This window comes from Xiphophorus hellerii, chromosome 1 (assembly GCF_003331165.1).
Source record: "Xiphophorus hellerii strain 12219 chromosome 1, Xiphophorus_hellerii-4.1, whole genome shotgun sequence".
In the NCBI taxonomy this organism is placed as follows: Eukaryota; Metazoa; Chordata; class Actinopteri; order Cyprinodontiformes; family Poeciliidae; genus Xiphophorus; species Xiphophorus hellerii.
The window spans coordinates 30,209,100-30,332,259 of record NC_045672.1 but is presented as its reverse complement, the minus strand read 5'-3'; the positions used below and the strand labels follow the sequence as shown (position 1 = coordinate 30,332,259).

General features: G+C 38.4%; 5 protein-coding genes and 1 long non-coding RNA gene across 8 annotated transcripts; 3 read left to right on the top strand and 3 right to left on the bottom strand.

Annotated features, from left to right (window-relative positions):
• Window positions 1–19,206: 19,206 nt before the first annotated feature.
• Window positions 19,207–23,776, bottom strand: LOC116718200 (uncharacterized). The gene is made up of 3 exons (XR_004338897.1): window positions 23,657–23,776; window positions 23,436–23,562; window positions 19,207–21,668 (listed from the first exon to the last, which is right to left on the bottom strand). It is a non-coding gene; the product is annotated as an uncharacterized LOC116718200 (long non-coding RNA).
• A 94-nt stretch (window positions 23,777–23,870) lies between these two features.
• Window positions 23,871–84,253, top strand: xkr7b (XK, Kell blood group complex subunit-related family, member 7b). Its single transcript, XM_032559907.1, has 4 exons — window positions 23,871–24,505; window positions 71,942–72,141; window positions 77,384–77,603; window positions 77,760–84,253. The coding sequence occupies exons 1-4, from the start codon at window positions 23,898–23,900 to the stop codon at window positions 78,559–78,561; spliced, it is 1,830 nt and encodes a 609-aa protein (XP_032415798.1). The 5' UTR covers window positions 23,871–23,897; the 3' UTR covers window positions 78,562–84,253.
• A 6,533-nt stretch (window positions 84,254–90,786) lies between these two features.
• On the top strand, window positions 90,787–99,944 carry ccm2l (CCM2 like scaffold protein). Of its 2 annotated transcripts, none has more exons than XM_032559861.1 (11): window positions 90,787–91,023; window positions 92,088–92,255; window positions 92,337–92,420; window positions 93,254–93,437; window positions 93,936–94,519; window positions 94,635–94,764; window positions 95,914–95,977; window positions 96,330–96,486; window positions 97,118–97,256; window positions 98,359–98,506; window positions 99,418–99,944. In XM_032559861.1, exons 1-11 carry the CDS (start codon window positions 90,994–90,996, stop codon window positions 99,551–99,553), a joined length of 1,824 nt encoding a protein of 607 aa, XP_032415752.1. In that variant the 5' UTR covers window positions 90,787–90,993; the 3' UTR covers window positions 99,554–99,944. The 2 variants fall into 2 exon arrangements, with proteins under 2 accessions (XP_032415752.1, XP_032415759.1); XM_032559868.1 differs by having other exon boundaries at window positions 90,788–91,023; window positions 99,421–99,944.
• Window positions 99,945–101,307: 1,363 nt separating this feature from the next.
• LOC116718175 (tubulin alpha-1B chain-like) lies at window positions 101,308–114,597 on the top strand. 2 transcript variants are annotated; one of them, XM_032559879.1, is made up of 5 exons: window positions 101,308–101,444; window positions 102,230–102,452; window positions 102,531–102,679; window positions 102,834–103,760; window positions 114,377–114,597. In XM_032559879.1, the coding sequence occupies exons 1-5, from the start codon at window positions 101,442–101,444 to the stop codon at window positions 114,428–114,430; spliced, it is 1,356 nt and encodes a 451-aa protein (XP_032415770.1). In that variant the 5' UTR covers window positions 101,308–101,441; the 3' UTR covers window positions 114,431–114,597. The 2 variants fall into 2 exon arrangements, with proteins under 2 accessions (XP_032415770.1, XP_032415775.1); XM_032559884.1 differs by lacking the exons at window positions 101,308–101,444; window positions 102,230–102,452; window positions 102,531–102,679; window positions 102,834–103,760 and adding exons at window positions 111,618–111,798; window positions 112,895–113,117; window positions 113,215–113,363 and having other exon boundaries at window positions 113,450–114,597.
• Window positions 105,192–108,161, bottom strand: LOC116718187 (tubulin alpha-1A chain). The gene is made up of 4 exons (XM_032559892.1): window positions 108,027–108,161; window positions 106,764–106,986; window positions 106,519–106,667; window positions 105,192–106,339 (listed from the first exon to the last, which is right to left on the bottom strand). The coding sequence occupies exons 1-4, from the start codon at window positions 108,027–108,029 to the stop codon at window positions 105,359–105,361; spliced, it is 1,356 nt and encodes a 451-aa protein (XP_032415783.1). The 5' UTR covers window positions 108,030–108,161; the 3' UTR covers window positions 105,192–105,358.
• A 270-nt stretch (window positions 114,598–114,867) lies between the features above and the next one.
• pmelb (premelanosome protein b) lies at window positions 114,868–122,884 on the bottom strand. Its single transcript, XM_032562096.1, has 12 exons — window positions 122,785–122,884; window positions 120,628–120,723; window positions 120,396–120,542; window positions 119,648–119,776; window positions 119,196–119,357; window positions 118,253–118,585; window positions 117,636–117,848; window positions 117,117–117,254; window positions 116,905–117,007; window positions 116,605–116,810; window positions 116,438–116,528; window positions 114,868–115,293 (listed from the first exon to the last, which is right to left on the bottom strand). The coding sequence occupies exons 1-12, from the start codon at window positions 122,840–122,842 to the stop codon at window positions 115,137–115,139; spliced, it is 1,833 nt and encodes a 610-aa protein (XP_032417987.1). The 5' UTR covers window positions 122,843–122,884; the 3' UTR covers window positions 114,868–115,136.
• Between the last annotated feature and the right edge of the window lie 276 nt (window positions 122,885–123,160).

The following is a 123,160-nucleotide window of genomic DNA, read 5'->3' as shown; positions in this document are numbered from 1 at the left end:
AGATTTATGCTAAGAACATCACATTAAAAGGTAGAAAAGTTTTGAAATTATTTATCTTGATTACATTGTTTTACCTCAACATTATCTGGTATTTCAACAGGAGTGTTTAGACTTTTTATATTCACTGAGCTCTGTGTTTTGGGCAATAAATGAATTGTGTGTCCTTATGCCTCAGCCTTCCTTTGCAGTCATTATTCTGCATAAAGCTTGTTTCCTAATCCAGGCAGGATAGTAACAGAGTTCACTCCATCCTTTACTGTGCTGCCAATAAGCACCTATACATCCATTTGACTTATTCCTGTTGGAAAATCTGTTTTGTTAACAGAGCCATCTGATTCATGCAGTTTCCTACAATACGTCAACACTCCATATATGGTAGTGCATATGTTGGACTGAACTTGAAATTAGATTTTCTAGCACTTAAACATCAAGAAAGCTAATTTTAGCTTTTAGAGTAAAATAATCCAGAAGTGACAAAAATGTCACCGATTGAAATAAAGTGTGAAACTGTGACTCTGAAACAGCTGTAGTCTTTAAGTAAATGAAGTAACTCTAATCTATTTTACAATACTTTTTTTTTTGTTTATTTATTTACGACATAACAGTTTCTATTTTAATAGTTCCTATCAGAATGCAATTCCAGTGATTAAGCAGCAGATGGCGCCAGATTAACATTTGCCTGCTGCATCTTGCACCGTGGTCTTTGCAGCAGCAGTGTTGTCTGTAAACACAGCAGGATTATCAGCTTTTTAACAGATGTTTCTGTTAAAGATTAACAACTTCACAACTTCAGCCTCTCTCCTCAGTTCATTCACAATACACACCTCTCTGGTCTTGGACCCACTGGACCAACTACTGTTCCAAAAGAAAAATGATGCATCAAACCCAGGAGAATCCAACTATTCATGTGTCGACATGCTACACCAGGATTCATGGAAACTTTAGGCATCACAGAATTCACAGTTTAACAGAATAAAGCTCACAAGTGCAAATTTATAAAGTAAAGATATGGCAAAAGAAATGTGAATTAAAAGTAGCACATTATGTAGCTGTTTAAACTTAAATAATATGCCATATTAGCTGGCTTTTTTGTAGAATTTGTGCAAATAGTCCTGACTTTTTAGTGCCACTGAGCAGCTCGCTACGCGTGACATTACTGCATCCACTGCTGTGCGTACAGGATGATTTTAGGTTGTTTGCATTTCTCACATACAAGCCGCAAATATTCAGAAATATGAACGACTTGAACATTAAAGTTTGCAGTGTTAACGTAGCTTTAGATGCATCCTTCTTCAACGCACCAGGATCAGATTAATCTTCACGTTTGTTGGTGCAGGGATGCATCTGAAAGTTGCAGGATTGTAGCTTTCGAGGACTGGACCTTTCTCAGGTTAAAAAAATCTTTAATTTTAATCTAAGATGTGTAACAAAAATCACTGTTTCCACCATGACTTTAACAGAGGTGGGTAGAGTAGCTACAGTATATATTTAAGCAAAAGTAACTGAGTCAATGTAACTAGTTACTACCTACATCACATGTTTGTTTTCATGCGAAACAAACAAAGCAAACATTGACAGGAGTGAGAAAACATACGCTCTCCACAAAATATAAATATGTACAAAACATCCAAGCAATAGGATACAGCATTTTTAATGTCAAAATTATAACTTTGCTGAGGTTCAATCAACCTAAATGTGAGCTTAAAAAAATAACTTTAGTTTTACATCATGCAAAAAAAAAAATTCCTTTGTGTGAACAAATTGTTTCTTTTCTTCTGCATTTAGTTTAAAGCGGTTGTATTGATGCACTCTCACTGGGTTCCTTTGTGCTTATGTATCGGTACATGTCACGTTTGTGGTCTGTTGACTGAATTACACAGTTTTCTGGACACTATTCTGAATAATATGCTTCTGATACTCTGTGGTACATGTGCCTTCAGTGTAAGTGTGTGTGCAGATAATCCAGTTTTATCAGCAGAATGCTCTTCCTGCCAGGTCTGACCCAGCTTGCTGCAGTCACAGCTGATTTCTCACACCACTGCTGCCTGAAACTGGCTCTCAGAAAAGTATTCATCTCTCTCCTACAGGCGTCTGCAATCCCATGACAATTTTGCTACCTCAACAGTAAGTTATTGGTTTTCAATAATAATAATAACATTCTGAAGCATCTGAGTCTGTATTCTAAACGTCTCCGGCAGAAACAATAATGCAACCCCAAAGAAACACATCAAATAACTCTTGTGTATTCCATCACGAAAGAATAAAAATGAAGTTGAATATTGAGGCTGAAGTGGAAAACAAAGAAACACAAAGAAAGACAAAGCACATCTAAATATCCACAAGAAGAAGTTGCACCTTTTGCTTTTTCTAATGGATGAATTTTCCAAACTTTATGATCTGCAGCTGGCAAACTCTGTAGCCAGGAGACAGAGCGTTGCTCCTTTCCATTGATTTTTTGACTCTAGCTTATCCTCCCTCTGTATCATCCATTTCATTAGGCTTTGCTTTCAGTTTATTGGGTTTAAGGCATCAGGCTCTCAGGGAATATGTGCTGAGCTTATTGCTTTGGCCAGCTGATTGAGATGAGTCTTATTGCTGGACACTGGAAGACCAAATTACCTCTAGAGAACTGATACTTTTGCTTTTTTATAAATGCATTACAGTACAGAGCACTATCATATACATATCCTATAAACACAGTTCTTCATAGAACCCGGTTGCGGTCATCACAATATTAAAAATAAGTTTTAAAAAATTAATTTTGACTGCAACCCAAAAATCAAATTGCTAATCCTAGATTAGCTGCCTAACAGTTGATTTATTTACAGAAATTACTGCATAAAGGCTGCAGGATCAGTTTACAGTCTAGTAGTGAGTTTGTTGCTTTATATTTTGTACTAAAATGCTTGTCGCTCACAACTGTGAACCTGTTAATGCATCAAGGTTCATTTAATAGTCGTGGTGCAAATGTGCAATGAAATGATCATTTTTAAAAGTTTTTAAATGTTTCACGTTATAGCCAGCAAAGATAAAATACATTTAAATTAACTGCAATCCATGGACTAATTTGTCAAAAGCATTCAATATTTTATTCAAAAGTCAAACCTCAAATCTGAACACAAAACACGGATACAGATCCACGTGACTTGACGTGGCCACAAAAAAGGGGTATATTTTTTATAACATATCCATCAATTAAGTTTATTTGTATGGCAGATTTCAGCAGCAGGACAGTTCAAAGTGCGTCACATCATGAAACACGATAATAAGAAGTCATGAAAACAACATAGAAAGCTTCCTGTTGTTTAAATACCAACAGCAACAAATTTTTGAGGGATTTTAAAGATCCGTCTTGCTTTATATAATCTGACATGACGCCTCCTGTCATCCATTCTAGCGCCTTTGTCAGCAACTGACCAATCGGTGGTCCAGAAGTACACGCCAATTTAGATTTTCCAACTGTAGCGAATCTAGATTTCTATGTCTATCTGTCGGCGCTACCTTATGAAAACTGCTACCGTCGTATTTAGCTACATACCGAAGATCATCGCAGTTAGCGCCAAACCAGGGGACTTTCTTGTTTACAGTTGACAATATGGCAACGACATTACAGACGGCAAACTAAAGCCATTTATAAATAAGATGCCTGACATATAAACTTAAAACATAGAGTAACAGAGCAGCTTTAGGAAAGCTATAAATTAGATTAAGCTTACCGTAATCTACGAGGAAACTTCTTCTTCTTCTTCTTCTTGTTTTTTTTTTATGGCGGTTGGCAAACAACTTTTAGGTGCATTACCGCCACCTTCTAGACTGGAGTATGGATCAGATGTAAAGTCACTATAATCTTCCCATAATACCTGTTCTCCTTAGAAAATTAAAAATACTATTAAAAACTACGTCCCCCGATGATCTTTGAAGCAAACTTCTAATATCTAATTTATTTTTATTCCTATTTAAATTTCTAATTAATTCCTCCCTTTCTCGAACATACTTACTACATTCTAAAAAACAATGTTGTATTGTTTCTAATTTCCCACAATAACTACAGAAACCTGTATCATGTTTATTAATTATTTTAAGAGTACTGTTTAAACCTGTATGTCCAAACCTTAATCTAGATATAATATCTTCTTCTTTTTTATTCCTGCTACATTTCCTAAATTCTCCAACTTTTCTTTGGATGCTATAATAAAATCTGGCATTTCTTCCTTTATCCCACTGTTCCTGCCATTTATCCTTAATATACATTTTACTAATATTTTTAACCTCATTTTTACTTATTTTAATATTTAAATCAACAATACACTTTTTTGCTGCATTCTTAGCAAAACTATCTGCCAGCTCATTCCCTATTACTCCAATGTGAGCAGGAACCCAAACTAATTTAACCAGAGATCCATAACTTTTAATCCTAAACATTAAATGATTAATATCAGCTATAATATCTTGCCTTGATTCTGAATTTTGTTCTACAATACTTACTAATGCACTACTTGAATCTGAACAGATTACAACCGCTCTCTCTCTTGTTTCCTCAACCCATTCTAGAGCCATTAAAATAGCCATTAGTTCACCTGTGTATACTGTCAATTTGTCTGTTATTCTTTTATTTCTCATAATATCTAAGTCCGGAATTATAAAAGCTATTCCTATATTATTATTTGACATTTTAGAGGCATCTGTATATATTTGTATATATTCCGCATATTCATTTCCAATATAATTTTCCACCTCTTTCTTTTCTAATTGTTTACCTTTTTCCAGTAAACTCAAATCAACTTCCGCTATCTCAATTATCCATGGTGGGATAACAGGAAGAACAAACACAGGACTAATTAAACTATGATTTATTCCTATATCTCTTATTTCATTTTTTATAAACCATCCAAAACTATTAATTTGCTGTTTTTCTTTTTCTTGACAAGATTGTAACATAATATATGGAGGATAACTTTCTTTATGTCCTTTAATATTTGCCCAGTAAGTTATTGCTAATTGTTTCCTTCTGAGCTCCAACGGCATCTCACCCATCTCAACTTGTAGAGCTGAAATTGGGGTACTTTTCATCGCTCCACAACAAAGCCTTAATGCTTGATATTGTATTCTATCTATGGTTTTAAGTAAACTATTTGAAGCTGAATTATATAAAATACATCCATAATCAAAAACTGACCTGATTAGACCAATGTAAATTGTTTTTAAAGCTTTCCTATCAGCTCCCCATTCTTTTCCTCTTAAACACCTCATTATATTTAAGATTTTTTTACTTTTTTCAACTATTTTATTAACATGAGTCTTCCATGTAAGTTTTTTATCAAACCAGAATCCTAAATATTTTATTTGATCTATCCTTTCAATAACATTCTCATATAATTTCAGATTTGTAATAATATTTAACTTTCTATTTGTAAAAACAACAACTTTAGATTTAGATATTGAGATTCTAAATCCCCATTCTAAAGCCCAATCTTCTACACTATGTAATGCCTCTTGTAGTTTCCTATTTACAAATTCAATATTTCTTCCCCTCTTCCAGATAAGGCCATCATCTGCAAATAATGAAACACCAAAAGATTTATCTATATTATTAAAAATATCATTAATCATTATAATAAATAGCATAGGACTTATTATACTACCTTGGGGAGTACCATTTTCGACTTGATGCCTTGAACTTAAAACGCCACCTACCTTTACTTTTATATTTCTTTCCGTTAAAAAATTTTTAATCCATCTATATATTCTGCCCCTTATCCCCATTTGTTTTATTTTAATTAACAATCCTTCTTTCCATAACATATCATAAGCTTTTTCTATATCTAAAAAAATTGCTATTAGACTCTCCTTATTAATCTGAGCCCGTCTAATTTCATATTCCAGACATAATGCAGAATCTATTGTACTTCTACCTTTCCTAAAACCAAATTGATAAGATTTAATCTTCTCTTTCAACTCTAAATAATAAATTAATCTATTATTTACCATTTTTTCCATAATCTTACCAATACATGATGTTAAAGCTATTGGCCTGTAACTCTCAGCTGAGTGAGGATCTTTACCAGGTTTACAAATAGGTATAACAATTGCTTCTTTCCACTTGTCAGGTAATATTCCTTCCTTCCATACCTTATTATATAATTCTAATAATATTTTTTTACTCAATTCACTAAGATTACTTAGCATACTGTAACTAATTTGATCATTCCCAGGAGTTGATTTACTGGAATTCTTCAATGCTTTATTCAACTCTATTAAAGAAAAATTTATATTAATAAGGTCCTCATTATCTTCATCATTATACAGTAATTCATTTTGATTCTGCAATGTAATTTCACGTCCTTTTTTTTCTTTACTATTTAGATTTTCCGTGCTATGTATCTTTGTAAATACTCTTGCTAATAATTCTGCTTTACTTTTACTATCTACTATAATTTTATCATCCTCTTTTAATACTGGAAAGAAATATTCTCTTGATTTACCGGACATTTTTTTAATAGTATTCCAAACCTTATCTAATGCAGTATTTCTCCCTAAGGACTCACAATATTTCCTCCAATAATCCCTTTTAGCATTTCTTATAACTTTCCTGACTTCTGCCTGTCTCCTTTTGTAATTTATTAAATTTTGGAAACAAATAATTTTTTTAAGAATTTTAAAAGCCTTATTCCGCATTTTAATTGCTCCTGAACATTCTGACGTCCACCAAGGAACTATTTTCTTTTTTTTTGTACCATTACTTCTAGGAATGGCTATTTTTGCTGCGTTAATAATGCTTTTACTAATTTCTAAATTCAATTCATTTATTGGTTTACTTGTATCTATATTTACCATATTAATCTCATTTATTATTCTAAATTTTTCCCAATTTGCATCCCCAAATCTCCATTTTCCCTCACTTTTTATCTGGTTTTCCTCTATATCAATTTCTACCTCAACAAAAATTGGGTAATGATCACTTCCTATTGTACTTTTTTTGCATATTCTCCAGCTGCAATTTTCCGCAAAAGATTGCGACACCAAAGTCAGATCAATAACTGATTCTTTCCCTCTGATCAAATCCACCCGAGTGCCTACACCATTATTTAACACTACCAATTCTTTTTCTTCAATCACTTCTTCTAAAACTCCTCCATTATAATCATCTTGCTCTCCCCATAAAGTACTGTGTGCATTAAAATCCCCACACCAAATTATCTTCCCTCTCCAATGTCTTAGGATTGTTTCAAGTTTTAATTTTTCCAATTTTTTACAAGGATTATAATAATTTATTATTTTGATATTTCCATTATTTGTCCAAATTTCTACAGCAATAATTTCCAGGTCTGTTATTATTTGAAGCTGAATGAATTTAATATTTTCTTTTATAAATATGGCACATCCTCCTCCATTCCCATTTATTCTATCTTTACGTAAAACTGAGTAACCATGAATATTAAATTGCAGTGATGATTTAAGCCATGTTTCTTGAATACATATTATGTCTGGTTTTGTATTTAAATTGTTTATGAAACCTTTAAATTCCTGTCCATTAGCTATTAAACTTCGAGCGTTCCATTGTAGAATTTGAATTATGCAACAATTAGAGAAGCCTCATTTTCAGATGATCCTTCCCCATGCCTAAGTTCATCATGAATTTTTTCCCATGACAGATCTTTGACATTAAAAAACTTTGTAGCTGCCTTTACTATAATTTTTATTTTTTCAGTCTTAGTTCTTGCTTGTTCTGAGCAATTAATGATATACGCAAGAAAAGGAATTAATTTTTCTAACGTGACATTACCCTGATTTTTATTAATCCCTTCTTCCTTTCCATAATTTTTTTTTGGATCATTTCCAATATTTTTCACCTCTTTCACTGCTTCAGCATATGTAATTCTCCTATCAATTTTAACTTTTTGAATTTCGGCTGCTTCTTTTCTAACCATACATCCTGCATATGCTGCAGTATGATTTCCTCCACAATTACAACATTTAACTGGGTTACTTCCACACTCACCATACGAATGTTCACCTCCACATCTACCACATCTCTGTTTCCCTTTACAAACATTTGCAGTATGACCATATCTTTGACACTTATAGCATCTGAGAGGCGGTGGAATATAGGCTCTTACATTAAAACTCATGTAACCAACCATCACCTTATCAGGCAGAACTTTATCTTTGAAATCTAATAGAATAGATGTACTGTCCATTTTCTCCCCATTCCTAAAAGCTTGCAATCGTTTGATGCCTATAATCTCTCCTCCTTTCATTACTTTCTTAAGCTCTTCCAAATTTTCTCCAACAGGGATCCCTGATATTACCCCTTTCACCCCTCTTTCTTCCCCCACTACCTTTCTTTCTAATACTTCTTTTTTGCATACCATTTGTAGTTTTACTGCCTTATTCTTTTGTTCAGCATTCTTACAAATAATAAGCAGGCTCCCATCTCTTAAAACTTTAGCTAGTTCTACATCTCCGATGACTTTCTTTAATCCATTTGATAGATTGATAGGACTTACCCCAATCATATCTTGTCCAGCCTTAAACTTTAAAATAACTTTAAAGTCTTCCATCATTATTTTCTTTTTTATTTCCACTCTTTCTTCCTCATCTTCAAGAGACCTTTTACCGGCATTTATTCCCTTTTTACCTTTATCCTTTCCCCCTCCCCCTCTTCTATTTTCTACCATAGACCATCCTGTATCCATATTTTCATCTTCTGAACACCCTCCACTACAACTAGCCATCTAGATCCACTCACAGCCCAGATTATGCCAAAAAACCACCTCCCTGTCCGATTTCGTCGGCTTCTAATGCTTCTACGAGGAAACTTCCACAGCTGAAATCCATAAGAAATCTGCTGAGTAGGCAACCTGTGACGTAACGTCGGTGTGCGCATGTGCAAGGCAGGACGGATTGTTGGGTATCGCAGAAAGTCGGAACACCTGGTGTGGTCACTGCTAATCCCAGCGCACATAGATTTCAAGAAAAATGGGAAATCATGGTTACCGCTGCCACTGGTGGTAAGTTTGTTTTTCTTTTGCTAATTTTTTGACACTTATTGATAGTCAAATCAGAGATCATTAAGTGAAGGTAGTTATGCTTGATTTTATTTGTGTAGATCCCAATTGTAGCTTTATGGCCTGTTGTCTTATGAGAAAAAATGACTCAAGAAGTGTATCAGGTGATGCACTGAGTTCCACTAACTCAGCCGTTATAAAACTGCTTGTTTGTCAGAAGTTTGCTCTACTTCCGCATGGGGGCGGAGTCAGGGTCATGTCAATTAAAACTTAGTCATCCTCTGAAAATGTTAATAAAAAGGAAAGGGTAAACAAAGTCAAAGAAAACACAAAGCTCTGTTGTTTTGGGATCTGCGCTGGGAAAGGTAAATATGTTCTTCTGCTGAATTTTTCTGCTGCACTGAGTTCTTTGGTGTTTCCAACTTGAATAGACATTTTTTCCCAGAACAGAGGAAAGTATGTCAATTTTTAAAACATGCCCTCTGGTCAAACTTGGACTGAATCGGTTAGCAAAGATTTCTAATTTTGTTTGTGGAAAACCCCCAAAAATATTGATGCTATAATAAAAATAATTTTCTTAAACTCAGTACTGTATGTATGTATTGCTACACCCATAATTCCTGTGAATATTTGATGCTGTAAAACAGATAGGTTTGAGTTGTAAAACCTCAAACAAACAGAATATGGTCCACCATGACAGGAATGCATTTATATGTCTTTTTAATAACTCCTCGATTCCTGCAGCCATTCACCATTTGCTTCATATGGATAATACTTAATTGTCTTTTATCCTCCCTCGTGTGTTTGCCTCTCATTTCCTTCTCACTCACCCAGATAGCAGCGTTCACTTTTATGGCCACCTTTCATTTCTCTCCGCCAATCTTTCTCTGCGGTCTCCAGAAGCTTCCATCAGTGATTACACATAACCCTTTAGTAATTAAGCTAAGAACACTGATGGGCCTTCGGGTCGTAAATAAACCACTATAAGTGATATTAAAGTATGGGGGAGAGCATTGGCAGGGGAAAACATGTTGTCAGGAGTTTTAGATAAACACTGACTGTGCAGCGCTTCTCCCCCCTCGCCCAGGTTTAAACAGTGGTAGCTGACAGGGATTTATTTAGTTATCACAAACATGATCACTTGTCAAAATTACAATTGCAAAACCTGAAAGCAGGGATGTGTGATTGGATTAAAGATTGTGATCTGTTGACAATGTGAAGAAGATGGAAAATAAATTAGATGCAAACTGTAGCTGTAACATACTGTATGTGTAAAGTGTTTCTCTTTTCTGATAAAATGCCACGTTTAAATAAATCTGTACTTTTGGAGAAACCCTGCTGTTAAGCTAAGAGCACCATTGTAAGTCAAAATGTTTCGATTCCACCTTTATTGTGGGACAAATGTTGAAAGTTAAAATAGATCAGATTTAATCAGTGTGGTTTTATCAGTAGTTTATGAGTAGTGAGTATCTTACTTACAATAAATAACACTCCCAATGTCTTCTCAGAGCATAGTAGTTTTTAAATTCTGTCTGAGAAATGTCATGTTTAATAAGAATGCTCTTTTAAAAATCTGACATGTAGGGTGCAGAAACTTGTTTTTAACAGGAAGAGTGCACCAGCCAACTGCAGTATTTATCAAAGAAACAAGGAGCTCTGTGGAGCATTTTTTTGTACTTTTGTATGAAACATGTCTGGTTGTTAGTTTTTACCTCTAAGCTCCTGGATTTAGTTGAAAGGAGGAAAAGCCCGTGTTCAAGGCTGGAATCCTCTGTGATTTTGTGAGAGAGAAAAGTAGCTTTGTGATCGGTTTTCACGTAAACAATGTTACCAAGGTAACTTGTACAAAAATAAACTGGTGAGGAAAACAGCAAAAAACACAATTTTATAGGTTTTATTATTATAATTAGTTTAAGCTGCCTTATTATATTCTCAGTTTAAGTTGCTCTGGTGGATAAATGTTAAGTTTTAAATTATGTGGCATTGCTTTGAGAAGCAGGTATGTTTACAGATGAAGTAGGCATTTTCAAAGGAAGGACCAAACCTGATTGGATGAAAATAAATCATTTTTTTATGCTTCTCTGGCATCAGAATTTTGTTTATGTATTTATTTTCCACAGATTTGCTGTTATCAGGAGGTTATCAGAAGACTTATTAAGCTTTTAGCAGCAGGCAGATTGTGTTAGCTAGCCTGACATTAGCTCCTCCTGGAAGAACACATGGCTCTGGCAGGGAGATGCCTTAATCTGGCATCTCCCTGCCAGATTAAGGAAAGAAAAACTTGTTCTTAATAACTGAATAAATACAGGCTAAATGAAGCAAAAGATAAAATTAGCACAGGCAATTGAGCTATCAAATGTGCCTCTGTTGGTAAGAATAACCAACACAGAACCCTGCATTGTTGTGTTTGAGAAAAAATATTTAAAGTGCAATGATATCCAGTTATAGGATCCTAATTTTGTCAATACTGAAACCTTTTACAATGTCATAGTTTAGGTCAAAAGGCCCTTGAACTGGATTTGTACTAATGTGGTGACCTCTCTGCATTCAAGCTGTCACTTTGTAATAAACGTTACTAATAATCTAGTTTTATTCCATGCTAAATAATAATTTTGTTTGCTAAATTGTTTCTTGTTGACTGACTGAACTAAGCTATGGATTTGAAAGCAACCATGGAACAGAAAATAATCCAAAAGGGTAAAAATATGTGCGCCCCAAAATAGCAACGGAGGTGAGGTGGCAACATTCCCCTTCGCCCATCCAGTCATCGTTCTTCTCTCCCTCATTCTTCCTGTAGCAAGATTATTAAAATCATAATGAGACAGTTGCCGTTTTTGGAGACCAAGATGAGAAGAAGAAAAAATCCTCCTCATTGCTGAAGCTAAATAATTAAAAGGATGAAAGAAAATGACTCTTTTTGGGGAAGGATTATTATTATTAGCCAAAAATATCTAGACCGTCTTCTGCATGACGATGTCTTCACTAAAGTTATTCACATGAGTGCCATGCACATGATAATTACACTTGAAATATGAACAAAAATGCTGCTGAAACATATTTCAGATCCCTATAAGAGCAGAAAATGGAGAAATGGAGCCTGCACCTGCATCCTGACTTTATTCAGCCTTTAGCTGTTTCCAACAAAGCAGATTTCCTTGTTAAGTGTCACATAAATTTCCGTCGTGTTCTGCAGATTCTCCAGACTGACGTTGAATAATAAGGATGTTGTTTACCTTGCAGCTGTAATACTAACAGAACTAATTTCTGACTCACGACAGAAACATTGACATGTTTAGCATAGTTACTTCTAAACCAAAATGACACTTTGGGTATTTAATACCAACAAGCAAAAATTCTGTTCATAAACAATCAATCATTTCTGATTTGACTTTTTATAGGTATATGTTTGAGTAAAATGAACATTGTTCTTTTATACTATGAACTACTGACAACATGTCTCCAAATTCCAAGCAAAAATGTATTATTTATTTGCAGAAAATGAGAAATTGTCAAAATAATGAAAAAGATGCAGTGCTTTCAGACCTAAAATAATGCAAAGAAAACCAAGTTCATATTCATTTAGAAACAATAATACCAAAGTTTTAATCTGGGAAGAGTTTGGAAATCAATATTTAGTGGAATAACCAAGAGGTTTTCCATGCGGTTCAGTGCAGTGGACTCTTAATTTTTGCCAGAGCTTATAAACTGTTTACTTATTTTTACTTTTCGATATTTCCAATAATGTTAGAGTTTATGCTTGCTTATTGTCATATAAGGCAAAAATATATATTTTTTTCCATTTCCAGTGCACTGTCAAAATGAATGTCTCTTAACTGAATAATATCTCCTGTGATCTGCTGGAGGAGGGGAGATGCAGAGAAGTGACTGAATTACTAGAGAATAATTCCCTAAAACCGACCCGAGGTTCTCTGGTCCAAAAGCTTTGCAGTTGCTGCACGATGCTTTCCGTTCAGTCTGAATTTGGGCTTTATGTCACTTTCTTCTGGCAAGTAATCAGTTATGAAATTGTTTTTCACTTTTGTGTGGGAAAATGGATCTGTGGCGTGTGGAGAATTTTGAGGGTGTCATGCTCAGCATGTGAGAATTAGCTACTCTGGAGTCTGTGACACATTCTTCCTTAAACACCTAAAGGCTGAGTGCATTAAATTACAGGCCAGCTGCAGCAGTTATTGATGGCTACTGCTGCTCTGTGCACTGTGCTGCTGCAGAGGACCAACAACCAGACTTTAACTGCTGCTTGATTGATTCAATGTGATTTTGAAAGCTCTTTTGTGTTTAAATCTGACAGATTTGCATTATTACCTGTCTCATCATTCTCTATCGTACATCTTGGTTCACTTTAGGAAGTCAGTGGAAAACTGTTGATAGAGAGGAACAGCCTCCATTATTTATAGCGGCGTACAAGGAGTCTGCCCAGTTTAGTATGAGATCAGTGTTGTGAGCCAACAGCAGCTCTCAATCATGCCGGCCCCTAGTGGAGCGTCAATCAGCCTTTAGACGGTGTGTGATGGATTTTCCCAGAGCCTGTTCAGACAGACCAGTCAGGCCGAGATTTACCGAATCCTTTTACAGAGGTTTAAATGAAGAAGGAACATCCAAACCTCACCCTTTTTCCATTCTGGCTCATTATAGCATCAGCTGCAGAATGTTCATACTGTGAAAAGCGGCTAGACATAAATTTTAAAGGTTGTCTTTAGTAAACAGACATCCTCTTTAGCTGCGTTTCCATTAAAAATCTTTGTCGATATTCTTCTAATGTCGAAAAACACAATTTCACAATTGCAATATTTCCATCAAGTAATGAATGAAATTAATATCACACATGAACGCAATAAGACATAAAAAAAATCATGGCAGCGATGGATGTAAACAGAGATATATTTATAATTTAGCCATGGTGCTAACACTCATCATCTGTCAGCCAATCAGAGGAGATGATGGCGTCTTATTCAGACATTGGAGGTCAAACCTTTATACTTGGGAGCAGTTTGTGAAAATTGTAGTCAGTGATTTTACAGAAGACATTTACTATATTAGTTGAGAATTATTAAAATATTCGATTTATCACGATTAATCTGATTATTCATTCCAGTCCTAGACAATTACTAAATTTTTGTATCATTTTTCCCTCATAGCTGTTGTTCAATCAGTGACTTTGACTCACCTGCTTCCCAATTAAACTCCACATTTTGTTTCCTTCAGTCCTCACCAGATGCTCTATTGTATTCACACAGTTTAACCTCTGGGTCTTAGTTTCTGCACATTTAATATTTGTATTTATTAAACATTTTTAACTCTCATCTGCTTCACTGTTTCTGGATCCTACAACAAGTCAGGATAAGGAATCCTTTGCTAAACAGAATCTTGTTTTCAGCTGGTTTTTATCCTGCTGAAAACTAGTTCACAAAGGTTAAATACAGAAAAGGGTTCCAACTTAGTACCACAAGTTGTACCTAATAAAGTGGCCAACAGAGAGACTACATTTGGCATTAAAAAATATGCGCCTGCGACTTTTGTCACTTTTTGAATCCACTCCCACACACAGCGTGTTTTGGTAAATCGGGTGTTATGTCGTGCACTATTATTGGAATCGTTGGTGTGTTGGGGAATAAATGTTAAGATGTTTCTGGAGCCTCCATGTTTCATCAGCTTCTCATTCCAATACAACATAAGCTGTCTTTGGGAGGTACAGTACCTTCTGTTATCTTCTCCCCACTGAATTTAACCGATCTCTTCAGCATCTCTCCTCACCGTCTCCAGCATTCACATTTTCCTCTGGGGAAATTCAGCTATTAGAAAGTTTCTTTTTACTTCCTCACATGTATGGAACCAAAGTTTTTCCTTGTTCTTACAAATGGAAGGCAGTAAATAAAGCTTCTGGAAAAGAAAGCCAGACCACTCCCTGTAAGATTCGACAGTCCGTCAGAAGCTGGCTGCAGATCTAAAGCGTCTTGCTGGACTAAAATCTTTTAGCACCAGCCACTATGATGCTTTCAAAATACCGCAAATCTCCTTTTTTTCCCACTTTGAGACTTTGTTTGATCTCAGTTACCTCATCTAGGTGTCCAAATGCATTGAGTTATGATCGACTGATTCGTTTTTTGTTTTTTTTAAGGAGTTGAATTGCTTGAGCTAATAATAAAGTAGCCAGTGATCCACACAGGACACACACCTAACAGTAATTTAAAGTGACCCACAGATGTACAGTGAGAACATTCAAACTTCATGCAGATTCAGGATTTAAATCCAGAATTACTTTGCTAACAGCTTCACTCTGCAGTCGTTTGTCAGAAAATATTTCAAAAACACCCCAGAAATTCAAAATTCTTTCACATTTCTCTGAAAAGGATGTCGGCCAACTTGGTAAATTGCCATAGCTGGGCTCTTTAGTCCTCTCTGCCCCGCAGCAAGTGAAGAAACCCTAATGGTTGAGTAATAACTTTTCTTTATATAAACATTATAACAGGATTAGAATGATCCCACGTCCCCCATCCTCGTTTTTCAGCCGCACTCGTCTCTGGAAGTCTTTCTGTCTCTCCTTCTGTGTCTTTCTACCTCACTTTATCTCTGCTGTTTGCCTGTTATGTCAGGCTGTCTGTGTGAATCCGTCACTGAGCCTGAGCTCTTGAGGGCCAGCAGGGTGGACGGTCGTTACAGTGCGTGTGTGTGGGGGTGGGTGTGTGTGTGTGTGCATGCTCGCAGCAGACAGCGAAAGCATGATGTGTACAGCAGGTGAAAGACTTTGAATGTTTCCCTTTGTGTCCCTTGCTCTGCGCTCACTGTCCTTCTATTTGCAGGGAGTCTTTTTTTTTGTCGTGTGTGTGTGTGGGTGTGTGTTTGTGTGTGTGTGTTTGCACACATCGTTGCAGCATGTGACTAAACAACGGAAAGTGAACATGGCAGCTGCCACGCTACACAAACTCCCACTCCTCTGACAGACCCCCTCCCCAGTAACACACTGGCGCTCCCAGTGCTTGAGCCACTTCTTTTCCAGACTTTAGCGTGTTTTCATACTTGGTAGTCTGGTAGATTCAGTTCAATTTGGGAACAAATATGCCAACATTTGTTACATTTTCAGCTGCTGTGGTTCACTTTCACACTCCACTGTGTCAAACCATAAACCCTCTAAAAACCCTGTCCCCCTCCTCGCCTGTGGTGGCGCTGCACCAAGAACCACTGAAGGAAATGGGACCAAAACCTCTAAAGAAGACATGAGTGCTTCCTTCATCTCTCCATGGGGAGTGGCGTCAGATTTTAACAGTTGAAGGATTTCTCGTTTGTCTTTGGTAAAAATGCAGGAGCCATTTCACAAGCATTTGTTTTGGTTGTATTTACCCAGAATGCCCGGGGGTATAGTCCACTTCCTGCTTTTGGAGCAGTCTCCAGTCCACTTCGCGTTCAAATATGCATTCAAACCGAACCAGAGTTTACTTCAAACTGAGACTGAGGTTTTTAGGCGAACCAGACTTCCGTTGTGCACCAAACAACCTTAACAGACATAATTTACTTCATTTACTGTTTTGAATGAAACCCTTTAAGTTTCTGTATATTGTGGACTTCTTCCGCATGGAAATTTGGTGTTATTTTTAGTTTTTCCCACATATTTTCCTTTTTCATTTTATTCTTGTGGTAAAAACAAAACCCAATGCATGATAAAATAAAAACACAAATTTCAGATTAGCAATGGTTATCAAATCTGCAATGCCTCTCTCCCACCCATTAAAGGACATTTTCATGGTTTTCTGTGAAATGATGAATGGTCTGAGCTTATTAGCTGAGCTGATGTGAACCAGAAACCTCAACATGCATCATTTTGTTCAGCTCTATGATAATCAGATGGGAAAATTGAACCAGAGCTGATTGAATATGCAAAAATTACTGTAGGACAGTTTATTGGTTTAAAATCAACTATTGGAAACCAAAATCATCTTATGTTCTACTTGATACATAAACATCCAATAAAATGCAAAGCTTTTGGTTGTAGTGTGACAAAATGTGAAAAAGTTCAGTAGCTATAAGAACTTTTTCAATGCACATCCATATTTAATCTTTGCACTCCTGCGCTGTTAGTCTTGCAGGCTCTTCACACTCTGCTGTTTGCTGCGTCTTCCTGTGTTGTTTCTTCCGCCTACATCCCTCTGCTGCGAAAAGCCATTTTTAAAACTGCTAAGACAGAAAAATGAAGGCCTCTAAAAAAGCCAAGTCAAGCAACGTCTCGTCTTTAAGTCACGTTTAATGATTTGACAGAAGTCAGCCCTCAGTGTCAGCAGGCGCAATTAATTCTGATCCTTTATCACTGTAAAACAGCAGCTGACGTTTTGCCAGTTGTTATTTTCACAATGAAATGTAAGTTAGTGTTTTCTGTATGAGCTTAAAAGTTGAGCAAAATCAGAAGTTGCGATGAAAGAAACTATTTTCATAAAGTGGAACTGAATGTAGACCATTCAGATCTGTACATTCCCACTGCAAATTTTAATTTCATAAAGAATAGCCCAAAGAGAGGCAAAGTATTTATGGTCTAGTTTCTAGTTCAAATATCTTGGTACAATTGAAATAAAACAAAACTAACTTTAAAATAACTTTCAGCAAGTCCAGGATTCCTTAATGTTAATGAAAAAGTACTTGTTCCTTTGGCAGATAATTTCACTTACAACAAAACATTTTTTCTATGTTATAAGTGAAATAATCTGCCAATGTAAATAGTACTTTTTCATTAATAAGGAATTATTGACTGAAAACAAGCTCCTATATCTTGCTGAAAAGTTATTTTAAAAAGTTAGTTTTGTCTTATTTCAAATGTACTAAGATATTTGTTCTAGAAAATAGAGATTTTGTGCTTTTGCAGTGTAAAGAGGAGGACCTGAAGCCAGAGGCAACCTCAATACTGTAACATCCTAAAAATAGATATAGAAGTTTAATATAATTATTTATTTGATAACAGACTCATGAACTGTTCTGTTCATGTTGTCTGAGTAAAAAAAAAAAACTTGTTCTCCCTTTTTTAACGGTAAAAAATGAAGAAAATAAAGAGAGTAATGCATAAAGCCGCAGACAAAAGAGCACCTGTTGTAAATTAGCATGTGGCCTCTAAAATACAAAAGAACTTCAGATTAACTCCAGGGTCTTCAAACTGTGTCCCAAGGGCCATTAGTGGCCCTTGGAAATACTGTTTATGGCCCCCGACGACAACTCAAGATTTATACAAAGATGGTCCTCCAGCTGACAAATTAAAATCTTCATAAGAAGAAAAGCTCTGCATACAACCCAAAGTATTATTATTCACACTGTAATTTAATTTAATCAGATCATAAATATTCAAGGACTTTTACTCAAATTCAGACCTGGGCATTCATTGGCTAAATACGGCAAGCAGTTTTGAAAAAGATTGACTCATATCCAGGTCTTGTTGCTCAAACACAAGATTTGTTGTTTTTTTCATGGATGACAATAGTAAAAAATCAACCTGGAAAATTTAGGAAACATTTTTGGATAAACATAATTTAGAAATCCCATTCCCTTACCAATCATACAACTTTGTCCATTTTATTAAAATATGGCATGTCTAGGGAAACCAAAAACATATCAAATTTACTTATTTACTTACCAATTTTTGTGACTTTCCATTTCAACAAAACAGTTTAGGTCCAAATTGTAAAAAGTTTGGACACTTCTGGACCATCTCTCTGAGAAACAGCAAAGGTTTTATTGTTTTCAGGTAAATTCATGGCAATAAGGATTTGAACATTTCCCACTTGTGTTCAGGCCTGCGTTTCTAACTGGATGTCTGTTTAACCGGTGCAGGTTTCTGGTCCGACATTAGCTGCTCACGTCTGCTGCAGCTCGCCGTTCGTCGTTTTTCTCCTCGGTTTCTCTTTTGTTCGGCGGCAGACGGCCGCCCACCATGAGCCTGCTTCTGTCAGAGTTTACAGATCTGATCATAGCATGTTCGGCACCCTGAGGAGACAAATGTTCATAATTTTCGCAGCATATATATAAAAATTGATTTCTGCACAAACGTTATTTTAGCTCCAGCCATAAATTTTCTGTGGAAAAACTTGTTCTTTCTGATTCTAGACAAATGATAAAATCTGTTGGAGGAAAAAATTGCTTGGCCAGGATTCTTCCTTCAGAACTGAAATGAGTTTGTCATGAAAATAAAGACAGAATAGTGGCTAAATAAAGGATAAATTGTGTTATTTGTTTAAGTCTTGCTTGTTTTAAAACATGTCTACATGATCAGCTTCAGCGATTAAAAAAGGCAAACCTGCTTACGTTGTTTGTCATACTCCTCTTTTTTCTCCTTTTAAAAATAACACACAGTTTGAAATGTGAGATCATTACGTTGTAATAAACCAGCAGATGATTTCCTCAGAAGCTTTAAAACCTCCCTGAAGCTCAGATTATGTGTGTATATTCATCAAAGTCCATCCCGGCAGAACGCCGCTGATCTGAGACCTGTAATTAGCTCCTCATGCTCCCCAACTCATAATGACCCTCATTCATCAGGAGATGCTCTTCTCTGGACTGATGCACAGACGGAGGGGAAGTTTCAGGTGAATCAGGGAGAAAACGGCGACTCCCGGAGGAAACATCAACCCTGATTCAGGAAAAAAAAACACAGCAACTTTTCAGTGAAAATGTTTTATCACAACCAGAAAAAAGTGAAAATCTCCTCCTCTGTTTTCCCTCAAGTGGAGCATGATGCTCTGATTGTGGGTGATTGTGTGTGGGGGGAAAGAATACATAAGTATATTAATTATCTGATTAAAGAGACACATTCGTCTAAAGGAAAATTTTATGTGCTTAAAAAATGTAATTTCTTGGAAGTTAGCTAAAAATAATAAAATAATGATATAAGTTAAATTATACAGCATGAGGTAAAGTTCTCTTATTTTAAAAAATGTCATTTTATGTAGAAGTGGCGTATGGATCTTGACATGTCTGGTTGATGCTAGAAGATGAAAATTTGTTGTTTTGCATCTTCTGATGTGGCAAGATTTAGTATGCTAACAAAGTGAGGATTTATTATTCGCATTAGTGTTTTATTTATGCGAAGAATAAGTAAAACACCTTAAACCTTCTTTCAGTAACTACAGAATAAGCTGAGGTTATTTATGTTTTAAAAGAAAAGGAAAAAAATATCCTGTCAGTTTTGCTGCACTAAAATGAGAAAATCCTGGAAGTATGTTGACTGAATCTTGACTCTAAACATCATGATTCAGCACCGCGATCAATCACCATGACAGTGATTAGGATGTGTGTAAACTGTTTCTCTCTGATGTGAAGCAGAGAGGAAGCCATGATGGTTGTCTCAGAGAGAGGAGTGGCATCCTGACTGGAAGGTTGTCGGTTTAATTCCAGCTTCTCCGTGTCAAAGTGTTGGTGGGAAAGACACTGAACCCCATGTTGTTCACAATCTACATATCAGGCAGGCTTATTCAGTAAATGAGCTTTGATTGGTTAGGAAGATTTTTTTAATTATATCTTTATTTAACCAGACAAAAAAACAAGCCAAGAACAAATGTCTTATTACAACTATAGCCTGGAAAAAGCCAAAATGACACAATTTGGACAATGTAAACATGAAAATAATAAAAGAATTGCAGCATTTAGAAGAAAGAAATACACAGAAAAAATATGAAGATGTCCAATTTGTGGATTTCTCTGTAGATTCATTCCAGTAAAGTGAAAGGACAACCACCTGGATGCAGAAGAAGTTTTAGAAAATGTTAATAGAATCAAGTTTGCAGTTTGACCGTTAAAAATAGAGGTAAGATAAAAACCAAAAGAGTTTTTAGTATTAATGATATACTAAATAATATGCAGTTTATGGAGCAAATCTTTGGATGCTGATCTGTAAATGACATCATCATAATAATCCAACATGGGAAGAGCGGGCAGTGGCACCAAAGTTTTCATTGCAGATGAAATGAAAGAGGAGCGCTGCCTTTGATTTGATCTCAGTCTTCAAATTATCAAAAAAAAAAAAAAAATCTGAAAGGAAAACATTTTGTCTACCTGACATTAAAGATGCAGATTCATGGCGATACATGCAGAATTTGATGGTGCATCTCCTTTTTTTACCAAAGCAAATGACTTTGTTCTTAGAAATGCTTTCTTAGCAAGCAGACTTGAAATGGCCGGATGGATTCTCATAAAACTAATCAGATGTTGAAGTGAATCTATAACAGAACAGTGGAGTTTAGGACTGTGTCATCAGCATAAAGGTGAATATACAAATCTACAACACAATTTGCTATGTCATAAGTGGAGAAAAGAGTGGGACCAAGTATTGACCCCTGTGGGACTAAAACCTATAAATATTCTAAATAAAAACGTCTTTCATTTTCATCTGGCTTGCTTACAATCAAAGATCATTCGAATGATGTTAATTATTGATCTAAAAGAGAAACTTCTTCAGATTTGTTAAGTTTAAAAGTGAAAGCTATGAAACATTGTATGTACAGATCTGAAACCTCAGCTCCTAGATCTAAATGTTATCGCTGGTCGCAGACTTTCCAGTCAGTCCTTCCAGTCCAGATGTGAATAGATGGAGATGAACAAACTGGATGTCATTTCTAGGTCCACTTCCTTCCGGTTGGATCCCCAGCTGGAAGAAGCTCTGCACCGTCCGGCTTGCTGAGGGCAGTGAAGCACAGAGCGGTAAGTCACCAAAGGTTTTTACTGCCTGTTCTGCCCAGAGTTTATGAGATCTTATCAATTAGCATGCTCACTGCTGTAAACAGGCCGGCCGGTCAGCTTCATGCATCACTGCCTTGTTAAAATCAGACGAATGCACTTTAAAGAGCCAGATGATAAGAAAAGGAAGCAGCAGAGTTACTGTCTGGTCTGGCACCAGTTCAGTTTGGTCCCTGGATGTGAAAAGACATTTAATTGGCCAAAGCAGCTACACATTTGTGCATCTGCAACTTGAGAACACTTCTTCAGATTTCATCTGCATGCAGCTACTTTGAAGCTGCACAACCTTTTAAAGCATTGCTATAAAAACTGGCCCTTTAAAATCTTCTTCAGTCATAAAAATTAGACAGAATAACTCACTGAGACATGTACAATTATGTTTATTCATCAAAGAAATATCTCATTCAGTTTTGGCTGTAAGGTTGGAATCAATGCATAATGAACTCTCAAAATAAATTAATCTTGAGCTAAACGTCCCTGCAAAAGGTTTCATTAAATTTATAATTTTCTCAGTCACAAACTTTATAGAGCAAACCTAAAGTAGCACATCATCAAGAGGAAACAAAACGTTGTGTTTTCAATATTTTTTTTTGTAGATATATTTCTCAGCGAGTCCAACTTAGATGAAGAATATATTTATTAAACATAAATTTTGAGGTCTGGACTTTGACTAGGCCATTCTATGTCACAAATTTTATCTACACCATTATATTGTAACTGTTGCTTGTTTGAGGTAAAACTCCAGCATTTCCTTCCAGTTTCCTGTCACCTCAGACCAGCTGGACAAAATCATCCCTCAGCATGATGCTGCCACCACCATGTGTTTCAGAGGGACGGAGTTTTACAGCCCATGTTCTTTCCCACCACATCCTTTTATATTAAACGAACAAGTTCAGTTATGGACTCATCTGAATAAAACGCCTTTAACAGCAAATTGAACTGAGCTGCAGGGAAAAGACGGTATTTGGTGAGACTGTAGGGTTTGCAAACAGAATGGTTGCCATGGGAGATATTATGTGTTTTCCAGCCACATAAAATCATCTTATAGCACAATCAAGCAACTGTTGCCTTCAGTAGTTACAGAAAGGCTTTGTATATCAAACATGACTTAAAAGAAGTCTGATGTCTCTTTAAAAAAGTACTGCTCTTTCAGGAAGTCATCCCAACCCTTTAACAACTTTTTCACTAGCGTTGCAGAAGATAATGATGTGCAGTTCCACCAAGTGTTTGCTAATTGCTGCTAGCTAGTCTGAAGGAGCTGAATTTGGGGAAGGGCTGCTCTGTGAGGCAGATGTTTGGAGACTGCAGCTCTGAGGAGGAGCTTTGGGGAAAAGGCGGTGCTCAGCGAGACAGAATGGTAGCCATGGAGATTAAAAGATGCATGAAAGAATCAAAATAACACACATAGCATGTTTTTGATGAGGAAATTACACTATAGCATAATGTAAGGCTTAAAAAACTTGATTTTACATAATACTTCCACTTTAAAGTGCCTTCCTCTTAAACAGATATTCCGTTTTCTATCTTTGCGAGTGAAACCATAAAGAACAGTTTGTTATGTGAGAGGAACACAAGGCTGTGCTCTCTGAGGCTGCTTGTGTTTGTGCATACAGGGAGAGAAGGAGCCTGACAGACAGAACAAACAGTGTTAGCCTTTAACCTCCCAGCAGACAGCGGGTTCACCGGTGAGCTCATGTGATTTCTTACCTCTGTCTGCCTGGGAAGCAGAACACCGCATGCGGTCTCTGCCTCTGGATGGAAAACCCAACAACTTCTCAGTGTCTCTGTCTTCCCCTGACAGGAGGCGGGTCACGCCTTGTCGGAATGACAGGAGCTGGGTGTAATATGTAGAAGTTTAACAGCGGTGTCGTCATGTGCGCTGCAGCAGCACGCTGCAGAGAGAGCAGCCAAAACCTGGCAAACATTACCTGATGGATGAACTAAAACCTTGGTTCTGTCTGCGCGCTGGATGTCCTGAAAACATCTCGCTGGTGACACGGTGTTAACAGCGCTCTTAGTTATGGTGCCTCACAATTAATAGGCTGATGATGAGGCTAGTTATGATGTAATCTTTCTCACTCCCTCTTCCTTGCACACAGCTACAGCCCCCTCCCTTTCTTTCCTGTTTCCCCACCTCTTTCCCTGTCTTTCTCTCCTATCCTAACCAACATGGCCGCTAAGTCGGATGGAGCAGCGGTGTCTGTGGAAGATGACAACACGCCCAGGAGCCTGTCGGAGCCGGGGAACCCCGTGGCCCGGTCCCGCTGCACCGCCGCCGGTGGGAAGCCCTACACCCTGCTGGACTGCTGCTGGGTGCTCTGCGCCCTGCTCGTCTTTTTCTCCGACGGAGCGACCGACCTGTGGCTGGCCGCAGACTACTACCTGAGAGGCGACTACTGGTGGTTCGGCTTGACTCTGGTCTTTGTCGTGGTGCCCTCCGCTGTCGTGCAGGTGCTGAGTTTCAGGTGGTTCGTGTATGACTACTCGGATCTTAGCGGCGGGGAAGGTTCGGGCAGCGGCGGGAGCTGTTCGGCGGCGGCGGCAGGCGCGGCAGGCGCCGATGCCACAGCGGGCGACGGCACGTTAAGTACCAAGGACAGCGACCAGCACGGTGGGAACGCGCCAGCGGTGAACGCCGCGAATGTTACCCCGGTGTATGCGTCCTCTGGCCCGCCTGCTGCGGCGGTGAGAGTCGGCTCTCCCCGGAGATGCTGCACCATCTGCATGTGGGTCTTTCAAACCGTGCTTCACGTGCTGCAGCTGGGGCAAGTCTGGAGGTAAGACGGCTCCGGACCGGAGGTGTGCGGAACAAGAGGGGTGTGCTCGCATCTGTGTCCACGCGTACTCTACGCGTGCGCGTGTGTGCATGCGTGTGGCTTTGTGCTGGATAAACGTGCGGGACGCAGACACAAGCATCGCATCCCGCACGGCTTTCTGCTCATTAAGCAGCCTAGAAATGCGTGCGTGTGCGGGTTGTCCATGTTGGTCTACCAGCGCATGCTTCTCGGTCCGTTCATCAGCGTGTGCGCGCCCGCGCCCCGGCATATTACCGAGCAGATCTGGGGACAGAAATGTGCAGAACCGGACCAGACCGTAGAGAGATTAGATACTTCCCCCTCTGAGCCCATTTGTCTCCCGGACCGAACCTTCAGGTCCGGCCGCCATTCCTGCTGTGGCTGAGCCTGAATAGACGGAGGCATACAGCTGCTGGAGCTCCACTGGGAGCTCCACTGGGAGCTCCTCTCTCCCCACTGCTCCCATATGTCATGATACAGATATGTTGACAGGAGCTCTGTGGTTTAACCTCCTCCTCCTCCTCTCTGCTCCTTTTCAGTGGAATTATTTCTGTTGATGCTGAATGTTGCTTATTTCCCCCGAGAAAGCGGCGTTTTGGGTGGGAACTGGATCCGAACTGAAAATGAAATGAGAATATGGATGAACCCAGAGCTCCGGGCATTTTTAAAATTCCACCACTAAATTGTTGCTATTTTTAAACCGTGATGAAGCATCAGAAAATGCTTCAGGTTCAAACTAAATGAAACCTTCATGTCTAAAGTGCTGCCTTTAAATCTCTTCATCCTCTTCAGTTGTGCAGGTATTTACTCTTAAGAGTTTTACCTAGTCATGTTTTGCTTTCATTTTTGCAGAGTTGCTCAGTTTTCTGGTTTCCTGTTTGTGCTCCACTCACCTCTCCGGGTTTTACCTGCCGTTCGGGTTTCATTGCCATCCTTCAGATCTCCTTGTTGTTCATGTTGATCCTCCCCTCTGCTCCTTTTGTTCTGACTCAGACGAATAAATAGTCAAGTTTTGCTCCTGGACTCACTGGCCAGATTTCCAGTCCATTTTACTCTAAATTTATAAGTTTTTTTTTGGTTTGAAATCCAAGGATTCCAACCTTGCATGATTTTTTGATCAGTTTGAGAGATTCAGTTTTAAGATATTATTTTTTCCCAGGTTACAAAATTGAACTTTCTTCACAGGGGTGGAAGGGCTGTAACCTTGGAAAAGGGCGATTTTATTGTCAATGTCAAGCTTAAATCTGATATAAATTTTCATGTGTTATGGAAAACGGTCCATCCAGCCAAACCTTATCTTGGTTTGGGGTTTTTAACCAATTTCCTTACAGAAAGCTAGAAACATTACATCCACCTGCAGAAAAAAAACAAAAACACTGGATAAAAATGGCTTAAATTTACAAGCTAAGGGTTTTTCTATTTCTCTCAACAGCTTGAGATCTTTCTGACTCTACCTGAAGTTCAGTACAGCAGTCTCAGACTGGCATCCTGCAACTTTTAGATGTGTATCTACATCAGTGCACCTGAATATATTAATAGGATAATTACCAGAGCTTAATGCATGCTGAGGAGGTAATTTAGCCATTTGATTCAGGTCCGCTGGACCGGAGATGCATCCAAACGTTGCAGGACTCTGGATAACCCCAGCCATGTTAATGTCTTAATAATAATCTGCATGTCATGCTGACCTCCTTCCTCTGGAGCTCATCAAGCTGCCTGCATCTTTTCATCAGGCTTGGAGTACATTTCTTTATACTCCAATATTACCTTTAACAGATTTAGGTTACACTTATTTAAATAAGAAACAGCTCGCTTATCAAATATGCAGACCAGTGAGATGTACAGTGATCAAATTTACTACCCAACTCTCATCAGGAAGGGCAATGAATCCATCATAATCTAAGTGAAGAAGTCAAAAAATCCAATGTTTAATTTTATTTTCAGTGGAAAATGTCAGAAGGAGAACAGATTCTGTTCTGCAGTCAGATCAAGATGCCAGCTGCTTGTTTGGGAGGCTTAACATGAAAAAGCCACTCCTGTCCTACTATCAGCTGGAGCCGTGTGCTTTGCTCCAATGAGACTGAGATGAAGCTTTTCAGAGACAAACATGGTAGGTGGATTTGGCGTGAAACAAAGGATGAATATGTAGAAAATCACTTTTTATGCTCCAGCCTGGGAGAAGAATAGGAGCAAAACGGGTTGTGGAAAGTATTAATAAGCAGAGGGAGAATGACATTCTCTGGTGGTAAAACTGTAAAATTGTTAATGTTGGAGGGTTTTCTTTTCCTCAGTACTTAAACTCCTTCATAGGATTGTTCTAAATATTTTAAAATGAGATCACATTTCTTCAATGAAATTTTAATTTTAAGACTTTTTACCCAATAATTGTGATAATCCTGCTTTTGGTTAGGCAAGGTTGATGTTTTTCAGATTCAAAACCTACCAAAACCATTTGTTTCCTTCAAATGAACGAGTTTTGAATCACAATTAGGAACAAAGCAGCTTTAGAAAAAGTTCAGCTAGCAAGTTTTCAAAATCACAATGAAGCCATTTGGCCACTTTGTCACTTTCCTCGGTGATTTTGGCATCGTCTGCGGCTTCAGAGCGAAGAATCAGTCACAGACACTGGAGGCCAAAGTAACCAATCACATCATCCCTCCGCCTGCTCCAACATAACACCAACCATGTTGAAACTTTTAAACCTTATTTTAGACTCAACATTATCAGGATGTTATCAGTAAAGGTTGTTTTAAGTTCTTATTTTAATTTAAAACACACAGACAAGATCACATTTGTACTGGTAGAAATTTCTCCACTAGGGTTTACTCTAAAATAAAATAATTAGCATTTCAAATTTCAATTTCTTTAAGTGGATTTCAGTGGAAGTATGAATAGAAACACATTTTGATGATTATAAACCATATATGCATCATATTTATACAAATATAATATTATTTATCGCACCTCATTTGCTCCTCTTCTTCCACTGCTGTTCATATGGATTTGTTTATCCAACCAGTTTATGGTTTTGCTTTCGTTATGAAGAAAAAAAACAAACTCTGGAGCCCAAATCTGCAAGTCTTTGACAAAAGGTGGAGGATTGAGACGCACAAATAGGTGGCTCTGTAAGAAAGGAAATATATCTACTGGGGAATTAATCTGAGAAACTGCAAATAACCTCACATTAACATTCAGTATGAAGAAATGAATCAGTTTATAGTAGAAGTTTTCCAGGAGCAAGCAGGTGCAGCTTCAGCTCAAAAGACTCCTCAGCTCAGGTTCAGTTTTAAAAAATAAACAGGATGTGTTTTTGACTTATTGATAAATGGAGAAATTACATCTGGAATACGTATGACCAAAAAAATGTGCTACAGCTGAATCTGTAAAGATGGAGGAAGCCAAAAACAGGATGCCATTAAATGAAGATTTGCATTACATCAGCATATTCAAAAATAGAAGATGAGGGAGTCCAATAATCACATGCAGAGTCGGTAATGAACAGCTTTAATGAGACACAATAAGGAGCCGGAGGAGTCGGGTTAAATGTGGAAGAGTGAGATTGGGCTCAGAGTTACTCTGGTTTGCAGCAAAGACCCAAAAAATCGGCACATGTGGGGAAAGAATCCTCTGTGGTTGTTCCCCTTCAGCGCTTCTCAGATATTACTTCCTCGCTCATATCTGGGTAAATTTCCAGGTTTTTATGTATTTGTTTGCAGAGAACGAGATAAAGTCATTATATTTAACAGGCAAATTCAGTTTGTTCGACATCATGAAACATTTTTTCAACAGTTTCAAAGGATTTTGAGAGTCTTGCAGAAGTATTCACACCCTTTGAACTGTTTTGTTTCCTTTTTGTAACTGAATGTTGCAGATGTTTGATTCTGAGTTTACACATAAGGCTGTGAGTTCACTGCAAAAACACCAAATCTTACCAGTGATTGTTGGTCTAGTTTCTAGAGCAAATATCTTAGCACACTTGAAATAAGACAAAATTAACTTACAAGTAACTTTTCATCAGTAACTTGTTTCAAGTAAATATTTCCCTAATATTGATTTAGAAGGGTACTAACTCTACTGACAGATTATTTCACTTCTAACAAGAAATTTCAGTGGATCTAGTACTTTTCACCAATATTAATGAATTATTGACTTAAAACAAGCTCCTATATTTTGTTTAATCTAGTTTTGTCTCATTTTAAGTGTACTAACATATTTGCAGTAGAAACTAAACCAAACATACACTTGAAATAAGACAAAACTAACTTACAAGTAACATTTTAGCAAGATGTAGGAACTTGTTTTGGGTCAACAACCCCTTGATGTTGATGGAAAAAGAACTGTTATGAGATTTTTGTTGTGTGTTTCCAGGAATGCATTTTCCAAACACACACACAGAAACACACCTTGCTGTACCAGCTGCGCTTTACCTTTTCAGACTTCTGGTGGTCGGTTAAGCTAAGCTCACTCATGCATGCTTCAGGCTCCGGTGGGGTTCGGTGTGCAGAATTATGTCCTCATCAGACACCGTCCAGTTGTCTCCACATCCTTTTTTTGTGATTCTGCAAATTTGTTTGTGAATGTGTTTGCAGCAGTAAGATCATTTTGCCTTTCTGTGTGGAGTTTATGCTCTTACTGTGCATGCATGAGTTCTCTGAGGTTCTAAATTGTTCTTAGTGGTGTGTTTATGATCGTTTTTATGGTTTGCTGGTCTTTTTGATGAACTGTGATCCTGTCCACTATGAAAAAAACAGATCATCTCACCAGGTATGTTGGTCTAGTTTCTAGTGCAAATATCTTAATACACTTGGGGAAAAAACACAACTAACTTACAAATAACTTTTCAGCAAGAAATAGAAGCTAGTTTAAGGTTAATAATTCCTAAATATTGATTTTTAAAAAGTATGAGTTTCATGGGCAATTTTTTTCACTCAGATATTTTCCCATGTTACAAATGAAATAATCTGCCAGTGGAACTACTTCTCAATATTTAGAAATATTGACGTAAAACAAGCTTCTTACCTCGCTGAAAAGTTAATTTTGTCTTATTTGAAGAGTACTAAGATATTTTCACTAGAAGCTAAACAAAAACCAAACCTTTGGTAAGACTTTGGGTATTTGCAGTGCAGGGTGACCAGAGACTCTCTCATCAGCCATCTTCATATTTTGTCTGATTGGTGTGTCGGTGCTCGTTTCTCTCTGCTCAGATTTCCAGCCGTCAGTATTTTTGTTGCTGCTGTTTAAGAAAAGTTTTGGGTCAAGCTGTCATTTCCCTCACGCTGTTCAGCAGTCACGCTGCAGAAAGTCCGTCTTAAGAGATGCAGGCTGGTATTTTGCAGCTGCAGGAGTGAAGCAGATCCTCCAGTGCATGGAGGTGGAGCTTTAGAATCAAGGTCAACTCACGTTTCCTCGTTTCCAGGAGAGGCTCCGCTCTGCTGTTTATCGCCTTTTCCCATCTACATTTAAAACTCTGCTGCTGAAAGGCATCAGGGTCACATTTCTTTATCTGTGAGTGCCTTAACAGGCATCATGGGAGTTGTAGTAATTCCTTAGCTGAGGTGGGACTTGAAGAGTCACAAGAATTGATGGAAGTGTTTAACTTTATCCTGCGTTTACATGCCTCAGTGCATTAAAACCTCAGCCTGCAAGGACAGAATCTCAGGAACATAATGACCAAACGGGCTGCTTTATACTGCAGTTGTAACTCATGAACACTGAATGTTTCCTCTGGATCCACTTCTGTCTGTTTTCATCACATTTTCAATAACTGCATTAATATCTTATACTTGTGTTTTTGTTTTATAAATGGTTATTTTTTTAATACTGGCTTCTGTTCATAAATTTAAAGATGATTTCTATCCTCACCACCGATCTTAAGCTGCACTGGAGTTGCAGTATTAGCTCACTATTAACGGCATAAGTAAAATACTAAGCTTCTGACTTTTTAAACATACAGTACAGACCAAAAGTTTGGACACACCTTCTCATTGAATTCAATGAGAAGGTGTACATTCAGAAGAATATTGCACTCTGTACATTCAGAGAATATTGCAAGATGTTAAGTGGCTACAATTTATATTTGCCTAAAAAGTCGGTCACTAAAACCAGAAAGCTGGAGCACATCAGCCATTCCTAAGCTCCCTGGAGCTCAGAGAATAGATTTTAAAATGTTTTTGTTAGTTTATAAATCACTGAATGGTTTAGGACCAAAATGAAAGACCTGTTATGGTCCAGGCCTCTCAGGTCTAACAAAGAATTTTTGATCTAGTTTTCAGAAATGTTTTAGTACACTTGAATATAAGAGAAAATTAACTCACAAGTAACATTTCAGCAAGAAATAGGAGCTTGTTTTAAGTCAGTAATTCTTGAATATTGATAAAAAAGTGTGATGTTTTCCACTCATAACAAAATATTTTTCCATGTTATAAGTAAAATAATCTGCGTGTGTTTTTCCATATCAGACTTATTGTGTAGAGAAATGAGCTAACAAATAAAACCAACAAGGACACAAAAGAAGCTATGAGAAACTTATATAAAGTGAATGCTACAAAGCATTCACCAATAAACTATTTCTTCGATCAAATATCTTGAAACACAGAGATTTGGTTAATTTAGAAATGGTGTTAGTTATGATTAAAGCTAGAGAGTGATTATTGCAGATCAATTTACAAAAGTTCTTTGTCTTAAGATCAAGTGACAGAAATAACAGAAGAAAGAGTAAAAACTGTTTATGACTTTAAAACAATTACAGAACAGTTTGAAAAAAATGCTAAACTATAAATCAATTCAAAACACTTTATAAGAAAAAAATGAAGTCTTAAACACTTCTGAGTTAATGATGAGAACAATATATTGTTTGCAACTTATTTTGTTAATTTAATAAAAATATATATATTTGTCATTATTGAGACAGAGGCGGGTTTATTATAAGATTTCCTTCTGCTTCCTTTTCACTTGTGCTGTGTGAGAATAATTGTGAATTAATGGTGAAATTTGTTAAATTGAGTTAATAAGCTGAATGATTGATTGATTGAGGTGTGAAAATCCCACTTCGCTCCCATTTCCACAAGCATAAAAACAATGCAATGCTTCACTGAGTAACCACAGTTTGCACGATTATTTTTAAAGCTACTTTGTTAAAGAACAAGCAGCTGAAACAGTCACACAGATGAAGATTTTACCAGACAGCGAAATGTACTGCACAGGTTTTATCGCTTATTTTTATGTTAGTTCCTGTCTGCGCCCGATCAGATCAATCTGATGTGCAGAAAAGTGATTGAACAAGTTCCAACCAGACTCTCAGCTCAGGCGGTCCGACTATCGGTCCGGTCGGTCCAGCTTCGGCTAATAATCAGGCAGAGTGGCTACATGGCAGCCTCCCTGCAGCTCACTGTGCTGAACCACTCAAATCTGTCTGAATGCATGTGTGGGGGGGGGGTGTTCATTCACAAATACAGTGACTCAGTAATTATTGCTCCTCCTGTTGGTCTAAATTTCAGGGTCTGTCACTCAGCGATAACATGCTGGTATCTGGAGGTTTTGGATGATCTGAGGGTCAATGAAATGAATAATGTTTGAAGATCTTTTCTCTCCTCATTTAAGCTGTTTGCATTTAAGAACTTCACTTAAATGCAAAGTGAAGTTTGCATTTAAGAGTTCAAAAGAAAAACTCCAATCACCAACTGTACTGTCAGGGCCTAATGACGCTCATTCAGCCCATGTATATAGTATAATAAAGAGGGGAAAGAATTTTGCAATATTTGTAAAATGTTCTGAATACTTTCTGCGGCCATCGTTCTGATCCTGCACATTAATGTCGTAAATTATTGGTAAACACTTCCACAATGCTCCAAGTTGTTCTCTAGATGATTTTTTGTTTCAACACAGAGATTTTTCACGTTTCTTCATGAAACGTGTCAGAATAAAATGCTGTATTCCTTTTTTCACCAAATAGTTTTCTGCTCTTAACTAAGGTTGGTGCTAGATTCGTTTCTTTACTGGATCTGTGAAAGAGCCGGCAGAGCGCCAATTATGAGTGTTTCATTCATTTATTGACTGATTTACTCAAAATCTTTATTTAGTTTGGTTGGACATCAAATGGATGATCGAGAGATTCTTTAAAACACAATTTTAGATTTGCTGCACAAATATTAGCTGTGTTTGTGGAAACCCTTTTAAAGCTGAAACAGATTGTCTGATGCACCACAGAACGGATGATGATGACTTGACAAATTTAACTCTCTCAGCAATTTCAGATCATTTTTTAATGTGTTCCAATGAAATCTATAGATTTTTCTTAGGAATGTATTGATCTACTGTTTTTACTTTCGATACCGATTCTGATTTCGGTGGTTTATTCTCGGGTGATACCGATACAATACAGAATTGATTTAAAATGTTTCTTATTTTAAACACAGACATAAATGTCACAAATTACTAATTTATTGGATAACTCTGTACCAGTACAGCTCACTAAACTAAATAGTACAAGCTATGGGTGTATTTTTTTTAGTCAAACATGCAAAAACAACTTTAATTTGTTTAATTAGGAGTAGAACAGCCAATGTAAAAAAATATTAAAGAAATTGGTTAAAACAATAGGTTGACTCCTTTGGTCAAACAAAAATAAACTGCATCAAATCTTATTTTGAGTGGTTTAGAAAGTGAAATTAGGAATTCTAAATATATAGTAAAATAATCGCGATCTAGAATCTTTTTTAAATATTGTGACCAATAAAGATATTAATATTAAATCCTTCCATTTCTAATTTTGCTGTATTTTTTACAGTACATTGCAGTTATGTTACTGTCTGTATCTACTCTTATATTAAACTGCAAAAACACAAAATTTTACCAAGTTTTTTTTTTTATCTAGTTTCTGCAAATATTTTTGTACATTTGAAATAAGATGAAACTTACTGACAAGTAGCTTTTCTATAGTAAGTCCATAATTCCTTGATATTCTTCAAAAATTACTAGTTCTGTTGGCAGATAATTTCACTTAAGACAAGACATTTTTTAATTTTAAAGGTGAAATAATGGATCAAGTATTTTCTCATCAATATTAAGGAATTATTGACGTAAGACAAGCTCCTTTTTCGTGCTTAAAAGTTGCTTACAAGTCAGTTTTGTCTTCAAGACAAAACTAACTTCTAGTGCAAATTTCTATTTGCACTAGAAGTTAGACCAAATATACTTGGTAAGATTTTATGTTTTTGCTTTTGTTTTCATCCTTTTATGGATGCAAACTTGACTAAAAACCCACCTGTTTAGGATTGTATTTGAAACGTAATCAATTACAAATTTATTGATGGAACCTGAGTTAATGTCGTGTTTTGATTGTTGATTCTATGTTGCTTTGTGTTTCTGTGTTTGTAATGATGTAAAGCACTTTGAAATGCCTTGCTGCTGAAATGTGCTATACAAATAAAATTTAATTGATTGATTGATTGATGTACAGACTGTAAAAAAACAGCATAACTGCAGTCTGGATGTGCAGCTGAAGGTTTGTGGGAGTGACTCTAATAAGCTCTGCTAACTGGCTAGTTGTTGCTGCTAACTGTGGTTTGGTAACCTGCAGTGTGTGTGGGTGTGGGGGGGTGTGTGTGTGGGTGTGTGTGTGTGTGTGTGGTGCTGGCCTGCAGCAGCTGAAGGAATGCACAGAATTTCATAACATTTTTCTTACAGAATTCAAAGTCCCTGCAGCGTGTGCGCACGCTGGTTTATGTAAAATTTAGTGAAGTTATTGATTATGAATAAAACCGTGCCTGGCAGGGGAGGGGGATGATGATGATGATGCACAGCTGTCTGTCTGCCTGTGTGTGCCTGTCTCCCCTTCATTCAGGCTCTGTATGCTCTCCTGTCTGTCGGTCTGTCACGCTGCGCTGAATAATTCACTCCGGTTCTTCAGGGAGCTGTCAATCATATCTTTCAGAGTTTGTGTTTGTGAAGAGATCTAGCATTTCCTACAAGTTTGCTCCTGTTATTTGCTCTCTTTTACTTTCACCCTGTAATCAATGAAGAAGGAGACAGGGGTGGATTTTGGCGATGAGGCTTGATGGATGGAGCGGTTCTGAGTGTGAAAAGCGTGAAACACACCTGTCATCCCCCCCCACATCCTCACATGCTCAGAACACGTGTTTGTAATTGTTTATGTGCTGCATGCTAGCTCAGTTGGGGTTTATCCTGCGATGCATGTCATTAGCCTGTGCCTTGCAGCTATATGTGTGTGCACGCTTATTGAAGAGTGACTGTGTAGAAAAACAACTCGGGCGCAAATTGTGAGAACACACTGTTTACCAACGCTCCTATATTACCTCTGCCTCTGCAACAGCAAACATGTCATCGCTTCAAAAACGGGACCTGCTCCCATTAAACTGGCAAACTCTGGCATTTAAGGAGGAGAGCTAAATCAAATTTAGGCTGAATGCCAAGCAGCAGTGAGCAGTGAGCACGACTGCATTAATAGCAGCCTCTCTAATCAAAAAGGGAAGTGTAACGAGGAGCTGCACTTATTAAGACTATAAAACGCATGTAGATACCTGTAGACGGATTTCATCATGTCAAGCATGAAGACCTGGCTGCTGTCGTCTTCTGCTGAATTTATCACAGCATCAAAGACTTCCACTTACCCTGAGCTGCACATTAACACATTATTTGGTGGATTGATTGAATCAAATCAAACTCTGCTGCCTGCTTCTCTGGATCCTCTCCTCTCGTTTGCTTTGAAAAATACAGAAGAGTATTAGGGCCAGTGAAAGAAAAAAGAGAATTTTGATGTTTTTACTCAGAATTCTAACTTCTCACTCAGGATTGTAACATTTTTTTTAGAATTCTAATTTTTTTACACAGATTTCTAACATTTTCTCAGAAATATAACTTTTTTTTAGAATTCTGAGTAAAAATTCAGAATTCTAACTTTTTTCTAAGTTTTTACTCAGAATTATAACTTTAATCTTCTGATGCCAAAAGTCAAAATTATGAGAAAAAAATAGAATTTTGAAATTATAGTCAGATTTTATTTTTTTCTGTGACTCTAATCCGCTTGTGTCGTAAAGGCAGTGTCATTAAAAAACACTTTAATTGATTTTTAATGTGGATTTTGAAGTGTTATATTAGAACAGGTGGATGGAAACTGAAATTTAAAGTAGCTTCCTCAATTTTGCAAAAAAAAGCTTCCATGTACACTTCAGGTGGTTTACGGCTTTTCTGAAAAAGAGTTAATGTGCTAATGTCGAGAACATATTTGCTGACTAAGTTCAAATGCAGCAAACTTTCTCACTGACTAGTGGCTCTGTACCTTACCAGAGGCACAAAGCTAAAAAATATTAAATAGTAATAGTTTTTTTGGTGTCTGGAAAATGAGCTGTTTTAAAAACCTTCCCAATGTAATGTCACAAATCAGCAGGCACTGCCCTTCACCCTGCAACCCCAGCGAAACTGTTTTTTGCAGCTACATGCGATGTACAATGGCTGCTGGAAAAGACAAGTGTTTTATTGTTGACTTATTATCCAAAAACCACTTGCTGCATTCTTATTGGTTGTTCAGGAGGTTCCACTTCTTTTTTTTTTTTTACAATGTACAGTTGTATAATTGTGCATCTGTTTGCAGCCATTTTCAATGTGTGAGTGTAAACGCTGAGTTGTGGGGCGTGGCCAGCTGCAGCTTATTTGGATTTAAAGTGACAAGATGCCCTAAAACAACTCAAAACAGGCTAAAATCTCATTATCTAAGAATGACTTTATGCAAAACAGGTAATAAACATGTTTTGTAAAGCCCATAGATCTATCCTAACCTGATCCAGGAAGCATAATTAATAGATGTTCACTGATGACCTTCATCTTCACTGCAGTGCAAAGCCTGGTCTCCTCAACCCCAATAGAACTTATTTACTATGCATATGACCAGTGCTTTGAGTCATACGTTGCAGGGTCCGGTACCCAGTTTGCTTTGAGAGATCCTGCAGGGGGCAAACTGCCCCCAACAGCGTAGCTTCCAGGATCCCCTCATTACTCGTAATGCTCTATTGTAATGAAGTGGCATTTAACGGAGGACTGAACTGAGCTGAGTGGGACTTTTCAACACTAACAGGGTTTTCTCCGCTTTCGGGGTGCGCTGCAAGCAATTACTTTAGAAGATTTTTGGCACTTGCCTTTTGTAACCTCTCAGTTTGTGCTGAACATCAAGCTTATTGCCAGAAATTATCGCCTGAGAATTTGAAACAGTGTAAGTGTCTGTACTTCATGAAATAAAATGGGAAAAAAAAAGAAAAACGTCCATAATTCTTTAAAAACATTCATACTAAACTCTTGCAAGAGTTTTAAACCTTACAACAAAAGTCTTCATGCTGTTTGAATCTTTTAGCTTTATTACAACCAAAGCTTGCGTTAACTAAATATTTGACGTAGTTGGCGTTTTATTTTTTTCACATGAAGGAAAAATCTGAAACTTGTCATTTGTATGAATTTCACATCTGTGATATCACAAAGATTATAGAGCATTAATGATGAAATTAAATATACATACATGTAAATCTCCAATTAATGAATTAAATGCATCATAAAATTATAAAAACATCATAAAATAATTACATATCATTAAGTTATTAAATGCATCAATAAATGAACATATCATAAAATTGTGAAATATGCAATTAAATAATTAAATGTCTCATGAAATAATTAAATCTTAAATGATAAACAAACGTAAAGGATGCTTAATTTCTGATTCAAAAATTTATCTGATTGGCTGCTGGAAAAGACGATTGTTGTCCTAAAAGGAGTTAGCATATCAGCAAAGCTACTTAAGGGTAAAATAGCATCTCAGTGCTAATATGTAGCAGCAGCACAGACGCTAACGCTAATGTTAGCATCCACATTTCTAAAGAAGTTCCATGAATAATCAGGGGATCCTGGAAAGATGAAAGAGTTTCATGCATAAATAAACCATGTAAATATGCCAGATTTTGCTAAAGATGCTAATTCTAACCTGTATAGTATGTTGTTATTCCAGGTTGCATAACAGCATACTGAGTATGTTTGTTGTTGAGCTCATGTGTATTTCTTCACTAATTTAGCAGCAAAAGAGTTTTTGAATTGAAAATGTTACTTATTAACCCTTAAGAGATGAGATGATCTATAAAGAACCTGAAAGATTCACTTCTGTAGCTGGAACAAAAGGTCCAGAGTTGACTTTGTGTGTTAAAACCAAATGCTTTTTTATGGCTCTAAACTTATCGATGCATAGTTTTAATTTATACAAGCAGCTCTGTTTCTTTAACGGGTTTATTTAAATACACTCTCATGCTCACTACTGCAGCTGTATATACAGTACTGTGATTTAAACTGTTCAGACTAATGAACAAAAAGCACGCAGTTAAAACACATTTAAAAAACTAATTATGGTTATAAATTAATGATGTGGCGTTATCTAAACAGCAGCTACTGAATTACTGAGGCATTAATTCATCCCGACTTCAGAATGTTTACCTCTCCATCCATTTTCTGTTTCTACCTGTTTGACTCGAACGTCTCTGGCCAACCGGAGCAGCGATGGATCGGTGGGCAGACGGAGCGTCTTGATAGATGGCTTCTTATGCAAATTGATAGATGGTGTAATCTGGGACACTGCATGGACTCGGGCCTGCACACAGTGTGTTGGTTTATCTCTGTGTGCACATCAGCGGTGTGTGTTATTAGCATGTACCCTGCAGGTACACCACACACACACACATCTCTCTCTCTCTCATTGGTACAAACGCATTCAGACACATTCTCCTCGAGTGTGTGAACTTTCTGTTCAAAGCCCAGAGGAACGGTTGTATCATGGTGGATTCTAGTTCTCTCTCTCCCTGAGCTCTCTGAACTCACACACTCTCTGATCTGTCTCCCTGGATTTTCCTCTGTTTGACTGCGTGTGTGTGCGTGCGTGCGTGCGGGCGTGTGTGTGTGGGGGGGGTGGGTGATGTGTGAGAGGAAAACTCTCCAAACGTGAGGACCTTTGATTTGCCCACACTAAGCAAAGGGGACTATTTTGTTCCGGATGTCGGAAACAGTTTTTGATTTTCGTGCTTGTTGATTTCTCCGAGCAAAACTTACATTCTGGTTCCAGGAAGATATTTATAGTTAAGTTTATGGGCGCTCCTTATTTTAACCTTTCAACACTTACTTGATTTTTTTTTTTTTTTTTAGTATTTATAGTTTATCATTAACATCCTTTGTGTTTACTTTAATCTCTGCCAAAATTAAAACATCACCTATGAATCCACTCAAGTCCAAAATTATTCATAATCTTATCAACTTGGTCTTTATCCTTTTATTGAAAGTTTACTTGTCTTAACTACTTGAATTGTATAAATTTAAATAATTTTTTTGTTTTATTGTAAAGCAGTATGTAATTTAATATTTCATTCTTTAATTTGCTCATGTTGATGACAAAGGACTAGATTATTTTTGAAAGGATTAAGAAGGTTTTGTCTTTAGATTTTGTCTTTAGACAGTGTTTTTGTTGAGCTAATGGGAATAAAATAGATATTTAATAAGCTTTCTGACCTTTGACCTCTGACCTGGTACCATGGGGTCACAGTTAGAGTTTGAATATCTCCCAGTTCCTTCTGAGTGTTTAACTTTTGTGTCAGTGTATGCACTTAGTTGTCACTTTAAAAAAAGAGAACATCTCGATCCTGTCTTGTGAGAGAGCTGAAGTGTTGTTCTTTGTTGTTTTTATGAGTTGCAGGAACCTTTTGATGTGTCATATATGAGGCACACGCACACGCACACACACACACACGCACACGCACACAGACACACACACACACACACACACACTATTCTCTGTGCTCATTCTGTTGATGTTCATCCTGTTTCCCTCCATCGTTTTTACCCGTTTGGTTTTCTCCAGCAGTCAGTGGGTGAAATTGGAGATCCACCTCGTCTCCAGTCCATCACAGGGGAACTTTGGCTACGTTCACTCAGCAGCCAAAGGTGACCTACATCCGACTTTTTCTCTGAAGTTTGAATGGCCCGATTCTGATCTTTTCCAAAATCCAATTTGTGCCACTTCCATCTGTGGAACTCAATCGCGTGTGTATCCGATTGTTCGCAGTCTGAACGGTCATGTCATATAATTCTGCACCAAAAGAAGCCAGAAGCAATAAATCTGGACATAAACGACTGAAAATAATAGTTATTACATTATGAAACAAGTCTGCTTTGTGAATGTAGCCATGGAGACACACAGGACAAAACATGCTCCCACTCTAGCACATAAGAGCAGCTCAGACAGACATATGAATCTAATATTGCGGTTTTATGAAGTCTGAGTACCAGCTGAGAATCTACACATGCACAGGGAGGCTGGGCAAACTTTATGCAGAAAGACCCAAACCAAGATTCAAACCCAGAACCTTCCACCTGCTCCACTGTTTCCTCCTCTAGTTTTCTGATGGTTCTATTGATGAAAAAATAAAATAAAAACATTGTTAGCAAAATGCTGCTGAATGGTCGATTGTGTTGATTATTAAGACGTAACCATGACAATGGTGACATGTCCAGTGTCTATAGCTGCGTTTCCACTGACCATATAATTACACACATTAGAGTTATGAAGATAAATTCACTTAATGGAAACACATGTTTTTACTAAAAAGTGTTTGTGCTAGGATGAGAGTTAGGATGAGTTCAGATATTTTGCAAAACTATAACGGAAACATGTATTTTGCATCTTCTCGTGTGAGTTGACGTCTTTTTCGCCAGCAGACAAAGACGACAGGAAGTGTTGGAAGGATGATGGCGCAACACGTTTTTTTATGATCTAAATCGTAAACAAGATGTTTTACTGGCGTGTGATTTTTAATTGTGTTTCTGATTTAATGGAAACACCACAATTGTAAAATTGTGTTTCCCACATTAGCCGGAGTATGGACATTTAATGAAAACGTAGGAGAAGCCAGCAGCGGGTCGGTCTGGACTGCAGCTGTGCAGAGTTGTGCAATAAGTGGAAGATGAAGATCGGGCTGGCGTTAATAAGTATCTGCCCTCATTTTCTCTGCTGCTGCTTTTATATTCCACTTATAAATAAAATGAGTTGTCTGCACCTGTGCTTGTAGATCATTGCTTTATTAGATCCTCACCCACAGCAGCCAACACTCCCACCAGCAGCACTGTTTAGTATTTGTGGTCACACACCTACTTGCTCCAGATAGTAAAGCTGGACCTGTTGAAAACTGGAAGTGTGTTAGACAAAACGCTGCTGCTATCTGAGTAAGTCATGTAGAGGAATCTGATTTGACACCAGCAGTTTGACTCCACAAGCTTTTCAGAGCCTAAAATTCTGACTGCAGTGTTTAGATCCGTGTCTCTGAGTGTATTTTCGCCTCCCTAGACAACCTTGCTTCACATTTGAACAGCTGTATAAAGTGTTTTCCGAATCGCTGTGAAGAGAAAAGAGGCTTCCTTTATTTGCCTTAGCAGACTCTGGCCTCCTGAGACGATGAATGAATCCGGCTGCAGACGGAGTCTGTCGAGATTTCTGCTCCATTTGACAAAACGTGCTTGAAAGTGAATTTAATTCACTGATCTTTTTATCGGCACAACGATTTGGACGTTTTACGGTTCAACATTTCAATCGGAAAGTAAGATAGCATATGAATCGGAGTTGGCAGTCACAACATCCAAGTGAGTTGGTGATGTCAGTGTAAGCAGATATTTAACTGGAGTTCGGTGGAGAGGTTATGATAGCTCAATGTCTTACCCTATCTGACAGATTATTTCACTTATCAATGGAAAAATGTTTTTGTTATACGTGAAATAATCTGCCAGTGGAACTAGAACTGTTTTTATCAATATTAAGGGATTAAGAAGATACTTTTGACTCAAGAAGTTTTATCTCTGTTTTTAATAATAGTTTTACACAATACTACTCAAATAGTGGGGCGCGCCTCCTCCCCGCCCCCCAGGGGGGTGTGGCGAAGTGTCGGGGGGCGCGAGAAGGAGGATTTATAATTGTCTTTATTCCTTTTATTTTATGTTGGGTTTTTTATGTTTATATGAACAGATTCACAATGGTGTTTTAATTTTGGGGAGGGAAGGTCACCAGGTGGGGGCGTGAAAAAAATTATAATCCCCAGGGGGGCATGTCAGAAAATAATTGAGAAAACTGGTTTAACAAAACGTGTCCTGTGACGTATTTCAGTGGATATCCAGTTAATCATTTATAGAGAAAAACTTCCGCTGCTTTGCTGCGAACAACATAGTTTACTGTTTACTGACTTGTGTTTCTCCACTGGGAAGCTGGAGATATCTGAGCCTCAAAATGAAAAAGGAAATGTTTCTCTCTCTCTTTGTGGTATTTTCCAAGCCACACTCATTTCATTGGGAAGTAAGAAAGAAGCGTCACCTTTAGAAGGAAAATATCAGCGTCAGCATCAAGAGAGGAAGGATTTCATAGCGACATTGATCAGTTTTATGTGTAGCAAAGAGCTTCCGTTTATTTCTATATTCATGTCTAACAGGATAATTCTTTCTGTAACATCTCCATATATTCTGCCATTAGTATTTTTCAGCCGTTTGATTAATCTCTCTGAAGCCTTTGAACTAGCAGTGATGGAGTGAGTAAATTCAGCAGCAATTGGATATACATGAACATATGCTGCTGTATTTTAATTAAATTTGTGCTGAATGAAGGAAGGGTGGCTGCTGAGATGACCAGCCTTAAAGCTTTAATCACTTGATGACCAAACACTCTGCTGAACACGCTCCTATTCCTGGACAAGCCCCAAATCTCAGAGCAACCTCTTCCATTTGCATAAATTATCTTATCCACTTCTGTTTCCAGCCAAACATTAGTGACAGGAATTCATGCAACTTCAGAGGTAAAGCTGAAGCACTGCAGGGCTTAGAGTGCAACATTTTTAACTAATTTTAGAGTTCTTAATTATGATGGAGTGGTCAGGGTTATAATAAGAAAAAAAAATTAAATTACGATAATAAAGTCATAAAATTATGAGAATTAATTTGTAGTATTGAGAGAATAAAGTCATAACTTTCCAAGAATAAAGTTGAATAATATGAGAATAAAGTTTTTATAATATAATAAAGTCATAAAATTACAAGAATAATTTCATAATATTACAAGATTAAAGTTGCACAAGAATAAAGTCTTAATATTTCTAATTCAAATTCTAATACTGTGACTCTTATCATTTTTTTCACTTGATTTTGATCATTTTATTTTTCTATTTATTTTCTGTTTTCTGATGCTCCAGACTCAAGGCCGTGAATTATGAGGAAAAAAAATCTAGAAATCTCAAAACAAAACAAAAAAAAAACACCCACAGTGTCTTTTTGTTCGCCTCTTTTCTAAAGCCTGAAAATGAAAACTAAATATGATGCAGAATCCGTTCGGAGCTATGAGCGCTCAGTTTGGTTCTTTCTATTGTTTTGGTTCTTAACAAGTTTTCTCCCTCCCCTCCTGTCGGGCGGCTGCAGATTGGAAACTCTGACATGCAGACAATAACATCAGATCTGACATTTTCATTCTGCCTCATCTTCCCCTGCCTCTTTACATGTCCATCTGTCTGTCTCTTTCACCTCTTCCTCACTTGCTCCTCCTCAACTTTCCTCAGTCTGTCTCTACTTTGTTGTTTGAAAGAACGGAAAAGAAAGAACTTTCTTCTGCAAAGTCCTTCTGCTGTTCTTGATTGTGCGTGTGCCAGAGTGTGATTTCAGACCATTTAAAGGAACAACAGACGCCGCTGTGTGTGGATGTGTCACTAATGAAGCCTTGTGAGAATGTTTTGTACGAGAGGCTGTGCAAAATAAGGGGAATTGCTTTAATCATCAATGCAAATGGCAATAAAGAGAGAAAGTAGGGCAGTAAACAGGAAAAGGACGAGAAGCAGGAAAGCAATAAAAGTCCAATTGAATAAAGAGAGAAAGGAAGACCGAGGCTCTCGTGTTTGTTTTTTATTCGAATAAAAAGCCACAAAGAGACCAGAGCAGAGTGACAGAGAGAAGAAAACAGAGCAGCGAAACTAAAAACCTTAAGTGAGAGCTTAACCTCTTTTTGACTCACCCAAATGCATATTCATAGTTTTCATCTTCACATGAAGCTTAAAACCTCTGAGGAGAAACGCCAGCGAGGGAGGAAAGAGTCCGTCCACTTCTTTTTAATCTATGCAAAATTAAGCAAGTTGGATATGGACATTTTATCGTGAGATATAAATTTAGCTCAACATTAAAACTTAATATAAAATAATCAGTCTAAAGTTGGTTAGATTATCTTCCCTTTATCAAATGCACTGTTTAAAAAGATTGAGCTTTTTTGTTTCATCAAATTTACACATCGACGTTTAAATGTATTTTTCATAAAGTATGTAAATAAATCTAGAATTATGTATACATCTAGAAGACTAGAAGTTTTTTAAAAAATCTTTAAATTGAATTTTTTTTATGAATCTGTGGAAGGACGTAAAGATTAGGACCTCAAAGCTCATCAATCTAAATAATCAAAATACCTTAGGGAACTTATTTTGCTATTAAAATATGAATTAAAACTCAAAATTGATACTCATTTTCTTTTGTTTTGCTATATTTTGAGAACTGCCTGTCTCATATTTATCAGAAGCTTCTTGGTGAATTCAGCTTTTACAATCTAAATCTGCCAGAAGTTTGAACAGTTTATTCAAACGTTATGACAAAACATGGAGGAAAAGTTTTAAAAAGTCTTTATCTATTGATAATTTGATTTGAAGACGGCTGAACCAGTGAACAAATGCTGATGAAATGGATTCTGAGGAGCAGCTTTAAAGCTATGCTGCATAGAAACTCAGCACAAATTAATAAATGTCTAAACACACTGATTAATTATTAATAAAATTATGGATTAAATTATTAATAGCAGTTCAAACCCATTCTGTTGTTCAGTCCTCACCGCGTCTAGATGCCTAAGAGCCATTTAACTAACAGGTGGACCAAACATATTTACTTTAATTGAGACATTTGTTGAGTTGATTTTCATCAGAAGACCCTTTGGATGAAGCATACTGCAGTTTCTACACGTTAAAATCTCTGATCCGCCAGCAGAAATAAGCAAAGTGTCAGTAACTAGTATAATATCTGCTTCTGTAAACACTTTATTTTCTCACCCAGCTGCATGATGTTTGTATTTTATTCTACTTGTGCAATCAGGGGAAAACATTTAGAAGTATTAAACTTGTGCTTCAGCAGAAACTCCAGTCAGTTCCTATTTTCTGTTTTATTTCTATTTTTCAGACTGAATATTTTTTTAAGCTGACTGATTCAAATTGAGTCGGTGCTGAGATCTAATCTAAGATGATGGTCACTCTGATCAGATTTCCCCTTTTCAGTTTGTCACTTAATCATAAGTCCATGAATGTATTCAAGCCTTTTATTTCTCTTTTTTTAACTCGTCTGATGGTTTTTTTCTTCAAACAGAATCTCTGTCCATCTGTCTTCAGCTTTTCAGGAACTCCGCTCCTCTCCTCTGTCTCTCTCTCTCTCTCGTTCCATATCAATATTTCATATCTGCTGTCTTTCCCTTCATTTGTTTAGCTTTCATTGCCCTATCTCCTTGTTTTGTTGGCATGTTTTTCTTTATTTATAACTCCTGTCTGCAGACGTGTTCACTCACCTGGAACAGGAGGACCGTGTTGAACAGCGTATGTGTTTTATGTTGCATGATGCGCTCTGTCCTGAACACACATGAATACCCGCAGCAAGCGCTCACCCATCCATGATGTAAACACTCGTTGATTCAAACCTGCTAATTTGAGGGTCTCCTATATATAGACCACCGAATGCACAATTCAGTAATCCCTCGAATCCAATTATATAACTAACAGAGGCAAAGATGCTTAATGAATTAAAGCCTTAATTCCTTATTAAAATAAGCCCAAACATGTTATTCTGTGCTTTAAACTGTTTTCTGCACCACAATTACATCACTATTGAATAAATAGCAAATAAACAGACAAAAGTTTGAAGAGAGGATTTGAGAGCAGCTCTTTAATCAATAACAAAGCAAGCTGTTGCCAAGCGCTTCCGCAGATGGATTAAATGGGTTTTGAGTTCTCCGAGTGGGATTTATGGAGTGAAACAGTGCCTTATAAGTAAAATAAGTTAAACAAAACAGATCAATTAATCAGAAATATTTAAAAGTACTTTGCGGTGCTTAGCAAAACTATTATAAGCTGTAAGGTTTTTAGGGTTTTATATGATAGACCAACAGACATTAGCCTTTGCATGTTGGAATTAGGAAAATAAATTTGCTTAATTGAAACATGCCAATTTAAAAAGAATGAGGTGTAATTTTGGCTTTTTCTAAATTAGTGAATTTCGCAAAACTGCAACAGAAACATTTTTTTCTGATAACACAACCGGATGTTACAACTGATGAAAAAGACGAAGAAAACAACATGTATAAACGTATTAATGTGTGATTTAAATAGCATTTCTCATTTACTGGAAAGACCACAACTGCTAAAATTATGATGTTTTTCCAACATTAGTAGAATATTGACTACGTTTTGCGCTCGTCATGGAAACGCAGCTAATAACGCAGGAGTGAGAAGTGAAGGTGAACCAGTGACCTAATCGGTAATAAGAATCTGTGGCAGGATGTGAACTGTGATCTATTCTGGACTTGAGATATTTTGAAAAAACATTTCAGTCTTCAGATTTCTAAATCTGGTGGAGCTTCACCTCAAAGGACCTGCAGCAAAAAGGATTCAATGCTTTTCTGAAGATTTAAATAAATATGCATCCTATTTTTATATGTTTATTAGTAAAGGGGTTTAAAACCATGTATCATTATTTTAATCACAATTATTCACCACTTTGTGTTAGGGAATCATAAGGGTCTTCAACCTCTGGATTTCTTTTTTCCACAAAGGCAATAAAAACTTTAGTTAAAAATCATAAAGAATGTTTTCAGATATAGACACAAGAACCAACGTAAGGTTTAGAAGTTGTTCGGGTTTTTTTGAATGCAGTGTTTGCCAACTTTATTACAAATATCAACTTCACATAAAATAAATTGTATACCTTTTACAAATGTTTTGTTTTCCTTTGTTTTAAAACCAAAAGAAATAAGTAATGGATGAAAGAAATTAATGGCTCTTTAGCAATTGCTAGAAAATTGTAAATATTTATCAAAAATTATAGTTGTCTCTTTTCAAAACATCCGGTAACATTTGCAGTTTTGAGGATAATTTATCTGGATTGCGCACAACAGTGGCTTTTTGGACGGTAAAGCTGCAGACTCCCAGTTTAAAACAAATCACAGTTTGTGGCTGTGAAATTCAGATTCCTAAAGGAGCTTTGAAAGAAAAAATAAAGCTCATGTTTCTGGTTCACATCAGCTCTGATGCAACCAGAAAGTTTAATTCAAGGTTTTTCCTTCAATGTCACTTCAGCGGCTTCGAAGAAACTTGAGAAAATAAGAAAAAGGTAAAGAGGAGTGAGTACTTTAGGAAGGTTGCACCACAGTGAACTCTTCCTATATGATGAATTCTCAGCGTTTCTCCTGCTGCAGCGTTCTGACGCAGCAGCAGACATTTCATGGCCCACCAAAACATGAACTGACACTATTTGAAACTCCGCACTCTCTTTTTTCTTTATGCTATTTGTTTTTTTGTTCCATGCTGTCTTTCATTATCAGAGTCCCATGTAACACCTGCTGCATTCAGACATGAGAACATCCAGAGTGGGGAAGACTTTCTTTAGCTTTCTTCCTGCAGCAGCTGTTGGTAAAACTGAATCCTGCTGGGAGGAAGTAATGGTCCCAGCAGCTTTCCACATCTCAAACATTAAATTTGGTGGTGGAAGATAATGAGGAGGGTGGAAAAAATTTGGTAAAATGACAAAAATATTCATGTTTCTAGAAAACATGAAAGTTGGAATTACACATAAAGAAAAATAAAATGGCCCCACTTCCCATAATCCCAAGCAGCTGCAAGAACTCATGGAGCAGCAGAAGCCAGTAAGACTGCTGCTCTGCTTTGGGTCACAATGTTCCCATTTCTCCGTGTTTCTTCTGCTGCTTTTGTGAGAGCAGCAGGAAGACTGAGTCTGCAGCCTCAAACCGAGGGCGACAGCAGCCAGAGGTCAAGGTCACAGGTTCAAATCCTCAAGCAAGAACAATGACTAACTGTTACAAAGAAGCAGAATCAAACTGATGAGTGAACCTAAAGTTTCATAATGCCAAGATCCAACCAATTACTATGTTTTCAGTATATGAGGGATATTCCTCGCTGGTGAATTTTTTGAGACACTTTGGTCATTGGTGAGGTTTGTCTGCCCTGATATTTTGGCTTCATTTACACAAAAAGTCATGATGCTCAGTTTGAATTTTTTATTGAAATCAGATAATTATTTTTGTGTTTTTTGCTCCATTATTTCAATCCAATCAGAGTTTTACTTTTTGTGACATTGACTGTGACTTCTGTCGTCTGTTTGGATGCGTAGTGAGAATGAAGAGTGGTGGGATTGTGTTGGGATTCGCTCCACTTCTTTCATAAATTCATAATTGTAATTTTCAGCCACTGTTTGCATCCTAATTTACTGCATCTGGATTCTTCTGGTGCAGAATTGACATAAAAGCTGCAAATGCGACACCTGTTCAGACTGCAGACGCTTTGAAAAGCATTTGATCAAATCTGAATTAATACCACATATGAAAGTGACACAAATTGGATTTTTTGGGGAAGTGAAAAAATCGGAATTGGGCCATTCAGACTGTTGTGAAAAACACAAATATCAGCAAAAAAGCAGATTTGGTTCACGAGGCCCAACACTCATAAGAAAGGTTGTAAACACCAAAATGGGGAACATTGTTGTGTTGGTGGTGAACGTGGTGCGTCGGAAAAAGCAGGAGCTTCTTAAAGAGACAGACACCAATTTCAAGGTGTCAAATTGCAATGTCAATTATTTTTTCTCTTTTCTTATGTTTGAAATGTACAACATTTTTCTAAGAACTAATGTTAGTATAGTTACTGGATTGTTCTATAAAATGGTTCCATATGGCTGGAAAATACATAACGTTTCTTGCTGTTTTTGTGGTTTTGTGTTTTTATTGTGTAAATCACTGTGAAATGTGTCACACAAATAAACTTGACTTGACCTGGCTGATAATTTTTCACTTTGATCATAATATACTGGGAAATCAGTATAAACTGTTTTTTTTACCAGTTAACAAAAATCATTCAACTGGGAGTTCTGAAAATTAATCTTAGTTTTTTGTTTGCTTTGTGTTTTGTTTTACTTTGTAGTTTACACTGGGGCAATACAGTGGGTGCAATTAATAAATCAATCAAAACTAAAACCTCGCCATAGTAAATCCAAGACACTTAGTGCTTTCCAACACACACACACACACACACACACCCCCCCACACACACACGGTGTGGTTTGCTGTTTGGGACATGAGAGAATTCCCGGGAGCGTCTCTTCTGCACTGTTTGCTGTTTAAGCACTTCTATGATACACAGACTCAGAGTATTGATAGCTTTTTGTTTTCTGCACAGTTTTGACACTCGATCAGTTTGATGAAGCACAGAAGCAACCTGAATGGATTAAAAAAATGCTTCTGTCCAAGTTTAAAATTACTTTAGCAGTCAGCAAATAAATAAATTTAACTCAGAGATCTCCCTGTATATCTTTGTCTTAGTCTATCATTTTTTTAACAGATTGCTTTTGCAGCCACTTATCTTTACATTTGAGAAACCAAAAAGTTGTCAAAAATTGATGATGTTACATTTGGAACATCTTCAGATTTTTTTATTTTAACTTTTTCAGTTAGGAGAAGGAAGTCAGAGAGATCTAACTGGTTTACTTACAGTAGCTTCAATACGGAAGAGAATAGAGCCCAGGAAAAAAATAAATAAATTCTGACTTAAATGTCAGAATTTTAACTTTTGATCTCAGAAGGTTGAAGTCAGAACACTGAACTCTGTTGTATAATAAATCCTCTTCTTTTGGTATTTCCTTCCTTTGAAGCCAAAATTTCAATTGTTTCATTTTCCTGGGACAAAAGAAAAAGTTTTGAAAGCCTCTTTGGGGAAGCGAGAGTGCTCACTCTGTCCTTTTCTGTGTTGTCTGTAAGAACCCACACATCCATTTGATTTATTCCTGAAACAAAAGTTTTTCCTTTAGAAAAAAGAGCAGGTGACTTCTTTGTCACCTGCTCTAGTGACAACAGGCAGCATTTTTTTGCTGGTGCAGATGAAAACCTCTCATACATATTTGGTAGTTTGTTTTTTGGCTCAGTTGCAAGAGCTTTTTTGGCTTTTAAAAATAACTTAAAACAATAGAAAGGCTTATTGTGTTGTATTTATATATTATGCTTTCCAGATTTTTTTTTCTGAATCTAAGCATAATGATATTTGTCATTTATAATGAACTGCCTCCAGTTCAAATTCCTGTTGATATTTTACTAGCCTAATATTCAAAGTTTTGGAATTTGTTCCAAAACTGCAAACTTTTTTACAGCTTTTTCAACATCAGGAAGTTGAGAAAGTAGAAAGTTTGAAGAAAAGACTCAAAAACACTTTATTGGTACATTACTATTTCCATTGCTAGAAAAGCAGAAAGATAGAATTTTAAAATATGGTTGAAGTTAAAACGGGATGTTCTGACCAGTATGTATTTATTTTGATGGGATAAGGGAAAGAGGTTCAGAAAAGATCCTCCTATCCAGGACTGTTCTGTTCGGTCCGAAGCCTGCTTCGCCTGGCAGAACGTCAACCTGACATTTACATTTCCCCTCATCAAACCAAACCATCTGTTCAGCGACGAGAGGAAGAGGGACAGACAAGTTGATGAAGATAAGGAGTTAGGAACGAATGTAAGGGAATGGAGAGGAAGAGACGTAGAAAAGACAGGGGAAAGGAAGGAGAGGACACAAACAGAATACTAATGAAGAGATCAAACAGGAAGATGAATTAAAAGAAAGTGAAGAAGGATGATGGCGAGCGAGAGTAGATGATTCACGAGATGACATAAAAAAGAGGAAGTGAGGAGTGAAGAGAGAAGATGAGAAAGGAGGACAGGGAAGGGCGGCTGGATTATAAAGATGATGAGTAGTGTGAAAAATATGGTAAATAAGAGTGGTAGGCTGTATTAGTGCGTTTGTTGCTTGGTGTGTGTTTGTGCTACAGGGTCACATAGTGACATTCTCAGCCTACACACACTCTGCTGTAAAAGTAAACTCATTAATTGTTCTAATATAGACATAACTCATTTATTCATTATCGCAGAAAAATATGAAAAAAAAAGCCAGACTGGAGCAACTTGCTGCAGAAAATCACACATTTAATGATTTAAACTGACTGGGAGATCAGGAGTGAAAAGAGAAAAGAGGGAAGGTTTAATTACAACAGAACTGGGAGAAAAGGGAGTATTCATCTGATGGTTAGCGCTTTAAGGTGATTTTGGTTCAAATTTCAAATGATCTGCTAAAGTGCTGCGTGCAAATATTCTCATCTGTTTCTTCAGTTGTTGTGCTGAGCAGGATAACCTGAAACCATGTTTACCTCAGATACCAGACAACTCCGAAAATGTTCTGCACCAACCAAACTGGAGCAAATAGTGTCCGTCTAATAATTCATATCATGCAATTAAGAGCTGCACCTCAGATTGCATTCCCAAGTAAATAGTATTCATCATGCCTACATAGTTTCTCTACCTTTAAATGAATCATAATTCTATTTATGAATATTTATATTTAAGTATTCAATTCTCAAAGACCAACGTCCATCTTTCCTTCAGATTAGATTTTGCAGTATGTCCTGTGATTATGGACACACACACAGTAGTCAGATCTCTGGAATAAATTGGAGCACCATGTGAGAAAAACCTTCTCATCCAACATCAGTGTCTGACCTCACAAATGCAGTTCTTAAAGACTTGTCAGAAAATCACACAAACACAGTCGTACACCTTGTGGAAAGCCTTCCTGGAAGAGTTGAATGGGTGAACAAAATACTTGGTAAAACTGAAGGTGAGGGTAAACATCCTTCTGCATCAAAGGTTTGCATATGAATTACTGTCTCGCTGGAACATGAAATGTTTTCCCATTTCAACACATTATAAAAGAGTTCAGTCAAGACACAGCTTCTCGTGCACCTACCTGTCCATCAACCTGTCAGCTATCACAAAGAAATGCATCCCACTTTACCGAGTAAAAGATTCCAGCAGAGAACTCCGAACAAACGGGAAGCCTCTGTTATACAAATAAATTCACACACACACACACATCAAGTCATAGGAGAGGAGGAGTATCTGTCAGAGAGATGGATGGGTGAAACAATGAAGATCAAAAGCTTGTGAGAGTGTGTGTGCATGCAAGGAAGACGTAGCATTATTCAGAGTGTGTTTGACAGATGGAAACGTTCACAGTGAGGAAGAAACGGCATCCAGAGCCTCTGAAATGTGTGGGTGTGTCTCACGCTTAGCAAGTTTGTGTTTTTAATTATCCTTTGACCACAGTTTATGTTCTGGGAAAAAAAAAATCTCACACACATGAAAGGGAGACTTGTTTGTTTTACTATTTTAATGTCAGTCACACTGCAAAAACACCATACCTTACCAAGTACTTTTTGTTTAGTTTCTAGTGCCAATAAATTAAGACAAAACTAGTTTAAAAGTAACTTATCCACAAGATATAGAAGCTTGTTTTAAGTCAATAATTCCTTGATATTGATTTTAAGAAGTAATAGCTTATTTTATGCTCATATTAGCTACTAATATGCTACTAATAGTAGCATATTTTTCCTATTAGATAGGGAAATTGTCTTGTAATAAGTAAATTTATCTGCTAGTGGAGCTGGAACTTTTTCATTAACATTAAGGAATTATTGACTTCAAACAAATTCCCATTTCTTGCTGAATAGATACTTAGTTTTGTCTTATTTCAAGTGTAATATAATTTTCACACTAGAAATGAGACTAAAAATATTTGGTAAGATTTGGTGTTTTTGCAGTGCAGCCGCTGATTTCCTCACATTTAGGAGCTGATTCCACTTGTGCGCTCACCTTAAACGTTTCAGCTCCGTCTACATTCTTCAGATGCTTCAGCGTGATTTTGATCTGAGTTGCGGCAGGTTTATTTTAGCAGCTTCCCTGTGTGTTCTTTCTCACTGTTTGCATCATCTCGCTCGCGGCTACGAAGGCTCATTCTTCCTCCCAGGGGTTCTGCTGGATGTTGCCAAGCACACGAAAGTCAAACTGCACATCAACACCTGATAGCTGTGGCAGAAGGTTTCCTATAGTGCTGAGTAACATGGAGAGAGAGAAGTCTGCTTGGAATTCCTTCACCTGGTTGTTTTGGCACCAAAGTAGATTAACTTCTGACAGGAAATATTTAAAATATGAATTCTAGATTGATGCATTTTATGAGTTTTCTGAAGTACAAAAACTCAGACAGGAAAAGGAATTATTAGATGGAAAACGTTGTGAACTGTGTGAAGAAATATGAAATATTTCGGACGAATCGGGGCAGAAATGACACTGCAGAGTTCTGATTCACATTTTTACCGGCATGTTGATGGTTTGCAGGTGATTCATACTTCCAGAAAAGTTCATGTATTTTTGGAACTAATATATTAGTGCATTGTTGTGATGTTGAAGAAATGTTATATATGGATCTCAAAAAAAATGTTGTGTTGGATTTCTGTATCCAGAACACTTTACTTGTAAACTCCCCTAAATAAAATCAGGTGCAGCAAATTAATCAAGACTTTATCTGTGTGTAAGTTAATATCTTTATAAAAACCCTTTTTAAAATCATTTTTAAGAAGACTACATTTTCCAGAATATGTCTGTAACCTCTGGTGCTTTTGTCCCTGAGTGTATTATTAAATCTCACATTCCTTTCTGAGTGACCTTTCAGTCCAATTTAAAATCATTGAACTCAATTGAAAAATGCTGCATTTATCCCAAAGTGGAATTGAATGTTGTGCTACGTTGCTAACAAATTCATTTTCAAGCAGCAGAGATGATATTCCACAGTAATCAATCAATCAATCAAATTTTATTTGTATAGCACATTTCAGCAGCAAGGCATTTCAAAGTGCTTTACATCATAACAAACACAGAATCACAATGCAATATAGAATCAATCATTAAGTCAAGTTACATCAATAAATTTGTAATTGATTACATTTCAAATACAATTCTAAACAGGTGGGTTTTCAGTTGAGATTTAAAAGAAGTCAGTGTTTCAGCTGTTTTACAGTTTTCTGGAAGTTTGTTCCAAATTCGTGGTGCATAGATGCTGAAAGCTGCTTCTCCTCGTTTGGTTCTGGTTCTGGGGATGCAGAGCAGACCAGAACCGGAAGACCTGAGAGGTCTGGAAGGTTGATACAATAAAAGCAGATCTTTAATGTATTGTGGTGCTAAGCCGTTCAGTGATTTATAAACTAACAACAGTATTTTAAAGTCTATTCTTTGAGCTACAGGGAGCCAGTGGAGGGACTTTAGAACTGGTGTTATGTGCTCTATCTTCCTGGTTTTAGTGAGAACGCGAGCAGCAGCATTCTGGATCAGCTGCAGCTGTTTGATTAATTTGTTGGACAGACCTGTGAAGACGCTGTTGCAATAATCAATACGACTGAAGATGAACGCATGGATGAGTTTCTCTAGATCTGGCTGAGACATTAGTCCTTTAATCCTGGAAATGTTCTTCAGGTGATAGAAACATACTCTAAATGACACAATCAGTTGTTGGGTAGCACTGCTAATCCACTTCATTTGCTTTTGCCACTCCTCTTCAAATCTGTCTGGTTTTATGGTTGGAAATCCAAGCAGAGAGATGTTGGAGTAGGGGATGTGATTAATCAACACATTCTCACTCCCAACTCGTCATATATTGACGAGTTGGGACAATTTCTGACCATGCGTCACATATTGACGCGAAGGGTACCCTCTTCGCGTCAAAAGTTGACGACTTGGGCAGGTCACATGTTTTACGTGGATTTTTAGAAGAGAGGGTCTAAACCAGGGGTGGGCAATCCTGGTCCTCGAGGGCCGGTGTCCTGCAAATCTTAGAAATCTCCCTGGTCCAACACACTTGAATCCAATAACTGAATCACCTCCTAAGTGCAGTCAAGTTCTACAGAGTCCTGCTAACGACCTCATTATTTGACTCAGGTGTGTTGAAGTAGAGATGCATCTAAAAGTTGCAGGAGACCGGCCCTCGAGGCCTGGAGTTGCCCACCCCTGGTCTAAACACTGCGATTCGAGGTCATACTTAAGGTATTATTTGAGGTTTTTGAGATGCTAATCATCTGTAAAAACAATACCTTGTTGGCATGGTTACGCATCATGGTAACTGTGGAAATGAGCAAAATCCTTCCAGCTGCACAGCACCCAGAATCAGAGGGAATAAATATCCAAACATGTAACGCCTCAACCAAAAATAAAAACATGAACAAATTAAAGTTAAAAAGTTCTCTCGTTTTTATTAACCTAGCAGAAATAATATTGATAATCACAACTGAATAAAATCAGGAAAAGTTTAGTCTAATATGGAGTCAGACGTGTCTTTAAAATTATAAAAAAAATTAAAATCTGGTTTCGATTGTATCTTTAACAAAAGTTCATGCAGTTTAGCTCTAATTTACTCAAGTCCCTGACAGATTTAGGTTTGATATTATTATCATTATTATTATTATTATTATTTTACCAACATATTCCTTCTGACTGGAAAATCCCAACTTAAATCTGTTGGATCATCTGTGGATCTTACAAACAGGTCTGTAAATGTTTGACTGTTTGTGAGAGTGAAAGTGTATTCACTTCATCATCTTCCTCTGATTAGTTATTGTTTATATTCACAGTGTGAAGCACACAAACCCCCATAAACACCGACACACTTTGAAAGCAGAAATCAGATCCAATCCTGACCCATTTATTCTGCGTACTTCTCATCATGCACACTTAAACCGCCTCCCTGAGAGCCATCCTGCTCTTTTCACATACCATGCATCCCTCATTAGACTCATTCAGAGCAGTTAGACCCGTTTGAATGGACGGGCAGCTGCCACACTCACAGGGAATCTTTTTGACTCCTTCACTTGTCAGGGTGTGGCTCCGCAAAGGAAAACTTTGACTCTGTGGAGAGACGCAGAAGAGCAGGTGGTGTTCATATCAAACAGCTTGTCTTCCACATTCCTCCACATGACTCTTCACTTTAATGCACAATTATTTCCCTCTCATTTCATCTCTAGAGTGGTGAACCTTCCTCCTTAAAAATATTGGACACTATTTTCACCTTTTGCTGTGGTTTACATCAGCATGGAGGATCATGTGCTGCTAAAAAGCTGTGAAATGCTCACAGGAGTTTTTGGAGAGGGAGATGTTCAGTTTGATGTTAGCAGTTTGGTAACTGCTAACATCAAACCCTGTTAGTAACTACTGTACTAACTGGGTTTGGTTTTGTTTTTTGTTTTATGCTGTCAGAAAACGTTAATTTGTGGTGCTACTTTAGAAATATTTACAAATAATGTTTCTATATTTATGTATGTAGGTAAATGATCACATGCTAACTTGACATTGAGTAATTCTGAGGCAGCAGTGTAGTAAGAAATACTGCCACCTACAGGTGGGAGTTAGCAGTCACTTTATGCCAATGCTTTTGACCATTCTTTGCATAAAATTTGCAAAAAAAATCACAATTATTTGTCGGCATAAGGAATGCTGATTTTCTGTTGGTTTTGTGTGAATTTTCCGCGCTCCTTTGTGCCTTTTCAACAAGTCGTAATCAATCAGGGAAGCGTATCTGCCACGACCCACTAGGGGTTTGAGACAGAGAAACACAAACAGATGATTATTTTAGGTTTAGGATTATTTTCTATGGTCATGAAAAGTAAAATAGCTACACTTTTCAGTGTCTTAATTTGTTAAAAAATTTAAACTAATTAGAATTTCACCAAAACCAGCTGTTTTTGTTTTGTTTGTTTTCTCAATATTGAAGTTTGTGGTAACATGAGAAAAACAGAAGAGTCCAAAGGGTGTGAATACTTTTCCAATCTCCTGCTGCTGTGAAACTGAAAGACTCTCCCAGTCTCAAACTTTTACTCCAAACCATCCAGGCGGTAGTAATGGATTTAAACCCAGCCGGTCCTGGTGGGAAATCTGGAACCACAAACCTAAACTCAACGTTCCCTGGAAATGTTCCTGACTTCCTGACTCAGTATCCAGCTGTTATTCTTGACCGGCCGTGATGAAGGAACATCTAAGCGACATGTGAAATGTGGGTCAGCATCTACAGCGGCTGGCTGAGGAGACCTGGGAGACACTTCATGGTGCTTGGAGCATGATGGTGGCGGCTGCTGGTTTGAGTTTTTCTCTCTGGTCCCATCAGGGTGTGTGCATTCACTGTGTAATGCAGATCCAGTTTACAGCATTCATTTAAAAACTCATTTTCTCTCTGGCTTATCTCTGAATAAATATATTATTTTCCAGGGGGGAAAAAAAGAAATTGAAGAGTTTTACCAAGGCAGAAAATATGAGTTCTGTGTGAATACTACAGCCTTCCTGAGGGTGAGTTGACATATTTAACAAATGATCCATCTCCTTTCAAATGTCTTCCCTTCAGTGCTGCTCAGCTCAGCCTCAGTAACGGAAACTCAGCTGCTGGTCCGTAGTTTCTCTTCTGTAAAGTGAAACTACAGTCTGACTTCCTGTTTTAACTTTAAAGCTTTTTGTGTTTTTCATCTTTCTGTTTGATATTTGGAGATGGGAAAATGTCTGAATGTATGTTTCTGGTTTCTGTACTTCTCTTTGAGGCATTTCACCTCAATAATCACCTTTCCAAGTAAGCAAGCTCTTAGTTTTTAGTCATAGCTGTCCATTTTGCAGTGCACACGAGGATGTTTTGTTTTCACACCTGATAGTCCATTACACTCTTCATTTGGGGACTAAAATTGCAACATTTGTTACATTTTCAGCTGCTGTGGTTCGTTTTGACACTGCAAAGTGTCAAAACAATCCAAACCACTTTAAAAACCTGTTCCCCTCATCGCCTGTGGGGGCGCTGCACCAAGAGGAAATGACACAAAAACCTCTGAAGAAGACAGGAGCGCAACTTCAGTCTTTGCAAAATGGAAACAAAAATGGAGTGGCATCAGATTTCAGCGGTTGTAAGATTTTACAAGCAATTTCTCCCGCTGGCGCTAGACTCCTGTGTTTACTTTAGTTGCATTTACCCAGAATTCACTGCTCTGTAGTCCACAATCTCCAGTCTGCTTCACGTTCACATATGCATTCAAACCACACCAAGCTGTTCATACAAAGAACTAAAAAGTGCTGGTGAGAATTCACTCTAAAGATTGAAGCTTGAAGATGATAACAGAACCACATAATCTGCAAAAAGCAAACATTTTCTGACATAAAGCACTTTGAACTGCCTTGTTGTTTTAATGTGCTGTTCAAATAAACTCAACTTGTTTTTGTTGTGGGAAAATGATAAACAACCACACAACTGTGCAGATCTGGTCATTGGTTTCTATCCAATTCTAATGCAGCTATCTCATTTTATCTCGTTCCTCATGTTTAGTTTTCTGCTGCAGTACAACCACACTTCTTATTCCAACAGAATCAACCGAACCATAAAAAACAGAGGCAGGGAGAATATAAGAGGAAGACTTCATCATCAGACTCGTTTTCTGCAAACACTGAAAGATTTTATGGGGAGAAAATCTTCCATCGCAGGGATTTTTCTGTCAGGATCAACATGTAACATGTAGCTACACGACGAAGGAACAGAGGAAGGAAAGTTAGTCTCAGCATGATTAGAAACTTTTTCCAACCCCCATGTGAGAAATATCAGGACATTTACTGCACAGAGGACCTGAGGAAAATGGGCATCTGGCCATAAAGCCATACAGGAATTTTCAACCAAATGTTGAGGAAGAGAATTTGGAGACTATTGTGTTGAAGAACAAACAGAATCTTTGGTGCTTTGCTTCATGTTTGATGCCTTTAGAAGTCAGTGTGTCTTTCAGGTGCCGTAATACATTCTAATAATAAAAATATAATAAACTAATCCTTCACTTTTTATAAACCTTTGAAAAGAGAGGAAAATTAGTAATTTATTTCTGTCCATATAGTTTTTTCTCTCTTTTCTTCTTTCTGGGATTTTTAGTATTGTTGTAATGTTTTCTGATTTAATAACTAGAAGTGGTTTTCACATTTAGAAGCCTTGTGTGTTCTCGCTACGCTGAACAGAAACAAAACTGACGTAATTATCTTGGACCTTAGACGAAATGATCAAGTCAGTTATTACCACCAGAAACCACAGATCAGGCCCAAAATCTATGTGTAGTGATAAACTCTGACCTGAACGTGAACAGACACATAAAGACAGTTATAAAGTTGGCCTTCTATCACCTCGAGAACTTTTCCAGATTAAACAGGATCTAGAGAAACTCAGGTTTTCTGGTTTTGGTCTGCTCTTCATCCCCAGAACCAGAACCAAATATGGACAAGCAGCATTTAGTTTTTATGCTTCCAGAAAACTGGAAAACTACTGAAACACTGAGTTCCTCTAAATTAAGACTAAAAATGTATTTGTTTAGGGTTGCTTTTAGAATGTATATCAATTCTAATCTGGACTAAACTCTTTATTACTTCTTATTTTTCCACTGTCTTGTAATCTTTCTTTGTATATTTGTTTATGCTTTTGTTGCTAAAATGAGCTAAACTTAAGAATTTGACTTGATTTGACTGTGTGTGGACGGGTTCTGATGGGGCAGTAAACCATCTGCATCAGTCTGACTCTAGATTTCCCTCATATTTTGTCCTAATATTTGCACATTTAATTGCTTGAATATGCACATATTTCCCCAGGTATTTTCATATGTGCATATGAGACCCAAAAATAGTCAGTCCAGCACAGTCGAAGCAGTATTTCTCAGGTTGCGGTAACCATGGAAACAGTAATCAAACTAGACCAGGAAAATGTGTGGGTAGGGTTTTGTTTCCTATTTCTACAGATGTAATCTGGATAAAGCAGTTTATGGTGTATTTTGACTAGATGTGCTGCGCTTGAGTTTTGTTTTTAGTCCATTCTGTTTACTATTTAACACAAAAGAGAAGTATGCACCGTCGGTTCTTTAGTAGAGGTAGTAGGTTTGAGTTTAACAAAAAAAAAAAGCAATTAGAAGATTGTTTCCTGTAATGTCTCACATCATATATCCCTAACTTGTATCTGTTCATCTTTAAACTCTAAACTTCATTGATGCATTTAAAGATTCAAAATTGATGGTGTTTTGATGTATTTAATGACTTGAGAAGCAGGTCAAATGCTGATCATCAATCAGTCAATCTATGTTGCATCTCAGGTTTTAAGCTAATGATACAAAATGATGGAGGTTTCTCACCCGAAATAATAGAGACACAAATACACAAGAACATTGCAGTTCTTGTTTTGAAACTTTGTGATTTATATCCCAAAAAGCCTGATTCAGGTCCATGACTGCATTCATTCCTGTTTGATTCACTTTAGTCAAAATTGTTTCCCTAGTAAAACAAACTGGTTTTCCTACAAAACAAGGTTTCAGTTTGGCTAAAGTGAACTCTGCAGCAATTTTAATGTAGATGCAAGCGAACCAGAGACCACACCAAACGCAGAAAGTGGACTATAGTGCAGGGGATTCTGGGTAAAAACAACCAAAACAAACGTGCGCAATTCTTCCACACTAGCAGGAGAATTAGTTCCTGGTTTTTTTTTTGCCAAAGACAAAAGATAATCATCCATAAAGTGAAATCTGACGACCCTTCATTTTTGTTTACATTTAACCAAGAAGAAAGTTGCTTTCAGTGTCTACAGAGGTTTTTGTGTTGTTTCCTTCAGTGGTTCTTGGTGCAGCGCCTCTACAGGTCAGGAGGGGAACAGGTTTTGTTTGTTTCATACCGTGAAGTGTGAAAGTGAAAATGTAAGAAATGTTGCAATTTTAGTCCCAAATCGGACCAGACTAGAGTGTCTGTGTGTGTCTAGTCTGGTCCGATTTGGGACAGAGATTTCACTACTGTGACCAGACTGTCTTTACTGAATCAATCAGATTTCCGTGTTGATTTGTCACCTGCTAAATGTTTTTGCTGTTTTTTCCAAACATTTGGGGTTTGGGTGTGTTTCCTCAGGAGAGTTAAGCTATCTTTCATCTCAGCTTTTATAAATACTCTGCTGATTGGCCTGAGGGAGCAGCATATTAATCCTTCTAACTGCTAATTTCCATTTTATTGCCACTGAGCATCTTTTCTCACACTTCGTTCTCACTCTGTCTTCCTTGTAGTGTTGTAAAATCCACTTTGAGGGAGGCGCTGCATCAGCGGGCCCATATCCCCAATGTTTGCTCTTACCTGAACATGAACACACACGCCCACGCCCCCGCACACACACAAACACGCGTGAGCTGAATCCACAAAAACTGACAGGCTCACACACGGACGCATCGTTTCTTTCTCTGCAAATTTCCAACACTCGCTCTGTCGTTCAGATGCACGGCTTAAAATAACTCTTCCTCGCTCTCTGTCTCTCACACACAGACTCTCCTGGCACACACGCCTCAGTTGAATGGCTATGTGGGACAGCAGCTTGGGGATAGACAACTGATTCACTTTGAGTGGCGTGTGGATATTTATAGCGCCTGCGTGTGTGACAGTAGGTGATGAGTGCTGACTTCGTAATGGCGGTAAGAATAAAAAAAATAATAAAAATATTGCGGTGTGCAGCTCTGCCTGCCTCCGTGTTTCCCCGTGTGCGTTTTTACTTGTGACTTTGTGTCTCTGTGAATGAGACGGTGACAGGCAGGTGATCAGCAGTGAGCATGCTCAGTCATCTGTTGGTACCTGTGACGTCTCAGTCCGGCGTAACCATGGCAGCAATGTGCTGGAGAGACTATATTAGACTGACTGCGGCGGCATCGCTGACCTGCAAGATGCTCCACTAATAGCTGATTGTCCAAGTCGTGGGCACATCTCCTTCTGAAATGTATTATGTCATTATTGGCAATGTTTATGCGCACGGAAGCAATATTCCAGTTACGCTGTTTATTGAATTACAGTAAAAATATTCCATAATAGATTTTGCCACCCTTTAATGTCGTTCCAAATTTATTATCACAGCCAAATTCCTGGAAAAAAATCTCTTTCTGTCTCTTTTTGCAGCCAACTGACTGGATGCTTTGTTGTATTTGTGCTTTTTTTAATTCCAAGTAAACTCACAATCTGTTTAGGAGCATCGTGCAATGACCTGTGACCTGGAACAATATGACCTCAGTTAGTTTTGAATCAGTCGCTCTGTTCTGAGTTAAAGCGAAAATGATGTCAAATGTTTGTGCTTGTGTGTACGGCAAAATTTTTAGATATCAATAAATGTTTCCAAGGGTCATCAAAGGTCAACCAGACTTCCAAATTTATAAAATCAAACAAATTTGGTGTCAATAAACTCCACTACAAAAAAAAAAAAAACTTTGATATGTGGTAGCTTATTTTTTACATCTTAAAAGCATAATAACACAAGCAAAACATTTTGCTGCCCAAGTGTAGCACAGTTGATTGACACCATATTTTGTTTCATTTTGTAAATGTGGACTGGCTGCTTGACCTTTGATGACCTCTGGAAACATTTATTAATATCTTTAAAATGATAGCAGCACAAAGAAAACAAATTTGCTGCAGAAACCAGGACAGACATTTGGCACCAAACCCCCACAGCAGAGCCTGTCGGGAACGAGAAGAATTGGCAGTTTTCCTGTAACGTTTGGTTGTTTCTCCTCCATTTGCACAGCTGCTACTGGAATCTGCTGGATAATAGTAATGAACAAAGTAATTCTCAGTGATTTTACTTGACAGCATTAGCCAGGTTTAGCTTAGGGCAAAAATGTGCAATAATACTTATTGTTTGCATGTTGGTTTAACTTGGATTTGTTGCAGATCTGTAACCTGAAGTTAAAGCAGAGAAGTGAAGATGTGACAGATTCTACTTGGTTCTTATAGACCCAACAACCCTTTAGTGTTTGTCAAAACCCCAGCAGCGCACTGTTTTAGCACATTCCTGAAAAATCAGAAAGCAGGCAAATAGAAAACATGTTTTCTGCTGGACACTGATGAAAACATCACAGCCTCTCTGTACGTCGCCTTCGGCTAGCAATCTTTGTCTAAACCAATCAAAATGTAATCATTTCATTTATGTGCTGGTTTATTTGTTGCTGGTCGATTCATATTTGTGTTGTGGTGAAAAAATAAGCCACTAAATAAAAACATTTAGTGGCTCAAGTTTTCTCGCAGCAGAAACTGTAGAATAGATATTTTGTCAGTTTGATGGACCTGAGGATCGTCTAAGATTAAGAAATGAAAAAGAAAGCTGGAGTGAAAACAGAGAATTGTGTAAATGTTTCTGCATATCATTTCTGAATGTTCATCCTCACCTGTGAGAACAAGATGAGGAGCTCCAATTAGCACAGAGGAAGTCTGGTTTAACACCTGGGCTGAGAATTAAAGGCATGAAACAATCAGGGGGGTGAAAAATGGAAGAAAAAAACGATCAAAATAAATTAAGAGAAATTAGAATTTGACTTTCAGCATCAATATTTTCTTCTGCCTTTCTATTGTCACTGTGTCTGGATAATAAATATTTTTCTGTCTTCATCCACCCATCCGTCCTCCTCTCTGCTTCTCCCTTTCATTCTGATCGGTCCATAAACAGTGATTGATCAGCAGCAGCAGGAGCTCACTGATCATCACCTCCTCCGTCCCTCTTTCCTCTCTCCCTTCATTACCTTCTCTTCTCTCCTCCATTACCTTTTCTCCTCACCATCAATCTTCTCTCTGCTCCTCTCTCTCTGTCCCTCCTGCTCTTCTTCACCTCATCTTATGTTGCTTTATTACCTTTTTGTTGGTACTGATGTTTTTTTTTCTTTCCATACCTTGAAATTACCTCTTTTCCCTTTTGTGTTCCTGGTTTCTGCTTTCTTCTTATTGCTTTTGTTCAGTGTTTTTTCAGGAAACTCAACTTGAAAGTGTTCTTTGTTTAAATGCTTTGCAAAAGTATTAATAACCCAGTCCGCATTTTGTCAAGCAACAACCACAAACATCACTGAATGTTTCTGTTCTGTATGCGGTAATACTTTTGTAAAACTGCTTTTCACTGCAATTACAGCTGGAAACATATGAATACCTACAACAGAGCCATACTGAGAAACAATTATTAGAACAAAGTTATCAAATTACCATTATAAAGTATTAATATTATGAGAATAAAGTTTTACAATAAAATTGAAAAAATCTGAGAATAAGCGGATATTTTGAGAATAAAGTCATAATATTATACAAAAAAATGTACAACACTATTCTAAATAATACGAATAAAGTCATATTTTGGTACTAAAATCATAGTAATACAAGACTAAAGAAATGCAATTACCAGTATAAAATTATAATATTAAAAGAATAAAGTCATACGAGAATAAAATACTGAGATGAAAGTTATATTGAGATGCAATTTTAGCCTGGAATAGCTTCATTAATAAGCTAACTGCTATTAGCACAACTTGAATACAACAATAGTTTTTCCAATGTGTCATCAGATCATATTTTGAAGCAGAAATTCGGCTCTAGTGGGCCGAGAGGAGCGGCTTCATCGTCCATCGCTGTTGTTGGCAGATTTTGCTCGTGCGTCAGATTTATGGTAGAAATAAGCAAATACCAAAGTTCTGGCTCAGGACTTTTGTAAGCATCAAAAAAAATATTCATTGTGTTAAAAATTGATAATGCATTAATTGATCAAAATAGTCCCAGTGCACTGTTTTCATCAATTAGGTGTCTCATGATCAGTGCAGAGACAGCAGCATTTCATTTTGGGGTACCACAGAAAAGGGGATGGAATATGGATGCATGCCATACTTTTCATATTTTATTTTTATAAACTTTCCTTCATTTCCAAAGTTTCGCTGTACTCTGAACTCTTTTACTTTCCCCTTTTCTGATTAATAATTTAACCGCCACACCTCACTTACTTTTCCTGATTCCCACATTCCTCTTTCACTTAATCCTTCACTTCCTGCTGCACATCCTCTGACTCTCCTCCTCCTCGTGCCTCCTGGAGGTCGTCACACAGCAGATCTTTTGCAGCTCCTGAGTGACGGATGCTGGAGCGAGAGGAGGAAGAGGAGGAAGAGGAGGAAGAGGAGGGAGGCGGAGCAGCGCAGAGATAAAAGATGGAGCATGGGCCCTGGAGTGAATTGATAAAAATCACCTGTTTCACACACACGCACACACACACTTCCCAATTAAACACTTCAGTGCTTGGAGTGATCGTATCTGATCTGCAGCTTGGCAGCAGCAATCAGCACTTTTCCTACACACACACACACAAACGCGCGCACACACACAAGCTAAATACATTCACATAAACTTAAGCGTTTTGTCATTTCATTTTCTTTGTTGGCACCACTTTTCTCCTCTTTCTCCTGTTCTTTGTCTCCCCATTTGTTCATTTTTTAGCTTCTCCTATTTTGGTCTTCATCTTATCCCAAGGCGCAATAAATGCATTTTTCCGTTTCCTTTTCAGCTCGTTTCTCCTCCTCCTCCTCTTCCTTCCAGTTTTTCCTCTGCTCTGTATCTCTTCCTCTGCCTTTTCTTCCTCTCCTCGCCCCGCACTCTCCTCACATAATCTCACATCCTCCTCTCTGCTTGCTGCGTTTTTCGCTGTGACAGTCTAAGTAGGTCGGCGGTGACAGCTGAGCTCCTTGCAGACTGAGAGAAGACGTTATTTCTGCTCTGTGTGGGTTTTTCCGAACATTCGTTCAACGGTTTGCGGCTCAATCCCGTTGCAGGTTTGGGAAGTAATGTGACCCTGTTGAACCAGGCATCAGATCTACCTCTGGGTCATGGTTTCTGGCTCCACATGCGTGTTAAATGTCTCTTTGAGCAAATCGAGTTTGTGTTCACTTCAGCTCACAAAGTGGGTTTCACTCAGATGTTCAAACTCAACCAAATCATCATAGTTGCTATTGAAGCTCAGGGAAACAGTGAATGATCATCTTCAGGACATAAAGTTCCTTCAAAGTGTTTACAATGAAAACCTGTGGGAGGGGAATATCTTCTAAATTGGCCTGTACTAAAAGAAATCTGAAGATGTTTGTGTACACAGCAAAAACACAAACTTTGTAAAATATTGTTTGTCTAGTTTCTAGTGTAAATATCTTAGCACACTTGAAATAAAACAAAACTAACTTCCAAGTAACTTTTGAACAAGATACTTGTTTTAAATCATTTCCTTAATATTGATGAAAAAGTTCTAGTTCTGCTGGCAGATTCTTCCAGTTCTTAAAATATTTTCTTCCATGTTATAAATGAAATAATCTGCCAATGGACCTGGCCATTTCTCATCAGCACACAGTTCAACTTTATTCAACTGAAAAAAGTTGAGAAAACTGCAGAGTAAATACAGCACTTGAAAATGTATCTGTTATGAAATGTTAATTTAGGGGAAGTGAAGTGTGCTAAATGTTTTTAAAATTAGCAAGAGCACTAAACATAAAAATTAGCCTTGCTATTAGCACATTAGCAGATTAATTTGTAGTTTCAGATTGCTGACTTCTACTTTTTTATTTTATTTTTTGTCATTAGAAATCATTTCAGTCATGAAAAATAGTTTCCAATTCTTGGATTCCTAATCAATAAATCCAGATTTGGATATTACTGTGCTATATTTTGTTGACTCTATGCGATGTATATCTCCATTGTTTTCAAAAGTAGCATATTTTTTTAAAGAGCTCACATCATCATATTTACAACTCTTCATGTTCTCGGTTTATTTATATTAATTTTCATGACCAATATCTTGGAAAATGCTAAAAACCAAAACAAGAAGAAAACAGGTCTAGTCAGCTGAATACATAGAGGAACTATGACGTTACACTAGAAACGCCATCGTTTCCTGCATTACACTATGGCAGTAGCAGTAACAGAGAAGTCTGCAGCTGTAGATGACAAATTATTCATTTTAAGCAATAGAAAGGACAATCATGTAATCAGATCATTTTTTAGATTATCTAAAGTCTAAATAAAATGACACAATGTGACGAAGATGCCAGCCCAGACAAATCTTCACTGACAGTAATTTGACAACGATGGCCAAAGTTTCTAAGGAATCAAAAATAAAATGAGACAGTGATATTCACAAGACTCACCTAAAATGTTGGCGAGATCATTCTTTAAACCATCTAAAACATGAGGAATCCGTAAACACTGACCTTCTTGTTTTCCATCTGGTTGTAAAATAAAACTTAGCAGCTTCACTTCAGTAGTTTTCTTCTTCTCTTCACTGTCAGCAATTCATCAAAATTCTCTGTTTATGCAAAATTCCCCAGAGTCCTCCAGTTGAGAGTTTAAATGGGAAGAACTGATCTGATTAATTTAGTTGATGCTTTTCTACTCACCTGCAGCCACTTGTCACTGCAGCTGTGTGCTGTTTGCTTTGAGTGTTTTCTTTTTCTAACTGCTGCCAAAATCCTGGCACAATGAGAGCAGTGTGAACGAACCAAAACAGAAAAAGAGCCGACAGCCGAGCAACAAGGTAGAACTTCTGAACGTCTGACGCCGCGCGGAGCTGTTGCTGCTTCGTGTCTTCGTTCTTCACAGATTTCCTGCCCTCACTGACCCTTTTCACACTATCCTTCAAAAACATAATGCAAGCTGTCACCGTAAAGCTGCTGTCGGGTTTACTAGAATAAAACTCGCTCATAGGCTTAACCTCTGCTCTGCTGCAAGAGTTTAACGCCGTAAAACAAGCTGCTCACACTGCAAAAACACGAAGGCTTATCAAATGGTTTTGTTAATTTTCTAGTGCAAATATCTTAGTACATTTGGAATAAGACAAAACTAACTAACCTTAGCATTCACGACTGGTTTTGCTAGCTGCAGCATAGCAGGCAGGATGTAAGGGGGGGGCATGAGCAGCACCACAAGGAGGGTGATTGACAGCGCTAAGACCCATCTCCTGGCTGTGATTGGAAGCACTGGGAGCTCGATTTGTTAACAGATTATGTCTCAGTTTCAATAAATATGTAAAAAAAAAAATATTTTTTTAGTTACATACTGCAGCTTCAAGTGAATAACTCCTTAATACTGATGAAAAAGTACTAGTACTAGTACTTATAACAAAACAGTTTTGCCATGTTTCATCAATATTAAAGACTAATGGCTTAAAACAAGCCCAATATTTTGCTGAAAAGTTACTTGTAAGTTAGCATAGTTACTGATGATGGTGCATAAACAGTTTTCCTGTACTGTTAAGAAGTTGTTTCTCCACCGTTAGCACATTTAGCAGCAAGTACATGAGATTGATTGGCAGCACTAAGACCCTCCTGCTGCCTCTGATTTGTTCTTCATACGGCAGTAACAGCTCAGGGAGGAGGTGGAGGAGATCGATCTTTTCACAGATTATCTGTCTCATGCAACATGGTGACAGTTTTGATAAATGTGTAAAAAACATAGAAAAGTTTCATATTTTATATCTTGCTAAAAAAGTTACTTGTAAGTTAGTTTTGTCTCATTTCAAGTGTACTAAGATATTTGCAGTGGAAACTAAACTAAAATACCTGAAAATATTTTGTGTTTTTGCAGTGCAGACGCACAGATTTATTTATGTAACTGAATCAAGTGCTGCTGCAGATTAACGTCTGACCAATATGGACAAGCCAATCATGTTTTATAAGAGCCATCTGAAGAAGGCGAGTGTGTGACCCCACACACACACACACACACACACACACACACACACAGAGGCAATAAACGTCACTGATTGCTGGTGAGGTAATGGGCAGGTTGAGAGTCTCTTCAGTCAAGTGATGACAGCGGACTGATCTGCAGGATTTATGGAAATCTGCTGGGAGTTAGTGAGCCAAGCTAATGAATCAGCTGGGTCAGAACCCGCTGTCCAGTTTTATGACCCAAAAGACGGACGAGGAGGGAAGGTCACAGGTCAGAGGTTCAGTCAATTCAGACCTTCTTTCATTGGCTCTTTTTTGGCAGATTGATAGTAACAGCCAGTAAGAGTTGAGTTATCAACTTTTTGTCCATCCATTTTAGAATCATGCAGGGATTATTGCACATCACCAAAGGTCATTGGATGACTGGTGGAGAGGTCACTAGTGTCTTTTAAGCACTTTATTTCAGTTATCACTTTATAAATCATAAATGAGTGTAAAAAGTTTTCTATCTAAGGAAACCTAGCAGATTGCATAGAGTCATTGAGACGGATTAATTCCCGAAGGAAGGAATCACAGTAAAACAGAAGACCAGAACAAATGTGGCTCCTATGGAGAGAAAAATAACTGAAAACAAAAAATTACAGCAAATAATGGAGAGTAGTAGAAGGAGAAAGTGAGCTAATTATGTCAAAAAATAAAAATAATGTTGTGACAGTTAAAGATTTAATTTCGATAATAGTAACTTTAACTTGTATATTTTGCTGTAAGAACATTTTACACGTATCAGCAAAGGTTTCTGGGACTTTTTGTTGAAAATGTAAGCTAGGAAGCGGCCATGTTAGGCAGGGAAGATGAAGTGGATGGAACCTGAACTATAGCTGGAGCTTTGTGGTTGGAGGGTGCTAAACATTTTATTTTGATTAAACATTTAGAGTATTTTGTTTCAGTCTTTTTCCACTTTACATCTTATATCTTCTGTTAAATTCAGATTAAACAATGGGGGTAAGTTGTCTTTTTCTTCACAAACTCATTTAAATCCAGTCCCATTTAACATCAAAATAATTTGAAGAAAAGTCAAAAGATAAGTAAACTTAAAATGAAGTGAAAGTGGTTTTAGTTCAGATGGTTTAATGGTTCTCCTCAGTCAGACGATTTGATTTGGTTGAAATATGTCTGGAAAGATATTCAATCTTTGGGTAAAAGTGCCTGCAAAATCATAACATCAATATATTTGGCTGAACTTTCTAGCAAAGATAACTTCTGATTTGTGCTATTAAACATTTAACATCAAATTGGACTGTGTGCCATTGAATCTAACATTTCTCTACAGATTTATCTGAATTAATTTGATATGTTCTGTATTTTTGGTCTATTTAGAAACTGAATTTATATGAATAAACATAATTTAGATAAATGCAATGGATGGTAAGCAGCAAAAGCTGAAAGCAGAGCCAGTTAAAGAGCTGAGTAGACGGCGGATCATGGCGACTGAATGGAGCAGAAAAGTGTCAACACTGCTTGGGCAGCAGATTATTTGCAGAGCTACAGATTCCCAGCTGCCTTGTTGGCCCTCCTGCTTGTCTGTCACTCCAAGTGTTTCTGTGTTTCTATGCATTTGCACATATGAACATGAGACGCTGTAAGTTTCAGTCAGTTGACCAAGTCTACGTGTGCCTCTGAGCATATCAGCCTGGTGCAGGATGGAGACTTTGTCACATTTTCAGCTGAGTGTAGATGACAGTATATGTATCTGTGGTGGAGCACAAACTGACCAGTTATTTTTACTCCTCCATTTAAAATCTGCTTGCAGATACAGAAGTGCAGGATGTTCCTGTCATCGCGTTTTCCAGCAGAGTTTTATCTCTCCTTTTCAACTCGTCTCTCCTCCTGCTTTACGCTTCTTTCCCCTCTCTGTCAGGCAGAGTTACATGTCATGATGATGGAGATGATCCAAACATATGCCTGCCTGCACATATTTTGGCCTGAATGCTTGTATCTGCCAATGTTTGTCATTTTTTAACCTGTCAGTATTAGCTTGATATGTCAAATTTGTATCTTCTTCACGTTTGTGTTTCTGCAGGACATTAGCAATGTTCTGTTTGTTTAGTCTTATGTCAGCTATGGCTTTTTTTTCTTTTGTTTTATTTTTATGCTGTCAGAAGGGTGGGTTAGTTAGTTATTCTAACACTAAAGCACTAATCATAAACACTAGATCTGCTGATGGTAAAACTCTACACCAACACGGTATTTAGCAGAAGCTAATGCTAACTTCAACTCAAATTGTATCTGCTCTTGAAAACCTACAAATCTCAGGCACCGATTTCATTTTGACATTATAATTTATATGTTTTATAAAGCCCTTAGATATTTAATTTATGTTTGTACATCAAGGATGTTCAAACGTTTTGCCAAAATTGAGTCAAAAGGAGTGAAAAAAAAACAACCTAAAATCAGGCAAATAAGAGTCCGATTTTTTGTTTGTTTTCTTCTTTTGAAATTGAAATTCTAGTTCCAAAAATTTGAAAGGGATTTAGTAATAAATATAATAATACGTTTCAATGTATTATAATAAAAAATACATTTCTACCAAAAAACCCAGACTTTTTCTAGTTAATAGCCAGATTTCTACTCTTTTTTTTTATCTACAATGGCCAAACTATGCCGCCATAAATTAGAAAAGCATCTAGTTTTCAGTTTATTTTGCAAAACAAAATTATTTTCAGTTTCAAAAACAGGATTTGGTCAACTTTTTTTGAAAACATTTACTGTATTTAGCCACGTTTCATAAATTGAATGAAAGCTGATTTGGGTGCATAATTTCAGTAAAAATCTCTTTTGTTAAAGGTTAATTATACAAAGACGAACACTTTGTGTTTTACATTTTCCATTGTAAGAAAATTACAAATTAAGATTCTGCATCAGCAACTACAGGCCATATTTGTATCATCTTTAAATTGCAGCTCAGGGCCGCACAAAATCAGTCCGAGGACTGGGCCACATTTTGGACACCCCTGTTTCTGCTGTCCATGTTTTATTTTATTCCTGTATTTCTAGAAAGCGTTGACTCTTCTCAGCAACACTTTGCAGCTTCGTAATGAACTGTGGTTTTGGAAAAGCTAAAGTTATCTACATTTACCTGATGGCACCCTTGAAGCAAGAATATCTGTTACAAAGTCACGGAAGAGGAAGAGAAGAGTATTGCTGCTAGGAGTAATCTGCAACCAGTCCTGATTTGTCTCATGAATAAAATTTGTCAACAAACTAGAAACAACTAGAAACATTTATTAATTAGTTTTATTTTGTAACCAGGTTGCTGTGTATTGCAGACTTCTGCCCAGGTCCCCCTGGAAAATGAGATCCAGATCTCAATGGGGTTTACCTGGTTAAATAAAGGAAATAAAAAAAAAAAAAATAAGAGTTACAACAGTGTCAAAGTTGTTGAAAATGTTAAGAAGTGTCAAAATCATCACCTAAAATATTTAATATCTTGGTTTCATCAATGCTAGAAAGAGTTTAATGTGTCATAAGAATTAAAAGGTGTGTTGCAAAATGACATCAGTTCTACTATAATTGTTTTTTTGTTGGAATATGTTGCATGTTTCCCTTTTTTGACTGACCAAACTGGATTTGGAAGGGTTGGCCAACCTTTTATTTCTAACCTTTTCAAACTTGTGTCTCTCGTCTTCAGGTATGTCCACGCCCTCTACCTGGGCGCCCAGAGCCGGTGGCACAGGAACGGGCCCCGCCGTCACTTCCACTGGAGGCTGATGTTCGAGAGCGCCGACATCACCATGCTGCGCCTGTTGGAGGCCTTCCTGAAGTCTGCGCCGCAGCTCGTCCTGCAGCTGAGCATCATGATTCACGGAAACGGCGTGCTGCCGCTCCAAGGTCAGAGAGACGCCACGTCTCCTTCACACTCAGTGTTTCATAGAAAGATTTTTTATTTAGAGGAAAGATTCTATAAATATCTAGTTTAGGAAACTCTGATTCAGTTTAAATCTGTCTTTTGACTTTTTTTTGCCCTGTATTGTTTCTCCAGGAATCCTATGTGGCTGCTTTTCACACCTGATTCCAGTCAAATGTTTAAATGCTCAGTATTTTATGCTGCCCATAATCTATTATCTATAATCTATAGCCTTTTAAGGAAGTTATATGACAGAGTAGCTATTTATAAGATAAAATATCAGAATGGTTTTTAAATAGTAGATATTAGTAAAAACAGTAAAAGGCCGGAGTTAAGTTGCCACCTCCAGAGGTCATACCACAGGCATTACCAAAGGTCATCAAAGGTCAACCAACACCTCAACATTTTTTAAAAATCAAGCAAATCTGGTGTCAATGAACACTGTTACAAGTATTTTAGCTGCACAAACCAACGCAAACTTTGCACAATTAATATATGTCCATTTTGTTTGATTTTGTTAATGATATCTGGGGACCTTTGGAAACTTTTCTTAAATCTTAGAAACTATAACGGCAAAAAGGTAAATGTACATCTAGGTGTAACAGCAACAAAGTGAAAGGCAATCGAGGCATGTAGGTTCACACAAAGATAAAAGTATAAAAATAAACAAGTTAACATATTATAAGGACTAAAACACACAAACATTAACTACTGTTTGAATAATGTTTGACCCTGGAATTGTTTCCCAAAATGCTTCGATCCATGTGAACACACAGGCTAAACTTGCAGATGCATGTAATCTCTTTTCCATGTGTAGGGTGAGGCATGGATGTCCATAAAACAGGTAGAAATAAAATATCTGTGTGTGTGAGTCCTGAAGGCAGATATCGGTGGGAGAGTCTATGCTTTATTCATGCCACTCTTACAAGAAGCAGATTGTTCTTTGATGAATAAAACAAAACAATGCTCCTTTCTCCAGCCTCACACACACACACCTGGCGGCAGCAGGTGTGTGTGTGTGAGGCTGCAGGACGAGCTGCGGCGCAGACTTCAGGAAGGCCTCCAACATTGTAGAGCACAATGTTTAACTGTGCACAATGTTTAACTGTGCTCTACAAAAACACACACAGACATGAATACACACGCACACACACGTGTGCCTGAAGAAGCATTAAAGACGAATACTTCATGTTTCCGTAAGACAGCAGAGTAGAGGGGCTATCTGTCAGTCTGCCCCAGGGCAGCTGTGGCTACAATGTAGCCTGCCACCGTCAGCATGTGAATCTCTATGTGAATGACTGAACGTAGTGTGAAGTGCTTTTTTAGTCCTCTGGGCTCGATAAAGTGTTGTACAAGTTCAAGCCTTTTACCGTTTCGATATCTGCAGTGTAAGGAAACATTTGTTCCAAGCAAATGTATGGCCACCCGGCCCGGTCCAGTTTCAAAGGTCAACCAACACCTCATTGGTCATTTTACATCACATTTCCTGTGGTGTTTACGGTCGTCAGGTTAGAACAGGTGGTGACTAGATTCTGCTCTGTTTCAGTTTTATTGGCCACATTAGGCAGCAGTTAGCTGAGCATTTTTTTATTTTGGACTATAGTGTTTTTTTAAACCTTACAAAACCTTTATCTTCCCCCAAATTCAGTTTTACAGGTAAGTTCTAAAGCGCTAATGTAATTGGCTGTTTTGTTAACTTTACGTTAAATAAAGTTCGCGTTGAAGATTTGGTTATCGACTGTTAAGAAATATTCAAGTAGTTAGGCATATTCATGCTCTTATTTTGAAGTGGCTGAATAGTCTGTAGCACTTCTGTTTCCTCTCCTCATATTCTCTCTCTTTTTTTCCTGATAATGTTATTTTGAACAAGAAACATGTATTAACAAGATAAAACACGTAGAGAATAATACTCAATCATAAATACAACATCTAGAGGTATTATAGGACATGTAAATTATATCAAAATTAAATTGGTGTTCGATGGTTGTAACCTTTCAATAACAAAAAAATGTAAGTTAGCATTTAGAGCTTTAGCATTACGGTCAATCCATGTGAACACACAGGCTGAACAATAAAAATAACTCATGCAGATGCATGTAATCTCTTTTCCATGTGAGTGGAAGCGTAGCGCTTCAGCGTTAGCTGAGCTAATGTTTATGATTAGGGTTTTAGCGTTAGCGCAAATAACTTTTGAGTTAGAGGTGTGCCTGTTTTCCACTTACAATCATAAATATTTGGAATAATGCAAAAACATTTAATCTAATTACATTAAAGATGTTAGTAAAAACAGAAAACTGTATCCTTTGTGAAGTGTTTAGTTTAAATCAGAGTATCTTAAATGGCAGAGATCTCCACACCCTGAAGATAAACCTTGTGCCCACTGACCATAGCAGCTTTGCATGGATAGTGACATGCCTGGCTGACAGTGGAGTAAATCAGCCCAGCTCTGTGTTTCTCCAGAAAAGGCAGTAAATGTGCTCTGACAGTCACTTGAAGCGCACTCGGGTCCCTCTGAGAACGTTACTGCATGCAGCTCCACTAAACACTCTCCTACTGTCTGTGGAGAAAGCCTGAAACAACCGCGGTCCCGCTGAAATGGAAGTTAGCATCACTGATTGTTGGGTCTGACCGTAACCAGGTCTGCAGTTCCTAGTGTTGCTATCAAAGAAGACACATTTATAATGTTCTCAATAGCATAATTTTAGCATAATGGGAAAAACAATAATGACAATAAAAAAATATGAAAATAAATGACACACTGTTACAGAAGAGAATTAAACAGCACAAATGGACAGCATGTACAAACCGAGAGTTGGATTTACTTGTGACACAAAAGCAGGATTTTGTCTGACATATCTAGAAATTAAACTGCAATATAAAATTCAGGATATTTTTGTCTTGTTTACATTTATTTTTCATTAAATTCCGAATTATTTTTCCATCTCTTGTGGATTTTATTTCCAGTTAAAAAATAAATCTAAATAAAAACATAGGTTAGCAAATAAAACCATGTGCAACATAAACAAGCAAAACACAGTAGTAAAATAGGATTGGCAAATAAATGCACTGGCAATCAGATGAATACATTAGTAAATAAAATTGTTAGTAGGTTAGTTAATGATTGGATTAGCAAATGAAAAATTTGGAAACAAACTGAGAAACAAGTTGAAACAAATAAGTTAATTATTGATTTAAAAAATATTTGTATTTGCAAAAAAAATAGTGCGGTACATCAATGGATTGGCAAATTTATAGTAAAGGAAAGTTGCACAAACACACATCTAGTTAATGGTTTTGAATAGAGAGGATCCTGCAAACTTGATCTGCAACACATTTATTAACAACATATTGATCCAACCTTTTTGTCAGGCAAATGGTTTGAACAGCAACAAAAACGTCATTTCAAGCTTTTAAAGTTTTAAGATGTTCTCATAAACTTATTTAACGAAAACATTTCTTATATTCGAGTAAAAACCTTCAGAGAAGTGACTGCCCAAAAAATACCCAGAAAAATTTTATTCAATTAGAGAAAATCATTTAAAGCAGCACTGATCAAAAATATCATTAAAATGCAAAGTTGAGGTGCTTCTGCTTTAATTCGTTGCCATCTCAGTGTGATCCGTGGCTAATTTCAGACAAGCTAACTTGATTAACACACATGAATGTTTAACTGTGCTCTGTGCAGCTCATGGTGGGCCACAAAGTTTAATTTGCAAGCTGGTGATTCTTCATCTCACTGCAAACTGTCATGATCCTCACTGTTCCTGTCAAGTCTCATGTTGCTCCACCGCTCTGCCCCTCCCACCTCTGCTGTCTACTGATTGCTGATTAATTTCACCTGTCCCACTGCCTATATTAACTCCTGCTTTGAACTTTCATGTCCATGTCTGTGATCATGTACTTGACCTGTTTTCTGCCTCCTAGCCTCCTGATAATCTGGTAGAATCTGTTCTGTTGGGGACCGAAGACGCAACATTTGTCACAGTTTCAGCTGGTGTGGTTGGCATTGTGTCAAACAAACCAAACCTTTTGTAAAATCTGTTCCCTCCTCCTCACCCATGGTGAAGCTACACCTAGAACCACTAAAAGAAACAACACAAACATCTCAGGAGAAGACGATGGACGCAACTTCCTGCTTTACAAAATCTAAACAGAAACTGAGTAGCATGAGATTTTAGCGGTTGCAGGATTTCTCTTTTGTCTTTGGCAAAAGACCTTGAACCATTTCTTCTGCTCCAGGTAAACTCACATTGGTTTGTTTTAGTTACCCAGAATGCCCTACACTATAGTCTGCTTCCTGCTTTTGGAGAGGTCTCCGGTTCACTTGGCATTCATATGCATTCGAACCGCACCAGAGTTCACTCAAAAAAAAAAAAAAAGGTTTTTAGACAGACCTGAATTTACTTTTTTGGTCCACTTCAGAGTTTGATTACGCATTCACACCTCTGCAAACGAACCAGACTATCAAACTAAGGTTTGATGGTATGTCCAATCTATACTCACCTTGCTACTGCAGTTTTCCCACTCCGTGACATGATCATCGTCCCCGATTTCCAGCATAATAGTTTTGCTCTCTCTGCGGTCCTCTGGGTGAAACAATCCCTGACAAAAAGACACTCCATTGTTCTTCTGCTACATAGCAAACTATTCAAACCTATCAAAGACCGAATGTAAGAAACGTATCGCTCTGGAAACCACCTGTGTCGGTTAACTTGTCAATTCCTGATTATTCAGTACTTCCTGTTTATGTTGCCCGTCACTCAATTAACTCTCCTTCGCAAAGCTACTCTGAAGACAGAATTGCTGTCAATCTTCCACATTCTGAAATTCATCTATAAAACTTGTTTAACCTTTCCTGGGTTGTGGTTGTTGTTTTTGGTCCAAATGATACTTTTTCCCTTACACAAGATGGTTAAGGTCCAACTGCCTGCACAAAATAAAACTGCTGTAAGAAGAAACACCAAGAGTCTATGATGGGCCTTTTAAAGAGCCATGGTGATAAGATGTTAAAACTTTAGAAATTTGGTAAACATAACTACACTTAAACAATCAAAAGGTGTTGGAAATACAAGGTTTTCACTGCATCCAGTTTCTTTCCTTCTCTGTCTTGACATCAGAGTAAATCTAAAAAGATCTTAAGAATTCAAAACATTAAATTGGTACTTTACTGTTTCCTACCTGTAGTCCTTTTTAGTTATTTTGTCCTCTCACTTCCTGTTTCACCAGGCCTCTCAGCTTCAGCATCACTGGTTTCACTGGCCTGGATGATTGCCTCCTACCAGAAGGTTCTCCGGGACTCTCGTGACGACAAGCTGCCCATGTCCTACAAGGCTGTGATCGCCCAGATGCTGTGGCACTTCTTCACCATCGGGGCGAGGACCGTGGCTTTTGCCCTTTTTGCCTCTGTCTTCCAGCTCTACTTTGGCATTTTCATCGTCAGCCATTGGTGTGTAATCTTTGATCAAACTCAAAATGTTTGCATTCAGACTAAGATTCTTCGTTTAAGATTATTAGTACTTATGATTGTGATTTGAAATAGTGAACATACATGTAAAAAAAAGTCTAATGATTACATGTAATTACCTCTGTTAATGTGTTTTAGGTGTGTGATGACCTTCTGGATTATCCAGGGTGAGACTGACTTCTGCATGTCTAAGTGGGAAGAAATCATCTACAACATGGTCGTGGGTATCATTTACATCTTTTGCTGGTTCAACGTCAAGGAAGGGCCCAGTCGCTTCCGTATGGCTCTGTATTACTCTGTGACTCTGGCTGAGAATGTGGCGCTGACCGCTGCCTGGTATACCTACCGTGGCCCCCAAACAAGTGACTCATCCGCCCTGGTAGTAGTGTGCCTGGTGGCCTGCAGCTTTGCCCTGGGAACCTTCTTCATGTTGGTCTACTACTGCTGGCTACACCCGGACGGGCCTGTTCTGGGCTCCCAGTGGGGAGGATGCGTAGATGAGGGTGTGGTAGGAACAGGGGGGATGGTGGGAGTTATTGACGCTTGCCTTACTCCATCGCAAGGGTCCCAAACGGATATGGTCATTACCAGTCCTCCACGGACTTTGCCCAGGACTAAAGATAAAGACTTGGGGGAGCCAGTTCCTGGGGAGCGGGACAAGGACAGCTGCCTGCCTGTCTTCCAGGTACGCCCCTCCCCTTCCTCTTCTCCTGCTCTGCTTCACAGGACCTCCTCCACATCCCGTGCACAAGAGGGTCCTGTGATCAGGATTGACCTCCCAAGAAAGCGATACCCAGCCTGGGATGCACACTTTATCGACCGCCGCCTCCGCAAGACCATCCTGCTTCTGGAGACCACCTCGGCCATAAGTCCACGGATACAGTACAGGAGCAGCCTGATGGGCAGCAAAGAGGTGTTAGAATATGAGACAACTGTTTAAGCTAACAGGGGCTGTTAAACTACAAAGTGCAGTCTGGGTCCAAGGCTCAGCCCGGAATCAGTCTTCAACCCAGGAATACCTGTGCTGGGAGTAGCATGAAAAGAAGACAGAATGTCGGGCGACTCTCATTGAGAAAAGAGGTTGTCAAACTGCGATTGTGAAATGTGAACCTCAATGTGGGACCAAAGCTGTTGAAGAACATATAGCAAGAATTACCTGTTGGAAGTTAATGGAGTATACTGAGCCAGGATTGCCTCATTTTCTAACACTTCAAACAAGAGGAATTTAATCTTACACCAGGGACCAGTAAGTGTTAGATTTAGTTTCAACCTGGACGGTGAGGACAACAAGTAAAAGGACACCAGAGAAATAAAGCTTGAGATAATTAAAAAAAAAAACTGTCTGCCACATGAACTGAAGCCTCAAGCCACAGAGACAGAACAGAAATGTATGACATGTTGAAGAAACAGATTGTCAGAGTGTCCATGGGACATGCAATCATTTTGGGTTTGGGCAAAATACATAAATCTACAGCCTATTGATTTGGCATTCACAGATGCTGAGTCATTGTCTACAACCAAATTCATCCCAGGTTTAGCCAAGATAAACACACACCTCTTACCAATCAGTCACTTCGGCTTGCTTCAGAGAATTACAATGACTTGCAAGAATACACACAGACGAGTCTGAGTCGATTTGTTGCAAGAGTTGCTTTGTTCTTTCCATCCAGTCATGTCCCCAAAAGGTTGCATGTGCCTCACAAATCTTTGGTAATTGTGCGCTTTAAACATTTTGTCAGAGGCGTCTAAAGGAAAAAGCTGCTCGAATTCCCCAGCAGGGCCTTGGCTTTCATCTGATGATGGATCGTAACTCAGTCTAAGTTCAGATGGTCCAAGAAACGTAAACGAAACGAAACTGCAATACAACTGATACCAATTCACCCATCCATTTGTGCCACAATTGCAGCCATAGCACAAGTCTCGCTGTTTACATCCTAGCCGCACTGTCGACTCCAAACCAACGGACTCACTTGGAAAGCTGAACGAGGATCTGATAAGTGGATGTAAGTGAGCAGCTTCTCAAACGGCCACCAACGTATGGCATGCTGTAAATCGCCAGAAACAGGTCTGTGATGTACAGTTGAATAAATGCAGATGTCCAATACTGTATAAGATGTTAAAATAAGCTGTAGTTAGGTGATGAATGCCTTTTGTGAGTAAGGAAGCTTCATTTACTCGTAAGAGTCTAAATGTTGTCCAAAGTGGTTCACTTTTTCTAAAAATCATATTATGTAGAATATGGAGGATAACACGGTCTACTTCAGTATACTATGAACTGGTTTTTATAGGTTTGATTTTGAGGGCAAAAATAATAAAAAGAAATATACCACTTGTTTAAAGTTAACCGTCAAGACAAAGAGTACAGATATGTTTTTGCAAACTAGGTAGATGCAATAGTTGATGTCTTTTGTAACAAAAAGGATATACCCACGTCTAAGTTCTTTTGTTGGGTTTGGTTTCTTTGGAGGACCATCATGTTTTAAGATAAAGATGGTTCTGCATTAACTATATAAACAACACTGGGTGCTTCGTGGATGTGGTCAGTGAATCAAGACGTAAAACAGAAGTGAGAAAGTTCCTAAAAGTGGCTCCAATAGTTTCAATTTTTTTTTAAAAGTCTTTTGGATGCAAGTCTTTATGGTCTCCTTTTTTGTGGTCCTTAATTCAGTTCAAATTAAGGCTTTACTGTCAGGTTTTAAAAATGTCGATATTCTGCCAAATTAGAGGATTTTAAACTACAAACCAACAGGTGATGCCCAGAGACTACATCCATTTGTTTTATAATCTGCAATTGGTTTTGCTTGGAGAACACATTCCTGTAAGTGCATAACTTTGGGCAGAAGTTTACTTTGCCACTATTAGGCATGGGCCGGTATGAGAAACTCACAACTTTGATTGAAAATACTTGATTTAATTGCTTTTATCGAAAATAAAAGCTCAGCAATTTTTCAGAAAGTTATATATTTATGATTCTGTTAAGAAAATGTTATTGTTCATTCTGCCCCTGGAACTATGGACCAGATCTTCAACCAGCAGTGTTGTTAAGTCATATGAGTTTGCTTGTCTGGTCCACATGCATCTGCAGAACGCCTATGAGGTATTTTGTGAGGGAGTATGAGTCGACTGGTATGCTTTGAAGGGCTATCTGGTTATTTTATACCAAAAACAATGCTGTGTCCACATGTTTAGCACAAAAAACATGCTTATTCCCAGTGCAGGATGGACTCCACTGTTTGACCGAAGTCAAAAATGCGTGCTTTAGATGTTTCCCAATCATGCACACCTGGAAGGAGACCCCAGTGCAGACTTAGAAGCACAAATAAGATTGGATATATTTCCAAACCACCAAATTTGTCCTTTTTGTAAGCAAGGAAAAAATATAGTATCCTTCTTTCAGTCAGCTCTGCAACAAGAAGAGGGAGAGGCAGCACTCCAGCTCATTCATACAGTTGGAGCAAACTTTCCTTATTCCAGTGAATTTTGTGGCAGCCCAGTAAAATGACTTTAAACTGTAGGAACTTTTTTTGTAGTCTGAAAACCCTGATATGCCTGGATACTGGTTACCGGCCTATGCCTGATCAATTTAGACTCCATACACTAAAGCAACAATCAACGGTGATCAGGCAGTTCAGGTCTGATCCTTTTGGATGTGGGCATTTTTTGGCAGTATGTCAGTCACTGAATAAACATTGGATGTTGCGCTTTCTTTTAATTTTGTGTATGAAAAAGAAGGGAGCAGTGAAGACAGAAGGAAAGTGATATTGATCCTCTTATCAATGCGTCTGTTCTCGTTTTTCATCTTGGACAATTCAAAACCCCAGGTGATGTGGATACATTGTTGAGTTTTTAACGGATCAACAACCAGCAGCGTTTTGATTTTTTTCATACTTTCATGAGACATTTTCTAAGTTAGTTTAACTGGAGGCTTGTTGACGATGAAGATGGATCCTCAACATATCACATTTGTCTTTCAGCTGATAACCAAAGTTAGCAAAAAGCTGGTTGGAAACAATTGGATTGCTAAAAGTATATGGACCTCCAGCTTTTGGTAACTAGGATGCAGCTTCAAAGGTCAAAGTTCAGCCACACTATCAACCACTAGGGTGTGGCTAAAGATTTTGCCTGGTCAGCAACAGCTTCACTTTCATCTTCATCAAACAATTTTTCCCCAACAGCCTCTTTGAACTTAGACTTAATCGTTTTCTGAAGCCGTTAGATGCGATTTCCGTCTTTAAGTTGGTCTGACTTGGTAAAAAAGTGGAGGTCTCTTTCTGTCACTCTGAGGAAAACTTGAAGCAATGTGGTGATTATATGTAAAGTGGTAACATTTACTCAAAGGTTGGTGTTTATTCTTATAAAAATACTATCCTTGTGCATGCCATCAGTTAAATGAGGTTTTTCAGCTTTGTTGCTGTAACATCAAGATGTTGAGGCTCAGTAAGAATGCAGACGATCTCAGTTTTTGAGGGAGCTCCCAATCCATAACGGTACCAATGAACACCATAATACAGCTATGAAGAGTCTCAATATATTAGAAGACAATAAGTTTGGAGGAGATTTCTGTTGCTGCCATATTGAGTGAGCAAAACCCATTGTTGCATACGAACTCTGAGAAATATCAAAAAAGACTCAAACGCCGGTACATTGTGACCCGAACAGCATCTTTTGTTCTTGCTTTATAATGTCCTCAGTCGTCATCCGTTGAGTGTTTTGCTGATGATGCATACACACTCCACTGTTTCCTGATGTGTTTGAAGAATGCTTCATTGAGTGTTCAGTGGAACATAAAGAAAACCCAGTCTGTATTATTAAAAGCCGGTAGGATAGAGGTGCTCTGACTCGTACATAATGCCCTCCACACTTACTGGCTCACTGGTAAAGATGTGTAAAGAAGTCTTAACTTTCCCGTTGAAGCTGCATAATTTCACTCCAGGTCTCTGCACTTAAAGTCTTCTCCTTTAATGTTTCAGAAGGTTGGATCGTGCAGAGAGAGGGATCTTTAACGGTTTTATGCAGACTTCAGCCCAAAGGGTTATTTACAGGGTTTGGATCCGGGGACTGAGAGCGAATAGAAAAGGATTTTAAGTCTTGAGAACCCTTATATTGATTTGCCTTCTGCATCAGTATCCAAGTGCTCAACATGCCACTCAATCTTGCAATATTCTAAGATATTTGGAGGAGAAACTGGCTCACAGCATTATAGGTCAATCGCCATAATTAACAATGAACACAGGAAGGTTTTCCACATATTAATTTCTCGTGTTACACCTGATATACCTGAACTGTTGCTGAAAAGCTCAAACTCATAATAGTTTATGTCCAAGTAAGGATGAACAAACTCCATATAATTATATTTGTGGTGGTGGGACTTTTTCCTGACAGTGTCTAATGGTGATAAAGAAGACTTGATGATCCTCTATGCCACTCTTTGGCACATTGGAGATGTACGTTTGTCCTTTATCACCCTCCTTATTGTGTGGGGACCAGAGAGACTTATCTAGACGTGTTTGTTGATGGGCAAGTTGTAAAACTTTTAGGTTGAGGGTATTTTTTTCTGGAAGCCATTTTCTTACTTGCCTGTTTTGTTTGTCATTAAAGCCTATAAGACACATTGGTCAACTTCAAAAGTATTATTTTAAAGAGATTTTAAGTGTGACCATTATGATATAGGAAATAACTTCTTTTTTTTTACTTTGGTTTTTATTTATCCTCTCACTTTGCTACGATAAAATATTTATCTTAAGACTTTTGACACATCTCTACCAAGAAGTCGGAAGGGCATCAACCATGGTCCAGATCATTCAGGAAGGCAAATAAAAGCAAACAGCAGCAGTTTGATGATGCAGACAGTGTCCTACCTGAACCCAGGGTCGTCAGTCCACTGGTGACATACACAGAGGTGCTAATGGTGCTGAAAACAATGACATTTTGTTACAAATGATCATGACCTGACAGGCTAATGTACGGCTGGTGCATACATAAACCACCCAGTCACAGGCCAAGGTACACTTTGCTTTCTCTGATCGGGTCATGCAGCAGTTTTTCTGTCGTTAAGCTAAGATAACAGTTGATAGTAATGTGCTGATTATATATTGACTTGAACAAGAACATGTTTAAATGTTATCGAGTCCAAAAGCTCGAATCATCTTTTGTTAATTAATGCAAGGAGTTTATGTTGATTTATTTTTGTATTTGTTTTATATCTATTTATCTATTGTTTACTCACTTGGTGGCCATGTCTTTGGTATGACTCTTTTATTAAGATGTAAAATATGAAAATAGTTTGTTTTTTTTACTCATTCTATATTTCTGTAAATATCAGAGTGATACTATTCTAGGATGTGCGTGTACAAGTATGTGTGCTTTGGTATGTAAGTATGTTGTGTATGTAAAGTATGTGTGTACTGTAAGGATGTGCTCTCAGTTTCCTCTTCTACTTTGTTTTTGATAATGCCGCTTAAACATCCTTTGAGTGAGCAAGCAGAAAAATAAACCTGTGGTGAAAATTATCTATGACGATGTTTAAAAAAAAAAAAGAAGAAAAACAAAGAACTCAACAAGCTGTGCTGATTACTGTAGGTGGGAAAAATACTGTAGTAAACATGGCTCAACGGCCATCAGAATAAACTCAACAGGCCTGTGTTTGTGTCTTCTTTGATGCATGACAGCCGGAATTATTTAACTTCTGCTTTTTTCACAAATTAAAGGTGTATTAAAGGTGTTATTTTTCTTTCTAAATACTGTATGAATCTTTTATTGTTTAGGAAAAATCTGCATAATTTTTGTGTTTGTGGAGAACTATAAGAAGTTCTTATAGTGCAGATCTCAGAAGAATCAACCATCACATGCATCAAAGTTGATGATAAAACCAAAAGTTCATTCTTCAGAGATTTGTTATAAATTTTTAGAAATGTATATGACCTGCTTGTTATTTCTGGTAAAAAACAAAAAAATAAATTCAACAAAAATTCACAGAGCGGAGTTTATCTATTAGAAGAAGTTAAGTAGTGCTAAAATATATAAATTGGTTCTTTATGGTGATATCTTTATGTTTCTGTGCAAACTGGGACATTTTTGTGTAAATTTGTTTTATTCTTCAAAATTTGCAACTAAGGTTTTCACGCTATCATCAGTAAAGACCCCAAAAATCTCCAAAAGCTGCTAAATATGAGGCGAAGTCATTGAGGTGGCAATAGTTCAACCCTTTTTACCTCAATTGGTAAAAAGATTGGTGAAAAACAAGAGCGCTCAAAAGATAAATGTCCTATCTCAGATTCTAGTTGCCTAGGTAACCAGATGATCATTAAGCTATTAGCTCACTAGATACTAGCGAGCGGTTGCCTTGACATTAGGTGCAGAAGGATGCTGAGGTAATTTATGTGAGACTCCTTTGGCTTCATCAGCAGAATTTCCCCTCTTTTCGTTTCCTCTACATTACAGCCCATAAGTTAACCTTCATCACAGTGCTGCCCTCTTTTGGCCAAACTTGTTTACTGAAATAACAGATTCATGGCTTCCATAAAGTCTGAATCTGAAGGAAGTTACGTCAAACTTCAACTGGACAACTATTCCAGATGCTGCAGCAACCGCTATTTATGAATGCTTTTGTATTATGTTGTAATAAGAGTAGAATAATTGTACCCTGTAGGGATTAAAAAATGCTGCAAACAGAAAGTTAGGCAGGTATTTCTGTAATCTGCATCATCTCCTGTTTGGCTGCAGGTAGCAAATTGTTTAAAAATGCATCACTTCACAATGTATTTGCGCAGCATTTTCACTGAAATAATGAGAGTGAGTGTTAAGAGCCTGAAATCATCCCAACAGACACAAGCTGTCAAACACGCAGTACCTGGTGCAGCTCTGTTTATTTTCTTCTTCTAAGTGTTTAACCCAAGGCAGCTGTTTGCACCCATAGTAGATGGTAAAACAAATTCTGCTCCTATTGCTACAGTCTTACATTACACTACAAACAGAAAAAGCAACTTTTATTTTTTAAATATTTGCTCTTGGAAAGGAAAATTTGTTTAATCAAAGCCACATATGCTGCAGTATGTAACTTTTATAAAAATATATTTTTTTCATATTTCTGTCAAGATGTTGTGACAGTATGATATGAGACAAAATATAGTCTGTGAAAAAACCGAGCTCCTCTGCCTTTTCCCAGTACTATCCAGAAACAACCAATTAGATCCAGGAGGAGGGTTTTAGTGTTGTCAATCACCCTCCGTGTGGCGCTGCTTATCCCTCTTGCAAAGAGCATTGGAAGGAAACTGGTACATCCTGTCATGAATGCTAACGATAGTTATTTGCTGCACTTTTAAGCTATCAGTTGTGATTGTGGAAGGAAGATGCACTGTTAGACCTTTTATTGTAATTTTACAGTAACTTACTGGCAACACTGTTGCCAGCAAGTTACTGTATTTACCATTCTACAGTACCCTTACTGGCAACAGTGTTGCCAGTAAGTTACTGTAATTACCATTCTACAGTACTCTTACTGGCAACAGTGTTGCCAGTAAGTTACTGTAATTACCATTCTACAGTACTCTTACTGGCAACACTGTTGCCAGTAAGGCAACAGTACCCTTACTGGCAACACTGTTGCCAGTAAGGGTACTGTAGAATGGTAATTACAGTAACTTACTGGCAACAGTGTTGCCAGTAAGTTACTGTAATTACCATTCTACAGTACCTTTACTGTTATGATATTTCACAGTTAATTTTTACTGTGAGTGTGCTTTACAGTTATAACTGCATTACTGTAAATGTAGTTTCTAGTATAATACAGTAATTGTATTTTATAGTAAAGCTGGTCTACTGTAAACTTGTTTCACAACATAATGTCAGAGTTTTACTGCAAATTAAAGTTTACATTTCTTTAAGATAAGAATATTTTACCATAAACCGAAAAATTTCATAAAAGAAATTTTAGTCCAAGTACTGTGAATAACAGGTATTTATTTTCAGCAGATTTGTAGAAATAAAATCCATTTACATATTCGCAATGTCATAAAAAACAATGTCACAATACAATATAATGTGCTGTAAAACAACAAAACCATAGAACACATTTCCTACATCAGAAGAACTTTTATTCCATTCGTCAAACAAAAGCAGCTTCTTGTGGAAGCTGAACTGTAAAGAATAAGACAGACAATGTGGGAGGTCATGAGATGGTCAGGAAGTTATCTACATTTTCAAATCGACAGGAAGTTGACAAATTAAGCTGACTTGACAATGTTCACATGCATAAAATCTTTGTCATAAAGCAGCATTTAAGTTGATAATTTGTTTTAAAGAAAAAATCAATTGGACTGAAGTGATAATAGAAGCTGCATAAAGAATGAGCAGGACTGGCTTCACTTCAGGTTTTTGGATTGTTTATGGCAAAAGCAGTCAGTCAGTCAGTCTTCAGTAATTCAAAAGATTTTAGTCATTTTGTTGGTGCTGACGGATTACTGCAAAGGTGTGCCTAATAAACTGAAAACTGCATAGTATAAAAATACACCACACTTAAACGACTACACACTTATACATTTCTGTGATTTATTAAGAGATGCAGCGACATCCACTTTTTACCACGGACACAGAAAAGATGCAGGCTACTCTAAAGGGCTATTGTGTAGGAATCACATGCCATTTATAAATAATCATTAAAATCATATTATAAAGGCTAAAGTAAAGTCAGAGCATGCAAGATAGGAGGAAAAGACAACAAAATAATAAACATTTACATTTGGTAAAATACTTACCTAGTTGGAAGTCCTCCATTCAAATTCAGCAAGTTGTTGGAAGAAGGTGGTGATCTGGGAGTTGACACTGACTACTTTCCTCTTGACAAGACTTCCCGTCTTGCGGCTTGTACCGACTTTGGCTGTGCATTTGGTACCAACATCTGGATTGATCCTCACAAAGAATCTTTTAACAGAAATAAAATATATTAATAGTACTTTTTTAATGAAGACGTACAATACAGCAATCAGCTATGGTTCTTCATCATCAGTCAAACTGTCATTAAATTTAATTAATAAATGGCTTGGTGTAGAGTACTTACCGTTGTATCATCTCCAGCGTGGTGGATGCTGACTCCTGATACTCCAGATTGAAGACATAATATGACCCAAAAAAGACAGCAAGGACGCTGGCAAAGTCATGTAGTTGCTCAGGCTGGAAAAATACCTTCTCCTCCATACTGACCATCCACCGGGTTGCAGACATCAAGCTATTTCCTAAAATAGACAAACCCTTGTCAGGCTAACGCTAGTGAGTAAAAGTACAGACTACCATAACAATTACATACATTGCTACGAAAAAAGTATAGTGATAGAAAATATTCCTCTTACCAAGCATGATTACCCTTGGTGTAGTGGGTAAGGTCATTTCCATTTCAACAGACATCTTGGTGGAAGATACCTTTAAAACATAAAAGGAAAACTCTCTTAAATATGAATTACTGGTAGTAATTTATATTTAAAGGGCCAGTTCACCCAGATTACAACAGGTTTTTGAGAACCTCATCCCGGAGACTAGACTAGATTTTACTCCTACATCCTGCTACCACTCTGAAACAGCGGATGTGAATGACAGTTTGTGGGGCTAAATGCATTTTTTAAAGCATTACATTCCACAAGTGTTCAGTCTGACTTCTGCAATGGCGGTGACTCCTGTGCATGTGGGACCTGAATGCAGAAAATGTTCTGAAGGAAGCAGGACATTGCTCTATTCCACATGCAAACCGATAATTAGCTGTGTGTTGATGTTTCTTCACATGACTACAAAATTCTGTAAATTCTGAAGTACAAATGCTGCAGAATTTACACCTGTACATAGTTGCACCTGTTAGTACTGACTTAACTTTAAATTTGCAGGAGCATGGTTTAAACATGTGAACAGTCCTTATGTGTAACCAGGGTTGGAAATTAACTTTTTTGTCCACCTGCCACTGTGGCTGAACCAACTCAAAAAATAACAGAAACTACTTTAATGTTTTTCACCTTTGTCCTCATTTACAGACTCTTATACACTATGTTGGAGATGTAATGGTACTTTAGCAGGCTAACCAGCTGTAGCAAGCTCAAAGTTATAGATTAGGTTAGCTGCTCCTCTACATTTCCAGACTATTTTGTGGCTTCAAATATGTTTGAAGAGCTGTCTTTTTACCTGTTGTCTTGTCTTTTGAAGAGATGAAGCTATGTTAGCAGTCAGCAGGACAGAACTGCACAGCCACTTGGAGGGAAAAAGCTTAGGAGTTTAAAAAAAAGGTCATCTGAAGAAAAGGAAAAAAAAGAACAAAGTTAGAAATTCATCCTTGCTGACCTACATAGCTAATCTGCACTTTTAACATTTGCAAGATCATGGTTTAAACAAATGAACAGTCATTAGATGTAAAAAAAAAAAAAAAAGAGAAGGGGGGGGGATCAATTATCAGTTAAGGTTATATTGTTCGACAAAGGATGTAGCAACAATGCTAACAGACACTCAGCACTGAGCTAATCTCAACCCAAAGCCGCCCGAGGAAGATTAAGCGGTAAAAGTCAAGCTAAAACCTTCAACGGTAAAATTAGCACCTTAGCTAATGTTAATTCCGAACCAGCTCAAAAAATAACACCATCATATTTTCCTTTCTTTCACCTCATTTACAGACACATAACTTATAAGGTTGCAATATACCAGTTATATAAAACACCAGAGTTAGTAACGTAAAGGTAACGTTATGTTACCAGGCTAACCAGCACAAACCAGCTATAAGTTAACGTGCTATAAGTTACGTTAACTCCATCTAAAATGTACATTTCCAGACTAGGTTTTGGCTTCAATCAGTTTTCTAAGAAGTGGTTTTTTACCTGTCTTGAAGAGCTGAAGCAGTGTGAGCCCACAGCACGGAGACAGAGCTGCACTTGCACTTGGAGAGAAAAAGCTTCGGAGTTTAAAACAAACGTCATCAGAAAACAGTTGGAAGCGAAGCCACGCTTGATGACGTAGCTAGATAAACTGCATATTAATGTTAGCTAGGATGTGAAAAAAACAAAAGTACATGCTCTCTTTCTGCCTTAAAAATATGTTAACCACTAAAGGAGTAAAAATACAGAAACAGGGAACCACGATGAAGCAGCTATGATGACCGTTGGAAATCAAATATAATTCTTACTGTATATTATAAGTACAGTACCACTACTGTAATGTGTAAACAGTAAATTACTGCAAATTCAAAACATACAGTAAGTTACTGTAATACTATGTACTATACCCATAATGCAATGCAAATTACAGTAACTACTTGTAAAGATGTCTTATGGTAGTTTTACTGGGCATTTTGTGGTATTTAACTGTAGAAAATACAGCAAAGGATAACAGTGTGGAGTACCCGGAGAGAACCCATGAATGCACAGGGAGAACATGCAAGCTCCATGCAGGAAGACCTTAAGTCAGGATTTAAACCCAGGACCTTTTCACCTGCACCGTCCTCCAGCCCTTCTCACAGATGTATTTTTTAAAATGCCCAAAAAAAAAGCTAAATTTTGAGAATCTACATCCATAACGACATTATAGAAATAAACCTGAGAGAAATGTATTCAAGATCTACCAAAGTTTTTTACAAGTCAATTACCAATCTCCTAAAATTAAGAAAATGGGAGCCAACTTCTCGGTGCATCCTATTTTTAATCTACTTGATACTTAATGGCAAGTAGATTTCTTCCAAGTATCAATGTAATGCACAGTATACGTATACATGTTGCATGTCTATTTTCATAAACAGTAAAAATGCTGATCTCTAGATCTCCTTCAGAGTAAGTAAGCAAAAGCAGAGTGTTTTGGAAAGGCTGGTTTGATTACAGTGTGGCCTGGAGTGTTCAACATTCACTGAATTTATTAATCTGTTTGTTGTAATGACTTAATGTCAAACCTGGGATGAAAAGCAAAGTCTTTTTGTAACTACAATCCCATATAGAGACAGGCCTTTGAAAATCACTTTAAGCTGTATGGTAAAGAGAATTGGATATGACACTTGTCTCTGCACAAATAAAATGTTAAAAAGGGAATTTTGAGCTGTATAATTTGTGTGTTTTATCAGAGACGAGAGAATGGATGTTATCAGTCGTTGGTGGAGTTTCCTCTCGGACAGGAAGTGGACTTCCTTCGCTTCCTGCTCTCTCCTCATGCCCACAGTGTTTATGTGTGTGTTGAGAGGTCTCAGCAGAGTAGACAATCAGTGTAGAAGCAGAAAAGGGCAAATATGACACACTTGCGATAAATGAACTCAGACTTATAGGAACAAAGAGGCAGAAAAAGGTAGAGCAAATGAGAGACAGGAGCCACAACATCTGAGTGGAAACAGTGAGAAGGATCCGAACTTTCTGACCCAGAACAGAGAATGGACTACGAACCAAAGAAACCAAAGAAGGTACATAAACTTATTTTATTTCCAATGTTTTTATGCTATTAAGATCAGATGACTTGAGGCTACTCTATCCAAATGGAGCCATTTTGTTTTGTTGAAAACTTGTTGATTTTGCTTAAAAATGCCCAAAATAACAGAAAGTAACCTGAAAGCAACAGAAACAAGTTTGATTTACCAGGATTAACTCCAAGACTTCTTGGACTGATTCATGTCTTTTTTATATTAGCAGCCATTTTTTCACTAGTATTCTCTATGAACTAATATTTGCCAGTATGAGCTCTCTGTCTTTTTCTTACTAAATTATGGTGTTCAGAGTTTTTGACATGCACAGAATAGATTGGTTACATTTAGTCTCTTTGCCATCAAAAAACTTTTTTAAAAGACAGTTCATAATGATAAAAATGTTTCCACTACAGTTATATTCAGTAAATTAGAATATGCTTTCTGATGAGGCTCAGATTAAAAGTATGTTTTAAAAAGAATCTTTATCTTTCATTAAAGGCTACATTTCTATAATAAAGAATGTTTCTCTTACTGATCTGATGTAATATTCTGTTTTTAAATGTCAAGTTTTCATTGCCTGTCAGTGGAAAATCATCATAATTAACAGCAATAAAGGCTGGAAAACACCAGTCTGTAATTAATCTATAAAACATGTTTCACTTTATGATGAAGTACCTGAAATAAATGAACTTTTCAATAATATTCTAATTTATTGAAATGGTATGTAAATGTAGACATTTGGGTCTTTTGTATTCCCTGGATACAATTGTAAATATTCTTATTTAATAAAGTACAATTTAATTCAGTTTAGATTGTTTAAATAGTGTCAAATCACAACAAATGTCATGTAAATTTAGGAGATAAACAGGATTTATATCCTGGTACAGTTCCATTTGGGCCCAATTTAATTCAGATCATAAAGTCAGATTAATAATTCAGTACAGTACAATTACACTTTTATTGCTCAGTGATATAGTATAATCAAGAATATGGGGACAATTGACAGAAAATTGCACCATATGTAATGCCAGAACGTCTGAGAATTTGTCTGTTTTTCTTCCCAGACTTTCGTTTCACCCATTAAGCGTCTGGTCTGGTCCAGATCTGGTCGCAGGGCCGTAGACAGAGGCAGCGTTTACCGCCGGCCTCTCCACACCGTCCCCCTCTACCCACCGGATTACCTCATCCACCCTGAGCGGCTCATCTTTGATTATGTGGAAAAGGAAGTGAAGGTAAGAAACGATGAAGAACAGGACTGAAACGGTTAAAAAAATAAGCTTGCCAACTCCTTAATGTTTGACCTCTTCTCTTAGTTCCTTGGTCACCTGACCTGGGTGTCAGTTTCATTAAATCCATCAAGCAGAGATGAACTTCTGCAGCTGCTGGACACAGCCAGGGTTGGTAGTTTTTACTGATCTATAACTCATTAATCTAAATGTTTTTTATTATTATTATTATTAACTTAAGCTTTAGTCACCAGTTAATGATCAACTGCAGAAACTCCTACAACTTTCCAGCATAGCTCAGTGATATAAGAACACAGCAGGTCTGTTCATATTCCATAGTTTGAAGGACGCTTTACTACAGATTAAGGTCAGATGAGACTGACACTGAGACACTGAGATGTTTTTTTTTTCCACAATACTTTGAATTTCAGTCTCTTTCTACATATAGAAGATTTCTGCACCTCCACCATCAGTTTCAGCCTTGCTGTGGAGGAGAAAATATTTAAATCAGACACAGGAAGGGTTGCAGGTTACATGTGTATTCATTTCTGAATGGTACAGTGATTTATGTGGATAGAGAAATTATGCACAAAGTTCAGAATTTGTTCTTCGCTTTGAGCTGATTATGCCAACACTCTGACATTGATTTAGTTTTGCTTCCAATAAAGGAATATCAGATTGTAAACTTTATTTGCTGCTGCAGCAGAATATTTTCCTGTTTTCATCATTGTTAAATGAATCTAGCATTTAAAATTCACAACTTTGCTGGTTTCCCAGCAACCAGCAAAGCTAATCCAACCTTTCAACTTTCTTGAAAAAACACTGTAGGAATGTGGACAGTGGACACTGACTTTAGCATTCTGGATGTCTGTCCAACTGAGACATTTTTAGATAAAACATTGAGACGTTTTCCTTATCAAAACTAAGTTCTGGCTGATTTCTCACATAATGTTGCTATTTGAACGATAACAGAGCCTAACGTTCAACTCTGTGTTCGTCAGTAGCAGCTGAAGGTGCTGCCGCTGAAAACGAGCGTCGATCAGGACTGCATACTGAGTCTGTCTGCTCGCTGTCTGCTGCTGACATGGAGAAACAACGAGAAGCTGCTCATGAGGATTCCCACACATGAAATCGCTGCTGCCTCCTACCTGCGAGACGACGCGCTGCACCTGCTGGTCCTCAAGACAGGTGAGGCAAATGTGACTGATGCCACAGTATGGAGAGCCGCCAAAACCATCAGAGGCCTTCAATGAATACTTGGATTTTAACACGGACTGATATTGTCAGATATTAGAGAGTATTGTACGACCGCGTATTAGGGTTATACAAAAAAAAAAGCAGCACATTTCCCTGAAAAAACTTTGAGACTAATCTCAGAAAGTTTCTAGTAAAAACTTGGAAATTTTGAAGCTTGGAAAGTCGAAAATTTGCGAGGAAAAAAACTCAGATTTTTTTTTAAAGGAAAAACAGGAAAACGTTGAAAATTTGACAAGTCAAAAATTTGCTAGAAAACACTAAGAAATTTTCTAGAAAAAACTTGGATATTTCTGATACAAAAGTTGAAAAATGCAAAAATTAGAAAATTTCTGCAGAATTTTTTTTTTTTTTCCTTCTACAATGGCCCTGATACTGCTGTCGTGATATTGTAACAAAGGTGGATTTTGTTTCAAAATGCGCATCCTGCAGGTCTAAATGTGGATTCTGTGGTTGCTGACGATGACAGCCTGGACAGGAGGAAAACACAAGGCATCGACGGGCGGCGACAAACCATGAGCTGCAACGCTGAGTCGCGACCAGCAGGGGGCACGATGGAGCGCAGACACACCATCTGTGGAGTTGACTGGAGGCCATCGCTCTCCAGAAGTAACCATGACAAAAACCAAAATGTGGAGAGAGGAGGTGGCGAGAAGGCAGGGGGAGGAAGCTTAGAGAGAAGGAGAGTCGGCGGCAGCTGGGAGAGGAGGCAGCAAACCAGAAAAACCGGTGGGAGCTGGGAGAACCGCAGAGCGAGACCAATGAGTGGGAACTGGGGGGTGGGAGGTGGAGGAGGGAGCTGGGAGAGGAGGCATGGAGGTGGTGGAGGAGCGGGTAGCTGGGAGAAGAGGCATGGAGGTGGTGGAGGGAGCTTGGAGCGGCGGCAGACCTGCACTGGAAGCTGGGAAAGAGGGAAAAGCTACGGCAGCTGGGAGAGACGGAACTACAACCCGCTGGAACCCACACCCTGTCCTGACGCCTACTGCAACCTGGTCATCCTGGCGGTGGAGAACAGGGTGAGGGTCTTCCCTGGAAGGCAGAGCGACCCTGATGATGCTAATTAGTCCACATAAACACAGATTTATGTGTAAACTAATCACCTGAAACAGTAACCTTGGTGTTTATGTGCAGGATGCTGCAGAGGAGTATTGCTCCCTCATTTGCCAGATGTTCCAGATCATTTACGGCCATCAGACTATTGAATGTGTTGACAGGGCCGGATTTCACCACACCATGCCAGATCGATACTGGCTCCAAAGGAGTGAGTGTCGCAAAGTGAAAAGAAATTAAGGCTTGAAATATTTCACTCTATATGTAGTAAATCTATATGTAAGTTATGCATTTCACTTTCTGAAATGAGTGACAAAAATCACATTTGAGATGTACTTTCCACTGCTTACGTAAGACATTTTGGAAGGCCTCCACTTAGGGTTCGTTTACACCATTCCTGTTTAATCGGCTTTAATTCAAATCCGGTTCATTTTCCTAGAAATCCGGTTCGTTTGTGAAGGTGTGAATGCGTAATTGATGTGATGTGGACCAAAAGAACGAACTCTGGTCCGCCTACAAACCTCGGTTTCTATTTGGTTGAAGAAAACTCTGGTGCGGTTTGCATGCCAAGTGGATCAGAGACCGCTCCACAAGCGACAATCAGGAAACGGACTAAAACTCATGGCATTCTGGGTAAATAAATCTGCGTCAGTCTAGCGCCAGCAGGAGAAATGAGGAAAAGTGAAATCCTCCAGCCGCTAAAATCTGACGCAACTCCATTTGTGTTTAAGAAGTTTACCTCAGTGTCTTCTTCAGAGCTTTTCACATTGTTTCCTTCAGTGATTCGTGGTGCAGCGCCCCTAGAGGTGAGGGGAAAATAAGTTTTTCAAAGGATTTGGATCATTTGACTCAGTGTAGTGTGAAAGAGAACCACACCAGCTGAAAATGGGATTAATGTTGCGATTTTGGTCCCCAATCAAACCTAGTCTACCAGACTATCAGGTGTGAAAACAATCTTCCCTCAAGAAGATGTGGGACCAAATGCTAGATCAGAGGATTTCTTTGTCCACCGTAGCCTAGTGTATCTCCGGCTGAACAATAATTAGTGGCACAATGATACACTGTTAAATGCACTTTTTTAAACAAGATCCACATGTCTTGTTGGAACACTAGTAGCTTTTTCCTGGAAATTCTCTTGAGGTGATAGAAGGCTGACTTTGCAATTGTCTTTCTGTGTCTTTGAATGTTCAGATCAATAAAAAGCAGAACAAAAGAAATTTAAATAATGATAAGCCTACAAAAACATCTTGTAAATAACCCAATAAAATAAAGTCATCCTAACACAATTTTTAACAGACTTCAAAGAGTAAAGAATAAAAAGTAAAACTTGAAACATTAAGACTTTACTGTATCTGTACAGGTGACAGCTGCCTGACTGACATGTCCTACAGTTATGATCCAGAGTTTAGCTGCTGCAGCTCTTTGTAAGTAACATGGCTGTAGAACAGGGGTCTCAAACTCCAGTCCTCGAGGGCCGCAGTCCTGCAACTTTTAGATGTGCCTCTGCTGCACCACCTGAATAGAATAATGAAGTCATTAGCAAGGCTCTGGAGAACTGATCTACACAAGGAGGAGGTAATTAAGCCATTTCATTCCAGTGTTTTGTACCTGTGGCACATCTAAAAACTGTAGGACAGCGGCCCTCAAGGACTGGAGTTTAGACCCCTGCTGTAGAACAATAACTACTTCTTCTTTCTGTATGTTTATATGTGATGCAGTTCTTTTATAATATTGCTGCAATCCTCTAAGAAGCCAGTGTCCTTCTGTCTCTGTAAGCGACGGCTCCCAGGAGGCTTTTGAGCTCTACTATAGTGAGACGTACAGCGAGAGCTCGTCTGTCTCGCTGCAGGACTCCCATCGCAGCCTGGCATCAACCAGTGATGGAGCAGACAGCAACCCCGCCCTGCTGCTGATGCAGGAGTACATGATTACGGTGAGTGTTTACAACAATCACAATCTTCACAAGCAGAACATACTTGTAAATTCTAGACACTAACAGGTACCATAGAATTGCACAAAAAAATCCGTGAGGGACGGCGGAGTCCCTGCTCGAAATTCCGTGAAAGAGTTTACGGAGCCTTGTGCCAGAAGCCCATTAAAATGCATCTACATCGTTTTAAACTGTGTGATTGTGAGCATGAGTGGGAATAAAAATAGCAATAGGTATTTTGTTCCATATAACACAGTAGGAGTGTAACAGGTAAACCTTCTATGGATGCAAACTCGACTAAAAACCCACCTGTTTAGGATTGTATTTGAAACGTAATCAATTACAAATTTATTGATGGATCCTGACTTAATGTCATGTTTTGATTGTTGATTCTATGTTGCATTGTGTTTCTGTGTTTGATATGATGTAAAGCACTTTGAAATGCCTTGCTGCTGAAATGTGCTATACAAATAAAATTTGATTGATTGATAAAGCTAGGCGGAACGGGTTTGGCTCCAATACATTTTGAAATAAGTAAAAACAGACACCAGGGAAGGAAACTGAATCCCCAGCACATATAGTAAATAAATGTGTGTGTGTTTGTGTGTGTGTGTGTGTGTGTATTTATGTGCAGCTGAGGAACAAGCTGAATCCTCTGGAGCTGCAGCAGTTTGCAGTCCTGCTGAGAGAATACAGGCTAGGTTCAAACATCGACCACTTCTGCTCTGAACTGCTGCAGCTGTACGGAGACAAGCGCAAATTCCTGCTGCTGGGTGAGAGACCGAGACGGAGTTATTGTTTTCTTTTATTTGGATCCCCATCGGTTGCAGTTATCTGCATCTACTCTTCCTGAGGTGCCCAGATTCAACATGAACAACTAAAAATACTGAATAGATTTTTAGATTACATAATACAAGCAGAATAAAAGTAACTGCAAAAATAAACAAATAAAAATACATACATACCATAGATTACATAAATTCAAAATATAAGTACAAAATAAACAAATACAAAATAGAGGCCATAAAGCAAAACAAATGAATTATACTATAACAAAAAATATTCTACAATAGGACATTCACTTCAATATGTCAAGCATCAGATATATGAGAAAACATACACAGAAAACACAATGCAGGGCTAAGAAGAATCATTCAGTATAGTTGATTATCTTGCAAATATATCCTTAAAGTTGTTCAAAATTCATTCTTCTGATGTGTCTCCAATATATTTTTCGCTAAGGTGGACATACCTCTAAACAAAGCCGACAACTTCACAGAATTTGTGTGAACTTTTGGAAGAGTCAGTCCACCTTCGGTTGCATGTCTGGTTTGATAATCACGTACAGTACATTAGTACTAAGAAGCAATTTAGAATATATAACTTTTGGCTGTTTTGAACTTATGATGTTTCTTATGAGTAATATCATTTTAAAAATAAACCGGAATTCAACCCCAACCCAAATAATTTAATATGAATCATGCTGACATCTAAAGCACTCTGTGGTAAAAACAGCTACAGGTGAATTAAGTCATGAAACCTCAAATTTTATATATAAAACCATGTGCAGTTTCACAGAAGGATTTATACAAAGCAAAATATGTAAATATTTCAGTTCAGATGCTAGGATGCTACTAAAAAAGTAAACAAAGGCAAGCAGAGAGAAAAAAGATTGTAATGTAGATTATTTTCTTCCACATTCTGTTTGTTGGACTAAGCCTGAACATCTTAATGTCTTAATTGTGGAAATACAACATTATTTTTGCAAAAGTCTGTTTTTCAGAAAAGTTTAATTTCCTGTGAAATGTTCTTCTCTTGGAATCCTGGTTTGTTTCATTTGGGCTCATTAACATGTTCATCCTTTGTTTTTTTCAGGCATGCGGCCGTTTATCCCAGACAAAGACGTCGGCGTGTTCGAGGAGTTCCTTGAAAGCATCGGGATCCGAGAAGGCGGGATTTTAACCGACAGCTTTGGACGTATTAAACGCAGCATGAGCAACACCTCAGCCACGGCCATGAGAGGGTTCGTGGAAATGGACGTGAAAAGTTTATTTTCAATAATTCAGTTCATGATTGATTCATCACACAAAAAGTGATCTATTTTAAGAGCCTATTTCTGTTTAGTTTGATGATTATAACAAATGAAAACACAAATTCTAGTTTCTCTATGACAAAAATTATATTAGAGGAGACGAAAAAACATTTTTAATACTGAAACCGACCTAAACTATCTTAGAGAAGACTGTTGTCTTGACAGTTAGTCAGAATTACAAGCTTCTACAAAACATTGCTAAAACAGAGCTGTATTCAAACTTACTATAATAGAAAATTGAGTGGAAAGAAAAAATGTGACATTTGACTTAAATTCTGCTATGGCCTTTAAGAACACATTTTAAATATACTAAATATATAAAAATGGAGAAAATGTGGCAGTTTTTTGGTAAATGTGTACATAAGAATCGAGAATCGAGGCCTTGAAAAAATTGTGAACCGAAGGCCATTAGAGGTCAGTGTGGATTCACAAGGCGTGGACCGAAATCCCAAACTAAATATGGAACGCGAACACAGTACAGTACATGCATGGATTTTTTTCATACGCTGACATCTCACTAAGGAGATGTGTGTTTGGTTAATTATTTCTTTGTTTGGTTCTTGAAAAGCATCTTTATTTCCTTTTAAACTGTGCCAGATTTTTATGGGTTGAGCAGAGTAGCTGGATATGTGAAAATCTTTTCCCTGCCAAACATAGATTTCCTTCACTTTATTTATATTTTAATTGTTTTAATTTTACAAGTGATATAGATAAACATTTTGATGATATTCTTATTTACTGGATGCACCTGTTTTTGTTAGTTTAGAACCGGATTTTGTTTGATTTAGTTCTTCTATCTATACAAAAACCTGTCAGCAAGATAACAGCTATTCGTCTCTCAGTAGGTACGACAACGGCTCTCTAGCAACAGGGTCTCAGGAATTTAACCGACGCATCACTGACATCACCCACGACATCCAGGCCCTGGGCTTCCAGGACACGCACGGAGACATCGAGGAGGAAGACTACTACCTCTGATGAAGGCAGAGAAGAAAGACTTAAGAGAGAGATTTCCCAACAGTTCTGTGTTTTCATTCACAGTAAAAAGGAACCAAAGTCAAATTTTGTTTCTGCACAAACTTGATAAATAAAGCTAATTTTGATTCTAAGTTAAAACAATTCTGTGTTTAGATGTGGAGGGAATATGTAAATTATTTTGTAGTAGAAGTGCTTCATGATAAACTAGAAATCGTCTTGAGACACAAAATGGTAAACTAAATGAATTCAGGAAGAACTACAGTAAAAACAAGACAAAATACAGTACAGTTTTGGATAGCAATGCTAAATATTCCATATTCTACTTAGCTTTTTAATTCATTCCTCTACCTGACTCCTAATGAAGATCTGACTTAATAAAAACTAGATCTCATCATTTTGTTTTATTCAACAATCAGTATTAAAAGCAACAGAAATGGTCTGAAAGTTCTCTTGGCAGCAAAATAGTGAAAAATTTTATGTCTGCAATCTAACATCTGTGTATAAACAAATTTCTGTATTTAAGTTGTGGAATGTTTGAATGCATAAGAGTTAATTAACTAGAGGCAGTTTAAAAGACACTACAAAATTAACATTTTCGTCATTTCTTCAATGTTTAGTTTTAGTGAGTTTTGTCTGGCTTTACTCTAAAGATTTTGTTAAAGACATTTAATGTTTCAGAATTTTTACATTTTACTGAAAATTTGTTCCAGATTAACATAAAAACAACAATATTCCTCTATGTTTGGTTAAAACTCTGGGGATGCAGAGGAAACAAAACAATTTGTCCAACGAAGTCAATAAGCTACAGATTTTCACTAACCATCTTTACAAACGAAGTCTAAAGTGCTGGGATGAGAAAAAAGGAGAAAAACTAGTTTCTCCCATAGAAAAATCTTGAGCAAAAGCAGCAGGAAGCTAGGTTGTTCTCTTTATAACGGTTTACCGTTTGAAAGGCAGGGTTTAATCACATTGGTTGGATGCCATGTGACACCCATTCTTATTGGTTAAAATTAAATCAGATAATGTGACGACACAGCATGAACTCGCTCAAAAACCAGGAAGTCCGCCTGTTCTAAAATAAATTTCAACTTTTGTTTGTGTTTTTTCACGTACGGGGTTCAACAGTCGCTGTAATGCATCACTTTTATAAGAAGGCACAGCACAGTTTAGTGTTATGGACGTTGGCTAATCGCCGGCACCGAGGGTTAGGCCCGGGACTTACTACCTTACGTCAACGTCGGCGCCATCTTGTGAGGGGCATTTTTAAAAACGCAGAATACAGCACAAGGCTGTTCCGTTTTATTGAGTAAAACTGTGTTGTTGTGACGCTGTACATTGATAAGACTACAATTACCTACATGACATAACTAATGCCTCTTTAATAAAACGTCATTATATTCCTTTATTTAACCAGGTAAACCCCGTTGAGATGTAGATCTCATTTTCAAGAGGGACCTGGACATTGTCTTTTGAAAACTGATACTTAAAACGTTTATGATGTTAGGGATCTGCCAACATCCACTAAAACGCAGCCATAATATGCTTTCAAAAAATTATTAATTAAAATGACGATAGAAGCCTGTGTGTGAATTAATACAGACACTACTTAATTCAGAACAGGCGGTGGCTTTTCGAGAGACCTCGTGCTGTGTCGTAACATTATCTGCCAATTTAATTTGATCTCGACCAATAGGAATACGTGTCATGTGACATCCAACCAATAAGATTAAGCCCTGCCTTCATAAGCCGGTATATAGGCACCGCCTGTCTTCCTTCTTTTCATCAGTTTCCTCTCTTGCAACAGACTCTTAACAGTCTCTCCGTGGGAGAAAACTAGTTTTTTGTTCTTCTTCCTCATCCATCCTAGCACTAAAGATTTTGTGGAAACATGGTGAGTATGAAACTATAAATGCATCGGTCCGTTTTTCTTTTGTTATAAATAGTGGTCGTTTTTTGAGTCGTCTCTGTTGAGCTTAAACAATGGTTTAATCAGACATTAACGTCGGTATTTACATATTAAAAGTTGTTTATGGTTTTTTTTTTATGCCTTTGAATATAAGCTTTCTGAAGGTAGGATTTTCTTTTTTTTTTTTTTCTTTGTTTTTTTTTTTTTTTTTTTTAAGTGGCTAGGCTTCCCTCAGCCGAAATGTAAGTTGAGTCATGGGCGTGTTTCCGGCTGTTCTTTGGCCTCTTTTCGGAGTCGCAGAGCATGACGCATTCCTCTGTTTCAGCGCCTTTTTGAACAGGCCTCTGTTGAAACCACAGTCCCTGCCTTTTGTGACAAAAGCTTAACGCGCTCGGCTTCACTGCTTTTTCATGGTTGAACTGGCAGATTGTGTTGCCAAATTTTCATATTGACCCATTTAATCCGTTGCAGCTGTGCTGTTCTCTTCCATCACCCAACTCTAGCGTGGAAAGAAAAAAGCAATTTATCTCTTAGGGGCGTGTTTCTTTGTCTAATGCCCCAAGAGATTACAGTCATCTGGTTCTGGTTTTTAGTTCCTTATAAAGGCACTTATTAAATTTTTCTTCTTTTTTTCTCCCTGATAAGCGAGGTGCAGTGTGCACACCATGTGACTAATGACCTTGAGGCTATTGACTATAATAGGACAAGACATGTGGCCTTCTTTAGAAATTGAACTTTTTACAAGAACTAAAATGTTTTCTTCTTCACAGCGTGAATGTATCTCAGTGCACGTTGGTCAGGCCGGTGTTCAGATCGGCAATGCCTGCTGGGAGCTCTACTGCCTGGAGCATGGGATCCAGCCGGACGGACAGATGCCCAGTGACAAGACCATTGGAGGGGGAGATGACTCCTTCAACACCTTCTTCAGTGAGACAGGAGCAGGGAAGCACGTCCCTAGAGCTGTTTTTGTAGACCTGGAGCCCTCCGTCATTGGTAAGCTTGACTATTTGTGATTGATTTTGAAAAACTACCTTTAAAATGCTCATGATACTATAAATTTGTGTTTTCCAGATGAGGTTCGTTCTGGAACTTACCGCCAGCTGTTCCACCCAGAGCAGCTGATCACTGGGAAGGAAGATGCTGCCAACAACTACGCCAGAGGACACTACACCATTGGCAAAGAGATCATCGACCTGGTTCTGGACAGGATCCGTAAGCTGGTGGGTGAATTCAGACAGAGATTTTAAATTTCTTTGCAAAATGTTTAATTTGGAACAGAACATTTACATGAAAGTTTTAATCACCTTATTGTAAGAACAACAAAATGTACTCTGGTAACATGCCGCATTCCTTGTTTTTTATTTGTATCCTCAGTCTGACCAGTGCACAGGCCTGCAGGGCTTCCTGGTCTTCCACAGCTTTGGTGGAGGAACCGGTTCTGGTTTCACCTCCCTGCTGATGGAGCGTCTCTCTGTGGACTATGGAAAGAAGTCCAAGCTGGAGTTTTCTGTTTACCCAGCTCCCCAGGTGTCCACAGCTGTTGTGGAGCCCTACAACTCCATCCTGACCACCCACACCACCCTGGAGCACTCCGACTGTGCCTTCATGGTGGACAACGAGGCCATCTATGATATCTGCCGCAGGAACCTCGACATCGAACGCCCCACCTACACCAACCTGAACAGGCTGATCAGCCAGATCGTGTCCTCCATCACTGCGTCTCTCCGTTTTGATGGTGCCCTGAATGTTGATCTGACTGAGTTCCAGACCAACTTGGTGCCATACCCTCGTATCCACTTCCCTCTGGCCACCTACGCCCCTGTGATCTCTGCAGAGAAGGCTTACCATGAGCAGCTCACTGTAGCTGAGATCACAAATTCCTGCTTCGAGCCGGCCAATCAGTTGGTGAAATGTGACCCTCGCCATGGCAAGTACATGGCCTGCTGCCTCTTGTACCGTGGCGACGTGGTGCCCAAAGATGTCAACGCTGCCATTGCCACCATCAAAACCAAACGCTCCATCCAGTTTGTGGACTGGTGTCCCACTGGTTTCAAGGTTGGCATCAACTACCAGCCACCAACTGTGGTTCCTGGTGGTGACCTCGCCAAGGTCCAGAGGGCTGTGTGCATGCTGAGCAACACCACTGCTATTGCAGAGGCCTGGGCTCGGCTGGATCACAAGTTTGACCTGATGTACGCCAAGCGTGCGTTCGTCCACTGGTATGTGGGTGAGGGAATGGAGGAGGGAGAGTTCTCCGAGGCCAGGGAGGACATGGCAGCTCTGGAGAAGGATTATGAGGAGGTTGGAGCTGATAGCTTGGGAGATGAGGATGAAGGAGAAGAATATTAAACGCAGCATTGTCTGTCTACACTTCTGTATGTTCAAAATAAAGATGTCTTGCTGCACTAATTGTCCCTTTGTTGTATTTTCTTTCCATTCCTTATGTTGGACTGAAAGCAATTTCTGCAAAGCTGCCCTTATGGAATGACTAAACATGCCTGGATAATGTAACTAAAGAAAATTCATGTTGCCTCTCGTTTAATTCTTCTACTAAAATGGTGCTCTGCTTATCTAGAGTTGTATTTAACCTGGAAAAATGGTTGACTGCTGTATAAAGACCCTTCACAGAGAAAATTGCTAGGTTTCTGTTGGAGCCATCCATTGCTCCTCAGTAAGTGATGCATCACTGAATCTGATCTGAGATTTATAAATGTTTCATCAAAACCTTCAACTTGTATCTTGGACCTAATGCCAACCAAATGAAAGTGTTCCCTTTGACTACTGCCCCCATTTTAGATAATCTATCCTTGGTACTGCAGGCTTACATGGTAACTAATTAAATCTTTAACAAATTGTTTCAATCAATTAGATTCTGTGGTAATGTTTGATGGGCAATATATATGCTACCCTATGTTTGGGCTGCACAGTGGTTCAGTTTGTAGCACTGTTGCCTTGCAGCAGGAAGGTCCTGGGTTTGATTCCCGACCCAGGGTCTTTCTGCACAGAGTTGGCATGTTCTCTGGGTACACCGGGTTCCTCCCACAGTCCAAAAACATGACAGGTTAATTGGTCTCTCTAAATTCTCCCTAGGTGTGTGCCTGGTTGTTCTGTCTGTCTCTGTTGCCCTGTGACAGACTGGTGACCTGTCCAGGGTGACCCCGCCTCTTGCCCAGAACGTAGCTGGAGATAGACACCAGCAGCCCTCCTGACCCCACTAGGGGACAAGGCTCTTAAAAAATAGATGGATGGCTGGATGTTTCAAAGTGACTTAAATTACAGGCATAAGCTTCCTGTCTTATATAAACTATGAGAAAATAATTGCTAATCAAGTGTGTGAGCATCTAAATAGTACTGATGTGTTGGAAAACTTTCAGAGATCATCATGACACTGAAAGAAAAAAGTTAGATATTCTCTTGGGCTCAGGTAACGGATTTTGGGAGTGCTCTGGTCATCCATATCCCCTATTCTGAGTCATATTCATCAACATAAGAAACATAGGATGGTTAATTGTGTTTTTGGAGACTTCTTGGTTGAAAGATTTTACATTTTAATCTTGTAGGGACTATTGATATTTATTCTGTGTAGCCACTGGAGGGCAGCATGCTATAAAACATAAAAGCTGAGAATTTCTGATAATACCATTCAGATAACTGACATGTCTGCAATGTACCAGACGCAATGCATTCATAGCACATTGAAAATAGGTTTTTTAAATGAATACAAGACAAAACTTTAAATCAGAGATTTTATTCAGAACAAAGCCAAACTTGATCATTTCAGGAGTTTTATTCAAACGGCAAACATGATACTTTGATGGACGAACATCTCTGTTTGGAATGCATTCAAGAACACAGTGCATGTAATCACTTTCTGCTTTCCTGACTTCTCTGTGGTTCTTTCAATACTCTTCTCCTTCCTCCTCTCCCTCACCCTCAATGGAGTCAACTCCAACCTCCTCGTAATCCTTCTCCAGAGCTGCCATGTCCTCCCTGGCCTCGGAGAACTCTCCCTCCTCCATTCCCTCACCCACATACCAGTGGACGAACGCACGCTTGGCGTACATCAGGTCAAACTTGTGATCCAGCCGAGCCCAGGCCTCTGCAATAGCAGTGGTGTTGCTCAGCATGCACACAGCCCTCTGGACCTTGGCGAGGTCACCACCAGGAACCACAGTTGGTGGCTGGTAGTTGATGCCAACCTTGAAACCAGTGGGACACCAGTCCACAAACTGGATGGTGCGTTTGGTTTTGATGGTGGCAATGGCAGCATTGACATCTTTGGGCACCACATCACCACGGTACAAGAGGCAGCAGGCCATGTACTTGCCGTGGCGAGGGTCACATTTCACCATCTGATTGGCCGGCTCGAAGCAGGCGTTTGTGATCTCAGCCACTGAGAGCTGCTCATGGTAAGCCTTCTCTGCAGAGATCACAGGGGCGTAGGTGGCCAGAGGGAAGTGGATACGAGGGTATGGCACCAAGTTGGTCTGGAACTCAGTCAGATCAACATTCAGGGCACCATCAAAACGGAGAGACGCCGTGATGGAGGACACGATCTGGCCGATCAGCCTGTTCAGGTTGGTGTAGGTGGGGCGTTCGATGTCGAGGTTCCTGCGGCAGATATCATAGATGGCCTCGTTGTCCACCATGAAGGCACAGTCGGAGTGTTCCAGGGTGGTGTGGGTGGTCAGGATGGAGTTGTAGGGCTCCACGACAGCTGTGGACACCTGGGGAGCTGGGTAGATGGAGAACTCCAGCTTGGACTTCTTTCCATAGTCCACAGAGAGACGTTCCATCAGCAGGGAGGTGAAACCAGAACCGGTTCCTCCACCAAAGCTGTGGAAGACCAGGAAGCCCTGCAGGCCTGTGCACTGGTCAGCCTGAGGATACAAACAAAAAACAAGGAATGCTGCATGTTACCAGAGTACATTTCGTTGTTCTTACAATAAGGTGATTAAAACTTTACTTTTTCTATGTAATTTCCTACCATGTAGATGTGCTCTTCCATATTAAACATTTTGGAAACAAATTTAAGAGCTCCGTGTGTGAATTCACCCACCAGTTTTCGGATCCTGTCCAGAACCAGGTCGATGATCTCTTTGCCAATGGTGTAGTGCCCTCTGGCGTAGTTGTTGGCAGCATCTTCCTTCCCAGTGATCAGCTGCTCTGGGTGGAACAGCTGGCGGTAAGTTCCAGAACGAACCTCATCTGAGCAGAAAAATTAAACATCAAATTAATTTAGATTTACAATTTTTTCACGTTAAATACCAAGTTTATTTGTATGGCAGAAGTGATCTTGCTTACCGATGACAGTGGGCTCCAGGTCTACAAAAACGGCTCTGGGGACGTGCTTCCCTGCTCCTGTCTCACTGAAGAAGGTGTTGAAGGAGTCATCTCCTCCTCCAATGGTCTTGTCACTGGGCATCTGTCCGTCCGGCTGGATCCCATGCTCCAGGCAGTAGAGCTCCCAGCAGGCATTGCCGATCTGAACACCGGCCTGACCAACGTGGATGGAGATGCACTCACGCTGTGAGAAAAAGAAAAAAAGAAATAAATTAGGAGAATTTTAACAGTTTACTAAAACTATTTCATACTGATTAAGAAAAAAGACTTTTATTAACACCTGTGAATGAAAGAAAAAACAACTTATGTGATGCATGTGATAAATATAACTATCATGATTAATAATTTTCGACAGAAATTCAATTTTTCAGCTTTGGACCTGAAGTTCATGGTTAAAATGTACTGTTAAATCAGCTGAATAAGAAGACGTTCATTTGGGTTTGCTAATCTCGCGGCATTTTGTTACTCTTTCTCTTTTTTTCCTTGCGCAATGCAGTTGTGTCTGGAACTGCGTTGCTACGCAACAAACGCGTCACTTAGGCAACCGGTGATGTTTGTTTGAGTCTTTAAATTTACGTGAAAACTCTTAAATCTGATCGACTAGCGGTAACCTCGATATCTTTTATGACCATAAAGCTTTAACGCTTATATGACCATTGAAAATCGCGGAGCTACATAGACTCTGTTCAGCCTTGCTGATAGCCATTAGGAACGAGTCCGGAGTGTCCATTACTCGTCTGCATTTTTAATGACCGACGCCATGCTGACTGTGCATTTAATCCATTTTCAGTCCGGATAAGGTTTCGGTGGGAGTGGGTCACTCTGCCTGCCACTAAATTACAGCCACAGCCTCCAGCTGTTACCTTGTGATGCTGACCGGGGTTTCAGTCATGCCAAGGGGGCTGGGATAATAAAGCCTTCGTTATTCCCACTGTCCACCAAGGAGGGTGGGGTGAAGAGACTCTTTTGTCCAGACTGCCCGCCACGTCCCCATCCGAACCTCGCCAGAACCCCTCCCTCCATCAAACATGACATTTTCACCTGCGCTTTGTAGCATAAATAAAGCGTTTGAAGCTGGAAAAAAAATACAGTTTAAATGCCTCCAAACTTCATTCATTGTCGTAAATACATTTATTTTTACTGTTTAAATCAAATTATCTCCCTATACACCATCACCTAGACCTCAGTTATGTCCTTTTTGCAAAGCTTGTTAAAGGTTCTTACCATGTTGTTTTGCTGAAGTTGTGAAAGAGGACGGAAGAGTCTCCTCGGAAAAGGAGTCTTACAATACGACAGTTATGAGGTCGATGTAAGAGATAATGGCGAACATGATGATGCCGGAGCTATATATGCGAGTAGAGCCCCGGCGCCGGCAACTTCTCCACTCCTATTGGTCCATTTCCTGTCACTTTGAGGCTCGCAATGATTTCGTTGATTTCTATTGGACCATTCCGAAGCTCAGGGGAGTCTCCGCCCATCAACCCCACCCAGCTGGTAGCCTGCCCTCCTGGTATTGTACTGCAAGCATCATGGCGTTTCTGCTTGAGTAGAAAATGCTGCGTAATTTTTAAAATAATGTAAAAAATAAAATAAAATAAAAACTTGGTCAGCCTGATAAGAACTGTAGTAAAACAGTTTTTGTATCGTTTTTATATGAAAAAATCAATTGAAAAATTAAAAAAGCAAACTTGTAGCACCAATAATATATTTTATTATAGCAGGAATAAGACATGATATATGACATTCCTTTCACAATTTTTTTAAACAAATGATTGTTGATTTTTTTTAATGTATTTCATTAAATATGACAAAAAAATAAGAAGAAAGAATCAGACAGCAAACTGTGAGACAACATGTACAGTATCATCAGGAAGATATATTGATTTCTTTTCAAATCTCCAGAGTGGACGCCCATTCTACAGGATGCAGCATCATCCAGAGGATGCGTCATTATGGCTAACAGATAGAGTCCTCTTCAGTCTTTTGTTAGTTGAAAACAGCAACAAAAAGCCAAACATATTTTTAAAAATGGTGGTGAGTTGCTCCAGAGCTGGGATTTAGATAATGCTAGATCCAGATCTGTAAATGTGGCCTGCAAATTGAATTCTACATAATACCTACCCCATAATAAGCAATATATCTCAGATTTCCTATTAACCTTGCTTGTTTTATTTTCATCTGGAAAAATCTCCAAAATGCACTATTAGGGCAATACTTGAGCTTTTTATGAGTAACATGTTAGAGAATGTTTTCACCTTATCATTTAATTCATTATCTTGTAAATTTTGTCCAGAATTTCTAAACCTATTTCAAATATTCCAAACTTCATGATGATATTTCAGAATTTGCACAGCCTTAAAAGCATCGCAAAGCATAATTAAAAACATGTCTAACATATTTTATTCAGATTTTTTGTACATCCTATGGAACTGACTCACATCATAATGTTTAATGCAAAAATGGTCATGCAAAAAAACCCCTGCTTTTACATGACGGATGTGGTCTAAGTCTGATTTTATCTGCTGTTGTTTGGCCAGACTTTACAGTCTTCTTTCATTAAAAAGAGGTCAAACTGCCCTGTCACACATGAGGGATGCAGGCCACAGAGAGCTGTGGACATCCAACCCTTCCCCCTCCATCCCTGCTCCTAAGATTTAACGGTTCCTACAAGCTGAATAAAGGAGTTGCCTGGAAACAGCCCTGTAACCACACACAGAGAGCGCCTTCATCTGGGCAACACGTGACCCAGCTTAAACTGCAGCTCCATTAGGAGGCTGTGCCGTGTGCAGGGGGGGGGATGTGATCTTTCTCTCTCCCCAGATCTCCATGTCTTGTCTCTGTGAGGGAAACGCCCATCCGCTCTTCCCATGAGGATGGTGTGCTGTGACTTCAAAATGGATGAGACAAAGCAGCTCTTTATCTTGGGGTTTTTTGTTATCTTTCCTAAACTATCACCTTTCAGAAACAATGACCACAAACGCTTTTAGACCCAACACGTCTTTAAGCCCCTTAGTTGCTAACAACAAAATAATCTCCATGAAACAGTGGTTAGAGTCATGCTACACCTTCTTTGACTGTGGGCAATTAGTGGGCTACTTTTAACAACAAACATCCACTGACAACAAAACCATGGTTGGATTTTGAAATGTGTCTTTTATTCTTCTTGTGTGCTGCGTTTTTCAGCAGCAAACAAAATACATATTTAGAATAATGTGCCATGTGGCACATTGTTATAAATTATCAGCATATGCCATGTGGCTCAAAAAACAATCCATGCCGCTCATGTGGCATATGCCAGAGAGAGCCACATGAGCGGCATGGATTGTTTTTTATTAAGTGTGACCTGAACTGGACCTTGGGTCCTGCCCCAAAGCGGCCAGCAGCCAGGCCACCTGTAAGTGACCCAGTGTTCCCAATGGCCATTTCCCTCATAGCAACTGGGGACTGGTTTTGATTCAGTTCTTGACTGAATGGTTCAGTCAAAGACCAAACCTGAAGAAATGCTTCTTTGTTGTAATAAACCTCTAATATTTTTCAAAGAAAGGTGAGCAGAAATGTGAGTCTCTAGCGTTGCAAAGTGGTGCAGACATACCCAAAAAGTATAGAAACTTCTACATGTGCAGATGTATTTTCTTTTATTCTTATATCAGTGAGTCATCATATCCAGGAAGTCAACAGACTTAAAATAGTTTATTACAATTTTCATTTGATATTTCTGGGGTTTTTTTTGCTTGCACTCTCATACAGGAAGCGTTCTGCGACAGACGGAGAATATGCTCTGTCACAGTGTTGGGTATCAGGTTCTCAGTTTGCGTCGATGCAATACAGTGAACTCCATGCCACGAAGGACCACTCCCATCCCCAGCATTCCCATCCTCCTCTCTGTTCGTGCTGAGCAGCTGCTATGACCCTCCCTGCTTCACAGCTGCTGGGGAGAGAGGAGGAAAGGAGAGAAGGAGGAGGAGATGGGAATGTTCTCAAACAGTCCTGGCTCACAGCCACAGCTCTTTCCTGTTCTTCCCTTTCATCCTTGAAGTCATTTCGAGTGTGATACATCATCAGCGCCCTTGTTTTAGGACAGAAAAAGAAATCCTACATTAAGATTCAGATTTTTGACTGAAAAACAGATTTTCATAAACAGCATTTAAAGCTGGAGATCCCTAATAGCCACCGTCTTGCACTTCCCAGACGCTTTGCATTATTTCACACAAAGTGCTTTTCAGGCAGTTTCAGTTCCTTGAACAGGCCAGAACCAGAAGAAGCTGCATGAACCCAGCCTCTGTGCTGCTGAACGGCAGAGACACGGGCAGCCACGTGATCGCCCCACTGGATGACATCATTGCAGAGGATCTGGGACAAAGAGGGAGAAGAGGCAAGAAGCTGCCATGCCGGACTGACACCATCACAGCAGGTCTCTGCAACATGAACGCCCTGCAGACGTCAGCTTGTGACTGAAGCCTCTTAACCTGCAGGAACATCTCAGTCTTAGGCGTCATTTACTCTTATTTGTCTGAAATGCTGTGAGAAGATGCCACACCCAGGTGGAGGCTGGTGCACGGATAATAAATGAGCGTTGTCTGAACTCACCCATCACGTCAAAACTATTGCATATAAGCACCATATGAGAGAGCGAAAATAAATCACAAAATAAACATTATTATTATTATTATTATTATTATTATTATTATTATTATTATATTACTGAGGTTAATCTGTTTACATTTTTTGCTTATTTAAAAACCCTAAAATATCCTGCAGTCTGATCTGCGCAGCATCACCAAATGGCGGCGGTAGAATCGTGTTTTTTCCACTCAGCACAGGAGCAAATCCGCTGCCCTGCCTGCATAAATCTGCCTGCGCCGCCCTCCCATTCAGCAGTTGTTGCATCGACCCCGTTGGGTACAACACGCAACGCAAACACCCCGTTTTTTACAAAGCCTCCTTCTTGGCATTTTCTCCTTCTCCTCTTCCTCCTTGAACCTCAGACGGAAAAATGGTGAGTTTTTATTATTATTTGTGGTAAATAAATCTCGACTGGAGGAATTTGTGAGGCAGAAATTGGTCAGGATTCATCCCCAGCCGGCGTCTCGGCTGTCACACGACGTCGGGAAGGATTTTCTTCTTTCGATGCGTAAAGCTTTTAACACGTGGGGGTATTTTATTCTAATCGACGTATCAGATGTTTACTGTATATTTTAATTACATTTTGAATGAATGGAAGCTGTCAGATTATATAGATGATGCACAGATTGGTGAGCAGTTGTGGCACAGTGTGATTGTCATTGTTTGGAGATGAGAACAATGCATTGACTGGGGGCATTTAGACACACAATGAGAGCAATAAATCTGTATAAAATGTTAATTAAAAAAACTTGTTTACTTTATTATTTATGTTTTGTTATAAATATTCCCATTTGATCTATTTATAAACCAAAACATGAATATTTACACGTTTTTAATAAAGCTAGAGAAGGGCGGTTTGTACTGTATATGGATGGAGACACTAAGATTGCTTTCATTTTTTTCTTAACGTGACCCAATATATAATTTACGAAAAATAAATAATTCATGTTATTCTAAGCTTAATTTCAAATAACAACATAGTTTTAATTAAATTTACCTTCTTACTGCAAACAATCTGATTAAATAAACTTGAATTATACAACAGATTTGGAGGGGAAGGTCTGTTTTTTTATTCTTTTTCTCATTTTGTGTTCAAGCATCCGCTGTGATTGTGCATCTCCAGGGAGATCAAGTGGAATATTCCAGGCTCACAGAGTGTCCCGCCTGTGCCCATGCAAATTAATTTGCATGTGTGCTTATGCTTGCAAACTAGATGCAGGAGTTGGAGAAAAAGGCCAGAGCATGAAAAAAAGCGGATCAAAAACGAGAGAGGGGGCTTCTGCTGGCAGGCATTCTGAATCCCCTGCCGATTGTGGTGCAGGGTGGTGCCTCCTCCTGCTGCAGTACCTAGTCATAACAGACAGGGGGAGCACTTAGATGTCTCCAGAATTTGGATGTGTTAATGTACTAAAGACTGTATTGGTTTAATCTAAATTGACAAATCTTTTTCCTTGCCCTTTGCTCCTCAGCGTGAGTGCATCTCCATCCACGTTGGTCAGGCCGGTGTTCAGATCGGCAATGCCTGCTGGGAGCTCTACTGCCTGGAGCATGGGATCCAGCCAGACGGACAGATGCCCAGTGACAAGACTCTTGGAGGAGGAGATGACTCCTTCAACACCTTCTTCAGTGAGACAGGAGCAGGGAAGCACGTCCCCAGAGCCGTTTTTGTAGACCTGGAGCCCACTGTCATCGGTAAGCAAGATCACTTCTGCCATACAAATAAACTTGGTACTTAACGTGGAAAAATCTGTAAACCTAAATTAATTTGATGTTTAATTTTTCTGCTCAGATGAGGTTCGCACTGGGACTTACCGCCAGCTGTTCCACCCTGAGCAGCTGATCACTGGGAAGGAAGATGCTGCCAACAACTACGCCAGAGGACACTACACCATTGGAAAAGAGATCATCGACCTGGTTCTGGACAGGATCCGAAAGCTGGTGGGTAAACTTAATGCCGGTAATTTCCAAATTTGTCTCTGAATTGTCAATCAGCAATTGATTTTGGTTTCCATCTTTGTCCTCAGGCTGACCAGTGCACAGGCCTGCAGGGCTTCCTGGTCTTCCACAGCTTTGGTGGAGGAACTGGTTCTGGTTTCACCTCCCTGCTGATGGAGCGTCTCTCTGTGGACTATGGAAAGAAGTCCAAGCTGGAGTTCTCCATCTACCCAGCTCCCCAGGTGTCCACAGCTGTCGTGGAGCCCTACAACTCCATCCTGACCACCCACACCACCCTGGAACACTCAGACTGTGCCTTCATGGTGGACAACGAGGCCATCTATGATATCTGCCGCAGGAACCTCGACATCGAACGCCCCACCTACACCAACCTGAACAGGCTGATCAGCCAGATCGTGTCCTCCATCACTGCGTCTCTCCGTTTTGATGGTGCCCTGAATGTTGATCTGACTGAGTTCCAGACCAACTTGGTGCCATACCCTCGTATCCACTTCCCTCTGGCCACCTACGCCCCTGTGATCTCTGCAGAGAAGGCTTACCATGAGCAGCTCTCAGTGGCTGAGATCACAAACGCCTGCTTCGAGCCGGCCAATCAGATGGTGAAATGTGACCCTCGCCATGGCAAGTACATGGCCTGCTGCCTACTTTTTCGTGGTGATGTGGTGCCCAAAGACGTTAACGCTGCCATTGCCACCATCAAAACCAAACGCACCATCCAGTTTGTGGACTGGTGTCCCACTGGTTTCAAGGTTGGCATCAACTACCAGCCACCAACTGTGGTTCCTGGTGGTGACCTCGCCAAGGTCCAGAGGGCTGTGTGCATGCTGAGCAACACCACTGCTATTGCAGAGGCCTGGGCTCGGCTGGATCACAAGTTTGACCTGATGTACGCCAAGCGTGCATTCGTCCACTGGTATGTGGGTGAGGGAATGGAGGAGGGAGAGTTCTCTGAGGCCAGGGAGGACATGGCAGCTCTGGAGAAGGATTATGAGGAGGTTGGAGTCGACTCCATTGAGGGTGAGGGAGAGGAGGAAGGAGAAGAGTATTGAAAGAACCACAATAAAGTTGGACAGGAAATAATTTGTCACAACACATTCTTAAATGCATTCAGACCAGAGATGTTTGTCCATCAAAGTATCGGGTTTGCTGTTTGAATAAAACTCCTGAAATTGTCAAGTTTGGCTTTGTTCTGAATAAAATCTCTGTGATGTGAAAAGTTGTTTGTCTGATTATTTATCTAAACATGCTCAAATCAAAACTTCCAGATCTACTGTAATACAACTTTTGGTAGCATCCCACTTCTGCACACCTGAATCACATGACTGTTTTCTTTACCAAGCCATTGCAGAGCTTAGAGATGCTGATAAGCCATTTGATTCAGGTGTGTTGATGGGCGGTGCCTAAAAGTTGCAGTGTGGGGCTTCTACAAATGTTGACCTGGTGAGTAGATTCAAAGTGATTAAAATTATCCAACATTTTGCATGTATACTATAAATTTCAGATAACTTTAATTAACATGCAAAAACATAAACATTTTAGACATTTAATTAAAACATCAAAATCCAGTTTTGTTCATGTCCAAGAGGTTTTGTTCACACTTCTTTAAAGAAAGTTAAAAAAAATCAGCATATCTAAAAAATGAGTTAAAGGTACTGCTTGATTTAACACTACTTATTTCATATTTGTGAGGCCTTTATTTAGAAAAAAAAAGTATAAAATGCCTCTCAAGGGCTTTATTTGTTTGATGCTGGGGATTTACAGCGGCCTGTCCTGCAGCAGAGGGCTGTTGTCGATGGCTCCTCGTCTGTTTAGGGAGTTCCAGAGCATCGAAGCTGCAGCGCTGCTGCGAACCCCACTGAGCTGTGGGCCTTCAGATGCAGCTTCCTTTAAAGGATGGTATGGTTTAAGACGCCTGTGCAAAGCAGAAATATAGACATTATGTTTACACTGATACATTTTGTAATTCAAGCCTGTGAATTATTTAACAGAACCCCACACAATTAAGAATGTGAATGGGTTGGTCAGTACTCTTGATATATTGAGATACTGAGTTCTTGAATTTTTTTTCTGCCACAGAAATGAACATAGTCTCCCAATAAGACAAGTTAACATTTTTTATCTTTTTTTCCTTCGTTTTACAGAGAATAGTTAAAATAGAAGTATTTATAATAAGGTACCATAAGCATCTATCATTAGCTGTTTGTAACACCAACTAGTGGCAAAACATTCACTGTTAGCTTAACTATAACTTTTAACTAAATATTAGCTTTGAATATTAGCTGTTAGCAGTAGACTTGATGCTAACACTCTAGCTGTTAGCAGCTAGCAACATATCTGTTGTTAGCTATACATTAGCTGTTTTGTAACACGTTAACTGTTAGCCACATATTAACAGTTAGCAACATATCTATTGTTAGCTATGCACTAGCTCTTTGCACATTGGCAACATGTTAGCAACATGTTAGCTCTTAGCGACACATTTGCAGTTTGCAATACATTAAGTTGTGGTAAAACATTTCCTTTTAGTCACACACTAGCTTTAGCCATGCATCAGCAGTTAGCAACACAATAGCCATTAACAACATATTTGCTGCTAGCCACACATCAGCTGTAAACAATAACTTTGTTTCTAGCATTTCAGTGGCTGTTAGCCATGCTGCATTTGTACACAGTATTCAAAATGAGTTCAAAGTATGAAAAGTCATCTTGCAGAGTCACAGATTTCAGCTGTTTGCAGGAGGTTGTCATCCCTAGCCATATAGAGATCCAGTTTAAAATTGAACAGGGAGTGAGCAACCCTGAGACTCAGCTTCCAACATTTAGATACAAGGAAGCAGATTAGAGCTGATAACTGTCAGTAAAAGACTTTCAGGCCCTGCTGTAACAATGAAGGGCGCCTGTAGTTTTCAGTACTGAGGAAGATGGAGATATGTCTAATTTGAATATGTTCTTATCCATGCAAATTAAAGAAGCTCTGGATGTAAATCTGGGATACTTGATAAAAACCACTGTGGAAAGTTTGAGCAAGAGAAGATGTTGAAGATGACAGTTCCTACTTGTAGGAGTATCCAACAATTCCCACTGTGAGAATGAGTACCAGGACACCCAACAGCATGACGATGGTGCCGGAGGAAGACAAACCTGAGCCTGCAAAAGAGTTTCCACAATCAAGAAACCTGACAGAGTCTCTTATTCGCTGGCACATTGCAGGTTTCTTACATACCCAAGTCAACTGTGAATCTGGCAGTGGCAGCAGCTAAACTGACATCATTTGCCATGGAAACGTTGATGCAGTAGTCCCCAGAGGAATTAAAGAAGTGACGCAACACCAACTGGCACTCCTTGGAGGGCTCCAGCAGGTTGCACGCCATGTGAATCGGCTTCAGGCAGTCTGAGTCCAGAATCACACTGCAGACCTCTTTGGGATGACTGGGATGAAGAAAACCCAATAAATGAAAACTTTCTTGAAGTTAAATCCAAGTTTCTTCATGTCCCTAAATTATGGCAAGCCTTCCTTACACACCTTCCTTGGCAGGTCACAGTAATGTCTAAAACATTTGTGTCTTTTCGAGGTGTTGTCATGAGAACATTTTCCATTTGCACAATCTCTACTTTTTCAATGCCCTCTGGAAAAAAATAAAAGATGAGCATCATTTATGGTCATTTCAAACTGAAACAACATAAAAACATTGTTTATGTTTATGTTGTTTCAGTGGATGTTTAAAAATAACTCACCAAAAACTTCAATGCCAGTGCAGAAGGAACCATATCTATATATCACACAGTCATCATCGGATGGTTTGTCCTCTGCTTCCCTCTTAGCAACAGCAATGGCTGCAACTCGCCCTGACAGCCTCACTGTTCTCTTTCCATCTGGCCACAAACAGAACAATTAGTTACTTTTTCTTATATGAATGCTTACTCAAAAAACATATAGGTATTTATCTAACTCCAAAAAACCAAAACTTTTACTTCTTACAAGAAAGGAGACATTTTTAGTTTACATTTTTAAGAGTTTAAGCAGGAATCAAACATTGTCTGTAGTGATTTTTTCTTTTATATTTGGATGGATGATGGATGGATGGATGGATGGATGGATGGATGGATGGATGGATGGATGGATGGATGGATGGATGGATGGATGGATGGATGGATGGATGGATCAGAGGTTCAGTACTTTGTTGTTTTTAACCTTTAGTCAATCAGAAACTTTCTCTCTCCAGTTTTAATCGTACTCAGATCGTGGTAACTTACTTGCCGCCATCTTGTTTCCTGTTTGGAGTTTGTTTATTGGGGGTGGAGTCTTTGCTACTGCAGCTTCCTGGTCAGCCTGAACCATGGAGGGAGTGGAGGCTTCTCCTTCAGCGTTGTCCTCCTCGGTGTCTGAGAGAACCATGTTGATGTTCAAATGAGCTGGTTTAGTGGAGACCAGTTTGGGAACAGGAGAGACCAGATCGGGAGTTTTCACTTCACACACAGAAAGTTGTTGAATTAGTTTGCATTTTCTAGACAAAAGAAATCGTAAAAAACACAACATTCTTGATATACTAGCAAATCTTATGTTTTCATTCCAGGACACTATTTGGAAATTAGACTGGTTCAAGTCAATTAATCAAATTTCAGTGTCCTGTTCAATATAATGAAAAATACAGTACAGCCTACTGAGATTGTACATTTTAGTCGATTTAAAAAAAATTAAAAGCTTGGATGGATGGATGGATGGATGGATGGATGGATGGATGGATGGATGGATGGATGGATGGATGGATGAATGGATGGATGGATGGATGGATGGATGGATGGATGGGTGGATGGATGTTTCCACCCTTCACCCGTATAAATTACATGAACCAGCAGCATCGGTTCCTGACCTGTGGTTGCCTGGTCGGCAGTCGGTCCGGTGCTGGAGGTCGGGGGGTCGGATGGCGGGTCGCAGGCCTTATCAGGGATGACCGCCTGGATGACCACCTGCGGTTTGAACGATCCAGAGCTGACGTACGTGTGAGTGACGGTCATCTCTCTGGATATGAGCGCCCCGCTTTCATCGCCAAAGTCCCAGTTGAAGGTGATGTCTGCGTTGCTGAGGTACTGGCTGGGGTCATGGAGGGTCACGGTGAAGGCGATGGCTCGGTTCTGCACGAAGCGCATGTCTCCAGCCACGATGTCATTGACTTGGTCCAGGGAGACGGCGAAGGGGATCTGATCTGAGGAGATCAGACGTTTCAAACTGATGATTATCTTAGTAATTGGTTAATCTATCAATTGTTCTGGTGATTAATCAATTAATCTACTAGTAAATTGACACATTCTGCAGGTTTTTCATTTATTTATTTTACACAATGTTAGAAATAGAATTTTTTGGGGGATTAACCAATTAATAATTAAATAACTACATGTACATGTTTCTTTTACTTTTGCCACTTGATTAAACTTACTTCTTTGTAGACACAGTTTCCAGTTCATGATAATATTGTGTGTTGGTGGATTTTGACTTGTTCTTAAACACTCTGCTCAATCTTTTGGGTTTTCTAACATTTTAGTGATCCAAAACACACAATAAAACCAGTTTCCAAACCCAAACATATTAGAAATTGGTGAACATTCCTGAAAAGACAATAAACGAACCAATTTCAATCAACTCTACCAATCCAGCCTGGATTCTGACATTTGAACCCAATCATCAGTGTCAGATTCATCAACAACTCAAAATAGACATAAGGTTCACTTCTATGACTAGAGTAAATAAACCTTTGATTAGACCTGTATGTAGTCTTACTCTTCTGTTTGTAACTTTTTGTTCAGCTCTAAACTTACCAGTGATGGAAAACTGCGTAGAAGCATATCCCAGAGGAATAAACTTTTCTTTGCTGCGGTAGTGATAGATGACGATGTCCATGGTGTAGGAGCCCAATGGGATGTCATCCGTACTGATGGTCAGAGAGGAGCAGGGCCCGTCTGCTACCTGCCAGTACTGACCTGCAAACCAGCAGAAACACAGAAATCCATCAGCAGAGCCTGATCTGCTCATTAACTTTAATCTGACAGAGTTATGTTTGATTTCTGCTCATTAACTTTAATCTGACAGAGTTATGTTTGATTTCTGCTCATTAACTTTAATCTGACAGAGTTATGTTTGATTTCTGCTCATTAACTTTAATCTGACAGAGTTATGTTTGATTGTGCTTGTTTTTTGGGGATATGTAGAGCAAATACAAACTGATTTTTTTCCAGTGGTTTATCCATAAGTTCAATAGAGCTCCACTCACCCCAAGTTTTCCACACAAACACATAAGGCGGCTTCTTGTCATCCTTTACTGGTGTCCCATCTGGAAAAACAGCTTCCCAGTCTGCATCCTTTGTTGGATAAACTGGTTCTGACTTAAAATATTTTGTTCCTGTAAGAAGAAAATGAAAGATGGTTATCTAAATATGCTCTAATTCTTTAGACTACATGTCTAAAAAGAACCTTCAAAAAACAGTCATGTGCTCAAATATTGTTTTATCAATCAAATCAAAGCAGCTCTTCTGTCTATGCTGCCAAATTACATGAATGGAAAAAGATGCTCTTTATTATTTAATTTCAATAAATATTCATCAAATGCTCGAGCCTTACGCCCTCTGGTGGGGTGGCCTATCTAGACATGCCACCCTGCAAATCCCCGTCAGTGATTTGGATGTGGAGCAAATTACGCCCCAACTCGCCCATTGTATCTGAAGATTTACTGCATCTACGAGTTAATTTACTAACATGATTTGCAGTTAAAATGTTATTTCATATTTTATTTATGTACTTCTTGGAAAACATAACTATGAGAGACGTATGCAGTATCTGGAAAACTATCCACTCCCCTTAAACAGCTTTTCTTTCTTTCTTTCTTTGGCACTCGAGTATCAAGTATTTTTAACTCAAAAAATTTATACACCCTTGGATTACACATTTTACAAAAAAACTCATTTGTTTTCTTTCCCCTTTCATCCAAAACCCCAATAAGTGTGTGTGTGTGCGTGTGTTACCATTGACTACACAGTCTTCAGCCCAGACCACCCTCCCATCAGAAAGAACTTCCTGGTTGTGGGGGAACTCCAGTTCAATGGTGAACGTGACTTTGGCTCCAGTCAGGGTTGGTGAATCATTCCTAACATTGAAGTTCACCTTTCCACCTGAACAGGTAAAAAATCAGAAATATTTCTCCATCAGTCCTGCAGATGTGGCTGACAAACATCTGGGACTGTTCAGCACACTGACCTTTCCAGGAGTCTTCATATTTCGGATCGCCTGCTTTCCAGATCGGGTACATTTTAGCGTTCCATGATGGGTAGTGAGTGAAGCGATTTTTAGCCTCTGAAAAATGAAGAATCGATACTCTGATCAATAAACTATGGATGATTTATTCAGATCTCCTTAAATTTATTGAGATTTTAACCAACTTTGCATAAAGTGAGTTTGGAATGTTTTATTTTAAGCCAACAGTGAAAACTTGTGGTACCAATCTCTCTCATGTGACGCTAATCTGGGTGTGTGCAGGATTATATTACAGATTAACAGTGTCTGAGGGCAGATTTGGGATAAAATATCCAGCCTGGAAACAGAATCCTGTCTAAATCAAACATTTGATTGGGATTATTAAAGGAACAAGTGGAACAACTCAACAGAAATCAGCTTTTATTCAACATGTTTGAAAGTTTAGTTCAGAGATATTTAAAAAGAAAAAGGTAAAATTAAAGCAATAATCATTCAATATGATTTTATTCCAATTTTGGCACACATACATTTTTTAAAGTCACTTCGATTCATTTAGTTTAGCAGATTTCAGTTTCTCTAACAGATCCATCAATAAATAAATCAATCAAGTTTATTTGTATTATTTTATTTAACATTTCAGCAACAGGGTAGTTCAAGTTAATTTAGCGAATGCATAAAGTTTTTATGCTTTACATCATAAAAACATTAAATAAAATATCATAAAAACTTAATAGATTCACCAATTGTGAAACCAGTAACAAACATTACATTTGGTCAAGTTCCATCATCAAAATAATCAATACACAACAGATATGTTGTGCCTGTGATTATGGGTGGAAAACAAACAGGGCAGCATCTTTATCAGATGCAACTCTTTACTTTGACTAGACCGTTTCAAGACTTCAGTTTTGCTAGATTTACTTCTGTGATGTGCTTTTACCCCAGAGTCTAGAATACAACGTTCCCAGGTCATGTGGCTACAGACCCCTCAGCAGCCGCTGTTTTTGTGCGGATATTTTGGTTTTCTCCAGACGTCCACATTGGTTGTCTGATCTGTTCACTGTTCCAGAGGTTTTGCCAATCATTCAGACACAACATTGCAAACCTGAGAAAGTAGCAATATTATTTTCTCCTGAAAGTCATTCCAAATTTTTTCTCTTTTTCTAATGAGTTGGGATGAATTTGTGATGCCTCATGCTAGCGGTTTAGGTTATCCTGAGTTATTTCTGCAGCTATACAGCTATACACTTAGGCTGTTGGAGGACAATTTCTTCTTCTACTGCTCTCCAATTTGTATTATTTACTGTTATTTAAACTGTTTTGTTTTCTCTACAAGCTACACCTAGTCTGACATTTCCTGTTTGTAGAGCAAATCAAACATTCTCCTACTCATATTATTAACTTTTGACTTTTCATGAATATAGAAAGTACATCAGTTCTTCTGTCTGTTTTTGTGTCTCTGCTCTGTAATCCTTCTTGCCAAAGGAAAGTTTTTCTTCTCTGCTGTCGCTGCATGCATGCTCAACAGGAAGAATTTCTATAAAGTCAACAACTTGTCAGAGAATATCTACAAATAATGGGAAAACACAAAATCTTGTCAAGTAAATCTGGTCTACTTTACAGGGAAAATTTAAAACAAAGTAATGTATAAGTAACTTTTCAGCAAGAAATAGTCAATAATTTCTTGATATTGATTAAAAAATACTAGTTCCTACTAGTTCAGATTATTTCACTTATGGGAAAAATGTCTTGTTTTAAATGAAATAATCTTCCAATGAAACAGACTTTTTCATCAATATTAAGGAATTCTTTTCTTAAAACAATCTTATTACCTCTAAGTTAGTTTTTGTGATTTACTGGTAAGATTTGGTGATTTTGCAGTGTAAATAACGACTTTTCATCATTTATTTAACTTTTTTATGCTCATCCAGCAGCATAAAGTGGTAAATAATTTCCATCTAAACCTCTTTTGTGGCCAGTTAAGTTTGCTGGCTGGTAAATTACATTTACTGTTAAGTGTGGACATTTCACAAACAGCTTTGATCCGTTGGTAAGATTAACCTTCTGATTTGATTTGTGCGACCCAGCATCTTGTCTCATGCAACATTTTATTTTATTGCTGATAAATTTAATAAAAAGTAAATGATTTTCTATACTCACTTGCCAAAGTTTGTGAAGTTACAGTGAGAAGCACCAGCAGCAGAGCGGACGTCCACATCGTCTCGTCCCCCGTGAAACGGCCCCTGAAGAACCAGGAGGCAGAGAAGGACGGCCTTTATAAACTCTGAGGTTTTAGCTGCAGAAGCACCTGCCTTCCTGCTGCTCCTCCCCTCTAGATTTAAGAATGCTTTGTTTCATTGTGATTGGATTACACTGCAAAAACACAAAATCTCACCAAGTATTCTTGATCTAGTTTCTAGTCTATTCTAGTGCAAATATTTTACTACACTTAAAATAAGACAGAACTAATTTACAAGTAACTTTTCAGCAAAATATGAGAGTTTATTTTGAATCATTTCTTAATATTGATGAAAAA

Excerpts from the sequence above, each read along its gene's own strand:
- LOC116718175 (XM_032559879.1), top strand. Across the intron at positions 102,680-102,833 it reads TGGACAGGATCCGTAAGCTG|TCTGACCAGTGCACAGGCCT; the intron begins GTGGGTGAATTC and ends TTGTATCCTCAG. Across the intron at positions 103,761-114,376 it reads TGGAGAAGGATTATGAGGAG|GTTGGAGTCGACTCCATTGA; the intron begins GTTGGAGCTGAT and ends GATTATGAGGAG.
- xkr7b (XM_032559907.1), top strand. The coding sequence starts at position 23,898 with ATGGCCGCTAAGTCGGATGGAGCAGCGGTGTCTGTGGAAGATGACAAC. Across the intron at positions 24,506-71,941 it reads CAGCTGGGGCAAGTCTGGAG|GTATGTCCACGCCCTCTACC; the intron begins GTAAGACGGCTC and ends TCTCGTCTTCAG. Across the intron at positions 72,142-77,383 it reads CGGCGTGCTGCCGCTCCAAG|GCCTCTCAGCTTCAGCATCA; the intron begins GTCAGAGAGACG and ends CTGTTTCACCAG.
- LOC116718187 (XM_032559892.1), bottom strand. Across the intron at positions 106,668-106,763 it reads CCTGGAGCCCACTGTCATCG|ATGAGGTTCGTTCTGGAACT; the intron begins GTAAGCAAGATC and ends TTTTCTGCTCAG. Across the intron at positions 106,340-106,518 it reads TGGACAGGATCCGAAAACTG|GCTGACCAGTGCACAGGCCT; the intron begins GTGGGTGAATTC and ends TTGTATCCTCAG.
- ccm2l (XM_032559861.1), top strand. The coding sequence starts at position 90,994 with ATGGACTACGAACCAAAGAAACCAAAGAAG. Across the intron at positions 93,438-93,935 it reads CCTGCTGGTCCTCAAGACAG|GTCTAAATGTGGATTCTGTG; the intron begins GTGAGGCAAATG and ends CGCATCCTGCAG. Across the intron at positions 94,765-95,913 it reads TCGATACTGGCTCCAAAGGA|GTGACAGCTGCCTGACTGAC; the intron begins GTGAGTGTCGCA and ends GTATCTGTACAG.
- pmelb (XM_032562096.1), bottom strand. The coding sequence starts at position 122,842 with ATGTGGACGTCCGCTCTGCTGCTGGTGCTTCTCACTGTAACTTCACAA. Across the intron at positions 117,008-117,116 it reads CACTGGCATTGAAGTTTTTG|AGGGCATTGAAAAAGTAGAG; the intron begins GTGAGTTATTTT and ends ATTTTTTTCCAG. Across the intron at positions 116,529-116,604 it reads CAGATTCACAGTTGACTTGG|GCTCAGGTTTGTCTTCCTCC; the intron begins GTATGTAAGAAA and ends ACTCTTTTGCAG.